Genomic DNA, 129,584 nt, shown 5'->3' on the forward strand with positions numbered 1-129,584 from the left:
GAATAACCTTTAAGATAGTTGTGTGAAGTTTTATCACGATCTGGTGCGAAATGACGGAGCCTTAGCCATTTGAACTTGCTTCAGTTATGCATATTAATATTGAATATAATCTATACGGATTACTACGCTACAATTTTTAGTTGCTTCTAAATTTCTTTAAAATCAAAAAATCAAAATTATAACTCCGTCAATCGATGGGGAATATCGCTAAGGATAGTTGTGCGAAGTTTAATTGCGATCTGATGCGAATTGACGGAGCCTTAGGCTTTTTTAAAGAGCGTCACCCCCTAACAACAACAACAACAACAACAACAAGATTAGCAGCGTGTGGGGACCAGTTCCTGGTCCAAAAACATTAGCATACTTGCATATTCGTTCGTCCTCGTTCATGTTATGAGGGTCGAAGCTATCTTACCAAAGCTTGAATATACCATATTGCCACAGCATTGACAAGAGCACTGTACCGGCATCGCAAAAGCGTAGGTTCGATTCCTGCCGGAGGACCTACAGTTGACTCATTTTTCCATCAACTATTTCTGGCTTGAATTTGAAGTGTGTATAATTCCACTCGACTCTTCAAACCTTTAGAATTTACCTGCATCGAGTTAAGTGCCAAAAATCATAATTGATTTACCCTCAATATTATTGTATCTGCTTAGTACGAATTTTGCTCTGGTAAGCTATTCCAAATACTTCAGATAAGATCCATCAGTCTGCATGAAACATTGAAGCCACCATTTGAAAGATAAACATTATCATTTTATCCCAAAGGCCATTCACAATGTAAATAGCTATAATTTTTACTACATAAATAAAAAAGTAGCCACTATAGCGTCTTATTGTTCCCTTGTTTTGCTGTCTTTTAACTTTAGAGAGATTATAGCAGAAATTTAAACATTCTACACATAAATATCAATCTATACATCTTCACATACACCTTTCAGAAAACGATACATTGAGAATATCCACATCGCTATCACTATATCGACAATGTTTGTCGCAGATTTCTCGGTGCTTGCTGTCGAACTACAGGGTGTCCCAAAAAAACCGAAAACTATTGAAATCACTCATTGTTAAAATTTGAATGCCGTGTCACGAATTTCAGCCCGTGGGGATTTAATGCAACTTATAAAATGCTAAATGCTTTGTGTTGCTAGAGAAAGGGGACATGTCGAAGGTCATGGTCCTTGAGATGCACATTATCCATATTTGTAAATTGTAAATATTGTTAGTATATATCATTCTTGCGAACAAGCAAATTTTAATGCATCATACATATATGTATGCATGCATAAAAATGAGTATGCATGCATAAAAATGAGCATGGTAAACATTTATACACCTGTGGGTCCCAACAGAGTGCTTAGGCATTCAAACTCTAACGATTGCATTGTTATGGGTGATTTCAATAATTTTCGGTTTTTTTGGGACACCCTGTATACCGCCACAACCTACGCCCAAAAATACCGTTTCTAATTCATGTTATATACAGATCAAATTCCTGCTGAATGTCATTCGAAACAAATCGGAACATAAAAGATGTCATGTTGGACGTGGTTGACTGGCAGATCTTGGCACTCTTTGAACTTAAACAAGACGCCTGTTCTGGCGTTAACTCCGGCGTGCCGCGCACGTGCCAATCCTCAATATAAAGCTTCTGAACATATACAGTTCATACTCATTTAGATGCCTTGCGAACCTAATGTTGTTCGATCGCGACATTCAGAAGCACATCATACAAAGTATAGAAAGTATAGAAGTATAGAAGTTCGTACAAAGTACAGAAGCACATCGCACAAAGTATACAAGTTCCATTGACATGTTCACAAATGTAAATAAACCGCATGATACGTTCATTTTGTCTTACACTTTGGTATTCGCGCTTATAAAATCTTCAACCCTGTGCAAACTGTGACGTGTCAAGGCGCCCATACACGACCACATCTTCTTAAACGGCGAAATAGCAGCGATATTATTAAAGTAGGACCTGAATCTATATGTATTAAATATATTCTTACCCCAATTAATCGAACAGCATCAAAAGAACGGTTTATTTTTTTCTCTTGGATGAATTTCCGTATCATTCGAGCGAAATCAAATCGTGCATCGGAAATTTAGATTTCGAGCTGTGTACCACAACTCTTGGGAGACAAAAAAAAACAACAAAAACAAAAACAAAATTTTCGTCTGAATAATAATTACGTACATCGATTCCTTTCTTTGTTTGCCGTATTTCCATAATATTTTTAGCCAGCAAGTCCAAAATTAACCCAGCTTGCGTGAGAAATTACCTTGAACTAAGGATTCTTTGGATTCCCGATTTTCGACATGTTACTATGGCCCTTCGTCTCTCGCTTTTTTTTCTAAATTTCTATCCGCAAAATATCCCCGCCCGCCCGGCGCTTACATGATATAAAACCTGATAATAATAGACGGAGTAGAATCGCGGCACGCGCGCGCCACGAGAACGATCGAAAACGTTTCTGGGCTGCCGCCTATATGATTAAACCAGACTAACGATTATTGCGGATTATAATATACCTGATTGCCGTGAACGTATTAACTCAATTCTTTGGGCATAACTTAACTAGGTGTAGCTCAAGGGACGTATGTCTCTCACTCACACTTTATTCAAACGTCTGTATTTTAAACGCTCACTCACACTCAAACTCATTGAGTGGGAGATCTCAATCTTCTCATAACTTTTCCATTGCGGTATTTTCAGTCAAACAATAGCTTGATTTTTAATGTTTACCGTCAATTATTCCATGCATTGATGAAGAAATAACTTTCTTATTCATCAGTAATGACAACAGTTACACTCAATGAGTGTGAACGAGCTTTTTCAATACAGACGAAGATTTGAACTTCACTTGGGTGTGCAAGCAGTGTCTTTGAACAATTGGAGTTTGAGTGTAGCATTACACCACGGCCTAAGATTTATTTATGATAGTCGAATTTCCGTATAATTTACTTTTTCCAAACCTAAGTTTTGATTTGTACTTGTATTTCTGTAAGTTTTATACGGTTTTATTTGTTAGTTTTCGTGTTGTTATATAATGTACCCCTTGTTCTGGGTTTGCCGGTGATTAATTTATCGAAAGCTCTAATGTAATCAATAGAAAGAGGTCTGGATAAACAATAAGAATTATTATTCTTAATTAATTAATAACATTACGAAATACCATAATTTCAAATATTATTTTCAGTGAGTGGATAAAAGTTTTGGGACCGATTTTTTTTGAAATTCATAATCACTATTATTTCAGGTATTCTCAGTTTAAAATTGTGCTGCAGTAATTTTCCACTCACGGCAGGATCTTTCTTTCTTATGAATACTAATCGTCAACATCCTAAATTGGCAAAAATGTTTCATTCCATTGATATGCAAACGACTAAATTTTACCAATTCACCCCATGCCAACAATTTTCCATGGTTACCAGTAACGTAAAGAATAAAAATTCCTTATCGGCAGGGTATAACTTTATCACTATATGAAAATTTAATAACACTGATTTAAATTGAGTAGGCCGATCTTTCGCTTCTCGATACTCCCGATAGACTCCTATGAAACGATTTAGAAAAGGTAAGTGTTTTTTTTATTTCACTTTTAGTCTACTTAGTTTACTTAGAAAATCATAGCAAACCAGTTTAACTGAAAAATTTCACTTTCCTGGTTGTAATATGTGTCCATCGCGCCTACTATAGCTTCCGTCTGTTTAATGTTAGTATTGAATCAAATTGACACATGTAATATCCTAAGCTGCTTTTTATTTCTCCTACGTGTTTTGCCTCAGTTATCTGCAATCAACTGAAGACAGCGAAGTGCAATACATCAACATTTGACTACCGGGAAAATTTACGATGCTCAAAATACGTTATATTGTAATTATAATTGGATTTTCTGCTACTAACATTCGAGTTGTCATTGAACTTAAGTAAATGGAAGAATGGCGGGAAAATTATTATCAGGAGACCAGACAAACTTCAAAGTATCTGTTTACCTGAGCTAGCACGGCTTTACCGAGCACAAATTTTCTGCATAATTTTCCGCACAATTTACAGCATAATATTTAAATAGTATGGTTTAACAGTTCAAAATTTTGATGCCATTAAGCCGGTGAAATTGACTTATTATGAACTTTGACTTATTTTCATTTTATCTTGCATAATGCCGTGATGTCTTTATTTGCGTCAATGTAAGGCAACTTGCACTAGCACGTAAAACCGAGAAAAGCGGCTCCCTGTTATCTCAACTTAAGGCCAGTTTTTTACTTCCTGTGTCATTTACATTCCAAAAACATATTCACCTTCAAAAATACTACGTGCTCTTTTACGGTGGTGTTTCAGTGCCCTTTGTTAATTTTTAAGTATTTTTAGAAACTATGTCAAGTTAATTCTATACATTACCCAAATATGGATTCTATGTGGCCTTAGCTCTCACATTTTTGAACTTATAATTAATTTGCTACTGTAGAATATAGGCGTTTCTGCGATCTGCATGGGCATTTTAACATAATTTTTCAATAATAATGAGCAACATAAATCTTCATTAGTTGATGCTTGCCATTGTTCAAATGTGCATGCCGCTGATCTAATAATACACTGGATAAAGCAACTGTCCACAAGGAAGCCAGAATTAATGAATCTCCAGAGCTCTCATTGGAATAGTTAATTTATTACGTGATCGACCAGAAAGAGTGTTTCTGTGTATACCTCTGTATGTTCATGGTACGGTTCTAGTTTGCATCAGGGGCCGGTTGTACCAAGCACGTTTAGCTTAAACGGTGGATAAGTTCAAAATAGAAAGCGAGTCTATCTTTTTATTCAACAAGCTAACTAAATGTTTTTAACCTTAATACAAACTTTAAGATACTGTTTACAACTACATATTTAATGCATAATATTCAAGTTCACTCATTCAAGGGAGATGTAAGAGTGTTATTTAATTTTGACTTATCCACCGTTTAAGCTAAACGGGCTTGATACAACCGGCCCCAGGTTTACTGCATGGATTAATAATAGTGTCAACGGTGTTGATCATGAGCTCAATCTTCGTAGGTTAGTAAGATCAAGTGATGTATACTCAGAGAAGTTAACTTTTAAAAATTTACGACAATTTACGGAAAATAGCTGACAGTTTTGGCAATTTCCTTTGATTTTTACGATTTGAACGGCATTTGTTCTGTTATCTAAATGCTAACCGTCGAAACTCTCTTAACGTCATATGGGAAAAGTATATTTAATATTTTGAAAGTAATTTGGCCTTTGAAAGAGACAAACAACAGTCATTTCTGCACCCAACAGGGAGAAAGCAAGAAATGCAATTTAATATTCTATCATCTTTCGACGATTAATTCATGTGAGGTATGAATCACACTGCCAGTGCCTGGCGCTAACTAAATGAGCTTCAGTATTTATACCATTTATATTATTTATAGAAGTAAGAGCGATGATTCTCAAGGCAAATAAGTTGTTTCTATGCTGTTTAATAACATTGACTGTAGGTAAGTGAAACCAATTGATTTCAACGTATTTGGCAGTTATAATTAAGTCTACTTTTCATATTCGATCTGATGATTTTCTTAAGTTGGGAGTCTCTAGACGTGAGACGTAATAATATCAAATCGATTTACATGCATGTATAAAATAATTAGTGATCTTACTGCTCTAAATTTAAAACATTTATTTCGGCGATGCTATGAGGGCGATTCCCTCTATGGCTATGATCTTCGAAATCGTAAAACGGATTTAATATTACCAAAACCTACGAAAGAATTTCCGAAAAGAATTTTCAAATACAATGGAGTTTTCCATTGGAATAATCAACTTTTTGAGGCAAAAACTGCCGATTCTATTCAATCATTAAGGTGGATAATAAAATCTATTTTGAAGTGAAGCTGACCTGTCCTCATTGTCATATCGTTCTTTGCCTATTGCTTGTTCGTTGTATAATCTGTTTGTTATCATTGTACAGTATGTTCTACCGCTTCTACGTAATCATTTATTTGTATATACCCCCCTCATGAAAAACAGCAATGCTGATCAGGCTAGCGTCTTTAAATAAAGTATTATGTAGGTATGTATGTATGAATCCGCTTAGACGAGATTAAATAGGCTGCGATATGACTTTGAGGTACTGAAAATTGAAATGAGTGCATAACAAGATCCTGGCAGTCTTGTAGTCCTCCCAACGATACCATTTGCTTGTTTAGTTTCAGAAAGACATAATTATTTCAATATCTCAAAATGACTTCATGCTTCGTCGTTATGATTGCTTTCCAAATAAATCAATCAGACATCAGACGAATATATGAATATACACCCCCTCAAATTAAGTTCTTTAGTTCCTGCTCTGTTAGCCACTAATTTTAGTTCCTGTATATAAGTAGGGGTTAAGTAATCAATTTATGTGAAACTAATGCAAGTATATATAGCATGACTATATCACACAGCCTTGGACTAGAGGTACAGATCTAAGTACTGTATAATCAAATTTCTGGTTTTGCTAGATAAATTATATTTGAAAGATCGAGATGTTTTTATGTTCTCTGATACAAAGACTTTTTATCCACAAAATACTACAATAAAAGCTATAATCATGCTGTGACCACAAAAATGCTTCAATTGAAAATGGAAAACCCTCTAATCTGATAACTGTTGTAAGAACGATGGAACTAAGCTAAAAGTTACAGGAAATACGTGTTAAGCATACGCGAACAGCGGGGTATAACTCGGCGGATCGTTTCATGCACAGTAAACCTCGTTTCCATGTCATGCGTAGGCACGGGTTTCGCAATCGGTTTATGGAATTTTACTTCTCATCTTGGCCTTGCATCGGTTCATAAACGGAAATAATTATCATTGTTGCAAGAAAGTCCTTCCATCCACAGCTGCTTATTCGACACCGAATGAGCAATTCTTAATCATTTAACCTTAGAAGTTTGGTGAGCAAGAAGAGTTATACATGCTCAACAAAATATGACTTGCACAGAAGATTTTTGATGCTTGCACACGGTAAAAACGAATCGTCTGACTTAATAATCTTGTGTATACTCAAAATGGCCATTTCACAGCGGTCAGATGTATATGATGAGCTGTCAAAACTCAAAAGATTGCAGAAAGCGTATTCAAAAACTGAATAGTTTTCAATAGTTTACTCTTTGATATAGCGATTTGAAGCCTCAAAAACACAGAGAAACATTAATTTTAGTGTTGGATCAGAACTGTCAGGCATTCTTGCTTCTGTGTAGTAACCACGCATTCCCGTGATTAGAGTTTCGGGTTAAAGCTTCACAATTTCTGCGGTGTTTGCTTATTCAGTTATTGAAGTTTGATTTATACAAGCGATATTTGAGGTCGTTGCGAAGTGTTATATTAATTATTCCGTAAACTATATAATTTAAGTCAAAAGCAAAGCTTGCAGCTAAAAATGACACTGGAAGGCGTAGCCAGCACGATAATTGGGGGGGGGGCTTCCTTTTGTGGTATTCGTGACTCTCTATGTTTTTTATTTGCAAGACCCAATCCATTTTCGACGTAAGGAATGCAGCGTTGCCAAATTAGCCAAATATTATTACCATAATCGTTGTTTTCTTTGTTTTAAACAAAGAAACAAAGGGTTGACTACAACAATGTTTGGATTCTTCTTTCAGTAATCTGGTGACCCGGAAGGGTCAGTGTATGTATAGTCCGTTGTTCAAAAAGCGATACTCGGCATTGCATTTTGTTGATTGGCTGCATGCCCATATACAACATGAATCCCTCAGACGAATTTCATAATTCATACAACCTTTCACGCTCATTATACCCGTCCTTTTTGATGGAATTTGATATTGGATCGTCTTTTTTCAAGTAGAAAATGCGAATAACCAACTTCTTGTATAGGAGATGTATTTTACCAAACCACTGCAATGGATTCGGATGAAAACGTCGAGATGGAACAAACATGGGAGCAACAGAAAATCATAAGTAAGGTCAACAATATCAATATGGCATTGCAAGTTCTCTTGTTTTCTACGTATATTAGCTGCTTCATGCAGTTTAGGCCTAAAAACGAGATAGTGCGAAAATTATACCGTTCATGTGCAAAAATAACTTAACCCTGCGGTTTCGGTCGCCCGATAGAAACTAAAGACGACCGCATTGGTGCCCGTCACTTTCCCTCGCGCCTAAGTTGAACATGACGTTTGAAAATTAAATAGGCACGGATCCCAAGTACGGGTGGATGTAGTACTCATGCGACAGGGCACTTTGTTGAGTGTGTTCAGCATGTTTATGAAATAGTTTTGACTTTGGGCACCGGCCCAGGCATTCTTTATGAAACATCCGATGATTCAGCGAAATATTTCATGATCTATAAATAATGTAATTAAATGTAATTTCATAATTATATCAGAAGAAAAAGGAGGATTTATACAATGTATGTAAAGTTCTTTTAAGGACGCTAGCCCCGTTCAGAACCATTTTTACATCGTATTAGCTATTTGGTAATCAGTCTTCTTTAACTTTCTAAACATTGTTTGGCTCGTATCAATAGATCTGAAAAGGTTTCTTGAACAAGAAGACAAATCAAGCGACAAGTTAGTCGCACTTCTTGAACAACCAGTAAAGCAAATTCGGGTGAAAAGGAAAGATCCGGAAAACTCAGGAAGTGGATGTGGATACATTCCTTCAGGTAAATAAAAAGCGAAAAGTTCAATAATTTTACACAATAGTTACATTCAACGAAAAACTTGGCCAATTGCCCACAACACATATTTATTCTTTTTCCTGGTGAAATTAACGTATTTATACTCAGGCGAGTGTTTGAATTATCCCTTAGGGATAATTGAGTATTATTTCTATGAATTAATAATTCTGTGAATTGTATGATTATTTCTATGTATTATCCTAACCAGGATTTTTCTGTTAGGTAGGCAATTGACCTTGTTCTGGTTAATTCAAATCTAACTAGAGTTCTTCTAAAGAAATTAATTATCTTCGTGAAACGAGTTTTATTCTGAGAATATCTTACTTTCCTTCTAAAAAATGGCTGTTTGGTAATCTTACACTCAAAAAGAGCCTCCCATAACTTAATGCTATATAGCCTCGATCGCTGGAATGTTAGAGTTTTGGCATGCATAGTTCATATTTCACAATTGACTATTGAAATTGACTATCATAAAAGCATTAGAAAAAGTTATTCGCCTATTCTCGCTTCTAATTCACCTAATCTGCGGAGATTTTTTCTACCCAATGAACGTTTATCTTGTCAAAATACACGCTCTCAAAGTTTTTTTCCTTCATTTGCAGATAACTGCGCAAGCTCCCCATGTAGCGCTAATGCAAACTGTACAAACACCGATGATTCATATCTTTGCAAATGTCAAACTGGTTATGAAGGAAATGGGAGACACTGCACAGGCATGTCAGTTTTAACTACTAGAAATACATGCTTGCAAAGTCCCCTCACCTGAAGCAATAAACATATATTTCCATCACTGAAATTCTATAATACTCGTTTCTGCTGAATGATCGAAGTCGTAAAAGTAAAATCCTATGTCAAGTACAATTATAAAGTCGACTCTCGAGGTATCACTGAATTCGGCTATAATCATAGTTGTGCTACGAATAGTTTTAAATACTACAATTTTTAGCAAAATTTCAATTATTTTTTAAACAGATTCACTTTCGATTATTATTTTTTATCAATTATTTTTTATTCAGATTCATTTTCGATTCGAAGGCATCTTTTATATTATATTTTAATCAATTTTACGGGTCAATTTTTCGTATATTTTTAAGACCATGCAAATAAAAAATACTAATTAAAAGAAGTTTTATAATTTAAAATATCAGTTATGCTGACGTGAACCTAAATTTAATTTGGCCAATCGCACGTTTGTAAATGTTTGCTACAATCCTAGACAAAAAACACGCGGACGCTATTTATAATGGCTGAACTTTCGGTCTGTCAATAATTTTTTCGCATGTGTAGTCGTATTCCCCGCTCCCTAGGCCTTTTGCAATGTTGTTGGGAATAGTATCGCAATAATCGCCATAACAATTCAAGTGTTCATCAACATTGTTTCGGGGGGAGGGGGTCAGTTTTATGAGGGATATGTAAATATTTGTCACTGATAATTTCTTCATTCCATGTTTGTCCCAGCAAATTTGTCTATGATTGTAGTTACCAGTTTTAACCCGTCGTAAACTCACGCATGCGCATAACTTAGAAAAACGCCCAACGCTCATGACATAATGGCGGACAACTTTCATTTAGCATTTGCAATCCCGGGCGTAATTAAAATCTCCGGGCGGAATTAGTACCCTCGCCCGAAGTACCGGCTTGGGAATTATATTTGTAGTTTACTAAGTGCTCTAGTCATGGTTCTCGGATCTTTATCGATGTTTCCTACTTCTTCAGATGTCAATGAATGTAAAAGCTTCCCATGTGGTTTTAACGCAAACTGTGCAAACACTAATGGTTCATATCTTTGCCAATGTAAACCTGGATATGAAGGAAATGGAACCAACTGCACAGGTATGCCAGTCTTAGCTATTTATATTTTAAGTTTATACCAAGTTATACCAAGGCCTGTTTCAGACGTCGAACTTTTCATGTGCGGAAACTAATGTTAATGAGCAAAAGGCTTTGTTTAAGTTCATTTGCACTCGATTCGGCATGATTAAAGTTCGAAGTCAGAAACGGGTCTAATGTAGGTCAGTGGCCCTATAAAGGCCTTGGTTAAACGTCGCATTTTTTGCGCGTCGAATGCAATTCAAACAGTAGATAATTAGATGATAATGAAGCTTAATGAGGTTTATCATTTCATTATCTTGAATTGCATTTGACGCGACCAAAATGCGAGATACAACGTAGGCCTAAGTACTAGTTTTCTAATCATGGTTCGCCGATCTTTATAATATTTTCTTACTTCCACACTTCAACAGACGTGAATGAATGTAAAAGCTTTCCATGTGGTTCTAATGCAAACTGTACAAACACTAATGGTTCATATCTTTGCAAATGTCAACCTGGATATGAAGGAAGTGGAATCAACTGCACAGGCATGCTAGTCTTAGCTATTTATATAAGGCCTGTTTCAGACGTCGAACTTTTCATGTGCCAAACGTAATGTTAATGAGCTAAAGTCTTTGTTTAAGTTCATTTGCATTCGATTCGGCACATGAAAAAGTTCAATGTCTGAAAGACTGAAACGGACCGAAAGGCGGTGTTCCACTAGGCGAATTCTTTTTATCGAACGAAATTTTTCGATCGATTTTCTTTTCACTTGGGCATGGGACCGGTGAAAGGAATCCGCTACGGTCGAATTCTCACAATTCAAAAAAAGAATATAATGCAGACGAAAAATTTAATTTGGTCAAAAAATTCCGCATAGTGGAAAATCGCCATAAAGCCGAGGTTAATACGTCACATTTTGGTTGCGTCGAATGCTATTGGAGCAATTTAATAATGAGATAATAATGAATCTTAATGAGGTTTATCATCTCATTATCTGATTATCTATGGTTTGTGAATTGCATTATGATTGCATTCGACGCGAACGAAATGCGACGCATAGCCTGGGCCTATGTTCAAGTCATGGTTCGCTCATCTTTATCAATGTTTTCTACTTTTCAGCTGTCAATTACTGCGAAAACGCCACATGTGATTCTAATGCAAACTGTACAAACACTAATGGTTCATATCTTTGTGAATGTCAACCTGGATATAAAGGAAATGGGATAATATGCACAGGCATGCTGGTCTTAGCTATTTATATACATTTCAATTTATTTAAAGGCCATGTTACACGGTGCAATTTTTCTTGCAAATTGCAATGTAATCTACTTTTAAGTGACGTAAATTTGTGCAGAGTATTAAAAATGTAAGTGTAAGGAACGTACATGGAGTGTGATAAACATAAAAGTTTCGTATAGTTGAAATTCCCAACTCTTAAAAGTAGAATTGCATTGCAAGTTGCACCGTTTAACAGGGCCGTAAGTATTATAGTCATGCATTTCTGACCTTTATCACTGTTTCCCACTTCGACAGACGTCAATTCAAGAGACCGCAAAGACAAAGTCGATCTGTTTATAGATACTATGCCAAAAAACGTATTTTACCAGGCAGTCCTGAATTGTTGTGTTTGCGGATTTACAGCAAGTCAAAATATATCCAACCTATACATTTCTATCATTTCAGAAGTCATTAATTGTACGAATTCCCCATGTGGTGCAAAAGAAACATGTGTAAGAATCAATGATTCATACGTTTGTCGTTGTAAAACTGGTTATTGGAGAGAGAGAACAAATTGCAGAGGTAAGTAGCAAACCGTACCGTACCGTACTATACCATACAATACCAGACCATACAATACCAGCTGATGTTATTTTGGCCTAAATCTTATGTACTAAAAACCATACTTCTCCAACAATGTGGGGCAAACGATTCGATTCAGGGCAAACTCTAACTCGATTCCAGAACTCATACACTGAAGCTTTTAAATCGTTTTTGAAATGTACTTCCAAAACGACGTTAATAATGAAAATTTACAATATGAACACTAATTGCCATGGAAAAAGTATTCAATATTCATACTAAATGTCATTTCTACAGTATGCATTAAAAATATTCCAGTGAACTTTATTGCTGTATTTCGCAGATATCAACGAATGTGGCGCAAAAAATCTATGCGACTCTAATGCGATTTGTAATAACACCGATGGTTCATATCTTTGTAAATGTCAACCTGGATATGAGGGAAACGGAACTAACTGTAAAGGTATTGTAACTCTATTTCTTGCTCCATTATCCAAAAGCATAAATTTGAAGGCACATGCTGTAATGCAAGAGAGCTAAACAGGGGCGTAGAGTGTGACTATCGTAACTGCGCGGGGGGGGGGAGTCAAACCCTATATTTACAGACTATATAACATTGCAATAGATCACACTCCTTCGCCCCATCTAAGGTCCGATTTATCCCGGCTAGGCGAGGTGAAACTGCATATAATGAAAGACTAATCAGGTTGAACCTTCAATGTGATGCGCTTTTTACGTCTGAACTTCGAGTCAGAAACTATATCTATTTATTTCAATACAGAAGCACATTCGTTTCTCAGTTAATTGTAAGTTAGCATTTTATTTTTAGGGAGACAAATTACTCCAGGGGCCAGTTGTATAAAAGACTAGTTAACTTGTAGCCAATCAGAGTCGTGTATTTCTGAGTTAACTAGGTTTTAACTACGCAACGTGTAGTTACTGAATAGTTTTATACAACCGGCCCCAGGTGCATGAAAACTCAGTTTTGTCAAGCTGCCTGATGACGTGATGATATTAAATCAGCTGAATATATACGTAACTAACAATTTTTATTCTATTTTCCTGTACTTGACAAGAATCATCCAAACAAGGATCATCAACTGCCGAGAGTAGTGACAATACCGGCGTCATTGTTGGCGTTATTGTTGGCGTGGTTGTCTTGCTTGTCGTGTTCGTTGTTGTTTACTACCTTTATCGAAGAAAACAAAAGGTGAAAGACACGGAGGACACACGTACCATAAAAAATCGTGCTTATGAGCCACACTTGAAAGATGTAACGGAACCAGATGCAGAGTCCCCACGTATTCCTGAATCCGCGAATCGCTACGAAATATCCAAAGAACCAACATACGCATCACTAGACAATTCTAAACGAGATGATGAAAATCTGTATCAAAGTTTGACTAATGAAACTCGCGACGCTCCCGGCAAAGAATCAGAATATGCTTCGCTGAAGAGTACAGAAAGAGATCCCGATGATGACAAGCAGTATCAGAGCTTGGTTAATGTTGGTTATCAAAAACAGTCAGAGGAGGACGAAGATAAGGACGACTATGAAGAGGTCGGGGGACAGAAGTCGGGGGAAGCTATCACCAAACCCGACACTCGCCTTGAAAAACCCGACTATGCCGAGCTGGATATTTCCAAGCGAGATCCCAACGATGAAAACCAGTATCAAAGTTTAACACCAGGAGATTATGAACAGCCCCAGGATTGTCGTTTTGGTAACCTCAATGCAAATGCTTCATCGAACAAAGATGGTAATCCTGAAAATGCATACGAAGATTTACCCTGACATATGATCGCAAAAACCATGCATCTATATTATGATCGTGAACCATGTCATTTAGAAAAAAGATCCCAAATTTCTATATCTAATGGTCGAAATTGGGCTGTGAAACAGCTTTTGCATGAACAAAATTAGATTCACAATTCTAGATGGTTAGAGCTAGAACAATACTTTACTGTCACGAATTGGCGTCAATCGAGCGTTAATTAAGAGGGACCATATTCATATATTTTGCGATGCCTGCATTGCTAATTTCTTTTCACTTTCAATAGAAATCAGCTTGACATAACAGAATAATATGAATATGGTCCACCTCAATTAACGTTCGATTGACGCCCATGCCGTCACGGTACGAAAAGAGCGTATTGCAGGTGAAGTGATTAGGTTATTTACCAGGGGCCAGTTGTATAAAAGACTAGCAGTGTGTAAGACGAAAAACCTTTAATTTCTTATGCGAAGACCGCTGAAAAAACTGAGCCGTCTGTACTGGGAGAAAATTAGCCGAATATGACCAACGCGAACTGAATTACATTTCATTTATTTCATATAACGTCAGAACTTCGAGAACTATATTTATTTATTTCAATACAGAAACACATTCGTTTCTCAGTTAATTGTAAGTTAGCATTTTATTTTTACGGAGACAAATTACTCCAGGGGCCAGTTGTATAAAAGACTAGTTAACTTTTAACTGTAGTTAAGGGCAGGGTTGGCCAAACAGAGTCGTGTATTTCTGAGTTAAATAGGATTTAAATATTCAAAATGTGATTGAAATATAGCTACAACCGAACTTTGCAAGCTATTGCCAGTAAGAACGTATACTAACCCAATAATAATAATAATAATAATAATAATAATAATAATAATAATAATAGCTAATAATAATAATTAAATAAATAAATAAATATATGTGTGATTATTTCCACTATAGCTTTTAATTTGTGCAAATTACGACACTGAATTATTATATATTACAATGATATGGAATGTATAAAAAAGTGAACCGTAAATTTGCCTATAAAATCTAACATCTGACTGCTTAGAGAGGTTAGTGACAAACGACACCTAAAACGTGATGTACGTAATAAAATGCAGGGTTCAAAACACGATTTTGCATAATGTCAACTGCAAGATTGGGAAGTCTTGTAATGATGAAATTTATATTACTGCATCGAGAGAGAGCCGGGTTAACGGAACAAAGGCTTTGAACAACCTTAAACATTTTATCTTTTGCGTCCATGTTTTCAAGTGTAATAACTATTTGGTCAGTTTCTCTCTTCATATAAATCTGCCATTATTCACCAACGGGTGTTTTTCTCATGGTAACTATGGTAATTACAGATTTCCAAAACACTTTCCCCCTCAGAAAAGCATACAACACGGCATGAATAGATTTTGATGTTATACATAGAATTATATACTTGCTGTGGGTTTATTTTTACAATAGTTCGAGTGAGCTAAGAGTGTCTGAAACTGAAATGTTCAAAATGTTTGGATTTCTTGGTAAACTTCAACATTTTCGATAATAATTGTCTTTACAATATCGTCATTTATATAGCGATTTAATTTTTACGCACTCAAGATAAATTGCAGAATTGACAATTGTTTATACTTTCAATTTCAGGCAGTTGCCGAGCATGCGCACTCAGTCCTTAGAAACACGGTGTTTTAACTGATGGGATTTATGCGCTACTTGTGTCCCACCCATCCCCACACGAGAGAAGCGTAACAAAAGAATCAGGACCAGGCTCTTCTGCATACGCTCCACAGCCCACGCTCCGGCGAAGACCCCGGTCATGTGGTTCTTTTGTTACGCTTCTCTCGTGTGGGGATGGGTGGGACACAAGTAGCGCATAAATCACATCCGTTAAAACACCGTGTTTCTAAGGACTGGATATCGAGACCTCTAAATTCGCTGATCAACACCCAAATTTAGAAGATGAGACAGGCCTTCGAATGTCTGTATTGAATGTCAACAGAACTTGTGACGATACTAAAACCGATGCTATGGACGATGATACAGTCTACAATGTAGACTACATATACACTTTGAATCTAAATTTAGTTTGTTGTTCTTTAGAATTTTCTGCTGCGCCATACTAGCTGTATTTAGTTTCATTATTGTGTGAACCGCTATTTTTAGTTCCGGCAGTACAAAGACACATGGACTGTCAAAATGCTAAAAATGGCAGAAGTGGTTTATTGACGTTGCCACCCCTCCCTTAGATATGAACTATGCGCTAATAAAAAATCTCCGATGTTTTGGCTCTCGGAAGCTTTCGTCCGATTGGATAATGCTTTTCCATGCTTTCTAAAGAACGAAGGTATGCTATTGGTTGAAACAGAAATGTATTGTAAAGTTCAGCCAATGAAAATCATTCTTCCGAGGAGCTGCGACACTACCGGGGGGTCTTCGCCGTGGCAGAAAGGTCGGCTGTGCCTGTTTCACCCGTTTGCTTCACTGGTCAATGGTCATGCCGCATCGAATATTAGGCTGGATGCTGTATTTACAAGAGCGACTGGTGTTCTAAGGCGAACTAAATATGCAATATTTTACGACACTTGAATTGCTATTTTATTTACTTGCTATTTATGTATAGCAAAAACGAATTGAATAACTATCACCGAAACTACAAACACAACGTTTGCGCCTTCACGGCCTACAAAGTCATGTGGGGAATATATATTGTCATATTTTCATATATTACCTTCCTTTCTGACTCTTTTAAACGGTAAGTTCCTTCAGTATATTTTGAGTAATATTTTTGATAGTATGTACGTACAGTTTAATTGACTCAATTGAGTAAGGTTGCTAAATCAGGTATATATAAATATATATTTGTATGGAGTATGTTCAATATTAATTTGATACATAACCAACAATTTTCACCAAAATTAAATCCTCTACACCAGCTTTTCTCTGACACTTTCTGGGAGGAGGGGAAGGTAAATTTTGAGGGATCCCATCTGGAACCATGGCTGCAGTGATGTTACAGAGGCAGGCTTCGGAGAAATATGACCATGAAAATTGTGAGGCCCAGGAGCTTCATATGTGAACTAGAAACACCCTGTATAACATGTTAGCCTGCAACTCATGAAAATTTACCACAAAGCTTTGTATTAAACCAGTGCCACTGCTATTTTTTTCATATGGCTTATACATTTTTTGTGTGTGTAAAATCATGGTATATTTACCAGACTACCTGCTTTAAAAGGTTAAAGCTTCAAACATGTTATTATCAAATGTGGTATAATGACTGCTTGAAATAGCAGTCATTTACTAGATCTTTAGTGCAAGAGCCAGTCCACCAAAATTAATTTATTAATTTGTTAATTCTGTATTATCATTTGTTTCCATGCTATATATCTTGCATGGCATCTGTGTATGTTAATTGTGTCTTTGATGTTTTGCAGAATGGCTTTTTTGTTTGTTCCTGTAGAACTTCATATTGAGAAGGTATGTTATTTGGTATTGTATAGCAGCTTTGTTACATAATTGTTTTTGATTTACCTTTGAGCTTATATGATGTAACCTTCTCTGTCAAATGTTTTCTGGGTTATTTAACCTAATGTGCAGTTATAATATCAAGTCGTAGATGGACATGTTAAAAATTTAGGGCTCAGGCAAATTATTTTAGCAAAAACTACCTGACCTATTAGTACAAATTGCCTAGCTTTATGCTGACTTCAGCAAAAATTGCCTGAATCTGCTGTAAAAACAATACAATTTGCCCTAAATTTAAATGTTTCAAGGGCCAGCTGCCTGTTTGCTTATTTTCTAAAGGTGACTAAACATTTTACCATGTAATATTGGTTTAGGCATCAAGGTGCATATATGTATGTCACTTTGGCTCTGCCACAAATGTGGCACTAATTGTAGGATCTAGTTGATAAATATTAAGCATATATATGTGGAGTAAACGTAAAAGGCATCTCTAGCTGGGTTTCAGCCGAATGACAGGTTTAGCACTTGGTGGTCAACTCCAGATAGAAATATATTTATCAAATTAAGTTAAATATTCATTGTAGGTTTTGACCTAATGTTGAGTAGATGTTATGTGCAATTTAACAAAACTTGCTCATTTCCACAAGGCATAATTCAACAATATGTGTGAAGTTGACCACCAAGTGTTTCGCTATGTAATATTCTTGAGTTAAACCCATGCACCTATGGGTGATAGATGTATTATCATGTTATAATGTAGATTATGGTAACTCTTTAAATGATATTACACATGGTTGTAGTAAATACATCTATTTATCATACATGTATATCATTGTTTAATTTTAGAAGCACATTCTTGAACCGTAAATCTATTGCCTATATTGGATTTTGCTATTCCTGGTTGCAACAGCAAAAAACACTGTAGATGTCACTCAGGCCAAAAGGAAAGTGAGGTACAAGATTTTTGCTTCTCTTCTGATAGGTCACATGGCAATGTCTAAAACATTTTGTCTGCTCTTCTGAAAGCTCTTTAATTTATTTTTCTGCTGTATGTTGATTTGTATTGTGCTGTACTGTCATTGTACTGTCATTGTTCTGTCATTGTAGTGCATTGTGCTGTAATGTACTGTATTGTTAATCTCACTCTACCTCAGGGCTACATATTTGGTCATTTTAACAACTACTTAAAGCTATTATAAGTTTTTCTTAAGCAAAGGACATTTAATAACACTGCAGTCATCAAAAACCGTCGCACTACCTATTAATTAATGTTTACATTCCATACAAAAAAGCATTTCAAAATTGCGCGCTTTCGTAAATTGTGTCGAAAATATTCGCATCAGGATACTGTACCGGGGTGAATAGGGACAATTTTTAAGCATTTTTGTAAAATCGTCTCAGATAGTTTTCAAACAGGGCTCTGTTACATGTCATTAAGGTCTTTTACTGTAGTTTACAACTATTAAGATTATGGTAGTAAATCCAATACCGGGGAATCCCATTTTAAGTAGCTAATCATGTTTAATTCATATAAGTGCAACCTCCAGTAAAGTAAAATATAGAATAACATAAAACACTATTGTCCAAACATATATAAAAGCAATATAAAAGAATATCATATAACAATGTGACCAATCACATGTTGACAACTCCGCAAAGTCGCTCTGGCATAGTCGATAGCTGGACATAAAAAAGAACAATATTCTATCATATGGTTTACCACACTAGATTTGTATCTATGCAGTACAAATTTTTCATTAGTTTCCTTAAGCTTGTCCACAATGGTTCCGTCCGGGTACAGTATATATGGTACTCGTGACCTGCTTGATCAAGTCCCGCGAGTGCTTCACATGCTTGTCATTTGAAATTTTTAAAAGTTCCTTTTTTGTTGCATTCTTTTTCAAACCATTACGTCACGTAATGCCACAAATTATTATCACTTATCAGCCTCATTATAGCCTGGCATGAACTATAATTTCAATATTATCCTCTTAAAATGGATAGCTAAAATATGTGTTGATATATGTAACGTCTGAAAATTAGATCCTTACCTTTCAACCAAAAATGGGCAACGTCTTTTATTCGAGTTTTGGTTTTGGCGTAAGTGATAAGCGATAAGAATTAAGCAAAAAAAATTAATAAATAGTAAAAAAAGAGAAGTATCTGATAGTACAGCTGGTTCGCGAGCAAGTACAGTTGTTACAAACGCCGTCAAGAGTTCCGTCTCGAGTCAATTTGTCCTTTTTTAGACCAAAATATTTCTCTAAAACATTTAATGTAATATAAGACTATACAACCCGCCTATATCGTTTTGTCCGCCTTTTTCTTTCCCTCTTCCAATCGCGACGTACCGGTTTCTAAGGTTGACCTAGGATCATCTGTTTGTATAACATTTGAGGTGTTGCAAACTCAGTATTCACATTTCTTTCAGTACTCTGGCCATGTGTACCTGACGACTCATTTTCTCACGACTTTATGCACTCATGTGTGCTCAAACTTACGCCTTCTCTTTTTGCTTTTTTCTATAAACAGAGCTCTTTACATGTCATTAAGGTCTCTTACTGTAGTTTACAACTATTAAAATTTTGGTAATTGATAAATCGAATACCGAATCCCGTTATAAGTAATAATGTTTAATTCATATAAGTGCAACCTCCAGAAAAGTAAAAGATAAAATACATAAAACACTATTGTCCAAACATATATAAAAGCATGCAAGAATATCATATGTTAATCTAACCAATCACATGTTGACATCTATAAGTGAATTTGAACTAACCTTTGAACTCACGATCTTAGGGTGTGATCTTTACATGCACGATGCTCTAACTTAGATTATATAAAGTATCACTTTTTAACTACAACAACAACAACATATTCAGTAACTTTTCATGTGGTATGAAGTAGGCTTTTTTGTATGATTCAGCCCATAATACAGTGTTTATATTGAACACAACTGCAAAGAACAGGTGGTGCCTATTCTAGGTCAAATTTAGTAACAACTCTCCAAAGTCGCTCTGGCATAGTCGATAACAGGACGCATGCAGGAAGAATGATATTCTATCATGTGGTTTACCACACTCGGATTTGTATTTATATAATACAAATTCTTCATTAGTTTCTTTACTTTGCGTTAGCTTGTCCACAATGGTTCCGTCCGGGTATAGTTATATGGTACATTTGACCTGCTTTGATTAAGTTCTGTGAATGTGCCACATGCTTGTCTGTTGAGATTTTCAAAAGTTCCTTTTTTGTTGCATTCTTTTTCAAACCATTACGTCGCGTAATGCCACAAATTATTATCACTTATCAGCCTCAATATAGCCTGGTATGAACTATAATTTCAATATTATCCTCTTAAAATATATAGCGATAATATGTGTTGATATATGTAACGTCTGAAAAATAGATCCTTACTTTTCAACCAAAAATGGGCAACGTCTTTTATTCGAGTTTTGGTTTTGGCGTAAGTGATAAGCGATAAGAATTAAGGATCCTTTGGATTCTGAAACTTTGGTGGCTTCTCGGCGGTGGAAATCTTCCCAAAGATGGAATGGGTCGTAGTTCTTGCCTTTGCAGTGGCAAAGTCATTTACGTCCTTAATGCTGACATCTCTGGCTTCTCACGTTGTCTCGCGCCATTTGATTCTCATAGGTTGAGGCAATCGGTGGAATATTTTTTTCAGATCATCGGAGTTGTTCAATCTGTCCAAGTAATCTGTCCGATCTTTTCTAGAGTGTTTGTACAACTTGTCAATTGCACGGAAAATTGTTTGTAGGTTAGTTCCATCTTCGTTCTTAATCTGCGGTCCCTTTATTAGCCGTTCTACGTGTGCCACAGCAACTTTGTAATCTTGTCCAAATCGTTCCTTTAGCAGCCTTTTCGCTTTCGCTTCTCTGTAACCCTCGTTTCTCCCATTGTTAAAGAGCTCTTCATTAGTTCTTGTGCAGCAGCAGACGTGTGCTGCATCAGGTAATACAGTCGAGCACTTAAACGTGTACACTTATTACGCTGTAAAAACTGGTTGGTTAAACAACCATTTTTTTGTTGCAACCATTCTCAAATGGTTATTTTGACCAATTATTCAATGGGTTGCTCAAATTTGACCAATTAAATATGGTTACTTTGATAGGGTTAAAGAATAAGGTCTAATTTGATAGACCTAATGGGTTTATATGGTATAGTTTTGTTCAAGGGGCAAAAGATCAAACTTCACCTCTTTGCATCAAATTTGTGTAAAGACAAAATTAGGAGGTACAAATTAATGCAGCTTTTAACAAATTTATTTTTTATTGTACAGCAATTCCAATTGATAAGGTGTGAGAGACTCAGTCCTCTCTAAAGTGCATGCTTCCTTTTCCTTTTTTTTAAATTCTCTGACATCAACAACAGTGTCATCTGAGTCGTATTCTTCTGCCACTTTTCTTTTTTTTCCCTTTTTTTTCTTTTCTCTTTTTCTTTCTTTTCCTCTCCTGGTTTTCTTCTTTTCTTTTCTTTCTGCCTCTAACACCTCATACGAATCATCTTAAATCTTATATGAATAAAAGAAGATAAATTCCTAAATACTTCATTATACATGATGTCAAAACCATACTTTCAGTTGACATTTTATCAGAACATTTCAGTGAATATATGTATAGGGCATCTTATGAAGATATTTACTCAAATATGGCATTGGAGGAAACCACTATGTTAAGTACAAATAGAGAAGATGCAAAACACAAAATACGAATGTTCACCTTTTTGATCGCGTGTTTGGTTGACTTGTGCCTCATCTCTCTCTCTTGGCTTTCATGCCTATTCGATAAATCATTATAGAACAGACTTATAAGTCGACTCTATGGTACAATTTTAATATACTATGGAATTTATATTATAGAGACGGATCATCAGTCTCGACGAACTTGGCAAACGAAAGGTAGTTCGCCTTATAATTCACCTGTGTATAAACTCGGACGGATCAAGACGAACTTCATGCGAAGTTAGTCTAAGCATTAATACATGAGCGAGGACTGTTACCTCTTCAATGTTTACTCGTTCCGCCATCTTGAGCACGTGGTGAATCATCACGTAGCCTGCATAGCCTGGCTGTACCAGCGAAAAAAAGGCCGGTCCCGGATATTTGAATATTAGGCGTTGAAGTTGTTAAATTCATCTTTTTGTGGTAACTATGTTTACAGTAATATCTATATTTACAGCAATATATATTTACATATACATATTTACAGTAATAGCTATATTTATAGTAAACTCTAAAGTGTTTGTGGGAGTTGGTATCTTGACATGACATATAGAACATCATTTTCCCAGGAAGATGCCTTTGTTGTATGCATGGGAAGGTACATCCTTAGCATTGTAGGCTGAAGTATAAATGCTTGTGCATTAGCATGCCTTTGAACTTCGTAGCAATGGAAATGGCATGAGAATTTAACTGTTATAAATCTCTCCAAAATAAAGTAAATCTTGTCTGAAGCAAGTACAAATGTTTCTACAATTGATGCAAAAACTGGCATATCATTATGCAGACTTTCAACATGTACCACAGCACCAACTCTGTATCTGTGCCATGAACTGAAATTTTTCTTTGTCTAAAATCTACAAAAATAGTATATATTTTATATACTATGATATTTTATATTTTTACAATCAATACCATGTCACTCCATATGGGACATTAATACTGGCATCTATTATTTATTTATATATGCTTACATGTGCAGGACATTGGTGTAAGCTAGTGTTGGTTCCCAATCTTTTAATAATTCGAAATATTAACTTTCTCCTACAACAAGTTGTTTTCCAAACTCTTTTTTATTCTTTGCTTTGGCATTTCGCTGTTGTCAGATATATTAAAATATCTTTTAAATTTTCAAACCGGTTTAAGCTCATTAATCTTTGCAAAAAAGTAACAATAATGAGGTATGGCAATGTTAGTGTTAAAAAAATTGTATAGTAAAATTTTACACAATTTAGCTATTGGAAAGCAACTAAATATACCCCATCCTATAATCATGAGTACTAAAGAGACTAAAATGTATGAAAAACATGTTAATCGAGCTTTGAAATAATATATTTACTGTTGTATTTATTACCATTTTCACCAGTCTAAAAAATGACCATATCTTCATTATGTTGTTGGACAACAGCAAATCTATATCTATGTTTTTTCTCTACTTGGGTATTGTGTCTCTGAATATTATATTAACACAAGATACATGAACGTTTTAGCTACTTAGATGTATTTTTTTATGCTTCACACACATTGATCTTCTACAGTTTGTATGTGTAATATTTCTTTTAGATGTAGCCATGCTAATGGGCTCAGTTCTTTCGTGCAGCCCTTGAACTTTTCGTGCTGTTTGAATTCAAAGTAATACATTCTATTTCTAAGTGTTTGTTCCTCTTCCTTTACGAATTGCCAAGGTTGATAGTTGCTACAGGCTATCACTGGTGTTCTTGTCAGCATCACCCCGTCCCGGCACTTTTTTTTGACTGTGACGTTTTCCCCCGCGTAGATTCTTTTGATTTCGTTTATGTTGTCGATGCAGATTTTTGCTTCTTCTGTGTATATCAGGTTTACGTTTATGCATTGCTGAAACGCGAAATCGGCGCTCGTCATCTGTTGGCCGACGCATGGTACTGCGTTTATGATGGAGTGTGTTACTTTGCTTTTCATCGTGTTGCTTGGCCCGTATATGTAAAGTGTGTTTCGTTTTGTGTCCACTTTGTCTACGACTTTTACGATCGCCGTCACTAAGTCGATGCTGTTGGCTTTGCATATATCGGATATTAGTTGCGCGCTGTCCTCGGTACATCGATCCAAAATGCTCACGCCAGTTCATACATGCCGGCGTATTGACTGTTTTATCGGAAAACCTTTTTTAATTAGCTGTATCCTACATACCCGTTCTACAGTGACTGGCATTGGTTACTATGTCGAATATTTCATTCTGTTTCAATTTACATTTATCGATTTTTTGAACTGATTTGACTGCCTTTACTTTATTACTTCGAGTCTTTCCAAAAATTTGGTGACATGGTTTTGCAACATATAGCGACTTTGACATTTTAATCAATTATAAGCAAATTTTTCTTTCCTGCTAACTGAATATCGCGTGGATTCTTTCCCTTGAATTGGTGCGCTCGGCCTTCGTCGACGGCCATCAGTAAATTGCCTACTACGGCCATCTCGAGTGTTGTATCCGGTAGTCGATAAAACTCTTTGTGCACATGAATGTCGTGACTGGGATGTCGTGCAAGCCAGCCCAATTTTGTCTCGGTCATGTCCACAAGTTGCCTGACCGTCGCGACGTATTTTCTCAAATTAGTCGATGTTATTAGGCGAGGCTCTTTTAAATTTATCTGGGCACATATATGGGTCATAACATCGTGGCCTCTCAACGATTTGGTGGACTTGCCATTGTTGACAGCAAAGACAAACTCGTTGTCTTTGCTCACTCCTCCCTCATCTCTCGTTTTGTTCAGTGCCATGATCCCCTTTTTTACATCATCGGTAATGATCACTGGCACTTTTCTCCTTCTCTTTCCCACAATTTCCACCATGTTAAATCTAAGATCGAAAAGAGGTATTACATATATGCCTTTATTACATAGAGGCCTTACATATTTTAAAGAACAAGGGCAATTGAGCTACAAATCTTATGCATATGTTACATGGTTTTTTTCCGACGAGGATATTACTAGATTTTAGGTTTTGTTCCCTTTTATTTCCCAAGATTTACAGGTTAACAGCTTTTAACTTATAGCTTTTTTTAAAATCAACTGTTTCACTTTTTCATACGTTCTTCGACGTCCGCGGTCTTAATTACCGTACGCTAGAGCTACTTCATGTAACGTTATTAAACTTCTCATCTAACACATATAATAACACTTTTATTAATCCTCGATCGATCTGTGCGGAGAAATACCAGATCTTTAAAAAGATTGATTGTTTGAAATACTATTTAAAAATTATAGTTAAAAACAAGAGTTTTTATTAATGTTTTGAAAAAAACCCCGCAGAACCTCAATAAACAGGAATTAACCTTAATTAATTTACCTTTCAATCACGATGGTAAAAATAATTAGCAGAAAATCTAATAGTAATTACTTCTTCGCTTGTTGAACATAATTAGCCTTGTTAGGCACACTTCGGCTAGCTTCCTCCATCTTTCTGCCGTCACATCATCAGTCACCTTCTTTGTCAACTGTTCGATTTGTTCTGTGACGTGCTTTCGTACGGACAGGAGATCTTCCGTGATGGGCAGAAGCTGAGGTGTGTTGTGTTTCTTCAACGCTAGGTTGTCAAGGGCAGGCCTTGATATTCTATCGTGCCACTCGGCATCGTATAGCTGGAGAAGATCATCGATGTCCGATTTTTTTGGGCATCCTGTTCTCTGAGCACTTGGCATCGGATGATGACTGCCGCCTTCTTCAGTTCATAGCCGCAGTCGCTGGGGCCTTAAAGTTTTTTTTTTGATGATGTGCCATCGTTTTCTTGGTATCCACCGATATTCCTCGCACATTGAACTAGGGTGTCATTTGGGCATTTTGATATCAATTTATGCCAAGGTATAGAACTAACATTTGTTGGTTAAGGGTAGGGTAAACATGAAAACATAGGGTTGGTTTAAACTGCTTTAATATTGAAATTATTTGGCATAGATATGACAAACTATATATTTTCTGAAAGCTTACAACCTATAGATTCCAAAAAAATGGTTCATTTTGCGTAAATACCATTTGTAACCTGACACCAGCCAAGTAACCGCACCCCATGCTGTGCCAAAATAGACCATGAATGAGAAAAGATATCTGGTTTTAAATGAGCAGCATTTTTAATCTAAATATATTTTTGAGAAGTGTAGGTTTTACTCTCTTAAATGAACATAGAACTTTTTTATATCATAAATATTTTGGACTTGGCGGATCTGCAAACTTTCAGTATTTTTGGCAGGTATACTTTTGGCAGGTATACTTTTGGCAATAAATTAGGCTACAAATGAGCTATAAAAATTCTCTATGCTTATTTAAAGCACAAAGCCCTCAAGAATAAATGCTGAAAATTTCAGCTCAATATGTTAAATACAACTGGAAATATCTTTTCTCAACTGCCGGAATTACACAATTTGAGAAAATTAGTTTCAAAGATTACAAACAACATTGGAAGTTATTTCATGCAACTTATTGGGTGATTTTGTTCAGTTTTTGGCATTCTAGTTATACTGGCCATAGTTAGAAACCACCTGCCTCATAAGTTGTCCCTTCTTCCTCTCGTAGAGCTTCTTCGTGGCGGGTTTTTCTCAGTTGTTCTGCTTGGCGTCGCCTTTTGTGTTTTTCAGTGATTTGCTTGTCAGCTTGTCTGATCCGTTTTCTGTCCTTTGAGAGTGAAGACTTCTTAGTGAATTTTCCAGCTGGTATTCTTAATTTCTCCATTACATTCTTCCTGCTTCTGGCACCACTGTGGAAGTGGCAAACCTCTGATGCCACAGCACATCGGACCACCTTTGCCCCATGGTGCCTGTGTTTTTATCATAAAGATAGGCCTAAGTAACTCAAGAAAGACACGAGGCAAGCAGTCATCACCTTTGTACATAGCTGTTCTCAAAGCCTGGTCCTGCTGCCATTTACACCAAGAATCAGACCCGACTGGACAAAAACGATGTTGTTTTTTCTTCTCTTCAGATTCCACACAGTGGTGTAAAATTGCAATATGTTTTTCTTCATTGCATACACAGCAACTGATATATCTCTTTCTGTTGGGTTAGCTGCAGACAAGGTATTTTGCCTAATTGCTAATCCATAATATCTTTGTATTTGCTTTATTTTCTCTTCAGTGAGTCGACCACGTCCTCCAATAGTCTTTCCATCCTTAAGTTTCCCTTTTGTGGTAGATTTTAAGTTCATCCGGTGCTTGCTCATACGTTTTTGTACATGTCCCACACAATCCATCTTTTCAACTTTCACACCATCATATGTGTCCTCAACCGCGCTGAAAGCCTTGCTGTCACCATCCGAAACCATCCATTTATATCTAATGTTGTGGCGGTCAAGAGACCTTTGCCACCAAATTTTGGCACCTTCCATTTCCAAAGCAGGAGAACTGCCATTAAAGTTGATGTCACATTCTCCAGAAAAGACATGTTCAACTTCCCATTCTTCGAATTCTTCATCTGTTTCACATTCGGCTCTTTTTAAACTACATTTTTGGCAAGATTTCGAAACAACATAATAGTCAAGTACTTCTCCAGTGTCCACAGATATGGCATATACAACTCCAGTAAGAGATGTAAACCCACGCTTTGCCCAAGTACCATCAAAACTGACAGCTGCGTCAATCACTGAATCCTGGTTTTCGCAACCACCTTCTTTTATAATATGTTCTCTGAGCCGTTCTCCAGCCTGTTTCATTTCCTTGTTTGCTTCAGCCTCAAGGGCATCCAAAATTGTTTCTAAATGTTGATAGTAGGCTGTTTTGCTTATGCATGGCATATTCATGATGCTGCAGAATGATTCCAGGCTTTCATATCCACCGCCTGTCTCTATCGAGTAATAAACCGCCCGCCGGTTTACATCAGTTCATACACACCGGCGTATTGACTGTTTTATCGGAAAACCTTTTTTAATTAGCTGTATCCTACATACCCGTTTTACAGTGACTGGCATTGGTTACTATGTCGAATATTTAATTCTGTTTCAATTTATATTTATCGATTTTTTGAACTGATTTGACTGCCTTTACTTTATTACTTCGAGTCTTTCCAAAAATTTATTGACATGGTTTTGCAACATATAGCGACTTTGACATTTTAATAAATTATAAGCAAATTTTTCTTACCTGCTAACTGAATATCGCGTGGATTCTTTCCCTTGAATTGGTGCGCTCGACCTTCGTCGACGGCCATCAGTAAATTGCCTACTTCGGCCATCTCGAGTGTTGTATCCGGTAGTCGATAAAACTCCTTGTGCACATGAATGTCGTGACCGAGATGTCGTGCAAGCCAGCCCATTTCTGTCTCGGTCATGTCCAAAAGTTGACTGACCGTCGCGACGTATTTTCTCAAATTAGTCGATGTTATTAGGTGAGGCTCTTTTAAATTTATCTGGGCACATATATGGGTCATAACATCGTGGCCTCTCAACGATTTGGTCGACTTGCCATTGTTGACAGCAAAGACAAACTCGTTGTCTTTGCTCACTCCTCCCTCATCTCTCGTTTTGTTCAGTGCCATGATCCCCTTCTTTACATCATCGGTAATGATCACTGGCAGTTTTCTCCTTCTCTTTCCCACAATTTCCACCATGTCAAATCTAAGAACGAAAAGAGGTATTACATATATGTCTTTATTACATAGAGGCCTTACACATTTTAAAGAACAAGGGCAACTGAGCTACAAATCGTATGCATATAATAACACTTTTATTAATCCTCGATCGATCTGTGCAGAGAAATACCAGATCTTGGTTAATTGATGCAAATTTCGCCCTGTTGGCTTGGCCTGAATGGAAAACCTCGATCTGATTTTCTCAGAATGATTTTTCCCACTGGCTTAATAAGAAGTTAATTTATTATTGTATATATTTACCGTTTACAAAGCTCCCGCGCTCACTACTTGAGAGTGACTCCAGGATTTCTTTGTTGTGCACTCTGTTCCAGTTTGGCCGTTGTTCAAAAGTGCTTAGTTTCATTCGAGCGGCCTCGCCACCTGCAGAAAGATAAGATATTTTCACATGAGGATACATTAACTAGATATCCATACTTATGTTGGCAACTATGACATAGTTGAACAAAATTGTGTAATAGGATTCGAAACGTGAGCAAATTGCTCACGCGCGCCTTTATCTCTATCAATTATTTTCTTACCTAATATTAGATATAATTGCGAAGAATAAAGTATTTTTACCGCTCGTGGTTCAACTATTTTTTGTACTACAAAAATATACATTTTTTATATACGTCAAATGCGTCTCAAGACGTAGAACTCTTAAGATGGTAGTTCGACAGATTGAAAATTTCAATTATAGATTGGTTTGAATTTTTGCTATTCTAAACGATTGCCCGTTTTAGATCGTAAATGATACCGACGGAAATCTTTGGCTTAATTGAAAAAAAATCAATCCGAATTACAATAGCTGGAATGTTTCAGTATTCTCAATCGGAAACGTTTGGTCCCTGTGAAAACCGTCCAAAAAAGATAGAAAATTCAATCGAAATTTAAATCGTTTGGACTAAGAGAACTTTAAAAAGATTGATTGTTTGAAATACTGTTTAAGAGTTAAAAACAAGAGTTTTTATGAATGTTTTGAAAAAACCCCCGCAGAACCGCAATAAACAGGAATTAACCTTAATTAATTTACCTTTCAATCACGATGGTAAAAATAATTAGCAGAATAATCGAATAGTAATTACCTCTTCGCTTGTTGAACATAATCAGCCTTGTTAAGCACACTTCGGCTAGCTTCCTCCATCTTTCTGCCGTCACATCATCAGTCACCTTCTTTGTCAACTGTTCGATTTGTTCTGTGACGTGCTTTCGTACGGACAGGAATTCTTCCGTGATGGGGCAGAAGCTGAGGTGTGTTGTGTTTCTTCAACGCTAGGTTGTCAAGGGCAGGCCTTGATATTCTATCGTGCCACTCAGCATCGTATAGCTGGAGAAGATCATCGATGTCCGATTTTTTTTGGGCATCCTGTTCTCTGCATGAGCGCTTGGCATCGGATGATGACTGCCGCCTTCTTCGGTTCATGGCCGCAGTGGACTGATGTCGCTGGGGCCTTTTGAAGATGTGCCATCGTTTTCTTGGTATCCACCGATATTCCTCGCACATTGAACTAGGGTGTAATTTGGGCATTTTGATGTCAATTTATGCCAAGGTATATATATAGAACTAACATTTATTGGTTAAATACAGCAAGAGCGAGGTATATATTTTTGGATAATACTTTATGGGGTCCTTGGCAAATACCATCCATACATTCTGGGGACTTCATCTATTGTACATTAAAAAGGGTTTCAATTTAAGCCTAGCCTGCAGAGTATTTCATACAAAATTGATCTAGGAAATATTATTTTTTGGCATTATTGTTGAATGAAAGATTTTTATATCTTCATGTTCATGTGAAGATGGTATACTTTTATCTAAGTGATGATTCCTGGTTAAATATTTGAAATAGCGGCGTGTAATATTTTTGTACAATACCTTATGAGGTCTTGAAAAATTATCATCAATACATTCTGGGGACTTGACTGTGCCTGCGGAGGATTTGAGTCAAGCCTGTACAGTATTTCAAACAATTTCGTCGGTGAAAAAATCATTCTTATGTCTAAGAATTCTAGCTTAAATTTGCCTTTCAGTGCAAATGCAATATGGGAAAAACTGATATATAATATACTTATCTCGGCACGGGGGTCATATGTCAGGTCTCGTAATGCCTTCTTTCCAATCCCCGAGGTTGAACTACTGAATTTTTGGAGCCTGTTTTGTCGAATTTACGATAGTATAACTTTAACAGTGAAAAACAAGCGAGTTAAACACAAGAAGTAGGGCAAATTATACATTTTTTGAAAGCTTATAAAGTAGGGATTATAAAAAATAGGTTTTCAAATAATATTTTGATAATTCTAGGAATTCAGGGGGGGGGGTTATTAAGGGGGGGGTACACATAATAATCGGAGTAAAACTTCAAATGACTATAGCATCTAAACTTACCATTATAACATAAACAAAGTATATATCAGTTGAAAGCTTATGACTTGAAGATTCTGAAAATGATGTTCATTTTTGAAGCAAATGATTTGTAACCTGATACGAGCGGATTATGCGGAACACATGCTGTGAAAAACTAGGGTGTATATGAGAAAAGATATCTTGTTGTAAACTGCTTTAATTTTCAAAGTTGGTACATTTTTATGAAGTATAGACATAGTTGTCTGGGATGAGCATACAACTTTTGAATATGATAAAAATTGCGGCCACAGCGGGGTTTCAAATTTCATGTACGTTTTAGAGGGAACATTTCCCACCATAATTTCAATTGTATAGCAGGTATTGAAAAGTTGTATGCTCATCCCACAATAAAGGGGAGATGAGTATGCACAGACAATTTCAGCTAAATCCAATCAAAACTCTAGGAGATATCCTTTCTTAACCGTACAAAATCCATGTTTTGAGAAAATCCACTTTTAATTTTACTAACAAGGTTCGTGGACCATAATGTTAGATTATACCTTGACTTCTTATGTTATTTAGGCAGAAAAGTTATCTTAGTGTCTTAAAACCCTCCAGCATCATAGGTGACACCTTCAGCTTCTCTCAAAGCTTCTTCTTGCTGAGCCTTTCGAGCCTGCTCCACCTGTTGACGCCTTTTGTGCTTTTCGTCCATCTGATGATCAGCCTGTCTGACACGTTTTTTGTCTTTCAAATGTGAAAGCCTTCTGCAGACATCTCCAGCAGGAATCTGAAGTCTCTTCATTACCTTCTCCCTACTTGTTGCACCACTATGGAAATGACAGACAGCTGATGCAACCGCGCACTTCACCACTTTAGCTCCATGGTGTTTATGTTTTTGGACACCGAGCCCACACTAATGAATTTATTGATTCATTGTTATTTTGAGTTTTACCCCGAACACACCTCTCAAGCAGTTTTGAGTCACTAAGCTGCATAAAAGTTGGCTTCAACAGCTCTAAAAAAACTTGAGGCAAACAATCATCACCCTTATAGGTGCGTGTACCATTCACACGATCTTGTTGCCATTTGCACCAAGAGTCTTTACCAACTGGGCAAAAGCGGTGTTGCTTACTGGCATCATCATTTTGAACAAAATGGTTCAAAAGGGCAATTATGTTCTTTTTCATGGCATAAACTGATGCTGATACCTCTCTCTCCGTTGGATTGGAAGTGGACAAGGTGTTCTGGCGTATTGCTAGCCCATAGTATCTCTGGATTTTCAAAATCCTCTTTTCAGAGAGTCGCCCACGTCCTCCAACTGTCTTTCCATCGGAAAGCTTGCCTTTCGTGGTACCCTTCAACTTTAAAAGATGCTTACCCATTCTTTTTGGACATGGCCAACACAATCTAATTTTCCACCTTTCTCGTCACCATATGTGTCTTCGACCGCACTAAAGGCTTTGCTATCTCCGTCGGATATCATCCACTTGTAGCGAAAGTTGTGCGCTCAATGGACCTGTTCCATAAAATTTTTGCTCCCTCTACCTCCATTGCTGGAGAACTACCATCAAAATTGACATCACACTCACCAGAAAAAAATGCTCAATTTGCCACTCTTCAAATTCTTCATCACTCTCACACTTTGCTCTCTTCAATGCACATTTCTGACATGTTTTTGAAATAACATAGTAGTCCAGGACTTTACCAGTGTCTATTGATATCACAAATACACACCAATAAGAGAAGTGAACCCTCTTTTTGCCCAGGTGCCATCAAAGCTGACACCAACATCAAGAACTGAACCATCATCTTCCATTTCATTTTCTGTTAAAACCAGCTTCCTCAGGCTCTGTCCAGCCTCTGTCATTTCTTCCTTTGCTTCCATCTCCAGAGCACTTAGAATTGTGTCTAAATGTTGGTAATATGCAGTCTTACTTATGCAAGGCATGTTCATGATGCTACAGAATGTAGCAAGGCTTTCATAGCCACCACCAGTCTCCACGGAATGATACACCGCACGGCGGTTCACATCGGCAGAAAAACCTTTGCCAGGAATAGAAGAAGAGGTTTCCAAATCAGATTCCTCTTGGCATGATGAGCAACTTGCAGAGAGGTCACTCATTAGGCCACGTTTACCTGATGCATTTTCTTGAACTTTCAAGCTGGCTGGTAATAAATTAAAGATAAAGAAAAATTAGTTATATTATATTATGTACACTAAATTGTTAAAAAAATTATATAAAACAGATATAAACTGAAACAGGCAAAAACCTTCTATTCTTTGTAGTAAATCTATACTATATTAAAGCACAAATCTACAGCATTTACTGTTAGCACAATCTCATGAAAACCCATAGTTACACAGTAGATAAAAAGTCACAAGCCTTAGCTATGCTACTACTGTGACAGTCACAGTGTGAATGTGTGTTTGTTGTTGTACTTACCACCATTGCACACATGTGCTTCTGATAGAGAATCTCTAAATTTGCCAATATCAATAAGACGGTAACCTTTATTTTCAAAATCAACCACTGGATTGGGGTCTTTGGTGGACTCAGAGAAGTTTAATTTTCGTCTGGACGCACTAACACGTGGTGCGTCAGTAGTCTCAGGGACATCTTCATCTTGTTGTTGACTTGGTCGTTTTTCTTCCGGTATTGTATAATTTTTTTGCTTTCCAGTAAAGGGCTTTCCTTTCCTTGACTTACGATACACACTTCTCTTCTTTGTCCCCACCATATTGACAAACAAAATCGTATTTGAAGATCACTTTACTAATAAACTTTCCACTTGAAGACTTTGAACACTTTTGTTAGTTTAATAATTTGCGTTGGTGAGCCCATAATGAATCAGACCAGCGCAAACACGTACACCAGTACGTCATGTAGTCAGAAATGTCCATAGCTCACATTCAAATGCAAATAGACAGCCATAAAACTCACGAAAACAAGAAAATAACAAACACGTTGCCATGGCAACCAAACTATCATGTTTGAAAAAAGCCTAGAACACGGTCATAAACAATAATTTGTCCAAAAAACGTCTTTTCCATTATTCTTAAGTGTTTAAAGTATCGCATATTAGACAAAAAAAAATTTCCCCAAAATTCAAAATTTTATGTGTACCCTCCCTAAGTTTCCGATAAGAAATAAGCATAGTAATATAATTGTACAAGTTTAATAAATCAATGCAGCAAGACCATAAGAGCTATGGTAACTTTACAAAGCCTGCAGGGGTGTACTAGGGGATATGGTAAAGCCATCTGGGAATTTTCATGTCAAGACAGTTAGTCGTTTCCGAGAAACTGGACTTTACAAAATTGTACATTTTTGTAAAAATCCATAGCCGCCATCTTGAATTTTGGATAAACAATCATTGTAGACAATTATAAACAATTATGTACATACTTTTTACAGGATATAGAAAAGTGTAGTCAGACATTATTTACAACCTAGCTTTCGTGTGATAATCACGGAAACAAACTCCCTGACACAAGAACACATCACACTGAAGACATTTATTAGCAGTTTTTGTGTCCCTTCTCTTACCTTCAGGTGTTCTCTTGCTTCCACACACTCTACACCTCCCCCTCTTACCTTCTTTCTTCGCACCACTTCCGAAATGCTTACCCTTCAACCGCGACAGATCAGCAGGTGGTCGGCCGGGTCCTGGAAGTGAGCATCGAGGGCTACCACCAACACGCAAGTCCAGGAGAGGTTGACATAGGCAATATGCCAAGCTAATCCTCAGTTCCTTGTGCACAGCATTACTGTTCTGGAACTTCCTTATCTGGTGCACATTTGTGATGCATAGCTCGAGCAACCGCCAAAACACTTTCTTCCACCATTTGCGGTTCTTCTTGTTGAGCGAGTAATATGACAACATCTGATCAGCTCGATCAACACCATTCATGTATTGATTGTATGTTTCGATCAGCTCAGGCTTGTGGGGAAGATCCTCATTGCAGGCATTGCCGACTTGCCGTGAAAGGTGGAAAGGGCAAAAACGTCTCGTTTGTCCTTCCACCTCACCACAGTCAAATTGCCATGCTTTAGGAACGTCGAATCGCCTCGTGCATACCTTGGAGCATTCTTGGTCATCAGTGCTCCTGGCATCCCTTTCCTATCTTGGCGCACTGTTCCGCAGTGGACTGATGTCGCTGGGGCCTTTTGATGATGTGCCATCGTTTTCTTGGTATCCACCGATATTCCTCGCACATTGAACTAGGGTGTAATTTGGGCATTTTGATATCAATTTATGCCAAGGTATATATAGAACTAACATTTGTTGGTTAAATACAGAAAGAGCGAGGTATATATTTTTGGATAATACTTTATGGGGTCCTTGGCAAATACCATCCATACATTCTGGGGACTTCATCTATTGTATATTAAAAAGGGTTTCAATTTAAGCCTAGCCTGCAGAGTATTTCATACAAAATTGATCTAGGAAATATTATTTTTTGGCATTATTGTTGAATGAAAGATTTTTATATCTTCATGTTCATGTGAAGATGGTATATTTTTATCTAAGTGATGATTCCTGGTTAAATACATGGTCTGAAAATACACTTTCATGGTCTGAAAATTAAGTCTAAAATATAAAAATATAAACATAAACAAACTGTATTGCACATATGTTTATTCACACATTATATGAAGTATATTTCACAATATAGGCACTATATTTCGTAAGAAACAAAGCAAATTAGGAACGATGATTATTGTACATACTTCGTTCAATTCTTCATCGAGAAAAAGCAGTGGTTCTCGTTCGTGTGCTGGGGCATTTGTTCTCATTTGTGGAAGTGTAATGTCTTCGCCAAAGTCATGCTCAAAATCGGCAACAAATTCGTCGTCGCTATCGCTTTTTTCATCGCCAGAATCGGCTGAAACTAAGTCTAGAACGTCTTCCCTGTTGTACACTTTGTTAGCCATATTGCATTTCACGAAAACAAGACTTTTGCCAACAAAAAAGCTGTATATTTCAGACAATTTCGAACCGTTTGTTGCGAGCGTGGTATGAAAAGAATGCAAATCTATCCCAGATTGCATTGCAGTCTCTAATTACCTGCAAACCCGCAAAAAAACGGCAAAAATAGATGACGTAATCTTCGGGGGATGTATACGACCCCCTCCGAAGTTCAAGAGTATGTGAAATAGCGAAATAGAATATGTGAAATAGCGGCGTGTAATATTTTTGTACAATACCTTATGAGGTCTTGAAAAATTATCATCAATACATTCTGGGGACTTGACTGTGCGTGCGGAGGATTTGAGTCAAGCCTGTACAGTATTTCAAACAATTTCGTCGGTGAAGAAATCATTCTTATGTCCAAGAATTCTAGCTTAAATTTGCCTTTCAGTGCACATGCAATATGGGAAAAACTGATATATAATATACTTATCTCGGCACGGGGGCCATCAATAAGTATTGACTTGGGGTCATATGTCAGGTCTCGTAATGCCTTCTTTCCAATCCTCGAGGATGAACCGGCCGTAATTATTTGTTGCTCTATTTCGAAGTCCGCGTCGTGAAATGAACAAGTTTGTGCTTATGTCCGTGGTCGTGTATGGAACTGATCAGGCGTGCCTATAGACTTTCGCCAACATCGGCGTCGGGATTGAATTCTGGCAATGGTTGTAGTGAATTCTTTGGTGCCATTATAATATTCTCACTCTTTGTTCCGATTTAAGACGGGGGTCCACCCAAAATTTTTCCTGTTCTTCAAATCGCTATAAAACAGTCACTTTTCCTAAAAACCATGGCAAACTATATATCGGTTAAACGACCTTTCCCACCAATGGTCTTTCCATCTGCAACTTTATTTTTATTTGTGGCTTTAAGGTTGAGAAGATGTTTTCCTATTCTTTTCTGAACATGTCCAACACAGTCCATTTTCTCGACCTTGCAATCTGTATAAACATCTTCTACGGATGTGAATGCTTTGCTATCGCCATCGCTGACCATCCACTTCTGTGTTTCTGTATGGATCTTTTCCGAAGTGTGACTGCATCATCACATTCCATTGCAGGTGAGCTTCCCTCATAATTTATATCACACTCCCACTCCCACTCCGCTTAAGAGAGCACTTCTGGCACACCTTTGACAACACATGATAGTCTAACGCTTTTTCTGTGTTTACTGATATGACAAAAACAATTCCTGTTAATGATGTGAAACCTCTTTTTGCCCAGGTTCCATCAAAACTGACAGCCACATTCAAAATATCTCCATTGCTGAATTTGTCACTTCCTGTGGAAACAACTCATATAGTTCAAGTGAACAAGTTTGTGCTTATGTGGACCCCCGCCTTAAAGTGGTCTTATACGCTTGAGTTTTTTTCTCATTTAGAGCATTATACTATATTTGGGTTTTAAATTGTAAAAGAATAAGTTCCTGCCACTGAATCATTCACTTGCACACGCGTTGTGTCCATGGTTACCTTGCCACGCCCATTTTATTGCGCAATATCAGGTGACACGCCAAAAATGATTACAATAAAAGTAAAGGTTAGAGAGAGTTAAAAACATTTTTTGGATGTGAATTGAATGGATCTATGATGTGAACCAAAACAAAGTATGATCTAAAGGCGTATGCCACTTTTTTTTCCACATGAGGGCCCCGTTTACACTGTACCGGATTCGCTTGTCACGATATCTTCGTTTGGCTTTAAAGGGCAATGGTTAGAAATAAATACTTATTATTTTGATAGTTTTGGTATATTTGTCGCGATCTCTGACAGTAAAATTTTTTGCTGCCTTTTAACAGCTACAAAACGTGACCCACTCCGGAAGCAATCCGGTATAGTGTAAACGGGGCCTTAATGAAAATACTAAAAAAAAGGCATAACTGAAAGTAAACAACAGGGATTTACACAGTGATGATTTTTTCATGCATGAGATTTTTTTAGTTCGCATCATAACTTGATAAGTAATGAGCTTAATTAATGTTTCCCCTTCTTTTTCCTTGTTCTTGTGCAGAGGAAGTGAGGCAGGTACATTGTTCTTCATTGTTTGGAGGTTGCCTTTGTTGCTCCTAATAGCAATGCCATAATAGTTTTGCATTTTGTCAATCGTGTTATCAGTCAACTTTCCCTTTCTACCCAATTCTTTCTTTTCCTTTTTCAAGTTTCGTAATGCTGTCCCAAGTCGTTTTTGTACATGTCCAACACATTCTTTTTTGGATGTCACCGCATTTTGCATGACAAGATTCGAAGCATGCGACCCGCAATGGAAATACAGTGCTAGCGGTTGTCGTTCTCTTACCCTTGCTCAGCACCCCGAGTAACAATCGCTCATTTTAGCTGCCCCGTCATATGTTTGCGCACGTAAGTTACTTATGCACAACCCAAACCGACTCAGCACATCAAATATCATGCTAGCCAGAACATCACCGGTAGTGCCCGAAACTTCATACAGGCAACAAAGTCTTCATGTATGTATAAGTCAGAGTCGACGTGTCGTATACAGATTGATTCTTGCTCTAAACCATTCACATTTGACCAATCATGGACATTTTAGCACCATCACAAGTGTGCACATTCTTATCTAATAATACACAATTAAGAATATGCCAAATAATCAATTTCATCATAATTACATTTCAAGATTGTATGAAATGCACAACAAATGTGAACTTATACATACTTTTGGATTTCATTCCTGAGTGCATCATAAAAGTTCACCTGGGCACCTTCATTATTTCCCGGCGTGCGCTCAATGTGACAGAGCTGATTTAAGGAATCCTTACACTGTTTAACCAGATAAGACCGGGGTAGTGACTCTCCGCTTTGAATCATGGTTAGCTCATGGTAAGCCGCTTCACCAATGCAGAATTTATCCTGAATCAAAGTACTTCTTTGATTTTTTTTGTTCAGCTTCTGGCAAATCTTTGAAACTTCTTTTTATTAAATGGTCATTAAATTGTAAGTCATAATCAGTACCATTATTGTCGGACAATTTTTGAGACTCTAATGTGACTTCATATGTCTCAGCGAACCACAAACCTTCTTTCAACTCGAGTTTTCAGTTCCTTTAGTTTGCTATTCTGTTCTTCCCTCCCCAACTATGGTTTAGCTTTTCCACTTTTTTAAAAATCAACTTGAATACCCATTCTGTCGATGTACTTTCTGAGTGCTTCATTGGTGTTTAGTTCCCTGTTATAATCATTTTGCACACCTTTAGTCTGCTGTTCAGCAGCTGTCGTAGACAACAAGATATAATAAAATATTTACAAAAGCCACATGGTGATATCATGGGTAAAATCATACCAGTGTTCGAAGTATTTGTACGGAACATTAACGGTTAAAGTGATCATTTCTTCTGGTGTAGTTCATTGCATTGCATAATTAAGGAATTTCTCGCTAGATAAAGAGATCTTTTGCTGAGTGCATCATAAAAGTTCACCTGGCCACCTTCATTATATTCCGGTGTGCGCTCAATGTGACAGAGCTGATTTAAGGAATCCTTACACTTCTTAACCAGATGAGACGGTCAGCTCATGGTAAGCCGCTTCACCAATGCAGAATTTATCCTGAATCAAAGTACCTCTTTGATTTTTTTGTTCAGCTTCTGGCAAGTCTTTGAAACTTCTCGGTACATGTTCATTAAATTGTAAGTCATAATCGGTATCATTATTGTCGGATAATTTTTGAGGCTCTAATGTGACTCCATATGTCTCAGCGAACCACAAACCTTCTTTCAACTTGAGTTTTCAGTTCCTTTAGTTTGCTATTCTGTTCTTCCCTCCCCAACTCTGGTATAGCTTTTCCACTTTTTTTAAAATCAACTGGAATACCCATTCTGTCGATGTACTCTCTGAGTGCTTCATTGGTGTTTATTTAGTTCCCTGTTATAATCATTTTGCACACTTTTAGTCTGCTGTTCAGCGGCTATCGTAGACAACAAAATTAGTCATAAATGATAATTTATATAATAAAATATTTACAAAACCACATGGTCATATCATGGGTAAAATCATACCAGTGTTCGAAGTATTTGTACGGAACATTAACAGTTAAAGTAATCATTTCTTATGGTGTAGTTCATTGCGTTAGATAATTAAGGAATTTCTCACTAGATAAAGAGATTAAATTTATTCAAATCAAATGCTTTTGAAACGTCATATATCCTGGATATGTTTTTTCACGTCCGAATTTCGCGATATAAAGAACCGAAAGTAAACAAACCTCGAGGACAAGCGTTTTTTTTGTCTCGCTATTTTCAGCTCACCTTTTATTACTCGCTAAAAATTCGCGCTGTTTTTGTTATTTTTTTATATTTTTCGTCGACACAATTAGCCTTTCTCACGATGACGTTTTGGGGTACTTTCAATTTTTTCAAACGGGTTTTAAAAATTAACAACATAAAAAGCTTTTTTCGCTCGTATGATACGGCAATTTCTCCACGAGGAACGAATAAACCGTTCTTTTTTTGCTGTTCGATTAAGTTTAGGTTTAATTCGGGGTAAGAATATATTTAATGCATGTAGATTATTTTTCTATTTTAATAATATCACTGTTATTTCGCCGTTTAAAGATGTGGTCGTGTATGGGCGCGTTGACACATCGCACACGATTGAGGAATACGATCAAAAACAACACGAACCATTTACATGCATTAATTCGCGAACACATTGCGCATATTACACGCTAATAATTATAAGCTCCAAGGTTATCATATGAACAAAATCTTTTAATATAAGCGCGAATTCCAAAGTGTAAGACAAAGTGAAAGTCGTGTCCGTATGCAGAGATATCATGCGGTTTATTTTCATTTTTGAACTTCTATACTTTTTAAAGTACGATGTGCTTCTGAATGGATGTCTTTACTGCAAAAAGTGACAAATTGTATTACGATTTCACATTAAAATTTTGATTCATGAGTAGGGATGTGTTCACTGCAAAAAGAGCCAAATTGCATCAAGGTTTCACATTAAAACAGCGTCGCTGACATGCGCATTATACGTGGCTTGGTGAACGATTTAATCGATTTCGCCTTTCGTTGTTCACGAAGTTTGCATGATATCGCTCCCTTCTCAATATTCGTGATGACAACGGCTTTTGACGACTGCTCGCATGTTCTCTAAATGTCCTTGAATATCCGAAAACAATTCAAAGTTCTTCACAAGTGCTTAAAATTCACCTTTCTGTGGCGTGCGAACCCAGCACTGAGCTTCTTGAAAATTTTGTACCTGGAAACAGTTTTTCGTTTACGTACCAACAATTGCATGGTTTCTCGATTTACCTGCGAAATCCGCTCCTGAATGTAGTGAGTAGTTTATCACTTGCTCCATGATTTCCACCAAGTTATTTCCAAATTTAAATAATCTGTCTTATTATTGTTGACTGTTTTGTGACTTTTTGTTCGTAAACATTATTTGTTCGTAAAATAATGGAAATGTTTAAATATTTGTTCCAATGAAGAGAATTTTCTCGTGTGGTATTTTTTTGTAGTTCTTCGCTGTTGTCGTTTGTTTTTGTACGTTTGTATGTTTTGTATAGATTCCTTTCCTAATATTTTCCTCTATACTCGTCTTTTTTCACATTTTTCTCTCACGTAATACACATTGCTGTATTCGACATTGCCAATTTTGTGACTATTCTGTTGAGTTGCGATTATCTGTGTTACCTGGAATATTCTCCATCTCGTGGAAAGAAGATGTAATGTTGGACTCAAAAGACATTAATTCATCGTGATATGCAACCTTACCGAAGCTACTTAATTTAACGGTTCTTGGTTACCATTTTATGGAACATGGAATTCTCACGAGTTTTAACGAAATTGACGTGTGATCTGCTATTATCTATTGGTCAAGAAATTGAGAAACGACTATTAATTGCCTTTGATCGATTGCGTGTGGATACTGGGATGAAAACAACTAAAACAGATCAAGCACATCTCCAGTGTTGAGAGGTGGTGCAGACCGACTAGGTCTCAACACTGGAGCGCATACAACGACGCCCTACCGAGTATATCATGAACCTGACATTCGATTGTGATATCGACTACCACCAGCGTCTCATCATGACTCTCTACTTTCAACATGTTCAAGAAAAATCTCTTCAACTACTACATGACAGCGCTTCAGAATACTTACGAACCAAGAAAACCCACGAACATGGAAGAGTGTCAGCTTGAAATGCAATACAGCTCGTAACATCTCAACAGCACCGACATGTTGCTTTTAACTTCTTTCACATATAGTTCACATTAATTTACTGATTAATCCGTCCCTCCGTCGGTGCGGGACCACAGTAATTGGCTAACGCTGTTTAGGCTACCCTGCCATCATCATTGCATGTATTGTGTATATGTTTTTCGTCTTTTTTGTGTATTGTAATATTAGTATGATGTGGCAAATGTAAATAAATAAAAAATAAAAGCAACTGAACTCCTTTAAACCTGTGTTTGGCCTCGTACCCAGCCTCGTAACCAAGCGCTTTAATAGAATGATCCCCGAGCCGGTGCAGAGCACCGTGCGAGGGTACTAATTCCGCCCGGAGATTAGGAATTACACCCGGGACCCGGGAGAACATAGCGGAATCCAAAGTTGCCCAAATGTCATGGACGTTCAATGGTCATGGTACTTGTGCGCATGCGCGAAATGCAAACGAGTGTAGACTGGTAATCAGCAACTTCCGGATTGGCTAAGACGAAACGTTTGTGTTTCAGTGAAAAACGTCAGCAATTTAACTGTCATTTTGTAAACTATTTTTTAAAAAAATGTTTTGAAAACAAAATATGAAATGTGGAATCAAATAACAGATAAAACACTGGGAAGAGTTTAAAATATTATCAGAACTGGAGGAATTAGCGGTGAAAAGGAACAACTGGATTATAATCCTTGAAATGGTAGGAGTCTATTTTGTTTATTTCGAGGTTTATTTCGTGTTTGCTGTACGAATACATTTTATGACCTTGGTACAGTATGTCGTTTTGCTCGGTTTTGCGAAGACGTGACCCACTATTTAAGGCTTTACATCATCGTTTTAACTTCCAAAAGAGTCCTTAAAAGTGTAATTCGGAGTTTTAATATAACAAATATCACTTTAAAGGTTTATATATAGTCGACTGCAATCACTGCATGAATTTAATAATCGAAAAACAACATTCGACGTTCACTGCTTGGTTATTTATATTATTTGGGCTGTTTTGATGTTTTGAAGCTTTAGCTATAATGAAGTATTAACTCTCAATTAAACTGTGAAAGTCTATAACTTAATGCAACGGAAAGCAGCAGGAAAACGGGTGATTTCACTTCACCTTTACGACTGTGCTTGTTTCCGAAATATTTGAAACATCAGCTATCGGCTTTACATTTAGGACATTTCATAATATTGAAGGTTAGGTCTGGCTAGCTCAGGAAATATTTTGCTTCGTTTGAAATGGCGAGGGGTTGCTGCATGCATGTATTTCTAGTAATTTTATATAACGTTGCACTCAGCTATTGTATAGAGATCAGCTGGAAAAAGCGAGCGCGGGGGGTGCTTGCAACGCTTACTACTTTGCGCCTGGGTACGAGGTTGCCTCGTGGATAAGAACCTTGTTTTCATCGTCGTAATATATTGTGATAAACATGACACCATTTTGTTGTGATGGTCTGGGAACAAAGCGCTAGTAAATTATGTTTTTGGACAATTTATCGCCATCCTGATATGGTTGATTCAAATATGATCAGTTCTGGCAGACTTAATCTTGACGTAGGTGGGTGAAGTATAATGAATAATGTCAATGACAATGTCTGTTTCGACCCTTGGTCCAAATATTAGGCATTTCAACTATTATATACATGAGGAAATATTTTGCAACAAGATAGGTGAAAATTTGAAAACGTTCTAATTTACTTTGAAGAATTATTTAAACATCGTTAATTGGTATAACAAACAATCATTTGAGCGAGTTCGTAATTTGCATGCCACTTAATCGCAAAGCAGGGTTTATATACATGTTTATATACAGGGTTTATATACAGGGTTCATATCCCTTTTGGTTGTCATGATCAATTCCAAGGAATTTTTTTTGCATTGTGGAAACCCTTTCGCAAAGCTTGATTTCGAAACGAATTAATATAGCTAATAGAAATCAGCGTATACCCAAGAAACAAGTTGGCGCCATGCATGGAAGTGCAAATTTTTACGAATAGCGAATATCCATAATAGAAAGTATATACGAATAGCGAATATCCATAAAAGCATTCTTTTGGGACTGCGACAATTACGGGGAAGATTATAATGGCTTTTGACGCGGACTGCACTGAAAACCATTTTAAAAATACCGTATATGTCAATGGAAAGCTTTCGATTCGAGAAACATGTATATTTGCCTATCGTATTCGCTAATATGGCAAATGGCACTCTCTATTTAATATTGGTTATGATTTTTTTACCAATTTCACTTATAAAGTTTGAGTTTGTGTTTCTTCGTGTTAACGAAACTCGCTATATTGTTTTGTATATAAAAGAATATGTGCACCGTTGCCGTATAACGTCTTGCATGACTTACAGAAATCTAACAGTTTCAGGTGCATGTGAAACTATTTCCCAGAATAGCCGATAGTTGCATGTTTTGAAAATGAAAAGATATTGTGCCCTTGACGGGCTTCGCTACAATGCCTGCATAAGGAAATATACAAGTGCTTTTGGCACAGCCCTGAATGACACTCAGACATTTCGTGACATAAAAAAGCCGTTTCTTCGTCTCAAGGAAATACTTCCCGCTTGTAAACACGCAAGTACATGCACGAAAAGGCATCTGAAAAATCAGGTATGTATTTATACTCAAGAAGTCTGAAGGCGGTTTCTATATTATAAGGGTTTGATTTTGGATTTCTTTCAAATATTGCAGTCTGTGCCGGTTGGATATAGTGTTATGCAAAAGCAATTATCAGAGTGCGTTCGCAGTATACGCATATATTTAGGCTATATAAAGTATTGCACCAGGTGTTCCTTATAGTCCTTACTAAGTCCAAATAACGCAGTCAAATAACAGATGAGAAAATTTTACGCGAGCGGGATCCAGTATGATTTCAGCACTATATAATTGGAAATGATCTGCACTTAAACAATTTGAAACTCGCTGTTGCTTTCTGCATCAATCTTAGCTTTCTTGCCATACTTTACTTTATGCATCGTGTTTCAACTTGTTGTACGGACCAGTACACTAGCAGATTGCCTGCATCGTTTTTATTTAGTGGAGACTGATGATGCATGAGTGTCTGAAGATGTCAAGGTGGCTGATGTGATATAGAATATCTATATCTGTGCGCAGTAGACAATGACCGATTTGAATGCGGAAAAAAGGAAAAATATACACCCGCACTATATCTCATTGGTGAAAATGACTTGCTGTTGACAATTACGACTAAACGTAAACAAGGTTAAATCGGCTAAAGTTTTAAAGGTAAGACTTTGTCAGGTGATAACTTTCATACGTAGGGTCAAAATTGAAATATTTTGCTGAAGAAAAAGTCTTGTAGCTATAGCTTAGCTGTACACAAAATACCCGAATCAATATCAAAACTATATTTAGAACCGTTGTTCAGATCAGTTATGATTCACGAGGACCCGGGTTAGAATTTAACACACACACATGCCTGTTACACTTCCTTATTCGTTCGTGTATTTGTATGAATAATCCATTTATGATTGATTCATCTGAATGGTAGAGAAAATTAAAATTGATATCCGTAGCACTAGATATAAAGATAATTAAAACTGGACCTTGGTTGTACGGGCATGTGTAAGTACTGAAGATTAGCTACATTTTTTTTGGTCAAATTTGAAATTTGTGGAATATAAATTCAGAAGTGATTAGTATTATCACCCGATATACATGCATGCACTATAACCCCTCGCCAATTTGAACAAAACAACCAATTTCTTAAGGTGGCTAACTCTTAGCCTATGGCTATATAATTATTATGACATGTCTCAAATGAGTCGCAGCTGATATTTCTATGATTCGGAAACAAAAGTAAACATCACCCGTTTTTCTGCTGCATTAAGCTGCCATTTAATGGTCTCTTTCAGCTTTAAGAAGTTTTGGTTAAAAATTCAACCTTTAAAACAATAGAACAGTACAAAATCTTTCAAGGACTTCCTATCAAATGGTCTTCGAATATTCATGCATATATTATCCGTGAATATTAGCCTTGAAGTCATGAAGTGACATTTTGCTTTATTTTTAGCGAATACGGAATAAACAAAATAGACATACCTAGTATAGTAAGCTCTTGGTAGCTCATATAGATTATACATCGTTCTTGTAAACTATATTTGTGCTTTTGTAAAAATTTTATTATCAAAAAATAGTTGCGAAACGACAGTTAATAAATTATTTTCTGACGCTCTAAATAAAACACAAACATTCCTTCTTTCAGGATGTTGATTACCAATTTTTACTCGTTTACTCGTTACCAATTTTTACCCCTGTCAAAATATACCCGCGTGTAATAATATGTTTTAATTATTAATATTAATGTTTAATAAATTTTCTCAAGCAAATTAGCCCCTATCTATGGTTTGATAATGGAAACAGGGGGACTCTAACAAGCAACAGGACTAAGATCTTAAAGGTCTCTATAATAGTATACAATAAACTCTGATGGTACATTTCAGTGAAATATAGTGAAGTCATTTCAATGAAGTCTTTCGTCCTAATAGTGATAGAGACATCATACAATCTCAGGAATAGAGAAACTGATTTAGCACCACCTATGCCAAAAAAGGAATTTGGCAAGAGGTGGTTTAGTTATAATGGTGCCCTGCTTTGGAATAATCTTCCACCTCAGGCTAAAATTGCGAAATCTGTGATTTCCTTTAAATCTATATTAAAAAAATGAGTTGAAACTGACTTGCCTATGTTTCGTACTTATACTCCTGTATTTTGTTTGTAACTGTATCTGTTTCTGTTTCATGTCCTTAATTTCCTTGTCCTACGTCCATGTAATTTTGTAGCTTCATTTTTTTTTAAATATCACGCCCCTCATTGAAATCAGTCAGCCTAATGACTGCTGAGGCTAGCGTGACGAAATAAAGTCTATGTATGTATGTATGTAAATATAATTTTTGCTTAGTCCTTCGGCAAAATGCAATAGCCTTTCTGTTCCACTTTTTTCCCTGCTTTTCCTTCCCAATAGAGGAGGAACGAGATTATCAATATTCCGATGGAGAAAATTTTACTAATTTGCAGGATTGACCATAATCTTTTTAAATTCGTGCTAAATCACTCTCTAAGCTCCGCATCCTCGTGACCTCGACCCGTGACAAATTCAAGGAATTTGAAATTACAAGCAAAGAAGCAATGCTAACATGCATTTGGTGTGGAAATGAAAACGTAATAAAAGAATACGATTATGAATATAAAAGATATTTCATGTCATTTTCACTCAACGAAGGACAAATTATTGAATATTCTACACTCTTTCGAGCACTTGCAATGATGGCGTCTCACAAAAATAGTCCGGCATTATATTGCATCAGGCTTTAATTAGGATGAGTTATACAAATTCTTGAACTTTAAAAGTCTCGTCGCAGGAGAAAGGTCTTAACCCACCACACACGAGATCTAACAGCTGAGCTAATAACCTCGCGAGGTGGTTAATTAGCTCAACCCGAAATCCGGGAGCAGACGAGAGAATTAAACTTACCTTTCGAGGCGAATTCCTCACGAAAACTATCCGCGCACAAGGTAAAGTTGCTAAGTAAGAGCCTCGCGAGGTCTTTATCTCAGCTAATTAATAACTAATTTTATTCCCATCTTAGTATATTTTTTTACTCTTTTTTTAAGACCTTGCCATATGCATACTCTTGAATAAAGGAAGCGAAGAAGACATATTCCCAATAAGGTCGTGAAATGGATCAAAAGGAATGCACCATGATGAAAGTAAGGGTAAAGCTTCTTTTTCCGTTTAGAAGATTAAATTTTCATGGATTCAGGTTTGTATTTCCTAAAGGTAAGTCACTTGAAACGACTGTACTAATGCAGTTTTGTATTTCAAATGTTTGTGTTAAACCGTTGTTTTATTCATATATAGTATATGCTGATAATTATTTAACTAATCAAACATGTTGTTTGTTTTAGCTACGTCTCTGATCTGTTTATATATTGCATGATTTTTGTCTGGAAGGGAAGACATTGATTTGATGCCTCTCCGAAAGTTTTTTTGACTTTCATCTGCCAGACTTTGAGTTCCAAGGGAAAGATTGAATCTCAACATGAAAATAGTTTGTTTTTTGCGAGTTTTTGCAAACTATGTCATAATTCTTGTTGTAATTGAATCTTAAATTTCTTGGAACATCTTCGCGATGTTTGTGCAAATTGCTCAAACTCATCGCAATGCGCTTATGTTAAATTTGTTCTTAATTCATTGCATGCTTACTGCTTACTGATCAGTGTATGGCCCAGTTTATACGTCGTATTTTGGTCGCGTCGAATGCAATTCAAACAATAGATAATTAGGTGTTAAAGAGGTTTAAATCTTATTATGTATTGTTTGAATTGCATTCGATGCGACCAAAATGCGACATATAAACTGGGCCTAAGAGTTGACCACATGCAATTTCACGATTGTTAATTATTTCCTTTTTTTCACCGATATTTCAGATATAGACGAGTGTAAGAATGCGACACTGAATAATTGTGGTGAAGGGTTCGATTGTGTCAATACTCCTAGTTCATATATATGTGTTTGCAATGGAACGATACTAAATGGAGAATGTGATAAAGGTAAATAATTATAACAAACTATTAAGGCCATTTGTGGAAATTCGCACACTCGCCTAGCTGCACTACTGCTCGGCTAGGCCTATATAATTATATACACTTACATCCGTTTGGTATATGAAAATAACTTTTTCTATTTCAGATGTTAAACGATATCTTGTTCAGTTAACAATAAAACAAAGCTATACAGCGGCGCTTTGCAATGCAAGCTCTCAAGAGTTTAGAAACTTGAAGACTAGGATAGAAAACGCGGTTTGTTTAGTTTATATTGTATGTTTTTGCAGCATTTTGAATAATTTTTTTGAAACCAAAGCGAGTCTTCCCTGAAATCTGATTGGTTTTAGCAGCTGTGAAGTACTGGTATTTCACCAAACCGCAGTTAAAGGTCCTATGTCTAATTTGAATATAAGGCGCAGACTGAAAAAAAAAACACAAGAAATTTTGTTTGTCACCTAATAATATTTCAATAATATTTCACCAGCTAATGATATTTCAAAAATTTTCCCGCTCAGCGCCAGCATCAAGCCCCTGGCGGTGGAAAACAAGAAAATCAAAAAAAAATTTTCGAGGCTTCCATTAAGTGATCAATTAAAACCTCTGAATTTTAGACCGTGACAGTATTCAACAAAACGGGCAACGAAAAGTATTTAGACGTTGAAGTAACCAAGTTCAGTCAGTAAGTTCAATCAGATTAAATAAGACTGAATAGTTTTTTAAATTTTATTGATTGTGTTTCTTGTATTTTAAATTTGTTCAATTTCACTTTTTCTTTCATTTAGACTCACCAGCTCTGGAAGCATTATCGCGGATATGGGGATGTTTTTCAGAAAAAAAGACGAAACTGGCATAAAGGAGCTGCTAGCTGCTGTACGAAATAACTCATTTGGTGATTTTGATGTCGATCCTGACGCTCTTCAAGTTCTTAGAAATGGTAAGACAATAAAATCTCATCATATATTTCAGTATAATATATGCTTGATTAGAGAACCCTCACCACCACCCTGACTGGTTTCTTAACGCCGTGCGCCAAATTAGTTCATATAAAGTAATCATTGTATTTTTCTTGATTGATACAGGCACATGTCCCCCAAATGGTCCTGTTATCTGCCCCACCCATTCAACATGTGAAACGTTGACGGAGAGTACAATTAAATGCCGTTGCAATGATAGATATTACTTTGACGGTGTCGAATGTATAGGTAAAATATATGAATTTAATTTTCAGCTTTGGTATAAAAAGAGGAAAATTTTCTAAGCTAAGCGTTGAGGGAATTGAGAAAAACGAAAATACAGAGCTACAGTTTGGCAAGTTTTTTGTTTAATAATAAACATGCATTACAAGGGATCCAATACCAAAAAATATTTTTCTTTAATTTTGGATAACATCAAAGTTTATCCTTCCTATATTACTAAGCAGGTTGTTCAGAGGGAAAAAGAGTTGTATGAAAGTGCAGTCACCATAATTACGAACACCAGACATACCAAAAGATGGAAATTGGAAGATTTTTGTAGACACGTGCAAATAACCACGTTTTAAACTCTATAATAGGGCAAGGGAATTGCATTTGCTTCGTTGCCTAAATCATTGCCTATAGGAGCTTGTGAATCTAAAAATAATGAGACTTTTGCAATAATGAAAGTTTGGCAGACTATAAATATCATGCCCAAGGAGTGACGTTATGCGGTAACAAGCAAAACAACACAAATGCGAGCGGAATCGATATGATTGACATCCTGATCGATTTTGTAATGTTTGGACTTTTAAAGAATTAATGAAAGCAATTATATTATTGAATTTGGTTTTCACGTGATATAAAGAATTGCGGCAATTAATTCATCATAAATTATATTAACTTTGGCGGGCATTGTGGTGTATTTTGCGGGCTAAAATTATAAATTTCCTGGACTGAAATATATTCTAAAAAGCTCGCCGATCTAAGCCAATCAGACGAATGACTAAAGTGTTTAACTACTGCATGATTTTTTATACAAAAATTGCCCTTTTAAGTTATTGCCCGTTCAGTAAAGTATAATAATAATACAGTTGATGTTCTTTGGCATAAATGTGTTTTTGGCCCTTCTCAGAACACATTTTGACACTCGCTACTCTAAAATGAGTTCTGAGTCGGACCAAAAACCCATTTATTCCCCCGAACATCAACTCTATTGTTATACATATTATCAAGTTTAACCTCGTTCAACAATCATGAAGAACTAGCGTAAGAGTATATACATAAGTATTTTTAGATATTGGTAAATCGAAAGTCGTAAATCTTTAAACTATAAATAGATACTTCCATTGAGCAGTTTTTCACATTTAACGATGTATTCACTCTAGAAAGCGTCGTTGTAACAGTTGATGTAACTTTGGATCGTGAGTTTACTAAAGCGTTGAATAATGATACCTCAGTCGAATACGAGGAGTTAAAAAAGAATATCACGAATCAGGTAAATTTGACAAAGCGGGTTTTGTAGCTATTATCCTCCTTTTCAAGAATTAGAAAAATGCCGTATAGAGAAACCGAATAGCAGGTTAACAAAAATATATGCTGAAAGAAAATCAAAGTCAGTTGACAAAGCATATAGGGCAGCGCGTACATGGACATGGAGATTGAAGAAGACACATTTTGTATAAATTTTGCTCCATTTACTACGATAGATCTTCATGGCTCTTGCAGTATCTTCTTTATAATTATAGGCCTGCACGACTTCACCATGGCGAACGATATAATTTGATATTCATTACTTTTTTAATGCAAAATGCTTACACTTTTTTAATGCAAAATGCTTACAGGAGATTTATGCTGCATGTGACACGTGCGGCTTCGCTTTGGCAGATAACATTGAGCTTGGTCTGAATAATTCTTGATATCATGAGCTGAGCTCAGCATGAGCTGAGCCTCATCCAATAATTGTTTTTTTTTAATTCTAATTCATACATAAGGCCTTCGAATGTTACTATAAAATAAATTGAGTGAAAAAAAACCCCGGATTTTTTCCGGATTTTTTTTGTACTCGCTTGAAAAAATTATTCATTATCAATCTCATTATCAATCAAGCCAGTTCAACTATACAAAACGTATATAGAAATTTGAACACATGCGGTCAGTTGGTCGAACGTAGAAACGCGTGGGCAACATCCAGGGCAACGGCAATTTTAGGTGTTGTACTTTTGCTGTATTTCATAGTAGAATAAAGAGGCCATTATTGTTGAAAGTTAAATGCGAATGAATTTATATGCAAATCACCATGTCGGAAATTGCTGGTAATGACGACTATAATAATATATAAATAATTTGTTATAATGATCTAATATTAAAATGATCTGATTCGTTAGCTAATCGAGACATTTAAAGATACCCCAAACTTTGAACGCGTGGAAGTCACGGGATTCAGGTAAAGTAGCCATGCATGCATGTATATTTTTGAAAAAAATGGGTGATCGATAAACGTATATTTTCTTTCCAATTTTTTCTCTGAACCTTGGTATATTAATATTCCAAGTAAAATTTTCAAAACAAAGTTTAATCACCATGTCCTTTGATGCATGCAATGCTCGCATGAGTCCTTGTCAGCTTTTGAAATTTTCACTTGTGTTTTCTTTCATACTTTACATAGGAACGCGTCTATTGCAGTAGAATTTGTGGTTCATTACCGAAAAGACCCAGATATGAATCAGAAAGTTGTCGTTGGCCAAACATTGAGAGAAAAGGTTATTAAAAAGGGAAAACTTGGAGAGTACAAAGTTAAAGGAAAAATATTGATACAAGGTAAATTTAAGGAAGTTAAATTTTGTTTCCATGTGAAGAATGAATTGTGATCCTAATTGCTCTTATAGGTTTTCCTAATGAATTATTTCAGCTGTATAGGCTAAATTTTTATCTCAGCAAGAAGAGACAACGAGTACGTGAACGCAGATGGACAGAGCTCTTTAGAATGACAAAATCTGCAGTGAATCTAATTTAAAGTGGAAATCATATACATAAATTTAGTTCAAGCTAGAAATATCTATCGGTCCTCCGGCAGGAATGAAACCTACGCTTTTTGCAATGCTGGTGCAATGATAAGAGTGCATGGGCTGCATTAAAAAGAGTTAATTAAGATCTTTAATCCTTTAGAGTTTATCCAGCATCAGGTAAAGTGCCACAAATCGTATAGTCGATTTTAAATACCTTCACATTCTCGCACGCATTATACAATCGTAAAAACACCAACCACCACCGTTCTTGTCTGTTCAGTTGCAAAGCATTGCGACGGCATCGCAAATCCGTTTGATTCCTGCCGGAGGACCGATCGATTGTTGACTTCTCAGCCTTTCCAGGCTTGAACTTCGGTTGTGTATGATTATATTTCCGCTTGAAATTAAAAATTTATCCTACATCGGATATGCCACAAAATCGTAATCGTATTCATTTACCCAAACCATGGCCCATTCTTTTATCTAATAAATCACAGGCCACGTTATACAATCTTGTTCACTATTTTCACTAAATCCCAGGCCATAATGCTGTACGCACGCATTTCTTGGGGCACTAAATCCCGCCAAAATCAAAACAAAATATCGCCATTTTGGTTTTTATAGTACCCAAAGAAATGCACGCACGCACAGTATCATGGGTTTTAATAAAAATAGTGAGTAAGATTGTATAACATCTTAACCACATTGATCGGGCTGCTTATGCCCAGTCCTATTCGTAGGCATTGCCATCGTGAATACACACCAACCACGCTTGTTCTTGTCAGCTATCTCTTGCACCAGCATCGCAAAGGCGTACATTGTTCCTGCCGGACACATTTTCTGTATTTTTCGGCATGGTTTGAATTTGAGATCACTTTCAATCGAAATTAATTGTATTCATCCTGCAATTGAGTAAATCCTATATAGCTTAGTTCTCGTAGAGTGCATTTTGGAAAGAACACCCCTTAACTCCGGGGGGGATTCACGGGTTCTCACACAATGTGAGCTTTTTTGTATAGTTACGCTACTGATTCATTCAAATAATGGAATGAAATACAAAATGGAGAAGGTATTAATGAAAGGTTTGGTTATTATATTCCTTGCAGAACCACCTCCTCCACCAAAGGACCTTAAGATTACTAAAACCACACAGAAAAGCTTTGATATCGCTTGGAAAAAGACCCGCACGGACGAATTTTTTACTATCGATTACATAGTGATGTACAAAGAACAATCTGATTCAAAATACCAGGAAAAGGTAGTACCGTCGGGCATCCTTAACGTAACATTGAATGATCTGAAAACTGGTACACTTTACGACATCACAGTGCACGGGTATAATGCCTATGGCCGTGGAGAAAAGATTGAAATTGAAGAAAAGACAGAGGAGGGTAATTATTTCGCTATAGTGTGGCCTAATTTCAACCGAAAAATCTCTAATTGAGATTTGCATACATTCTTATTCTGCGTTGAAAGCCACCCGCACGAGAGTTGTTAGCTGAGCTGCGCTAATGGTAGCTCACCTCCACAATGATCTCATGTGTGGGTAGCTTTTTTGATAACTTCATCTCGTGGGGAAAACAATTATTATCGCATGACACAAATCTCAACATATGCGAACGGGCTAAATAAGATGATACTAAGCTGCGAGCAAAGAATACTCAATAATAACACGTACAGTTTTTCTACGTGAAAGAGCGACTCAATTGCATGGTTGCTGATCAGTGCAAGATTTGCCGACATTCACTAATGTTGCTGCCTCTAACTGTTTCTTTTTTTCACTGTTTTTTCAGATGTAGACGAGTGTAAGAATGCAAGACTATATAATTGTGGTGAAGGGTATGATTGTGTCAATACCCTTGGCTCATATGAATGTGATTGCAATGGAAGGAGAGAGGGTGCAGAATGTGTTAAAGGTAAAACAACAATTCAAAGAACGTTAACTTCAGCATTCAGTGCAAAGGCTATTTATTTGTTTGAAGACGTTCATTCGCCTGCTACTGCTCGACCAGGGCTATATATACACATTTATCTGTTTGCTTACTCTAAAAAATAACGGAAATACCCTTTTTAATTTAAGGTTTTATACGACATCGCGTTCAGTTAACGATAAAACAAGACTATACAGCGATCCTTGGCAATAAAAGCTCTCAAGAGTTTAGAAACTTGAAAACAAGGATAGAAAACACGGTTTGTTTAGCTAATATTCCATATTTTTGCAGCATTTTGAATAGTCTTTTAAGACTGATGGAAAATATTTTTTTCTATCTGAAACGAATTTGCAAATCAGGAGCGGGCTGAATACGAGTCTTCCCTGAAATCTGAAATCCCCGAAATTTTACCAACACCGCAGTCAAACGTCGCACGCATGCCCGAGAAAAACTTTACCTATAATCGAGAAAAACTTTATCTAATTTGCATAAAAGGGCTCCGGCCGCAGCCTAGAAAAAAGACAAAAAGGAAGAAAATATCTAAGTAATCAAGGAAGATAATTTGTGAGACAAAAGAAAGTTCCCCCCTCGTAGTTTTGTTTATAGTGACTGGAATACATCCATTCAATTTAATTTGAAGTTATCAATTTGAACCTTGAAATTTTAGATGGTTACAGTATTCAACAAAGCAGGCAACCAAAAATATTTAGCAGTTGAAATAACCAAGTTTAGGTAAGGTCTTGATTTTATAGGTAAGTGCGATGCATGGGGAGTTGAATTCTGTCTTAGAATAGGAATAATTGAAAACGTTTTATGAAAATATTTTGAGGGGCTGTAAATGCAGTTTTATTTAGTGATTCTATCTGGGGTATGCATCAGGAGTTATTATATAATAACTACAGTGAAACGTGACGCAATTTGATTGGTTCGTAGGCGTTCAGTATGAGACAATCCTGCACTGATAGCTTACATTGTAGTTATTTTATAAAGAAAAATGGCTACGGCTTGTGCTTTTTCACGCTTTTCAAAAGTCTCGCAATTTCACGCTATCCTGTACGGAAAACCATTTAGTATTCCTTTAATCCAACTTCAGCGCATTATTGTGCGTATATTGCGCCTGTCACGGAGCATAATTTTAAATAGCTAGATTAGACTTTAAGTTATTGAAGGGCATATTTTTCGGAGAAAACACAAATTTGATTTTGTAAAAGCCATTTTACATTCGACTGTAAAATCCACGTCAACGGTATCAACTAGGAACAAATAATCAATATTAGATTACCAAAAGGCAATCATAGCGCGAAAGTAAAATATTATTTAGGGGACTTCTATTTGCACATTTTCTTCAAATGTTTTTCAATTTTTTTTTAAATGTCCGAAGCCTCATTCATTAAAAATAGCCTTATATATTTTATATAGTAATAATTTCAATATAATTATAATAATTTCACATGTTTCATTCGTTTAAACTCACCAGCCCTGAAAGCGATATCGCAGATATGGAGGTGCTATTTAGACAAGGAGATAAAACTGGCATGAGGGAGCTGCTAGCTGCTGTACGAAATAACTCATTTGGTGATTTTGATGTTGATCGTGACGCTCTTCAAGTTGTTATAACGGGTACGGCGTAAAAATCGAATCATATATAAATCAGTATTATATGCTTGACTAGAGAACATGACCACCCCCTGACGGGTTTCTTAATCCCAGTCGTGCGACAAATTAGTTTATATATGGTACTCATTGTAATTTATAGGCACATGTCCACCAAATGGTCCTGACATCTGCCCCACCCATTCAACATGTAAAACGTTGACGGAGAGAACAATAAAATGCCCTTGCATTTCTGGATATTACTTTGACGGTGTTGAATGTATAGGTAAAATAAAACAAGCTTTCGTACTAGAAGAGGATTTTTTTTTAACCCAAGGGTTAAGGGAATTAAAAAATTCACGAAAATAATAATAAACATGCATCTAAAGAGCTCAATGCAATACCAAAACTGGATAGCATTAAACTTTATCTTTCCTATATTACTAAACAAGTTGTTCTAAGCAAGTAAAAAAGAGTTGTGTAAATGTTCAGTCACTATAATTACGAACACCAGACACCACAAATGATGGAAAATGGACGATTTTTATAAACATTACAACTAACCAGGTTTTAACTCTGGATTATTGAATTATTGAATTTTGTTTTCACATGCATGATTTAAAGAATTGTGGCAATTCTTCATATCACGTTTTAAGCTTGGTCAACAATCGTTAAAAATAACATAAAAATATACAGATTCTAGATGTTGATAAATCGGAAGTGGTAAATATTTAAACTGTGCATAAATAGATATAGCCATTGAGCAGTTTTCATAGTAATTAACGGTCAATGTTTTCCACTCTAGAAGAAACGTCGTTGTAACAGTTGTTGTAACCTTAGATCGGGTGTTTACTAAAGCGTTGAATAATGATACCTCAGACGAGTTAAAAAAGAATATCACGAATCAGGTAAATCTGACAAAGTGGGTTTTGTATTATCCCCCTTTTCAAGAAGTAGAGAAATGACGAATTGAGAAATCAAATGGCACGTTGAAAAAAATACATGCTGAAAGCCAATCAAAATCAGTTGACAAAGCATAGGGCAGCGCGTACATGGAGAGTAATTACAGAAAATTTTCCTTTTTTTATGAGTTTTGCTCTATTTACTACGATAGATTTCATAGTTCTTGCAGTATCATCTCTATATTTAGCCCTGCATGTCATTTATGACTTTTTAAATTAAAAATGTGTATAAATGTGTGTCTATAAGTATTTTTTAATAAAAAATATTGTGCACTCTGCTCCAATCCTCAAAGGCATGCAGCAGGTAAACCCGGAGCCAAAGTTACCAAACCCTTTTTTCTTCATGCAAACAAAAATATATGGAATAGTATTCTCTGCATGTGAGCTGAATTTTAGCCTTGAGATCTGGTCTCTACATGCAGTGAATTGCTAAGACACATAATGACCATATGCATGCAACACAAAATAAATCAATGATCTGTTTTGTTAGCTAACAGAGACATTTAAAAGTACCCCAAACTTTGAACGCGTGGAAGTCACGGGATTCAGGTAGAGTACCGTGTGTATTTTGGAAAAAATACATGATGCGCGAACCGAAAAAAATAAGATAAATGTAATTGTAATTTCTTTCCACTCTTCATCTGAAATTTGGTATATTTATTAATATCCCAAGTGAATTTTAAGGCGCTTTTATCACTAGGAGATTCTAATTATATTTTTTAAATGGATTTCCGTCAAAGCAATGCTCTCATGTGTATTTGCCTTTTAAGATTTTTCACTTTTTCTCATACTTTCACCTAGGAATGTATCTCTCGTAGTAGAATTGAGGGTTATTTACCGGAGAGATCCAGATACTGATAAGAAAGTTGTCGTTGGCGAAACATTGAGAGAGAAGGTTATTAAAGAAGGAAAAATTGGGGAGTACAAAGTTAAAGGCAACATATTTATAACAGGTAAACTTGTGGAAATTAAACTTTTGTTGCATGTGCAGAATGAATTGTGATCTTTTCCCTTTTTGTATTTACGCTATACTTATTCATGAAATGAAATAAACAATACAGAAGGTATTTATGAAAGGTTTGATTATTATATTCCTTGCAGAACCACCTCCTCCACCAAAGGATCTTAAGTTTACTAAAATAACGCAGAAAAGCATTGATATCGCTTGGAAGAAACCCGCAGCGGACGAATTTTTTAAAATTATTGGTTACATGGTGATCTACAAAGAACAATCTGATTCAAAATACAAGACACAAGTAGTACCATCGACCATCCTTAATGTAACATTGAGTGATCTGGAAACTGGTACACTTTACGACATCACAGTTCAGGGGTATAATAAACATGGCGGTGGAGACAAGATTGCAATTAAAGAAAAGACAAAGGAGGGTAAATATTTCGCTATAGTGTCGACTAATTTTAACCGGACAATCTCAACTAGAGATTTGCATACATTCTTATTTCCCGTTAAAAGCCGACCCATACGAGAGTTGTTAGGTGCCGGGTGCTGCGCTAATGGTAGCTCACCTCCATAATGATCTCATGTGTGGTTAGTTTTCGTGAGAGTTTCATCTCGCGAGGTCGTGGGGAAAATAATTATTTTCGCCGCGCATGCATGGCACAAATCTCAGCATCTGCTTCCCTGCTGAATTAGCCTTTGTCACGATGACGTTTTGGGTATTTCAATTTTCTGAAATGAGTTTAAAAATTATGCATTTTTTTTAAAATCAACAAGCTATTTTAAGAATAACTCCAGTCTTAAAAGAAAGACTGTGGCCGTTATTAGACTTCACGCTTGTGGTTTCGAAAAAATTACCCCAAAAATGGCAGCATATTCGTCATCGTGAAAAAGGTTAATAAGATGTTTAGCTATGAGCAAATAATAGCGAGTGAAAGCACGTCTAGTTTTTCTACGTGAGAATACGACTCCATAGGAGCAAAATGGCGGTAAGCACAAAGGAAATGATAAACAACTGATAACTTGAATGGAAAGTCTACATGCACCCTCTGCATGTCATTGCACGAGGAAAAATCGTCAGGAAAAAAGATCTGCGTTGATACGGGAGAATCCTCAGTTCTATAAAATCAGTACACGTCTTCAGCTTGCACGCCAAACAACATCAAATCTCGAAAAGGTAAGGCAGCTTTTGAATAAATGAGGAGAAATGAGTTTGTATATACCGTTAATCCGCGTGGCGTCATCACCTGTGTAGTTGCATTGCTGTTTTGTAATACCACTGATAATAGTGACATTGCCACAAGCATGCTTACATTAATGATGTAATTTCGTGTAGGTTTACCGATTCTTTTCGAAAAAGGACATATCGTTTGGAAATAGTTGTTGCGTATATGCCTGGGAATCTTAATTCCGCGAACACCCAAATTTATCGTTTCACGCGGCAATTTAAAAATTATGACAAAGATACATTTTGTTATAAACTACATGAGATACTTTAAACACAATCAAGTGAATTTTCTAGAATGTGGAAGAATTGAAAGGTATAATTTCTGATGAAAATACAGAACTAATTTCATGATATGCATGCCCTTGAAATTGCCGATCTACAAGATGCGATTCGTATACTGGCGTATATATATATGTATTCCAACTGATAAATGCGTGTAAAGATGTCACATTTCTGCCAAAATACCGTACAGAACTACATTCGTGAAAACCAGCAGGATTTCGTTTTCATCGTCGACTTCATTAGAAGTCAAGAGCAAGTATGTAAAGTGCAAGATGTAAACTGTGCAAAATGCAAAGTATGTTTCGTGATGATGAATTGCAAGGCCAAGGGAGAATCAAAACAAAATTAAATAAATCATAAGCGTATTTCATCACTTTCGTATTTGAACTTGTACTCATTGCCCGTCTTCAGGTCTATTGGTAGTTTAAATGGGCTTTATCGAGGCACATTGAACCTCCTTTTACAGCTGAATTTTTTCTGGCGCGCAACATCAAGTTTACGGTTAAATGGATGTAAACAAAAATTCATAAAATTTTAATTATAAATGCAAAATCACCCACTTGTCATATTAAGCATTATTTGGGGTTTACCAGTCTGAATTTTCTCAGCCATTCGACTGCACAACAATAAAAACGATTTCGAATATTAGTTTGAGAAGAACTTTGTGACCAATCTAATCATATGACAAAACATATTGTAGCGAAGATTATACCTCAACTTAGAAAGAAATAATTAATTTCTGAAGACCCATGCAATTGAAAAGAAATATTTCAGAAGCTAGCATGAAACGGAGAGCTTGATTGTTGTTCAAGAAAGCATTATTCTATTTATTTCACGATTCTCAAATGTTTGAAATATTCGGATTGTTTTTCAGTGAATGGCGCACTGCAGGCCGGATATTACAATGTCATTCATTAGATTTCGCTATTTTTCTGGCTCGCACGGCTTTGAATAGCAACTAAACACGATATAATAGTCGTAGTGACTGGTATATGCGGCGTCGAGATCGTTATTTTAGACGAAATACAAGCCAAATATACCAATTAAATTAAGTTTTAATTGACTATATTTGTAAAATGAGTATTTATATAATAATGTTGATCGACCTGAACATGTTTGATGCTTATAGCCGACCATGGACATGTTTGATGCTTATAGCCTGCCAAGGGCTTTGTAATGTTGACCCTGAGCAAGAAGTATATGCAAGAGTGAAGTGTAATGAATAAACAACCTAATTAAAACAGCCAAAAAAACTGTTACACGCTTTCTCTTTCCACATTTTCGGAGTTTGTTATAACATAGTCAACTCTGAATATAATTATCCGCATGAGGAATTATAATGAGATATTTTGCAACAGGATATTTTAGCATCCATCCTTTCGTAGCTAACAATTTAGCGAGCTCATAATTTAAGTTGTCACTAACGCTAACGCAGTTAGTTTCTAAACAAAAGGGAATCCCGTATACATCAACATCTGATACAAGTTCGATTGCGTCATGCGGAAATTTGTACTATATTTTTAGCATTGTTATGGGTCTAAATACGGCAAATATTTGTTGAATTATGTTTTCATGGTACTTTAATGAAAACAAATTAAAAATTTTAGAATATGTATTCACTCTTAGAATTCGTATTCGTAAATCAGGGAACAGGAAACCCCCGAAAATTTTAATGACGATATAAAATTGTTGGCACAATTATTATAGCTATTTAATATCATCGGTTATGCTTTTGTATCATTTAATTTGTATATAAGAATATTTCCACTTATAGTGTTTGTTTGTGTTTAAATGTCTGTGCATGGATACATTTTAGTATTACTATTTAATTGTTTTTAATTATTAAAACTGATAAATATGTACATGAGTGCATGGTATATTTTGCTGCGTGCATTTCACATGCACAACCTAAGAGTTCCGCGTTTCACGTTTCGAAACTACTGTACTTCCCTGACAGACAAAGCCAATATTTATCTCGAAAATGAAAAGACATGTGCCGTTGACAGGCTACACTATACAATGCCTGCATAAGGAAATATATACAAATGCTTTTGGCACCGCACAAAATACATTCCGGCAGAAAGATTCCGTGACATAAAAAAGTGTTTTTTCAACTTAAGGAAAGACTTCCTGCTAGGAAACATGCAAGTAACATGCACTATATGGCATTTGAAATTTCTTTGAAAACAAAAAACTCAAGAGTCAGGTATGTATTTTTATACCTACGCTTGTTTTTACAGCACGGAAAGGCGAATTTTTTAGGGGCATGATTTGTTCTGATAGATTAAGATTTTGTTTCAGATATTGCAGTCAGTGCGGTGTAATGTGTTATGTTATGCAACAGCAATTACTAAAATATGTCAAGAGAAAGCTTGAATAATCAGTTGCGGCAGATGTTCATGTCTAAACAATAAAGTCAGATAACAAATGAGGAATCTCGATTATTATATAGCACAAAAACAATTTAAAACTCATCATTGCTTCAGAATTAAATTTCGCTTCTCTGCCAAATATTTACTTTGTGCGTGCGTGTCTCAACTTGTTGTATGAACTTGACAATCGGCTGATGTTTTGACAAGTGGTGATAGCTTTCCTACGTAGAGTCAAAATTAAAATATTTTGCTGAAGAAAAGAGCTTGTAGCTAGCTTAGCTGTACCAAAACACCGAATCAATTCAATATCATGAAAGACCATAGAATTCGTTCGCATTTCTTAAATATTTTATTTAATTACTGGTATATATTTAGAACTATTTAGATCTTATGACTCAATCTTCTCCACGGGGGACCCGGATTGGAATTTGACACACGGCTCAAGTTACACTTCCTCATTCGTTTGTGTAGTTGTCGTACAGTATACACACATCAAATCCCCTGCACTGAAAAGATTTTAAAACATGGTCCTGGATGTATGGGAGTTGCACTAATGTGTAAGTACTGAACATTACAAGTTTTTGATCAAATGTACGTTTATAGAATGTAAATTCGAAAGCGATTGAGTATTTTGATAAAGTGTTTACTTGTACAGTCGCACTGTTCTATATACTGTTTATTGTAATACTTTCGCGATGTGTGATTAGTTGAAACTCAGTGCTGGCTATTGGAGGTTTAAATAGATGGTCTGCATGAAATTTTAGAAGAATTTAACTTCATCTTTCAAGCAAAACAAAAAGGCATTAAACCAGACGAATGGCGTGATCCGCCAGATGTTCGAACCACAGGTTTGTTGCATATATGAGATCCATACATCTGGTATATCTGGGGCCGGTTTTGTCAAGTCCGTTTAGCTTAAACGGTGGATAAGTTCAAAATAAAAAGCAAGTCTATCGTTTCATTCAACAGGCGCGAACTAAATGTTTTTTACCTTAATACAAAGATACCGTCCACAGCAACATAATTATTCAGTGCATAATATTCAAGTTGACTCATTCAAGAGAGATGTAAGAGTGTTACGGCGCCATGTAGCAGGCTAAATACGTATTCAAAACTAAACCTAATCCAATGCTAAAGCCGCTTTAGTTCGTTCGTTACATAATGTCACCGTGTACCGTGGAAACATTTAACAAACGAATATTTTTTGGCGAAGTAATTGTTCGTCTTGTTGCATGTTTACGTATAGCATAGAGCTCGAGAGATTCCAATAAAACTATTGGCCATAAAGTTTCGCATCGCGGTAGTCTTTACTTTTTTATGTTGATGAATACAGCATCCGGATATTGAGGTTAACACGATATAGGTTAGCGGTTTCTGTCGATATTATGCATATATGAATAGCTGAATTTTTATTATGGATATAATTCACCAGGATAGATTTGATCCTTAATACCTGTGAATACGAATATGAGTGAGAGGACTTTATTACGACGCATATTTCATTTTCTAACACTATATATTTTAAAGACTTTGTGTAGCTGTGCTTGCATTTGTTCACTGCAACGTTTCAGCTCTGGGTGTTACAACAGCGACAACCCGCTGTTTATCGCTTCATTGAAATCGCAGTTAATCCAAGACTAGTCGCTAATACAAACACGTGAGAAAGGATGGGTATAATAAGCGAAACACTCTTTAGAATTTTTAGTGATATGCAAATAAAAGTGTATGGCTAAGTTTCAATATCTGAACTAGTGTAGAAAACGAGTGTCGCAGAACGTCACAGGGTGTAAACAGAGACTTGAGTCACCCGACAGAGTTTAGATCTCAGTGTTTGAATAGACAAGCAATATATGCATTGCCATTGTAATATGAGACACACTAGAATTCAATTATCGGCGAGTTTTGAGGCTTATTCGAACATTTATCTATATTTTTTAATGCTAGGTTCTAACGATGCTCTATCATAATGTTCGACTGGTCGAATGAACTACTTTCGGTTTTCTTAATAGAACAATGCTGGCGACATAACAATATTTCAGACAGAGCTTCCCGCTTCCGTAATTCGCCTTCTATAGTTTTGTCTCTTATTTATCTAAGACTAAGATGATATATCATTATTACACGGTCAATATAACACTGGCACACTGCCACTTGTTTCTTCACCTTGTTCAAAACATCGCTCAAAATAAATTCGTCTTCTGAATTTTTTTGGAAACAGATGCGCTGCAGCAGGGCTGCAAGTTCTGATTTTAATAGCCACAGGAAGCCTCCTTTAAGGCCGATTTCCACTTACAACGAAATCGTTGGCTACCGAAATATTTGCATGTTTTCTTTTGAATTTTAACAGCATAAATAAATTAGTTTGACTTGACTGTTCTCAATTCAAAAGAAAATATGCAAATATTTCGCTAGCGAACGATTTCGCTGTAAGTGGAAATCCGCCTTTAATAATTAATAGCTGCCACGTTTCTTGAGTATTAAAAGTATAAAATGACGTGCTCCGATGAACAAAGGCATCCTGCAAACCCAGGATTTAAGTTATTAGAAAGACAAGATGCAATTATTTAATTGGTGATATTATTCCACGCTATTTCAGAATGATTGTCAAACCAGACGAAATTATTTACAAGCTTGATAGGTCTATATACAGGAAAAATGACGTAATCAACTAGAGAAGATGATAATGTTAGGTTTTATATTACAATCAGCAACAAAGATTACAGAAACGCAATAAATTCTTTAGACGCTTTCATGAATCCACTATTAAGTTGATCGAACTTTTTATGCAGAGCTTCCAAGTATATAATGGAGCTATTATATTGCAGAGATCTGAGAGAACTTTGGTTAGTCATATTTATACGTCAGGATAAGAATCGTATACGATTAAACGCATCGGTCTTTAAGAGGACCTGAGTGCTCAGACGAACGAAACTTAAACAAACGTCTTTCTGAGGATAGATACCCATGTCCGGTGTCCGCGTTTCCATGCTGACCAACCAGCAGTGACTACGATCATACGAAATTCGGCCCGCCCTCATATTGATAAGACCTGTCAGAACATTGGGCATTTGTTATCAATCAACAGCAAAGTTCCACCGCTGCTGAAACGCGAACATGCGGCAATATTAATTACTGCAAAAATAATACTAAATAAATCAATAACCCACTTAAACGTTAATCCACGATTTTATAATTTGAAAGAACCGTATAGTTAAGTGTAAATTTCTAGATTACAGCTTGTTATTGGCATATTCTAATTTTTAAATTATCGTTTACCTTAGATGTTTAAAAAATGAAATTTGAAATTTTGTAATGAAGCCGTTTAATATTCCTTAACGCATTTCGCGTAAATGCATTTAAATCAAGTATTTCTTCTTCACAAAATATACCCGCGTGTTTGGATCAGGTCAGCGAAACCATTAAGTAAATATTTAGTGTCATACTTGTTAGTGCCAGGAATACAATGCATTGAAGGTTTGAGGGTGATTTTAACGAGAGGGCAATTACGATTTAATTATTATTGAAATAAATGTTTAATGAATTGCATGAGGCTTTCCAGGATTAGGATAAGTTATACAAATTCTTGAACTTTAAGATTGCTTTCGAGGTGTTTTTATCACCATCTTTTCTCGCTTTTTTTACTTTAAGGCCTCGTCATATGCCAAAATGAAGTGGAAGTGAAGAAGACATGATCTCAATAAGGTCGTGAAATGGTGCAAAAAGAATGCACCATGATGAAAGTAAGGGTAAAGCTTCTTTTTCTGTTTAGAAGATTTGAATTTTTATTCTCCAGGTTTGTATATTATTAAAGGTGAGTCGCCTAATACAAATGTTTTTTTGTCACCCCAAATGTTTTGTTTTACTTTTTAAGGCTTTCTTCATTGCATAGTATATATGATAATAATGATTTAACTAATTAAATATATTGTTTTTTTACGTCTCTGATCTGTTTATATATTCCGACATTTTTGTCTGCAAGGGAAGACATTGATTTGATGCCTCTCCGAAAGTCTTTTTGACTTTCATCTGCCAGACTTTGCGTTCCGAGGAAATGATTGAATCTCAACATGAAAATAGTTTGTTTTTGCGAGATTTTGCAAACTATGTCATATTTCTTGTTGTAATTGAATCTTAAATTCCTTGGAAGACCTTCGCGATGTTTGTGCAAAGTGCACAAACTCATCGCAATGCGCTTATGTTAAATTTGTCCTTAATTCATTGCATGCTTACTGATCTGTGTTAGAGTTAGCCCACATGTATTCACTAATGTTATTTTCTCGCTTTCTTTTTCACCATGTTTTCAGATGTAGACGAGTGCAAGAATGCGACACTATATAATTGTGGTAAAGGGTATGATTGTGCCAATACTCTTGGCTCATATGCATGTGTTTGTCATGGAAGGAAAGTAAATACAGAGTGTGTTAAAGGTAAAATAACAATTGAAACAATGTTGACTTTATCATTCAGTCGAAAAGCTATTTGTGTCACATATTCGCCTTCTACTGCTCGACTAAGACTGCATTTATATCCGTTAGCGCTAAAACATAACGAAAATACCATTTTTAATTTTAGATGCCATACGACATCGTGTTCAGTTAACAATAAAACAAAACTACACTACGACCCTTGGCAATAGAGCCTCTACAGAGTTCAAAAACTTGGAATCAAGGATAAAAAACGCGGTTTGTTCAGTTTATACATTAGATATAATTTTTGCAACATTTTGAATAATCGTTTAAGACGGAGGGAAAATGTTTTTCTATGCAGACCGACTTTACAAATTAATAGCGGGCAGATTTCCAGTATTTCCTGCAATCTGATTGGCACTAGCAGGGCTGGAATTTTGGACCGCAGTAAAACGTCATACGAATGCCATTTGCACACAAGGAGTGCGGACTGAATAAAACGGTTAAACAATTAAGGAAGATCAGTTGTGATAAATATTATGTAAGGAAAAGTCTTCCCCCCCCGTAATTTGGAATAACGGAATACGTCGCTCATGCGCAGACGTTTGTGCGCCGGTGTTTATTTGACACGGTCTGGAACAGTATTTATACACATAAATTTTCTCGCTCAGCACCAATATCTTCCTATACCTTTGCAGGTGAAATGACAAGAAATGTAATTTTTTTGTTCGAGGCCTTAAAGAAGTGATCATTACAAACTTTAAATTTTAGTTTCAGACAGTATTCACGAAAGCGGGCAACAAAAAATATTTAGAATTGGAAATAACCAAATTTAGGTAAGATCTTGATTTTAAATCTTTAGTGCACAGTAAGGAAAGTTGATTTAATCTATATTTTCAAAACCTGAATTACGTTTAGATAAAATATTCCTACAGGTTTATGAAAATTTAATAATCGTTTAATGCAAGCATTCATATTGAATATATTCAACTTGGCGGTATTTTACTTCCACAATGGGATTTTCCCTGTGAGCTCAAGTTGCCCAAACGGCTCAATAACTATGAAAAACGCCTTCATATAAAAAATTATCAAGGCTTGCCCTCATATGACAGGCTAGTACAGACATTCATTGTTGAATATGAAGATTAAATGTTTCAGGCAAATTAGATTAAAAAAGAATAGCTTTTTGAAAATATATTTATTTTATACGGTTCTTGTATTTTTACCTAGCTATATATTTGTTCAATAATAATTTTGCTTTTTCTTTAATTTCACCAGCTCTGGGAGCATTATCGCAGATATGGACGTGTTATTTAGAAAGGGAGATGAAACTGGCATGAAGGAGCTGCTAGCTGCTGTACGAAATAACTCATTTGGTGATTTTGATGTTGATCCTGACGCTCTTCAAGTTGTTATAACGGGTAGGGCATAAGAAATCTCATCATGGATATATCAGTATTATATGCATGACTTGAGAACCCTAAAGTTATATTAGTTTTTTTCCTCTTATTTGAAAGTCAACTATCGATGCTTTCGGTTGTATTCAAAAAGCTCACTCACAACCACCCTTATTGAGTGTGACGTAGCAATACTGTTAATACTGATCAGTGAAAAACTTCTTTTTAATCAGTGACCAGATTTATGGTGAAACACTGAAAATCAAACTCTTATTCAGGTAGAAATATCGTCATGAAAACATATTGAGAAAATTGATTTTTCTCAGTCAATAAGTTTAATGAGTTTGTGTTAGCTTTTAGAATACAACTGTTTGTCTTATTAGTTATACCTGTCTTTTGACGTTGAGAACACATGCATATCCGAGGTATAAAGTGTCAATAAACTCTGGCTCTGAGATGCCTATAGTAATTTGTTTTAGCTTAATATATAATATTTTTAGAGTGAACTTCTTGTGGCAAAAAAAAAGAGTAAAAAGAAAGTGGATTTTGACATAAATGGCCCCTACCCCCTGACGAACACTTGAACACTGTTGTGCGTCAAATTATATAGTTAAAATCTATCTGCGTGGTATTTTCTTCTCATTGTGTTTTTTAATTATTTATAGGTGCATGTCCACCAAATGGTCCTGACATCTGCCCCGGAAATTCAACATGTAAAAAGTTGACCGAGAGCACAATAAAATGCCCTTGCAATAAAGATTTTTACTTTGACGGTGTCACATGCATAAGTAATTAATATATGAATTTAATATAACTAAGTATTTGTTTAATACTCTGGCTACGCGTTTTTAAATCGGCCGTTTGGAATTTGTGTAACAACAACACATGGTCATGGCCATAAAATTTATCAAAAGGCAAAATGGCGGCAAATACTCGTACACTTATTTTTAGAAAACACCTTTGCATGAAAGATTTACAGAACACCCTCTTGCCAAACGCGTTTGAACAACACAGTGGCTTTTTATAATGATAACACATCTTTCAAGAACTGATATTCGATTAGAACAAACCTTCTACGCATTTCTAACAAACGCAGTCATTAACCGCCTTTTCTAAAAAAAACCATGCAGGTCGGACATATCTGTGCAAAAAAGTGTGATCAACTTTGCCATGCATATAATCTTTAAACATATCTGAAGGAATTCGAACTGTTCTGATTGGCAAATAGTCATTTGTGAGATCGTGATGTCCATATTTATTTTTTGAATCATAGCATGAATCGTAAATATTTCAAGCACCTAATAATTCACTCTAGATTATTTCAACTTTAGGAAATGTCGTTGTAAAAGTTGAAATAGTCTTGAAAAAGGAGTTTACCCCAGCGTTGAAGAACGAAAGCTCAAAAGAATATATAGAGTTGAAAGAGGATATTACGAATAAGGTAAATCTGAATTTTTTTACGGAAGTTGCATTTCCTAGGCAATTTTTTTTTTCAGTGCTAGACTTTTGTGATATCAAAAGCCTACTGTATTATAACCTTTTCAATTAGCAATAACTGAGTTTGGAATTAGGCACCGCGGTAACAATATCTTTAATCGAAATTATTTGATAAATACACTTATACGCCTGTATTCTAAAAGCTCGCTCACACCCAAACTCATTGAGTGGGAGATCTCATTCTTCTTGCAACTTTCCATGACGGTATTTTCAGTCAAACAATGGCTTGATTTTCAATGTTTTACATTAAATCATTTCATTGACTAAGAAAAAAAAACTTTCTAATTGATCAGTAATAACAAAATTTCTATGTCACACTTAAAGAGTGAGTGTGAGTGAGCTTTTTGAAGAGCGTTTGTTTTAGAATAAGCCATAGTAGTACAGTAAGTAGTACTATAGTATAGTATTTTTTACTATACCCCATTTAGCTTTTTGTTTTCTTATAATCTTCTTATTCAAAGAAATTATTTTCTTGAAACGAGGATCAGATAAGGCAAGCTTTCCTATTTTAAAAAAATATTTGGGATATTGCTCAAGATTATTTTTCTCATATTGAAGTTCAGAAGTTAAGATAATCTTTCTTATATGGAGAAATTATTTTCTGAGTTTAAGAAAAAAATTTCCAATTCATAAGAATATAATTTCTTGTGTTAAAATCTGTAAATCTGTGGAGTGACTACTTTCTTATTTAAAAAAAGTACTTTCTAAACGAGATTTTATATCCTAGAGTTTTTATATCCTAGAGAAAAATTTTCTTTATACATAAGAAAAAAATTCTTAAGATAACATATAAATTTTTTCGATAAGAAAATGATTTTTTGCTGTGCAGTATTGAACAATGATCTAAAATCTTATCCTTGTGTTGCGGTGCGAGACGTCGTTCTGGGGCCGGTTGTATCAAGCCCGTTTAGCTTAAACGGTGGTTAAGTTCAAAATAGAAAGCAAGTGTATCGTTTTATTCAACAAACAAACAAAATGTTTTTAACCTTAATACAAAGATACTGTTTACAACTACATATTCAGTGCATAATATTCAAGTTGACTCATTCAAGAGAGATGTAAGAGTGTTATTCACTTTTGACTTATACACCGTTTAAGCTAAACGGGCTTGATACAACCTGCGCCTGGTGCATAACCAGGATTATATGACTATATTTAACCTTTAGTGTTATTGCAAACGAACAAACAAAATGAAACGTCATTAAATAGAATGGGATGGAAAGTCAACAATCAGCTACTTATCATTTTACAATTTGCAACATTTTATCCTTTTCTATACAAAGTAAAAAACAAGGGAGTTTTTTAGACTGGAAATGCCGAAAAGAGAATTCAAATGGCAGGGTGACAAAAATAAAATGCTAGACCAGGCATACAATGTTATTTGACAACGCGCTGACCGAGCACATTACATCGAAAGTTAAAATGTATTTTGCAAGTCTTGCTCTTTTATGTCAACTTCTTATTAATTTTGTTTATACAGAAACTATATATATATATATATATATATATATATATATATATATATATATTTATATATATATATATATATATATATATATATATCGTTTCCTAGGGTAGATCAGATATTTATTGCGGTTTAGTAATTGGAGTGACATTTAGCTTGTAACAAAAATTTTAGTGGTATTGCATATCCACCGTTTAAGCTAAACGCCTTTCGAACAACCGGGCCCAGGTCTCTACATGCAGTGAATTGCTAAGACGCGTAACGACCATATGCAACACAAAATAAATCAATGATCTGTTTTGTTAGCTAACGGAGACATTTAAAGATACCCCAAACTTTGAACGTGTGGAAGTGACAGGATTCAGGTAGAGTACCGTATATATTTGTGAAAAAAAGGAAAGTGCGCAGCCATGATTAAACATACCAAATATATAGTGATAATGCAGAGACTCAGGTGTGTGTATTAAATGTATATGTGATGTTGCTACTCTGAGTCACCAACTGGGCAAGCTGAAAAATTAGCTTGACCACGGTGGGAATCGAACCCGCGACCTTTGGTTTGCTAGTCCAATGCTCTTCCATTCGAACAATCTTGACGTTGTAACTCAGTTGGAAGATTGCATATAAGTGCATCGATGCCACGCTCTCGTGACCAATATATTCGTGCGTTTTCACTTGTGTGTTTTTTTTCATTCTTTAACGTAGGAACGGATCTCTCGTCGTAGAATTTAGGGTTATTTACCGGAGAGATCCAGATACTAATAAGAAAGTTGTCGTTGGCGAAACATTGAGAGAGAAAATTATTAATAATGAAGGAAAACTCGGAGAGTACGAAATTAAAGGCGATATATTTATACAAGGTAAATTTAAGGAAGTTGTTATATAAGTCTATGTAAGTCTATATCTTAATTGTTGCATGTGCAGAATGTAAAGAGATCTTGAAGTAGGTAGTTTTTATACACATTTGTATGTCGGGTCTAAGTGTGTAACTATTTTAAGCCGCGTTTACACAGCGTTCTTTCACCTGGCCTGGTCAAGGCCTAGGCCTAGATGTATACCTGGTCTAAGCCACAAAATCCAGGCCACAAAATCCAACAGCAGAAGGTGGCCTGAACTAGGCCTGGACCTGACCTGCATGGGGTAAGATTTTGGTAATGTGAACAGGCTTTACCTAGTCCATCAAATTTTGAACATAAAAATATAGTATGATTTTTATAGGATTATAGGATATATATATATATATATATATATATATATATATATATATATATATATATATATATATATATATATATATATATATATATATATATAGCTATCCGATATCATCAACAAGGACAGTGTGAACGTGGCACATATTACCTAGACTTCGCCTATACCTGGTACGGGTCAGGTCTAGGCATGAATTGTGAACGCGGCTTTAGTTTCAAACGTTCGCCGGTAATACAAATGTAGACAAAATTTGCCAACTTTGTATATTCTTTTTTGAAATTCCCTTTTTGTTGCCTAAATCTAAAGTTGGTGTATTATGGAAAAGGTCAATGGGAGCGTTTATCCCGAAAAAGATTTCTCGGGATACGCCGAGAAGAAAATGACACTTCTTTTATATTCGAAGCTTCTTTTGTATTCATTTCAGTTACAATCGCGTTGACATTATAACATTGTTGATAGCCGCATTATATTTTGTAATAACTACTATGTTTGTGCTTTTTCCATTCACGAAATACAGTTCAAAACTTAGTTCACAATATAATCTAAAGAATAAAGGTAAAATTAATTTTGAGCAGTACGCCGAAACGATTTTAGGTTTTGAGCGTTTTCCTGCCAAAATACGCGACATAATAAAATATCTCCTCTTAAATCAAACAAATAAATTTTGCGGTCTTCTCTTTCTTGCATTCTTTACAGAACCACCTCCTCCACCAAAGAGCCTTATTCATTCTAAGGTCACCGAGAACAGAATTGACATTCGTTGGGAAGCACCTGCAGCGAATGACTTTTTTTATATATTTGGTTACATAGTAAGCCACAAAGAAAAGTCCCAATTAAAATACAAGACGCAGAATGAGACATCGGTTACATTAAATGTTATACTAAGTAAATTGAAAAGTAATACATTTTACGACATCACAGTCCATGGATATAATAAAGAGGGCAGTGGAGACAAAATAGAAATTTCAGTAAAGACAAAAGAAGAGGATTCGTGTAAGTATCTTGCTTATATATAGTGTTGCCGAGTCATTTTCAAACCCAAAACTCTCTGGACTAGAGATTGTAGATAGTCGTTTTTCCCCTTATCAAATGCAGTTTATGCTTAACTGTATTGTGGAGGTTACTGAGTGCAAGAGATGTTTGCAAGGGCGCCATAGCCACGTATATAGACAAAGGAGGACTAAGTTAGCTCCCCACTATATCGCCATACCATAGTATGTTCACTGAGTGGCCCTAACTTTAATATAAAGCTATGTTGAAATCATGATGGGCGTGCTCTTTGTATTAAAACTCGCGTTAAAGATACATTCTCGTATGGATTTGCAAATATGTTCATGTGTGCATTATATTTAAGCTTCCTCTCCATGCTGTTACAAAGGTAAAATGGATGTATACGATTTTCTGACGCAATGTCCCGCCGCTCTAAACTCCCCTCGCGGTGCCCCTAGATGTTAGATTGAATAACAAATGCATTCGAACTTCTCTTTTAAAGCTGATGGTGTGGTGGTTATTATCATTGTTGTTATCGTGGTTGTGCTTCTTATCATTGTCGGCATTGTAGTTTTCTACAATATAAGAAAAAGGACAAGAGAAAGGGTAATATATAGAAATTAAGATACCCTTGTTTCGGTCTACGAGTAGGTAGCTTAATTTTTCTCAATGAGCTTCCATCGATGATTGTGATGTTTTTTTAACTTGACCTGGACAGTCATTTTCAGTAGACTTTAGGCTTTCGACGCGTAAACGTGAATTCTATCATAAAGGATGTATATCCCAAGAAACTCCATTAAACAAAATAAGGTTACCTGTAGCCGTAGACCAAACCCGGGTTATCTTAAACCCTCCTCTAAGAAATAAATTAAAATTTGTAGAATCTATAAAAATCGTGATTTTTAAATTTATGTTAATTGTCAAAAATAATATCGTAAGTTTGAAAAGCTCTGAAGAACATTTGACTAACTAGTGCAAATAGTTTTTACCAATTTAGCTACATTTTCGAATTTCATTTTGTTGTAGCATCTGGAACAACCAATGCGTATGGGTAAAATGGGTGAGCCTAAAGAATTTTACAACCTTGGACATAAGCAAGACGAAATGTCTAGAGGAGATAACCCACAAAGTTGAAATGAAGTCAATATTGAGAATGAAAAAAAATGTGTTATAGAGGAATGGTGCATGATAGTTCTTAACTTGGCTTGATGATTGGAATATAAACTAGTGCACATATCAGTAAACTCATTTCATTTAGCTACTTAGTCTTTTTGTCTTTTCGAATGGAATCATATATATGACATAATTATATGTAATTATTTAAGGATATTTTTGCATGCGATAAAAAGTCTTAAGATTTTAAAATGTTTTAGTTTAAGGAATATTATTTTTCGTTGATGATATAACAACCCACGGTTGTAAAATAACATAAAAGCATTTATGCATAATCGATTCAGGCCTGTTGCTGATGTGCCACTAAAGAGATAAGACGCCGAAAGTACTTCCTTCTAAAAGCGAGCCCCGTGCAGTATATACGCAAGAATAGAGCATAATATGAATCAAACAATTTAAATAAATTACGTGCGTCATTTCAAAAACATGAAATTCAAATCGTGAAAACACCGCATATGATCATTCATACCCATAGCCGATAGCGACGTGTGAAACAGGTCTTAACAGCAGTAGCGGCACGACTTTTGATGATGCAGATGCAAAAATATTTTAGTGCCAATGTTAAAAAACAATCAATTTCTAAAGAAATAAATAGTGATAGTGATACTACACCCAAGATCGATGTCAAATTACTTATTTTTAGCATTTATTGCATCACCTAGTTCCTGTATGAGGCATTGTTTTTAGTTAATGTAAACAACACTATATGTATATACAATCTAACATGATATCTTAAAATCACTTTTAAGATTTAATGTACCTTATTAAATTTTTCATTTAATATCAATTTTTAGTACGTAAAAGTTAATTAATTTACCATCAAGGTGCGGTTTAGTACAGGTGATTAGGTCACTGAACATAGCCTATCTTATTAGTAATGTTTACAACACGAGCGGTCGTGACATACAATCACCGTAATATATTGTACAATCACGAACGCTTTGTAATAATATTTATGATTTGAATAGATCCATGCAAATCAGTTACAAAGAGTGATGGTTGTTTTTTGCGGAAACAACCACTATAGTGTTTGCAACTGATTAGCAATATCATCCAAACTAATTTGCATTGGGTACACAGGGTGTGCTGCATTTAACCAAATTCACAATGTCGTTTTTAAAATATTTCAAAATTCTAACTGCTATACTCATATTACTTTATTTCAAATTGTAGTTAACTTTGAGGTGGACAGTTGAGCGGTTTAATTAAACCGTTTCTTAAATATAAAACCAAACTAAAACTTGCATGTTTAAAAAAAATAAGCCATAACAGAACATAGCCGTATCAGAAAACCATGCATTTTAATTCAATTCAAATTCAATTCAATTCAAAATTTATTTACACTTTTTTATCCAATATACATAAATAAATATTTATTATAAATATTTTTTTTATTAACATAAGGGAAGAAAAACAAACAAACACACAACACATTTAAAATCATAAAACATAAATTCAAAATTTTTCATTCTATTAGAATAATTATAGTGTGCGGCAGCCTAAGAAGCAAAGCTTTCGAGTTGGGTGCCGCGATGCGAAAGTTTAGTAAGCAAATTTGGTAATTTGGTAATTATTTATCTAATTTCATTAAGATAACAAAAAAAAGAAGAAGAGCTAGAAGTAAATTATTTGAACGATCATACATTGGTAAACAACTCATTATTATAACAAAATTACTCTTGACTGAAAAGTAGAAATAATAATCAAACATAAATAAAACTTGATGCATATATATGTCATGTTTTTATTTGTGTTTCCAGGCCCAAACGGTCGCGAGAACTGTCAATTTAGGACAGAAATTTGATCTAATATTTACCCCTGAAAGGATCATTTGAACAGTTCTAATTGATAAACAAGACAAAATAAGACTTTTTTCATAAGACGTCATTTATTGCCTGGTCAGTACTGCGAAGAAAGACAATCTTTATATTCTTAGAATTCATGTGTTTTCTACTTTTAGTTTTAAACCTTTTGTTATTAGCAAATCTGTTTCAGAAACTTTGACTTTCAATTTTATATTTAATTCTGGTTCTGATGTAACCCTTATTGGTATTATTTTCTCATTCTCAATTTTCATTTTGGTTTTTGCGCTGTTAGTCAATCAACACTAGAGGACAGGTAGGTAAAGGAAATGAAGGTTTAGTCGACCTCCAAATTAACAGTTAAGACTGGGATAATTAACAGTTAAGACAAGCATAATTTCTATTTACCCCACGGGACTGGTAATCTTAGGTAGAGGGGTCGAATATTTGTGTACTTCATTCTCACCTCTATTTGAGCATATCATTTTTCATTTTCAGTCTTTTAATAGCTATGACCTCAATTTTTTCAAATTTATATTTTGTTGCGGGTGTCATCAAATCCGGAATTGCAAACCAGTTTTCTTTTGTTTATGTATAGCACAAAATTCCCGATTTGATTTCTTATCCGGTAACTTTAAAGGCTAATAAGACAAAGACAAAGTTTTTCAATAAAAAAATGTGATTGCAAAGTTTTTTTTAAAATACCTTGAACTTTTGATATATCCAAATCCCCAACCGGTATTTTCATCAGTTTAATCAAAGTTTTATGAAAAAGAGAAGAAAATTCACTCAGCGCAACATGCGCAAATTTCTTAGTGTTTGTGCGCATGGTGTGTAGTCCCTTACAACAAGTGTGTAAGAGTGCATGGTCAGATTTATTTATATAGCGTTATTTAAAAGTTTTTGCGAGGTTTTCATATTCAAACAATCCACAACAGCCTACTTAGTACGAAGTCATTTTACCCTTAAGACGATATTTCGATGAAAAATTATTTTACAAACTTTTCAAAGAAATTCTTTTTCAAATTCCTTGTATTCTTTAAGAATTCTTACATTACACGTAATTATTGCAAGATTGAATTTAATTGCTTGGCGGAGACGTCAAATTATTCTGAAAAGTAATGCAACGTGTACACTGATCAGATAATAAATCAAATAGTTTCCTAAGTCTTTCGTTAATTATATATAGAAGAATATCTTTAATGTTTATATCTCCTATATTGATGCTTTTTTTGTATGAATATTAAGGATCATATTTCGCCGAGGAGCATATCTAAATTAGGCATTTAGAACAAACTTAGTGTTTATGCTGAGCTGATGCACAGCCACCCACGTCACAAGATTATATATTTGCTAAAGAGCAATTTGATGAGAACAATAGTTAAAGCGTCTATGACTTTAACTCCTGCTGTTTAACTTCTTCCGTGTAGAAGATAATTATGCAAATATATTGAGCCCCAGTAACAACATAATACAAAGATCGCGATCGGTAAACTTTGCATGTTTGTATTTTGTGAAAAGTAATATAGTATTTTATTTAAGATTGGAGAATTTTGAGTACTTGGACAATATTCATCTAAATTGGACATGCAGAACACACATACCCAGAGTGACACTCACATTCATTGGGTGTGACATATTATACATTTTGTTAATGCTGATCAACGAGGAAGTTCTTCTAAAGCAACAATTTTCCATGGTTATCAGTTAAGTAAAGAATAAAAAGTTAAAATTAAAAAAAATTTCACTAACGGTAGGATCTTTCTTTCTTATGAATGCTAATCGTCAACCTCCTAAATTGGCAAAAAATGTTTCATTCTATTCATATGCAAACGACTAAATTTTAGCAATTCACCCCATGCCAACAATTTTCCATGGCTACCAGTTACGTAAAGAATAAAAATTCCTTATCGGCAGGATTCCTTCATCACTATATGAAAATTTAATAACACTGAGTTAAATTGAGTATGCATCTTTCGCTTCTCGATACTCCCGACAGATTCCTATGAAACGATTTAGAAAAGGTAAGTGTTTTTTCTATTTCCCTTTTAATATACTTGGTTTACTTACAAAATCTTGGCAAACCATGCAGAGTTTGCCTGAGAAGTTTTGCTTTCCCGGGAGTAATATATATTCACCGTGTCTATTTACAATTAGACAACGAGTCCGGTTGTCTATGAGCGAATAGTGAACGTAGGCGAAGCCTGAGTTGACTATTCGCTCATAGACAACGAAGGCGAGTTGTCTATAATTGCTTTAGTATACACCCTGTTACCTAGATATATTAATTTCGAGAAAATAATCGATACACCGCAATTACACCGAAAAATAATTAAATTAATTCAATTTTATACGGTCGCGCGAGCGAATTTTTCCCAAACGTTCACCATCACGAATAGACAATGGTTGAGTAGCCAATCAGAATGTAGGATTTGTAATAGACAATAGTCGGGTGTATACTAATTAATGTTAGTATTATATGAAATTAACACCGGTAATATCCTAAACTACTCTTTATTTGTCCGACGTGTTTTGCTTCAGTTATCTGCAATAAACTGAAGAAAGAGAAGTGCAATACATAACATTTGACTACCGGGAAATGCTACGAAGAATCTCAATCTTTCTATTTGTGTGCAGTCAGCAATGACAGATTTGAATACAGAAAACAAGACGAATTTAAAACTGGACTATTTCTCATTACTGAAAATTAATGACTTGTTCACGACAATTACTGACTGAATGGAAATCAGGTTTTAATGTCATAATGAATCTCCAGAGCTCTATTGGAATAGTTAATTTATCACGTACGCAATCGACCGGGGAGAGTCTTTCTGATCGAGTACCTTTGTATGCATGCATGGTAAGGGTTCTAGTTTGCATCAAACTTTACAAATGCTTGTGTCCTGGGCTCGATCTTCTTGAGTATACATTAGATATAAATTTTGCTTTTTCCAGGGCATAATTGTGAGATCATTATTGGTGTATACTCAGAGAAGTACATTTTTTAAACGAAGAAAAATTCCCAATAGTTAATGGACTTTATCTGCTATAAATACGTGTAACTAATTTAGCTGCACAGTTCCGCATGTAATACAAAGTCTATTTTCCTCATTTTAAAAAGTTTCGCTTCTAAACTTTCCATCTTCACTAATTTTCGCATGCTATTTCAAGTCATGGTAATATATTCCCTTCTTGTTGCAAAGTCATGGAAATATATTCCCTTCTCGTTGCAAAGTCATGGAAATATATTCCCTTCTCGTTGCAAAGTCATGGTAATATATTTCCTTCTCGTTGCAAAGTCATGGTAATATATTTCCTTCTCGTTGCAAAGTCATGGTAATATATTCCCTTCTCGTTGCAAAGTCATGGTAATATATTCCCTTCTCGTTGCAAAGTCATGGTAATATATTCCCTTCTCGTTGCAAAGTCATGGTAATATATTCCCTTCTCGTTGCAAAGTCATGGTAATATATTCCCTTCTCGTTGCAAAGTCATGGTAATATATTCCCTTCTCGTTGCAAAGTCATGGTAATATATTCCCTTCTCGTTGCAATGTCATGGTAATATATTCCCTTCTCGTTGCAAAGTCATGGTAATATATTCCCTTCTCGTTGCAAAGTCATGGTAATATATTCCCTACTCGTTGCAAAGTCATGGTAATATATTCCCTTCTCGTTGCAAAGTCATGGTATTATATGCCCTTCTCGTTGCAAAGATCTAAAAATATTCTACAGCGGATAAGGTCCATTGATGGGGAAAATGGTAAATAAATCGTTTCTATAAAAGATGATTTTACACCGGGTGGGTCTAGTACTTCATTTGAGATCGATTTTAAAGCGCAGTTTTTATGGAAATCTGAACTTTACTTCCTAGCTGGCTAAGATCTGCTTTGTTTCTTTACAGAGTCGACCTTTATTTTGGCAATTTTCTTTGATTTTAATACTTGAATTACATTTGTTCCTTTATCTAAATGATAACCGCAAACTCTCTGTTCACACGGGAAAAGTATAATATTTTGAAAAGTAATTTGGGCATATTTTTAAAATCAAAGGTGCTCGTAAATGAAAGAAACAAACAACGGTCATTTTTGCACCCACAATCCTTCACAAAAATTATGAGACCACTGTGGTGAAAATATGATTTTCGCTCCCCTCCCCCCTACAGAGCAGTGTTGCTCCCGTTTGAGTTGAAATTGTGTAGCACAATGCTTGTAATAACTGTCAACATTGTTTTGAAGGGGGAGGGGGGAATGACGAGCTCCTGGTGGTATGAATTTGCTGATTTTATAGATAAATATGCAAGTCTCAATATATTTTGTGAAGGATTGATCCTTCACAAAAATTATGAGACCACTGTGGTGAAAATATGATTTTCGCTCCCCTCCCCCCTACAGAGCAGTGTTGCTCCCGTTTGAGTTGAAATTTGTGTAGCACAATGCTTGTAATAACTGTCAACATTGTTTTTGAAGGGGGAGGGGAATGACGAGCTCCTGGTGGTATGAATTTCCTGATTTTATAGATAAATATGCAAGTCTCAATATATTTTGTGAAGGATTGCAGCAGGGAGAAAGCAAGAAGTGCAATTTAATATAATTATCTTGTCTTTTGACGGTTAATGTGAGGTATAAATTACACTGGCAGTGTCTGGCGCTAAAACTAACTAAACTAAACTAACTAACTTACTAACTAAATGAGCCTCAGTATTTATACCATTTATATATTATTCATAGAAATAAGAGCGATGATTCTGAAGACAAATCAGTTGTTTCTATGCTGTCTAATAATTTTCACTGTGGGTAAGTGAAACTAATTGGTTTCAAGGTATTTGGCATCGCACTTATTCTGTAAATGAATATAATGCAAAAAGTAATATAAATAGGTATAAATATAAAAAATTAAATATACAGGGACCGCAGAGCCTGTAGGGGGGGGGGGCTTTTGGTATAGCACGAGAACATACCCAATGTGAGATGTAGCTTGCCATTAGGTGGGTATGGTAATTTGTGATATAACGAAGAACTTCAAACTAATAGTAACAATTCTACTTTATACGTCATCGGAATTCCTTATTATAATTACAATTACAACTTCCAAAAAACATAATAATTGTTTGTCTATGAGAATAGTGCGGGTCCTTTTGTAGCAAGAAAGTAAATGTGCACCATTAATTATTAACCGTTGATATTATAATTATTTTGTTTACGTTTTCTTCTGGAGTCGCTCCTTTTTTGGTGGAGTGGCGCTTACTTGTCGCGACTTGCGAAGCGCGCCAATGGAAGACATGCGCTTTAGACTAATTTTTTATCTAAGTAACTAGAAGAGAATAAATCATCACAGGAAGAAAGATCTTACTTAAATTAGTGCAAATGCAAAGTTTGGCTGCGAAATTTTGTAAAATACGGAAAATATAGCCATGCGAAGTTGGCAAATTTTGTATACTTTTGTATTACGTGCGGAAATGTGTAACTAAATTAGTTACAAACTACCGGCCGTAATACAAAAGTATACAAAATTCGTCAACTTCGCATGTCTATATTTTCCGTAATTTACAACAACTCACAACCAAACTTGGCAGTTTCACTAATTTTAGTAAGCTCTTTCATAAAAATGTCCTTTTTATCGCCGAGGTAAGAAATTAGTCTAAAGCGCAAGTCGTCCATTCGACTATCTCGATTATATCACAAAGTAAGTAATCTGAACTATCAAGGGGCACGACTTGTTTAAGACCAAGCCGTTTACATACCAAGGAGAAAAGAACATAATTTTTATAGTAGATTTAGAAAATTAAACGAGACTTACCTGTAAGGTGAAGTATGATTGAGATTCTACGAGTTATTGGTTAGGAGCGAAGGAGTCACGTGTGAGATAGCGCGGGAAGGATTGAGCGGCAGTCTTCAAAGGGAGTGCGAATGGTCATTGATATTTATTACCAGCTGAAAGCCCTAGGGCTGGAAAAAACCATAGGGTGGGTCCGTGACTCCTTCGCTCCTAATCAATAACTCGTAGAATCTCAATCAAACTTCACCTTTCAGGTAAGTCTCGTTTAATTTTTTAATTCTACTTCGTCATTGGTTAGTTCGCTACGGAGTCACGTGTGAGACTTTAAAGTAATGACCATGAGCACTGTAACTTTAGTTTATTATAACAACAATGATCAACATTATGCATGCTTAATCAACTTTAACAATTTTTAAGAGGCTATGCCCGAAATTTTCTTTTTGATTACTTTCAATTGGTCTGTCATAAAATTTACTGAACGTTTTCATGTTCGACCACCCAGCTGCGTCCATAATGGTACTGATTGCCAAGTTCCCAAAATTCGCGGCAGATGTGGATGCTGACCTTGTGCTGTGAGCACCAAATACTGTAATGTCTATGCCTGCTTTAGTTAAAGTCTTTTTGATCCACTTGCCAATGGTTTCTGATGAAATTGGTTTATGTGGCTTCTGGTAGCTCAGAAGTAATTGAGAGTTATCCTTTCGTATACGTAGCGTTCTTGCCACATACTCTTTGAGAACAGTTACTGGGCATATCATTTTGCCTTTGTAAAAGATTTGATCTCAATCTGTCCAAAGTGGTTTCCAGGTCGAGTGGTTTTTAACAGTTTATTTATATGAAAAGACCACAAGTCATCACTCTTAATCACATGTGCAATATCCAAGCCCTGTATGGTCTGGCAACGTTGTCCTGTAACAAGGGCAAGCAACATGGTTGTCTTCATAGTCAGATCTTGAAGGGTAAGTTGTGTATTCTCCCCAAAGATTTTAAGTATTTTATAACCACGGACACATCCCAGATCTGTTTGTAACGTGGTAGTGCTGGTCTATTTACAAACACTCCTTGCATGTATCTTGTCACTAGTGGATGGTTGCCAAATGTGAAATTGTCTATTGGGTGGATAACGCTAGATAGAGCTGAGCGGACTGTGTTCATGCACTGCATGAAAAGCGCCGTATTCCAAGGTATTCACATGTGAATACGGGTGTGAATAAAACACATATTGCAAGCGTATTCCGACATGGAATATTAGTGTGAATACGGCATCGTATTCTTCAGTATTCTAAGTGTGAATACGCCGTGAATATGCCGCGTATTCTGACCAATATTCACACTTGGAATATCTCACTTCTCACTTAATCCGTGTTTCCACAAAATAAATTCATCAGCTGACATTTTTAAACTTTATTTTGAATGCTGAAAAATTGAAGTGGAATTTTATAAATAATTTGGCGCAAAAACCAAAAAGCGCGCTTTCGAGTTTAATAAACATTGAACGAGGAGATCGTGCGTTTGTGGCTGTAAGAAATCTTTTTGGCGCTTATAAATAAGGGAAGAGAGTGAAGGATGCCAAGGGCTTGGTAAAGTCTGGAAACTCTGGTCGGAGTTAAAGAGCATGCCGGCGAGTATTTGTATGCTACGATTCCCACGAAGTCTGATGAAGAAAATGCGCGAAATAGAAATGAGATTGCATGGCGCGATTTCCACAGCACCTTATGTTCGCTAATACGTGTAAAATGATAACGAATATTAACCGTATTTCAAGGATTTTTTATTGTTCAAAACCGAAAACGCATATACTGTTTGTGCGTAAGGGACCTCTTCGGTGAGTGACTAAATATCGTGCAGTTGAATTCAATAGCCGGCCTATAGACTATACCCTATGACCATGTTGGGAGTAATCTCAACATTTTATTAACAAATTACCTGGTGATAAGAGGTTAATGGGTTATGCGTTCGCAGCCTGTGCGAATGTTTAGGCATTTATTGTCCCTCAAGTCTGTCCATTAAGGAAAATATCAATATGAACAAACATGCATAATCTTTAGGTTGCCATGTTAATTTGCATAGCAGTCATACACATTGCAATGGTAGGTTTATCCACAGTTAATGTGTTTTATCAAGGTTGATCAAATGCAATACTAAGATTTCAGTCAATTATTTAAATTTTATACAGTCCTTAACAGATCATGTACATGTGATGGGTTACAACATTTCACATTTTATAAAATATTATTGGAACATCACAAATTGTTCAAAAATATGTAGCAAAAACACAGCCTATCATGAACTTCTACTAAGCTGTTATGATTTTCAATCTTTCATCAGCTGATTGTTAATTTATAAGCAATGTTGTTTTAGTATATATGAAACATTGCTCCTGGAGTATGTCAGAAATTATACTTAATAGTAAATTGTTGAGCAAAGCAAGTGATGTTTTTTCACTTGGTAAGATATTAAAAACTATAGGTGAGCAGATAATGAATCAGGAACTTCTTTCACTGGGTGAAAAATCCTCTTCATCTTTAGCAAAGTTAAGGCCAACTCTTTTGGGAATTTTCTCAATCTTGCAACCCCTGATGGCTAAAAACAATTAAAACCACCTTAAAGCAATTATTGAACAAAATACATAGCAAACTTTCTTAAGCTATAATAGATTATTATCCGAAAGGTTAATGATAATGGTAAAAGCTGATGTTGCATGCATGGCCATTTGTTTTTATTGTTGTGCATAGAATTTATGCAGTGTAATGAAATTATAATATTCCTAGGAGAATGTATATGTACAATGTACAATGTACACACCATTCATATAATTTGGAAGCTAATCAATTAGGGTAAAAATGGAAACAAATTCTTCCATGAACTTAAAGCTGTATATACACATAGCTACTCCTAGTATGCAAACATCGAGAAGCTGTAGTAAACTCATCTACACTTTAATGGTATATTCTTTAAGTATTGTGATTATAATTTATGTACGGAAAAGTAATTGCAAACAAATCAGTAAACAGTCTCAGTTATAAATTATGATGAGGGCAATGTTAAAAGGCTTCACTTAAAAACACAGTCTAGCATGAACTTCTAAGCTGTTAAGATTTCTGTCTTTGGGCAGCTGGTTGTTAAGATTCCTATCTTTTGGCAACCAGTTCAATAGCTATTCTGTGGTAAATATTAGTGTAAATATAATTCATATATGCTAAAAGGAAAAAATAGGCCATTATTTTGTTAAAAAATATGTATTATATATAACTAAAAAACACAGTCTGGCTTTGATTTCTAAGCTGTTAAGATTTCTGTCTTTGGGCAGCTGATTGTTAAGATTTCAATCTTTTGGCAATCAATCATTAGCTATTCTGTGACAATTATATAACAATATATATCTATAATATATAAATTTTGCCTAAAATATAAAAAACCCTCATGAAATGCACCAATGCACCTCATTTCAATGCATCTTGAAACGTCTATCTAAGGGTTATGTTATGTTAAAGTTATGATTACAGCAGCTTTCTGAATATTTGTGGTAGGTAAGAAAGTAATGTCCCTTTTCAGTATTGGCAAACTTTTAAATTTTGTTTGTATTGAGTATGGCTTTGAAATGGCAAACATTTGTACCTACTATAATTAGTGTGTGATGGAGGTAGGATTGATGAAAACCATCATACAATTTATTTATTTACAAGCAGGTACAGTTAGCTGTGTACAAATTAGCTACAATAAACACAATCGTAATCTATTTATATTAATAAAAACAAAAAAAGTGATGAGCCCAGCCGTAAAAGCGTTGGCCTCGCACTATTGTTGTTTGTGTGTTTCAGGACTATAGTATGACATAACTCTTGTTATTATTAAATAACTTACCTGATTTTAGCGCCGCCACAAGAATTATTTTGGGGCATCGCGAACATCTTTAACAATTCAAAGTTGAACAGCTTGAACTTCTGTTGAAACCACGCATTTATATATAAGCGCCCTGGTTGAAACCAATTGACATTTGTGCCATGTTATCGTTTTGTAAACAAAGGGAACTGGACAACTTTTGCGAGGATCATTTAAAGACATTTATTGAACAATTATTGAATGAGGTTGAGCAGGATATGAGGAATTATTAAGGCTGAGGTTTGTGTTATCTGCCGAAGCCGAAGGCTGAGGCGGATAACACAAACCGAGGCCTTGATAATTCCTCATATCCTGCGAGAACCGAATTCAATAATTGTTTTATTATTTATTTGCAAAAATTTACCTTTCCTTTGATTTAGCCATTCGTATTTTCCCGCTTTTAGGTTTTGGCACAAGCCGCATAAATTAGCGTGACGTCATACCGTGCAATAATTTTTTTCATATCTGACGAAGTGACGTCAAACGTGCAATAATTTTTTTCATATCCGACGAAGTGACGTCACTGTCCAAATTTGGGCAGCTGCCGAGCGGATATGACGATTTCGCCAACAGCTGCTGGCCAATCAAAACTCTTGACTCATTTTCAATAAATAATAATTGTTATTGTTATACGACCTCCGAATTTCGCCATTTATTCGCAATTTCGCCGCAATTGCTTGGCGCAAAAATTGTCACTAACATGTCGAAGAGGAAATTTCCCAAAGGAAATTTCCTACGATTTCCCAACACTGAACTGTATATATTACGGATGCTTTTGACGATACAGAATCATCAACTTTCTACCCATGTGTTTACGTATCCAAGCAAAAATAAAAGTATTTTTTTATATATAACTTCTTTTACACAGGTAATTAAAGAAATTGATGGATATTTCTTTTTTTATACTGCTTTTTTACGACTTACGAGGCTACTCAGGCTACTCATCGACTGAGGATATACGATACTCGACATCCCTGCGGCAGCAAAAAAATTAATCAAATAAAAATCATCGTGCGTTTGGTAACATTTATTGTCTTTATTGTCTGTCGCCTAAACAAATCAAGTGCAATTTCAATTTGTGACCGTGATGAGAAGAAATGCTGGATAACAGTTGACACCGGCATTGAACTGAAACAACCTTTGCCTATTCCGTGGTATATAAACGCATTTCCTGCAATATTTACACAATATAACTCGTTGATTATCCCGTATTCATGCGTACAATCACATTTTCTATGCCGAAGTGTGAATACTAGGTCTTGAAAAATATTCACAGAGTATTCAAAGGTATTCTAGGTCAGAATACGCGGTGTGTTTTATTCACAGGTATTCACATCGGAATACCCCCAATATTCCGAGGATATTCACAGTGAATATCTGTGAATACGTGTGAATATGGACCAATGTGCTATAGGATAGTCCATCTTTGTAAAATTTATGTGGAAAATCAATTGCTGTCCCTACATTTGGAGAAATGGGATTAATACCTCGTTCACAACAGTGCTGTTCCCACTTTTGTAAATAGTATCGGTACTGTTTTTGAGTTCCCGGTCTCCATGCTTGTATGATGATTGAAGCAGCTTCTTTTAAAATTCCTTGACTTTCAAGTAATCCCCCGATAAGTGGCACATCAGTAATTGCAACTTCTTTTGTAGAGGGTGTAATTTCTGAGGGTGAGATGCTAGCCTCAATGTTGTTTGTGTGCTAGGTAACATACGAGGACACTTGATTAACATATTAGTTAGATATGGCCACCATGCCTGGGTTGGCCAGTGTGGAACTACTATTATGCCTGTTGACTTCTCTTCTGAAACTTTTTGCAATACTTGGTTGATAATGCAAAAAGGTGGGAATGCATAGAAACACATATTTACCCAGGAGATGTGAAAGGCATTTACGGCTTGAGCCTCAGGGTCAGGTCTGAATGCAACATAAGGCTTACATTTATGATTCAGCCGTGAAGCAAACAGATCAATACTGGGTGTTACATCCAGTATTTGGATTGCTTGGTCATACACTGTTTGGTCTAGGGCCCATTCAGTGTGATCGGTACCCCCTCCGAGACTCAAAATCTGCAATGACATTATCTTTCCCTGGGATATGTGCTACAGTAATCCATATGCTATTTGTAATGCAAAAATCCCATATCTCTGTAACCAAAAGATTAATTTCCTTGGAGTGACTAGTTCCCATATGGTTTATACAACAAACCGCTGTTGTGTTATCGGATAGGATTTTTATATGTTTTTGACAAATATGGTCTACAAATGATTTCAGACTGAGTAATATGGCTTTAACTTCCAGCCAGTTGATGTGCTTCTCAGCTTCCCTAGGGTCCCATGGGCCACCTGTGGATGTGCTACCTATGGAGCACCCCCAACCCATTTTTGAGGCATCTGTGGTCATGGTTGTGTCAGCCTGTCCATGACTCACCACATTGTATGCACTTTCAACTAAATTTACCCACCAACTCAGCTCATGTTGAGCCTCATCAGAAAGAGTCATGTGTGCATTATGATTGCCCTTCCCTAGTTTTAGAGCAAACGTTTTGTCCATATCTAGGTGCCTATAATGTAGTGGCCCAAACATTACTCCTGGGAAGCTAGCTGTTATCATCCCAATGACTCTAGCCACTTCTCGTATTGTAGGTTGAGAAAGTTGTTGAAGCTTGTGACAAGCTTCCTTAATTTTTTGTGTTTTTTTCCCCTGTAAGCCTGATAATCATTTTTACAGAGTCTAACAGAAAACCTAGGAATACTAGTTTCTGAGTAGGGTATAGGGTCGATTTTTCAGGGTGTATAACAAGACCCACTTGGTCAAGTAATGTAATAGTGTCTTTCACATTTTTAACACACAGATTAAAGTCGGCCCTTGTAAATAAGAATCATCTATGAATATTACAGATAGATGACCTTTGCTTTTTAAGTTTGATAAAACCGGTTTTAGGAGCTTTGTAAACTTGTATATTGATAAAGCTTCCCTCTCCATTGAAATTTCAGGTATTTTTGATGGTCTTTGTGAATTGGGACAGAGTAGTATGCATCCTTTAGGTCAATGGATGCCATAAAACAACCCGGGCGCATCATACGTGTTGCAGTCCAGATTGTGTCCATTTTAAAATGTCGATACTTGATAGATTGGTTTAAACATTTTAGGTTTAAAATCATGCGATTTAATCTATCCTTCTTAGGGCGAAGGAATATGGGTGAAATGTATTCATTTGGCACATGTGTAGATTCTACAATCGCGCCTTTCCTCAACAGGTTTTGAATTTCAGAATCAATAAACTGTCCTTGTTGGCATGAGTAATCAGTTTGCTGTACAGGTAATTTTATTTGCACAGGGTTTTGGTTAAATTCTATGAGTTGACCGGACACTGTCTCTGGATCAGATGTCAATTCTTTCCAAGCAAAATAGAAATTTCGAATTTGGCCTGCCTTAAAATTGGCAACTTTGTGTTCAAAATATTTAATAATTGATGGCACGAGAGACTGGTATTGGCTTACCTATATATGTGAAAGTTCGTGTATAGGCATAGTTTCTGTGGTCATTTCTTGATTTGGGCCGAAACGAGCTCGGTTCTGACCCCGGTGTTGACCCCGCCTGTTATTGTTCTCCAGCCGTCTGTACGACTGGGTCCCTTGCCATTAAAAAGAAGGCTGTTTGTTACCATGATTGCTTATGTTTGGTTTGTAAGGCCGGCGTTGACTTGGCGCACGCTGGGCTGATGATGGGTTTGTCGTATTTCCAATTTTGTTTGTGGTCCGAATGCGGGTCAATTCTGTTTGGAGGTCCTCTCCAAACAGTAAGCTTGTAACAGGAACTTCTTGCGAGCATAACTCGATATAATCCCTGTGGAGGTGAGGTTTGATAATTTCGCGCCTTCTTTGAGCTATTTCATGGCTAGCATGACTGACCAGAGCAACAGCATCTATGTTCATTCGAACTAGTTCATTAATTTGTAGGCTTTTTGAATCAGATTTTGCTTTTAACAGCATATCTGTAGCTTGCACAACAAGGTTGGTCACTGTGCTAAGCTGGTTTTGGACACGAAAGAGCTTGTGATCCTCACCACGAACCGCTCTTGACAATTTTGCCCATATTTCAGGGTTTACGCGTGGGCTTACAACTTTATCGCAGTTCGCGGGTCGCGGGTATTTGTCAGCCTTTTCTTTTAGCTGATCGTCACTTAGTTTATGATTCTAACGTTTGTTTGCAATCAATGCTAGTTTTTCAAAGACGGGCTCGCCCGTTCGCTCAGTTTCATCAAGTGACTGCGCGATTTCATCAAGTAAGGGATCGTTTACGTCCGCCATGTTGGTGGGTTGTTCGACTTTGTCCTCGTTCGAGGTGTTCTCTTTGCCGTTGCCTTCTGTGTCTGCCAGCAATCCTTCACTGTCAGATTCATTATTGTCTAATACAGACTCCGACGGTTAACTAATTTTGGCTTTCTTGGCAGATACTGCCGTGTTTGTGCTTGGTTGCTAAGAGACAAAGCTCTCGTGTTTTCGTTTGTTCAGCGATACGCCTAGAGCACAAATATTATCATTCATTTTCGATAGCAATTCCATGAATCGTTCATTCTGTGTCAGATCGTCTTCACTCCGATCCTGTTCGTCTTGTTCTTCAAGTAGTTTTTCCATTTCCGAAGTGTCTTCTGCCATTTTATTCGATTTTGTTCAACGGAGAATTTTTTTGTTATTGACGTTCGCTCGAAGAATCCTTTGCAACTGCCACTCAATCCTTCCCGCGCTATCTCACACGTGACTCCGTAGCGAACTAACCAATGACGAAGTAGAATTAATATTCACTATAATATGTACCATAATGCCCCGTCTACACAAGCGCCCCTTGATAGTTCAATCAGATCACTTACTAGTAGCCATGGAAGTCAAATGGTATTGAAAAATCAAAGAAGGTTAAGAATCAAAGAAGTCTGTCTTGAAGGTTTTGGTGATTGGTTAACTGTTTTAATATTGTAGCATCAGGCGTTGGGTACACTGGATCATAGAATCCTCACCAGATATCCCGTATCCTTGCGATTTGATTTTGGGTCTTCTTTTTTCAAGTAGAAAGCGCTAATAACCAACTTCTTGAATAGGAGATGTAGTTTACCAAACCACCGCAATGGATTCGGGTGAAAAAGTCGAGATGGAACAATCATGGGAGCAACAGAAAATCATAAGTAAGGTCAACAATATGGCATTGCAAGTTCTCTTGTTTTCTATATACGTAAATTAGCTGCTTCAGAAGCGAGATACTGCGAAAATTATAGGAATATCACATTATTTGAGGATTATTATCCAGTTGATAATTTCTGAAAACACACAATGAAAGTTATTGCGAATAAGGATGTTGAAGCATAGTTATTTATCCCCGAGCCGGCGCGAAGCGCCGTGCGAGGGTACTAATTCCGCTGGGAGATTTATTACACCCGGGTATTGTGACAGAACATAGCGGAATCCAAAGTTGCTCAAATTCTATGTCGTGGACCGTGGACCGTGGACGTTCAATGGTCATGGTACTTGTGCGCATGCGTGAAATGCGAACGAGTGTAGACTGGTAATCAACGAACGTTCTGATTGGCTAAGACAGAAAGTTTGTAATTCAATGAGAACGTCAGCAATTTAACTGTCATTTCGTAAACATTTTTGTAAAAGCGTTTCATAAACTTTGTGCAAAGAAAGTAAAACGAGAAGAAACAAGATATATCAAGCATGACAGATAGCAAAGATGAACGTAGATACAGTCAAAACAAAGCCGTTTAAGAGGAATTTCAATAATCTGCAAGCTTGTAAATGTTTTTCAAAGACAAGGGTACGTGTTTACTTTGTTTATCTCGTACTTGTTTCGCGGTAGAATGAGCCGTATTTGTATACTTTTCAGCTTTGTATGCCGTTCATTTGTTAAATTTTCAGCTTTTTCTGCAAACGCATAACCTGTGAAGGGCTATTACACCTTTGCTTTAACTTCAAAAAGTTTTTTTGAAAGTGTAATTTGAATTTTGGTATCAAAAATACACACTGTATTTATAAAGTATACTGAAACTTTTAGCTGCCGGCGTTGACTGCAATTACAGAATAAAATAACATTTGAAGTTTTTTCTTTGTCTGTGAAGATTTTGTACTGTTTTAATCGTTTGAAATTTCGATTTTAAACCGTTACTTAATTGCTGGCATGGTATAATGCAGCAAAATTGAACGGGCAATGTTTACACTAGCTTTGTGATTATTTTTGTATTGAATGATGGAAACTTTAAGACTGATTTGAGTTTTGTGTCATTTATATATAGTTTAGGTCAGGTTAACTCAGGAAATTGTGTACTTGGTTTGAAATAGCGAGGGGTTGCTGCATGCATGTATTTCTAGTATATTGATGAAATGCTCTGGTGAGGACGAAGTCGTATTTGATTCGAGATAATTATACTTTTATTTACCTTGTGTTGTTTCTATAAACCACCTGCTTCGAAATGAATTTTTTAACACTCTCAACAAGAAGGCATACAACTAAGCTGATAATATTACGAAGGTTAAACCAGGGCCTTTTTTAAGGAATCCTTTTCATGGTAATTGACATCCCTATTAAATACAAGAAATGTTATAACTATAAACACAAGCATGTTCCACCCAATATTGTTGTTGCTTACAAAGTATGAAAGGAAAATGGTGGTGTTGTGGACTTGTTGCCCCCTTCCCCAGTGGTACCACGGAGAGCCAACTACACCCCTCTGTTAGCATTTTGGTTAATTCATGAAACAATGATGGCAAACATGGATACATAATATTTAGATGTTTATATATAACATTGCTTGTATTTTATCCAGGGGGGTCGCTTTCTCTCAAAATGACTCTTTAAAAAAGGCCTTACGAAATCTTATAATAATATACTCAAATATAATTTTCCCGGTCGGTAAACACGGTGTTGTATCACGGTTCTCAATTCTTGCAATGTCACATCTCAGTCCCGATTTCTGAAATAATAATCTCATCTCACGTCACGCGCGGACTACATGCAGTTCAAAACTAGAGTAATGGCGTTAGGCATTCAACACTGTGTGTCCACGAAAAAATTTCTAGTATTTGGGAAAATTAATACACGAAAAAAAACACCAAAAATTTTTCAGTATTAGGCTGCGTTCAGACTGAGTGCCTAGCACTGGTGGCCGTCACTTTTCCTGGCGCCAGCGAAATATTTCTCCGATCTATAAAATTTAATATAATACATGTAACTTCATATCAGTAGAAAGAGGAGGATTTATACAATGCATGTATGTAAAGTTCATTTAAGGACACTGGCCCCGTTCAAAAGCATTTGTTACATCGCCTTAGGTAATTAGTTTTGGCAATAGCGCCCGACACTGGAGTCTTGTCTTTAACCTTCTAAACATTGTTTGGCTCTTAAAAATAGAACTAAACAGGGTTCTTCGACAAGAAGACAAATCAAGCGACCAGTTGGGCGAACTTCTTGGACAACCAGTAAAGCAATCCGTGTGAAAAGGGATGGGCCGGATGAATACCCTAGTCCAGGTAAATATCAATCAACAAGTTCCCACTCTCTGAAAACACTATAGTTGATCAAATTCAACGAAATATTATTGGGTCAATTTTCCACAAAACATATTTATTCTTTTTCTTTGTCAAATTTACTTGTTTTAACGCCCTACCCATGCGAGTGGTTGAATTATTCATAGAAATAAAAAACTATTATTGAATATAGTCTAATGCTTAATATAAGTTCAAGTTAATGCATGTTACCAAATATGGACATACGGACCACATAAGGAGAAATGCATAAATGACAAGGACGTTCGTTTTGACTGGAAAAATATTCATAGGTAAATAACGTACTACCATTTGCGTTCAAGCGTTGAGTGCGAGAAATTTTTCTCCATGTTTCCGTTCTGAAACGTTACGTTTCTTTGTTAAAACCTTCACGTTTTCGGCGCGAAACGTACAACTTTGTAGGAAATATGTCAACATTTGACACGTCATTTCGGCAAGCCTTCGCTACTCAAACAACTGGAATTACGATTTACGTAATACTTAAATGCAGATTAATCGTGATAATCGGTCGTTTTCCCGGGCGTCGGACTTTTCGTGCTACACGAAGGCATTGATAATTGACCGTGATAGTGTCTTCAATCAATTCAGTAATTGTAATATAAAGTGGAAATTAAGTGTTAGAAAAACGTGCGAAGTTGTTTGGCAACGAGGCTTGTCGAATGACGTGTCACGTTGACAATTTCCTACCAAGTTGTACGTTTCGCGCCGAAAACGTGAGTTAAACAACAAGACGTAACGTTTCAGACGGACATCGCGCTAATTCTCGCAATCAACGTTGAACGCAAATGGTAGCATTAAGTTGTGTACTTATCAAACGTTAAATTAAACAACTACATTATTTCTATGTCATCTATTGTTTCTATACATTTTTTTTTATGAATGTTTATTATTTCTATGAATAATCCTTCCAGGATCGATCTGTTTTGTGGACAATTTACATTGTTCTGGTTATTCAATCTACTGAGTGTTCTTAAATAAAGCGAAGTATGCTTGCCCAAACGGGACAAAATATTGAACCAGTAAATATCACTTTCACATCTCAAATATCGTGTTCGTTTCTGTAAATATTTATGCCAAATAAAATTCGTCGAAGTCGAATGCAAATTTCTGAAGTGGAAGCAGTGATTCGTCGAAGTCCAATTTAAATTATCGAAGTCGAAAGAACAAAAAGAACATTCAATCGTCGAGCTCCAAATACAGCTGCATTTTTCGTCCAGTATGATAATTTTTCTTATAATCTATGCGGATAATTTATTCCAGTGTTTTACTTCCGGACTAATTTATTCCGTAAAACTTATTTTGACAAATTTATTTTGCGAATATATTGAATATAACGCGCCAAAAATTTTAAACTTGCGCTTATTCAAGCATGGCCGGTCGTCAAATGTTTCCCGCATGGCTTCCAGGTTTACAAACCTTGGTTCAAAACATTGTTTCGGATATTGTTGAGGAAAACAGTGCATCTTCGGGAAGAGAAAATATAAATCTACCATCCACAAGTGCCGGTGGACACGAAAACGCCACACAAGAGCTTCATGCAAGGTTTGGTGTCCCATGACAGGTTTACAACCCACGTCAGAATTACGGCAGGAATGTAACGCCAAGGCGAAGGAGTCGTCAAACGTATTTCACGACTCCACGTAGTAGTGAGAGAGCACTACAAAAAGCGCCAAAAAGTGATTTTTATATAAAGAATGTGATTCTCCTGCCGGCGCCTGCTCACAATACAGTGCCCCGAGGAGACACGAAAGAGTTCTTGAATTCACGTGGGCTTGTGATTGATTGCTTTGAAATTGACAAAAAGTGGGAACAGGAAGAACTTATCACAAGGCTGGGTGAACCCTTACTTCCTCATGTTGTTGTACAACAACACACATTAATTTGCATAATTTGTTTGAATAATGCGAGGACTGGGCCTGAAAACCTTTGTAATAATTACGCAAGACTGTTTCCATGGATACAAAAAAATTCCATACCGTTCCAACTTCCTGTTTAAACACATTGAGGAATTCAATATGGCGAATACCGAAGAACTGGCGTGAGCATTTTGGATCGATGTTTTGTTAAAGGTAAGAAGTGTGTGGAGCATAAAAAAATACATCTAAGTAGCTAAAAGGTTCATGTATCTTGTGCTGATATAATATTCTGAGACACAATACCCCAGTAAAGAAAAAAACATAGATATAAATTTGTTGTTGTCCAACAACATCATGAAGGTATGGTCATCTTATAGACAAAAAAATGGAAATAAATACAACAGTAAATATATTATTTTAATGCTCGATTTACATGTTTTTCATACATTTTAGTCTCTTTAGTACTCATCATTTTACCTTTTTGCAACATACATATGATTATATAATTAATATTAAGGTAAATTGTTGTTATATTTCAAATTTTTTTAAGTTGTATGTATTTTTCAAATACAGAAGGTATATATACCCTTATGTCATAATGTTGTCCTGTTACAACAGTCTAAAATTCCTAGAAAGTGAAAGTTTTGTTAGTTTCTCATATTTTGGTATTATTCCCTTCGGTAATTTAACTGCAAAACCACTCGTAATTATTTTTTTGCTATAAAAGGAAAATGTCATGAAGTAGAGGTTATATAAAGTTATTTTAATTAATTTTAATAACAAGGCTGAGGATATCTATAAGTACTCATACTTTCTCTTTTATCTTTTTCACAACCATCTTGGTGCAGGGCAGAATAAGAATCATCATTATTATCTTCTCTCACATCATTGTCCCATTCATCTGCTACAAAGACCATAAGAATTTCATTAATTTTACAAAATAATGCCTCATTTTGTGTCATCGTAAATACGAAAACTACTGTCCAGACCCTAGCCTCATAGCTTTTTTGTAATTACAATATTATATACCTGAAAAATAGTGATCAGCTTGGTCATCATTTTCCATGGCTAATGATTGATCTGACAAACAATCCACTGAATCCAGGTCTTCATTCAGTTTAGCATCATGAGCAGGAGAGCTTTCCTCACGGCCACAAGACGCGTAATCTGTCTCACAGCGAAGACGACGCCATTTGGTTGTTCTAGGTATTTCGGGGTTGTATCTTCCATCCTCTGGGTTCAGGCTATATAACTTATAAGGCCCTCTCTTTCTTCTGACAACATTTTCTGTGTTTGTATTTCCCTCAGCCATATCAGCAGCATTCGTGCAAAAGTTTTCAGAAGGACTAGAATCTTGGTTTGTTTCGCAAGCATTCCGCGGCACTGAGCTATATAATAATTTCTGGAGGACTTGCTCCGAATGTTTTTTGCTCAAAAAGTGAAGCAAAAAACATGGCGGATTTTGGCATCTGTGACGTCATTTTGACGTCACCTGGTCCCCTTTGCCCATGGTAATTACCACTGACCAGGCTCAATTCTGAGCCCGCTACAGTAGATTCCCCCCTGGTTTTTATGAATATTTTGTTTCTTCCGACTGCTGTGAAACCTTGTTGTTCTGTTTTTTCGATATATTTTTTACCTAACCCGTAAAACAGGGTTTATTTCGGTTATGTACAAGTCATTGGTACTGTTTTTGCAAATGCCGGAACAAACAAATATTGGGCGAACATAAAAAATATTTATTACGTGGACGAAACTCGAAAATTTTACAATGATATGAAGCTGACAGGTTTTTTCTCTCTTTTCTTTGTTTTCAATTTCAATATACATTACTGTATAAAATTTTAGAAATGGTTGAGTTTTTTTGGCATGGTCGTAATTTTTTAGTGTCTTTTATGGATACCAATCTGACTTTTCTTAAACCCTGAACTAAAAGATTACAAAAAGTATCCAGTTATGTTGTCCTGTGTCCATGCTTATGCATATTAAATCCAAAGAAACAAGGCCTAAGCTCATGCAAGATATTAGGCAGCAGATTAGCTGTACTGAGTGGGGGATACAATAGTTATAACCAGAAGTGATATTTACATGGTCTATATTTATTTAGGTCATACCTTGTGCCTCAATGAGCTACAGACAATGTACACGCTTTTTGTAATGCACCTTAGTTTAAACCTGTAAAGGTGTCCCCGTACCTAAGAAAAGTCATTGATGCTTTGTATTTGATATGAAATTATACTTAATAGCAGGAGTAGTACAAATATAATAGCCTAATGAGTTCACAAAAATGCAACTGTGCTTGTTCACCCCTCCATTAGTCAGTCTATTATCCAAAAATCCTGATTAGCCCAATAATTTTAGCCCTTTAATGATGTGTGGAGGGAATGCATTGTCCAGGAAATTATAAAAGTTGTTGCAGATTAAAGACACACTGCTCAATTAATGCATGTTTTTATGCATTTTTTAATTATTTTTAATCTGAAAAACCACTGTAAAAAAATGTCAGCCAACAATTCAGCTTTATAGCCAACAGCGCAATTATTTTAACTCTATATTTTACAATAAACATGAAATTCGTTCTGGTTCACTGGATCGAATCAAATGAGACAAGTATTTTAAACGAGGAGTTTGTAAAAGACAAAAGCATGCTGAAGAATCCAAACAAGGAAGGTATGGTTATGTTTGGCGATTCAAAAATGAGGGCGCCTAAGAACGGTTGGAATTCGTATTTGGCTAAAGTTTTAGCAGCGAGTGGTGAGTATCGCAGTACTATACGTTTGTAGTTATTAAGATTCAGTTATAGATGGGCCGTAATGAATAGCGAGCCGGTATTTTTGGCGTTGTAACATTTGGCGTTGGCGTTGTAACATGTTTACGACCTCTCAATAAAATGCGTTAGTTTGTCAAATTTACACTCATTTCATTCTAAGCCTGACAACCTATAAACAGTAGTTAGCAACGTTGAATATCCTAAGGCTACAGCAATAATAAATGGTGTAGAAATATAAACATTTCACGTATTTTGGGCTGAAAGTTTGGATAATACAACAGAAATTTTGGTGGTTTCATGTGGCATGTTCTTGCCCTCGTCTTAGTCTTTTTGCTCGGAATTTCAAATATGACGTCATCGCACCTTGGAATGGTATGACTAAAATTAAGATTTCCAAGCACCTGCAATGATTCAGCAATCATGTGCACCATGGCACAAAAGTGCAAGGATATCAGAGTATCCATGGGGAACAGGATGAAAAAGCAGGAAGAGAAAGAATGAAGACAGTAGAACTTTTAACTTAATAAATTTAATAGTCAATCTATATACTTGTTAATCTTTAGTTTTCTATACTTGATATTGAATTCATAACATTGTAATCTATTTTTTCAATGAAATATAATTTTACTGATTTTACTTACTGTTGCTTTTACCTGTTACATGTGTTCAAATTTTTTTCCTAGCATGAATTTATTTATGTGAACTGTGTGTGAGCCTGTCATACATGGTTACCACATGTGAGTCATATGTGATATAACCACATGTGAGTCACATGTGATATAACCACATGTGAGTCACATGTAGATATAACCACATGTGGTTGTTCCAATTTCACATGTGATTCCACATGTGGTTTTCACATGTGTTTTTTTCGTAAGGGACATGATCTTAATAAGGTCGTGAAATGGTGAAAAAAGAATGTACGTGCACCATGATGAAAGTAAGGGCAAAATCGCCTGATACAAATGTTTTTTTTGTCACCCCAAATGTTTTGTTTTACTTTTTAAGGCTTTCTTCATTGCACAGTACATATGATAATAATGATTTAACTAATTAAATATATTGTTTGTTTTACGTCTCTGATCTGCTTATATATACCGACAATTTTGTCTGCAAGGGAAGACATTGATTTGATGCCTCTCCGACAGTCTTTTTGACTTTCATTTGCCAGACTTTGCGTTCCGAGGAAATGATTGAGTCTCAACATGAAAATAGTTTGTTTTTGCGAGATTTTGCAATTAAACTATGTCATATTTCTTGTTGTAATTGAATCTTAAATTCCTTGGATTACCTTCGCGATGTTTGTGCAAAATGCTCAAACTCATCGTAGTGCGCTTATGTTTAATTTGTGTTTACTTTGCGTACATCACTTTGATCAGTGTAAGAGTTGTCCACATGCATTTTCACTAATGTTATTTCCTTTTTCTTTTCCACCATTTTTTCAGATGTAGACGAGTGTAAGAATGCGACACTAAATAATTGTGGTGAAGGGTATGATTGTGTCAATCTTCTCGGCTCATATAAATGTGAATGCAATGGGGAGAAAAAAGGTGCAAAATGTATTGATCCAGGTAGAGCAGCAATTAAAACAATCTTGATTTTAGCATTAAGTCCAAAATGTGAAGGATCGCAAAGCAAACGAGTGAGTATGCGATCCTTGACAACGAGTGCAAAATAAAAATCGTAGAAACGAGCTAACCATTAAGTAATTTGTTTATTTGTATACAGATCAATTTGGCAACGACGCGTTTTTGATACACAAAAAAACAGCGACAACAAAAATAAACAAATTGTACTTCAAAACATATTTCTTACCGATTAGTTTGTTTGTTATTTTTTTCAATAGAAGTTAGATATTCCTTCCGAAATATTTGATAATGTGCCGAATGTGAAAATGGATTGTCTTGAATTTGAGAATAATGTTTTAAATCACACTCCTATAAGCTATTTTGACGCTATCTTAAAAAAATATAAACAAATTGCCGCCAAAATGTACGACATTTTTAACGCGTGAAGAATATCTTATGTCCAATCAAAAGCCGTGTAAAGCATTTTTCAGCCGTGAAAAACATCGTACGTCGAATGAAAATGCTTGAAATTGATTTATCCAGTGAAATACGATTTTTATTTCGTCATTCTGCTGTGCATAAATCTCTATACACATATAATAAATACTTATATTCGTTGGCTTTATAATATAAGTATGATATAACGAGCAATTTGATTGGCTACCGCGCGTGCATTGTGAGGCCATAATGCACGCTTCTGGCTTTTGAAATTTTTGTTGCTAAGCAACATCTTAAATAACATGTAAGGAGAATTTCATTATTGATCAAATAAATAAATTTTGTTGTTGCCCTATAATTTCTTCTTATATTATAAAAGAATTAAAAAAGCTCGTCGTGTGCCTTTATGGTGTAATAATGCACTCGGAGAAATGTTGGAAGAATACTCGAGAAGCTTGTAAAACAATCGGCTGCGCCTCGTGTTTTACAAGCTTCTCTCGTATTCTCCCAACATTCCCCCATCGTGCATTATTACACCATAAAGGCACGCGACTTGTTTTTTAATTCTTACATAAAACATGACGAAAATATCTTTTTAATTTTTAGGAAGTATCACACGATATCGTGTTCAGTTGACAATAAAACAAAACTATATTGCGGCCCTTGGAAGTACAGCCTCTAAAGAGTTTGGAGACTTGAAAGAAAGGATAGAAAAAGCGGTTTGTTAAATAGTTTATATAATATATTTTTGCAACATTTTTAATAATGGTTTAGAAGCGAGGGAAAATACTTTTCTATCCAGACCAACTTTACAAATCAGCAGCGGACTGATTTCCAGGATTTCCGGCAGTCTGATTGGTTCATGCAGCGCTGAAATTTTGCACCGAAATCAAACGTCATGACACGCATGCCCGAAGCTCAGGGAGAGCGCAGAATTACAATTAAGGAGTGCGGACTGAATAAATACAAAGAGTAATAAGAAAAAAGCTATACAATGAAGGAAGATAAGTTGTGATAATCTTCATTGAGGAAAGGAAACCCTCCCACCTGGGACTTTTCCCAGTCTCTTGTTTCTCATTCTGATACAAATTCATTGCGTGCATAGAATACAGAATATGTTATGCCGCGTTATAGATTGGTTGAACTGTTTTTGCAACTCTGTTATAGACCCGTATATCTAATGCTTAAGCGAAACTTTTATTTTTTAAAATTAAATAATTTATGTTGAATGGGGCAGTAATTATATACCTACCACAGTGAAATTGAATTTCTGTGGAATATTCTATTGAGGTCATAAATTCTAGGTCATAAATTTCTTCGCTCTGTGGCAATATCTTTCTAGACCTTTGACGGTAAAAGACAAAACATTTAAATTTTTCTGCTCGAGGCGTTAAAGAAGTAATCATTACAAACTGTAAATTTTAGTTGAAGACAGTATTCGACAAAGCAGACAACAAAGAATATGTGAGAGTTGAAATAAACAAATTTAGGTAAGATCATGATTTTAAATCTTTAGTGCAGTGGGGAAAGTTGATTTAAGTTTTAAAATAGGGAAAATTGAAAACATGAGATGTATGTTAATGAAATGCGTATTAGATGAAATATTCCTACAGCTTTACGGAAATATTTCATTCATTCAATTAAGATCACAATGATATTCTTCAGCCATTCATTCATTCTAACTTCAAGGCGTCATTGTGTGTCAATGAGCACAATTGTAAACTTCCACAATTGTGCCTGACAATGAGCGTAATTTTGAACATTTGTATTGGCATTTTCGTACGATAAGGAGGAAAGATGAGAAAACACGTGTTTTACATTCTGTATTCCGTTTTTTTTATCTACATTAGATTATCGTTTAATCATTTCATATTGAATATTTTCTACTTGGCCTAATTTTTTTTTCCTTTGTAAATTGCCCAAGCTAATTTAGTAAAAACTATGAAAAATTCCGGCTGCGCAGATTTCTCTTCATGGAAAATAGCCTTCATATAAAAAATTATCAAGGCCGATTTTTGAAAATTGAATATAGAAAATAAATGTTCAATATGAATGTTGTTTAATTTCGTCCGCTCTTTACTTACCTTCATATCACAGGCTAGTACAGTGATTCATTATTGAATATGAAGATTTAGTTATTCAGGCAAATCAGATTATATAAGAGAAGCTTTTTAAAATGTATTTATATTACGGTTCTTGTATTTTTATCTCTAGCTATATATTTGTTCCATAATAATTTTGCTTTTTCTTTCATCTCAACTCACCAGCTCTGGAAGCGTTATCGCAGATATGGACATGTTATTTAAAAAAGAAGATGAAACTGGCATCAGGGAGTTGATAGCTGCTGTACGAAATAACTCATTTGGTGATTTTGATCTGGATCGTGACGCTCTTCAAGTTGTTATAACGGGTACGGCATAAAATATCTCATCATGGATATATCAGTATTGTATGCATGAGTTGGGAACCCTAAAGTTATATTAGTTTTTTTCTTCATATTTCTAAAAATATTTCTTCATATTTCTATAAAGTGAAATTCAACTATCTATATCATTGCATGAGTGTGACCTAGAAATTTTGTTATTACTGATCAGTGAAAAAGTTATTTTAATCATTGGACAGATTTATGGTGACACACTAAAAATCAAACTCTTATTCAGGTAAAAATATTGTGATGAAAACATTATGAGAATATTGATTTTTCTCAGTCAATGACTTTAAAGAGTTTGAGTTAGCTTTTAAAATACAGCTGTTTTTAAGGTGGCTCGATACAGTTTTCAAGAATTCCATTGTTCATCACTTTGACACGTTCAAACAACGCATTTTTGTGATTTATTCTAGAGATATTCGGGTTTTTATATATTTTGATGTCTCTACTTGTGAATCGTATTAGTTTTAGTAACAGATTGTCCGTTGCTATGGTGAGATACGTGTACAAAATTCACTCCAAAATTACCAATTGCCTCGGATAGTTGGAAAAGAAGCACGGTGACCCCCAATTTTTTTTCGTCCATTATTTTACTTGGAAGAAAAACTAAAAATTGGCAAAATATAAAAAAATTCTATAATGCCACATTTTTGAAAAATGTAAAAATGAAATTTTTTTCGATAATTTTTTTTGGCGATTATAGAATTTTTTTATATTTTGCTAGTTGTTAGTTTTTCTTCCAAGTAAAATGATGCACGAAAAAAAATTGGGGGTCACCGTGCTTGTCTGAGGCAATTTGCCATTTTGGAGTGAATTTTGTACACGTGTGTCACCATAGCAACGGACTATTAGTTACTAAAACTAATACGATTCAAAAGTAGAAACATCAAAATATATAAAACCCCCAATATCTCCAGAATAAATAAAAAAGATGCGTTGTTTGAACATGTCAAAGTGATGAACGATGGAATTTTTGAAAACTGTTTCGAGCCACCTTTGTTTCAGCTTATATAATATTTTTAGTGTGAACTTATACCAACTTCTTGTGGCAATCAAAAGAGTAAAAAGAAAGTGTATCGGATTTGATATGAATGTCCCCCACCCCCTGACAAACTCTTGAACACTGTCGTGCGTCAAATTATAGTTAAAATCTATCTACATGGTGTTTTCGTCTCATTCTGTTTTTTGATCGTTTATAGGTGCATGTCCACCATATGGTCCTGACATCTGCCCCGGAAATTCAACATGTGCAGCGTTGACTGAGAGTACAATAAAATGCCCTTGCATTAAAGATTTTTACTTTGACGGTGTTAAATGCATAAGTAATTAATATATTAATTTAATATAACTAAGTATTTGTCTAATACTCTAGCTACGTGTTTTTATAAATCGGCCGTTTCAAATTCGTGTAGCAACCGAACAAACGGAACAATTTATCAAAAGGCAAACACCTTTGCATGAAACATTTACAGAACACATCTTTTTGCCAAACGCCTTTGTGCAACACATGCAGCAGCTTTTTATAATGATAACACATCTTTCCATAACTGATATTCTTTTATGACAAACCTTCTACGCATTTCTTAAAAATGCAATCATTAACCGTCGTTTTCTAAAAAACCATGCAGGTCTGATATTTCTTTGTAAAAAAGTGTGATTAACTTTGCCATATCATCTTTAAGCATATCTCAAGGAATTCGGACTAATCTGATTGGCAAATAGCCATTTGTGCGATCGTGATGTCCATATTTATTTCTTAATATTCTGAATCGTAAATAATTGAAACACATAATAATTAACGTTGGATTATTTCCACTTTAGGAAACGTCGTTGTAAAAGCTGCAATAGTCTTAGAAAGGAAGTTTACCCCATCGTTAAAGAACGAAAACTCAGAAGAATATATAGAGTTGAAAGAGAATATTACGAATAAGGTAAATCTGAATTCTCTTTACGGAAGTCGTATTTTCCTGTGCAAAAATTCTTTTTTTGTTAGACTTTTGTGATATCACAAACCTACCGCATAATAACCTTTTCGATTAGCCATAATTTAGTTGGGCGTAGCTACCAGTTGTAAATGTTTATAAATTGGTCTTTAATGCTTATGAACTTCTTATACTATAAAAGTATCGTCAGATAAATCGCTACTACAAGTTCGATGTTTTTCTACCTCGTGTTCGTTACTAAGCAACTAACATTGTTCTTGACTTCACGTGACAACTAGTCACGTGAGCATAACTATAAATAATGTCAACATTGCATCCCTCCTATGCTTTACATATGAACTCTACTAACTATAACAAAATATTAACATAATGTTTAAACTGTATCTTATCTATCTTAGTCCAGGTCAAACAGTCAATCATAAATGTTATTCCCATATCTGTTGATCCGTCGTCTTTCTCTTGCTGGATATCTCGGACAATCATCTTGCCTGGGACCAATTTCTTGTCTTGGACGATTATTCTGTCGCAATCGATTGTGCTGTTCATTCTCTACGCGAACATCTTCGTCTGAGAAATAATTTTCTTCATCAAGGTTATCTGTTGAATTCAGTGGTATTCCATGTTTTGGGTGAAACTTTTTAAAGAAGGAAATGTTCCGCGTTATATATTTCCCATTCCTCACTGCGGTGATCCTGTTGCCACGGCGATTTGTAACTTCATATGGTGTTGGATCATATTTTGTGGACATTTTGTTTGACTTAGATTGTCGCACCAAAACTAAATCTCTTTTTTTGATGTCAGCACGTTTCACTCTTCGTGTTGAATCAGCATAGTCCTTTTGTTTATTTTTCAACCTTTCATCTCTCTCTTTCAGCTCTTGATGAATTGGGGACTGGTTATTAAACAACACATGTGGTAATTTTGTTTGAAGCTGACGGTTGTATAGCAACTCTGCCGGTGACTTGCCAGTCGTGGCATGTGGGGTAGCTCTGTAGTTAAGCAAGAATTTGAACATTTCACGCTTCCAATCTTTGTTTTCATGATATGCGGATTTTACAGCCTTCACAAGTGGTTTCATGAAGTTTTCAGCTAGTCCATTTCCTTCAGGCCATAATGGTGAGCTTGGTTTATGTGTAATGCCAAGTTCTTTGAGGTGCACACTAAACTCATGGCTCTGAAATGGTGGGCCATTATCACTCTTTAGCACCTTTGGGATACCATGTGTGGCAAAAATTCGTTCAAGTTTCAATATTATGGATTTGGCAGAGGTCGAGCTTACAATTTCCACCTCCGGGAAACGTGATCGAATATTGATTAACATCAATGATTACTAACAGATAGGAACCACCAAGAAATGGTCCACAAAAGTCAATATTCACTGTGTGCCAGGGTTCGGGTGGTAGCGTTGTCATACGTAATGGTTCTTGGTGACTGTTTGGTCCATTTGCTTGACATAATAAACAAGTATCCATTGTATGTTTAGCTAGTTGGTCTATACCCGGATACCAAACCTTTTCTCGTAATAGCTGTTTGGTTTTGACAAGCCCTTGGTGGCCTTCATGGGCAATATGAATAGCCTTTAGTCTAAGGCTTTCGGGAAGGACAATTCGCGAACCTCGTAATATGACTCCATCCTGTTCATTGAGTGTAAGTTCTGTTTTAATTTTCTTGCACGCTTTCAAATCCGAGACTTTTATGTTGGGATTGGATTGCACATCCAGTGAGTTGATTAAATGCCACTGACCTGTTGATACGAGGGTACCCAGGAACTGTAATGTTGGATCAGCCAAAGTGGCTTGCTGTATTTCAGGCAGTGTCATTGCTCTTGGAACAGCATGTTGGGTTAGGAAGCAAACATAGTTGTCTGCCATTGTTTGAAAATGTCTGTCATCAGTGGTGTCAGGTAAATGTCGTGATAGAAAGTCTGATGGATTGTCAAGTCCCTTGGTGTAACTTACGTTAAAATCATAATCCTGTAATCGTAGATTCCATCTTTCAATTCTAGCCGGGGGTCGTGAATTTGGGTTGTTCAAGATCAACTCGACTGGTTTGCAATCAGTTAGCAGAGTGAAATGTCCTCCGTATAAATAAATATGTAAACGTTCAATCGCCCACACAATTGCAAGAGCTTCTCGCTCCGTTTGGCTATATCGTCTTTCGATGTCTGATAAGGACCGACTGATGTATGCGACAACATTTCTTTGTTCTGATCCGGAAGCTTTCTGCATCAGAATCGCTGATAGACCCACAGGTGATGCATCTGTAATGAGTTCTGTGTCTTTAGTTTGATCGAAATATGCCATGACTGTTGCGCTTGTAAGAGCAGCTTTCACTGAGATGAATGCCTGCTCATGTCTTGATGTCCAACAGAAAGGTATATTCTTTCGTGTTAGTTCCCGTAAAGGTTCTGTGAGCTCACTGATATTTGAAATGAATTTGGCACAATATGTTGCCATACCAAGAAAACTTCGAACAGCTTTGGCCTTTTTTTTGAGGTGGGCAGTCATGAATGGCTGAGACCTTGGCTGGATCTGGTGACATTCCTTCACCCGAGAAGACAAAACCAAAATATGTGAGCTGTGCTTGACTGAACTCGCATTTGTCCTGGTTTAAGGTGAGTCCAATGAGTGAAAACCGCTCAAATATGTCACGAAGGGCTTTGTCATGCTCTGCTTGTGTTGTGCCAAAGATGATTATGTCATCACTATTGCTAATGGCATTCGGTATGTCTCGGATCTGTTCGCTAATGACGTGTTGAAAAATCTCACTTGCCGAATTGGTACCAAAATTCAACCTCTTATAGCGGTAAAGCCCTTTGTGTGTTGTAAAGGTTATGTGTCGACTTTCCTCTGCGAGCGATAACTGATGGTATCCTGAACGAAGATCAAGCTTTGTGAACACGGTGGCACCATTTAGCTTGTGAATTAAATCATCCACAGTTGGAGTTGGATGTCGTTCACGCTGAATCGCTTCATTAGCTTTACGCATGTCAATACACAGTCTGACATCGCCATCTTTCTTTGGAATAACCACCAATGGGCTGACCCAATGAGTTGCTTCTGATGTTTTTTCAATAATTCCATCACTTTCTAGTTTGTCAAGTGCATCTGAGACCTTTTTCCGCATGTGGAAAGGAATACGGCGGGGGTTCTGTGCCACTGGAGGAACAGTATCATTAATGTGTAATTTAACTTCAAAATCTTTAAGGGTTCCAATTCCATTGAATATATGGGCATACTCTTTCAACAATTGGTCATGGGTGGACTGTCCAGATTTTACATTGTTGATCTTTAGCATAATTAGACCCAAAGCAGATGCCGTTTGATAGCTGAGCAAACAACCAAAATTTCCTTTGATAACATGAACTCGTGTGGTTGTTGTGCCTGTCGCGAATTTCAAGGTGGCATGAAATTGTCCCATAACAGGCAACTGGTGGGTGGCACCGTAGGCAAAAACACGTGTCTTGGAATGGCGTAGGGATAAGGGTCTCTGTTTCTGTAATATGTTGAAAGCAAGTTCATCGATGATGTTGATGGAGGCACCAGTGTCGATAACCATGTTAATAGGTGTGTTGTTGACCAAAATTTGGACCCGAGGTGTTGTTTTGTCTCTACATGATGGTTTTAGCGTGAAAAATTCATCCTCGCTGCTACTTTCATTGCTGGAGGGTTGGCGAGAAATCTTTTGGATTTTTTTTTGGTATTTTTTTGAAGAGTTTTGGTTTTCTCGTTGACTTATACGAGGCTTGCGGGCACTACGACAGACTTTCGCAAAATGATTGGTTTTCCCAAACTGAGTTCAAACAAGATTTTCCCTTTGCTGGACAAATATTGTTGTTATGGGGCCAGAGCCCCCCACAATTTCGACACTGTGATGAAGTGCGAAAAGCTTGACGATGAAACGATGTTGGTTGTTGATCATGATTACTTTGGTTGGCTGTCCCTTGAGGGCGCACGGCTTCAGCTACTTCGTCAGAAATATGTGTTGATTCCAGTGCGTTTTCAATGCCGGCTGCTTGTGATTCACTAAGTTCGAAAGCTCTGCCTTTAGCGAGAATCTTGGCTAAGGTAACCTCTGAATCGAGAAGGGCATAGCGTCGTAAACGTTTCGATGAACAGTGTTGAATTATGGCCGATTTCACTTCTTTATCAATATTTGCAAAGTCACAGTTTGTTGCCATTTTCCTAAGACGAGTTGAAAATTGATCTATGGTTTCATGGGACTGTTGTTTGGCTTCACGAAACTTAAAGATTTCAAAATCGAGGTGTTTTTGAGGTGAAAAATACGTATCAAGGGCAGCGATGGCGGAATCATAATCGTCATCTTCGCCGATTTCAGCGAGGGTGTCAAAAATATCCTGAGTCTCTTGGCCAGTTTGGTATAGCAAGAGAGCTCGCTTTTGTTTCTTCTCCGTAACATTTAGAGCCACAAATATGTTTCGAATCGTCGTTTCCACGTTTTCCATCGTTGGCTGAGAGAACTTGGATCTGCCAAGGGATCAAATGGCGCCATTGGGGTTAAATCGATTCGGCCACTTGCCATGACTTTCTGACTTTATTCGTCGATTATAGGTTTCAAAATCGTTGTTATTTATAAACGATATCTGCTTTTGTTTACCTCGTCGCCAATGTAATGTTTATAAATTGGTCTTTAATGCTTATGAACTTCTTATACTATAAAAGTATCGTTAGATAAATCGCTACTACAAGTTCCATGTTTTTCTACCTCGTGTTCGTTACTAAGCAACTAACATTGTTCTCGACTTCACGTGACAACTAGTCACGTGAGCATAACTATAAAATTAATAATGTCAACATTGCACCAGTAACCACATTTTCATGCGAAATTTTTGATGAATACACTTACGCCTCTATATTCTAAAAGCTCACTCACACTCAAACTCAGTGAGTGAGAGATCTTGTTCTTCTTATATCTTTCCATTGCTGTATTTTCAGTCAAACAAAGCTTGATATTTAATGTTTTACCTTAAATCTATTCTTTGAATAAGAAAAAACTTTCTCATTGATCGGTAATAACAAAATTTCTATGTCACACTCAAAGAGTGTGAGTGTGAATGTCAGTGAGCTTTTTGAATACAGGCGTTATATATAATATTAGAATAAACCATGGTAGTACAGTAAACGACAGTTATTATAATATATATGGCTTGGAGACAAGATGGAAGTACAATACAACTCATGTTATCTATGTTATTGTCCTGGGACCGGTTGTATCAAGCCCGTTTAGCTTAAACGGTGGATAAGTCAAAATTAAATAGCACTCTTACATCTCTCTTGAATGAGTCAACTTGAATATGCGCTGAATATGTAGTTGTAAAAAGTATATTTTATTAAGGTAAAAAACATTTAGTTTGCTTGTTGAATAAAACGGCAGACTTGCTTTCTATTTTGAACTTATCCACCGTTCAAACTAAACGGGCTTGATGCAACCGGCCCCAGGTTTCTTGAAAATGGTCCCTTATCCCGTCACATGTCTATATTGTATTTTTGCGCAACTAACCAATAGCAATGGCTTGGCTTAACTCCTCAACCGTAACTTGAACAACATGTTAATTCAGACCTTACTGTTGTTTATTTGTTCAAAATACAATAGACACGTGACGAAAAAGGAACAATTTTTTGCATAAATGTTCGCCGACATAGTTAATGAGTTCTATTGTACTTTTACGCAGTCTCTAAACAATGTATATTCTATTAACTGCGAGTAAACATACTACAGTATTGAACAATTATCTAAAATCTTAACCGGGTGTTACCCGTCGTTGTAGGGTATAACCACCAGGATTAGAAGATTATATTTTACCTTAATTGCATGTTATTGCAAACAAACAAACAAAATCGAACGTCATTCAATAGAATGGAATGGAACGTCAACAATCACTTACTAAAAAACAAGAAGTCTTTTAAACTGGAAATGCCGAGTAGAGAAATCGAATGGCAGGGGGACAAAAATAAAATGCTAGACCAGACATGCAATGTCATTTGGCAACGCGTAAAGAAAGTATATAAAATATATTTCGCAAGTCTAATTATGTTAACTGCTTTTTTATATTGTTTTATTATTATTTCTTTTATTGCACCGAAACTATCGTTTCCTAGGATAGATCAGATCTTTATTAAGGTTTAGTATTTTGATTGACATTTAGCTTGTGACAAAAATTTTAGTCGAGGGGAGGTGGTATTGCACCACATAATAATACCATGCAATGATCTGTTTTGTTAGCTAACGGAGACTTTTAAAGATACCCAAAACTTTGAACGCGTGGAAGTGACGGGATTCAGGTAAAGTACCGTGTTTATTTGTGAAAAAAAAGAATGTCCGCAACCCTGATTAAACATGAGAAAAACAACGTTATCTGACCCGCCCAAGCACTAGGCTGTAGCTATCCTATTTACTTTTTATAACAGTAAAGCAAGTGCCATATAATTTTCATTGCAATGACGTTGACGAAATGTTTCAATTTTGAAAAAAAATGAATTCAATTGTGACAAAATGAATGGATTATAAAAAATTTGACTGAAATAATTAACTTGTAAAAAGTCCAGGACCGCCTTGTGACTTTAAAATCATTGAAATATAAACAAGGTTAGAATAAGATAAAGAAAAATTTAGTATTTCAAAACAGGGTTTAAATCTATGGCATTCGAAATTTTTAACCTTATACTCTAATCCTAAAATTTTTATACTCATGCATGTCAGTGTCGATGGAGTGCTCTCTTGATCTATAAGTTATTACGTGTTTGAGATTTTCACTCGTGTTTTTTTTCATACTTTAACGTAGGAACGGATCTCTCGTAGTAGGGGAATTGTATACTATTTTCGGAAATTCCCTTTTTGTTCCCTAAATCAAAAGTTAGTCTACTATGGAAAAGGGCAATGAGAGAGTGAGATTAAAAAAAAATGAGGAATAAGACCTTCGGGGCGACAACTGCACGGAATAACTTAGTTCGTAGTTGGAATCATCTATTTCTTATTAAATCAAACAAATGTATTTCGAGGTCTTCCTTTTTCTGCATTCTTTACAGAACCACCCCCTCCACCAAAGAGCCTTAATCATTCCAAGGTCACCGAGAACAGAATTGACATTCGTTGGGAAAAACCTGCAGCAAACGACTTTTTTGAAATATTTGGTTACATAGTAAGCCACAAAGAAAAGTCTCAATTAAAATACAAGACGCAGGATATGACATCGGGTACATTTAATGTTATATTAAGTAAATTGAAAAGTGATACATTTTACGACATCACAGTCCATGGATATAATAGTGAGGGCAGTGGAGACAAAATAGAAATTTCAGTAAAGACAAAAGAAGAGGATTCGGGTAAGTATCATTGCTTATATATAGTGTTGCCGAGTCATTTTCAAATCCAAAACTCTCGGGGCAACAGATTTTGGATAGTCGTCTTTCCCATCACCATATACAGTTTATGCTTAACTTAGTGGCCCTATTTTTAATATAAGGCTATGTTGTAATCATGATAGGCATGTTCTTTGCATTAAAACTCACGTTAAAGATGCAATCTCGTATGGATCACTCACACCCTCACTCATTGAGTGTGACCTAAAAATTTTGTTATTACTGAGCAGTGAAAAAGTTATTTTTAATCAGTGGACAGATTAATAGAGAAACTTAAACACTGAAAAGCAAACTCTTATAAAGGTAGAAATATCGTCATTAAAAAGTGATGAAAAATGAGAAAATTAATCTTTGTCACTGAATGGGTTTAATGAGTTTAAGTTTGCTTTTAATTTAGAATAAAGGGGCTGGTTAATCAAGCCTGTTTAGCTTAAACGGTAGTTAAGTTCAAAATTGAAAGTACGTCTATCGTTTTATAGAAAAAGTATACAAAATGTATGTAGCCTTATACAAAGATACTGTTTGCAACTACATATTTAGTGCATAATATTCAAGTTGGCTGTTTCAAGAGAGATGTAGGGGGTGTCATTTAATTTTGACTTATCTGCCGTTTAAGCTAAACGAGCTTGATAAAACCGACCCCAGGAGTTTGTCTTATTATCAGTGGCGTAACCAGCCTGACGATTTAGTCATGATATGCAAACTTTTCGTTATTATCATTCTTCATTTCTTTAAAAATTAATTGTTTTCATAATCAATGAGAACCAAAATATTAGCATAGCACGACTAAATTTTCGGGCTGGCTGTATAGCTGTTTTTTAACGTTGAGAACACATGCATATTGAGGTATAAAGTGTCAATAAACTCTGGCTTTGAGATACCTATAGTAATTTGTTTTAGCATATATAATATACTATACCATCTTCTTGTGTCAAACAAAAGAGTAAAAAGAAAGTGCATCGGATTTTGACATAAATGTCTCCCACCCCCTGACACACCCTCAAATACTGTTGTGCGTCTATAATTATAGTTAAAATCTATCTGCATGGTATTTTCGTCTCATTCTGTTTTTTGATCGTTTATAGGTGCATGTCCACCAAATGGTCCGGACATATGCCCCGGAAATTCAACATGTGTAACGTTGACCGAGGGTACAATAAAATGCCCTTGCAATAAAGACTTTTACTTTGACGGTGTTAAATGCATAAGTAATTAATAAATTAATTTAATATAACTCAATATTTGTCTAATACTCTACATATACGCGTTTTTAAATCAGCCGTATGGAATTTGTGTAGCAACAACACATGGCCATGGCGCCATGCTGTTAGAATTTATCAAAAGGGAAAATGGCGGCGAATACGCGTACACTTTTTTTTAGAAAAACCTTTGAATGAAATATTTACAGAACAAACCTTTTTGCCAAACGCGTTTACACATTAACGCAGTGGCTTTATAATGATAAAATTCTTAAAAACACAATCATAGAACCGTCCTTTTCGAGTAAACCATGTTTGATATTTCTTTGGAAAAAAGTGTGCTTGACTTTGCCATATAATCTTTAAACATGCATATCTGAAGTAATTGGGACAGATCTAATTGGCAAATAGCCATTTGTGAGATGGTGATGTTTATTTTTATTCCCTAATATTTCTAAATGGCAAATATTTGAAGCACTTAATAATTAACGCTTGATTATTTCCACTTTAGAAAACGACGTTGTAAAAGTTGAAATAATCTTAGAAAGGGAGTTTACCCCAGCGTTGAAGAACGAAAGCTCAGAAGAATATATAGAGTTGAAAGAGAATATTACGAATAAGGTAAATTTGAATTCTCTTTACGGAAGGTGCATTTTCCTATGCAAAAATGATTTTTTCGCAAAACGTTTTGTGATATCACTTATACGCCTCTATATATTATTATTATCAATTTATTTATCCACGGTACTATTTCACAATGGTTTAAGAAAGAAATATTTACAAGAGTGAAAAGTGATCTTCCAATAGGCCGTGCATTTACGTCTATAATTAAAAATAAGATTAAGTTATATACAAGTATTAAATAATAGAATATAGGAGGAAGTGAAAATTACAATTATCACACATATTACTAATTATTAAGTTGTTCAGCACAATTATCACACTAAGACATATTACTAGTTAGCAAGTTACTTTTGAAACACTTTATAGATTCAGAGTTTTTTTGATTAGATGTTAAATTGTTCCAAGCCACTGCACCTCTGTATGAAAAGGATTTTTTACCAAAATTTGTATTTGGCTTAGGTGGTAGAAGATTATGCTCAGCCTGTCTAGTTTGATAGTCATGCACCGCGTTTGTTTTCGTAAAAAGGTCAATGAGATAGTCAGGAACTAAGCTATTTTTTACCTGATACATTGTAGTGCATAATTGGTTATTTCTTTTAACACTCAAATTTGGTATCTCAAGTTCATTAAAAGTATGTCTACAGACCTATAGTCATAACCACGCTTTGTAATGATACGGACTGCCCTGTTTTGTAAGCGTTGCAGTTTATTTTGCAACGTAATTCCAAGGCATCCCCATATTTGTGAGCAATAGTCAAAGTGTGGTTGGACCAAGGTTTTATAAGCTGTAACAAGAGTTTTCAAGTCTGAGAACTCTCGAAGTCGTCTCAGAACATAAAAACTCCTGTTCACTTTCTTCGTAATGAGTTCTACTTGAGAATGCCAAGTCAGGGTCTCATCGAGCATCAGACCCAGTGATTTGGTGGTGCTAACTCGCTTAATAGGCGTGTTTTCAATTTCAATCAGTAAATCGGAAGCACACTTTTTAATATTATGGCGAGAACCAATTATCATGTACTCAGTTTTGCTCTTATTCAAACTTAATTTGTTGGCTGACATCCAGTCTGAAATATTGGCCAGGTCAGTGTTTAAGCTTTCTGTAATTGATTTTATGTCTCTACCTGCAGTTCCTATTTGAGTATCATCAGCAAACATATCGCAGTCCACATTTTGTAGGCTATTAGGAAGATCATTAATATAAATAAGAAATAATAGAGGACCGAGTATTGAGCCCTGCGGAATGCCAGTAATAATTGTACGTGGCCCAGATAATTTACTATTAACCTGGCAGTACTGGATACGATTTGTTAGATACGACTTAAACCAATCATGGGCTTTACCTCTCACCCCATAAAGATATAATTTTTTAAGTAATATATTATGGTCAACGGTATCGAATGCCTTTTTTAAGTCCAGAAAAACAACTCCATTGATCAAGCCTTCATCCATATTTCGATACCACTGATTTGTCATTTTTAGTAATGCAGTGACAGTTGAGTGGAGAGGTCTGAAACCATGTTGTGAATTTGTTAAAAGATTTGATTGTTGTAGATATGAATAAAGTTGGTTAAATGCAAGTTTTTCCATTGCTTTGGCAATTATTGAAATGACAGATATAGGCCTATAATTATCCATATCAGATTTAACACCGCTTTTGTAAATTGGGGTAATTCTGGCAACTTTCCATTCGCAAGGGAATATTCCAGTTGATATAGACCTGTTAAATATTGCAGTAAGTGATTTAGTAATGTACGGGGCTGCTAATTTGACAAGTTTTGTTGGAAGTTTATCTATTCCGGTTGCCTTATTAAGTGACATTGTTGTCAACAATTGAAAGACTTCTAATTCACTTATCTCACTAAAAGTAAATTCCTGTGTTGATTCTCTGATGTAGGTATCTGGGAGAATAGAAGTTGGTGGAATTTTTTGCGATAAGATTTTACCTAGATCTGTGAAATGATTATTAAAAGCGTCAGGAATATCATTTGTGTCAATTGTATCACCATGTTTATTGCAAATTTCACTCACATTTGTGGATTTTTTCGATTTATGAATTAAGTTATTGATCGATTTCCAGGTGAGGTTTGCATTTCCTTGATTTTTATGAATTTCTGTTGTGTAATGTTTTTGAATAGATGCTTTGATCAATTTATTATACGAGTTTCTAGCAGATTTGAAAGCGTGCCAATCGCTTTCACTTTTAGTTTTACAAGCCTTTTTCTTTAAGAAATTCTTTAGCCTCTTGCGATGAATAATTTGCTTAGTTATCCATGGTGTACGCTTCTTTCCAATTTTACGTGTTTTGAGCGGAGCATGATTGTCAATAATTTTCGTAAAATTTTTTTTCCAAACACACCACATTTGGTTAGGATTGGAATAATTTGTTAGATCGAGAGTTTGTAAAGATATTAAGTCGCGAAGAAAATTTTCTTCGTTAAAATTTTTGAAATCACGAAATTCGATAATATGCTCCTCGGCCTTCAAAGATGGAAACTTTTTTATACCAAATATTAAGTAGTGGTCACTAATAGATATTTTAGAAACTCCTGCTAAAACAATATTTTCTCTTTTATTGGAATAGAAGTGATCAATTAAGGTTTTCGAATAGTCAGTTTCTCTTGTAGGCTCATCAATCAATTGCTGATATTGATAAATACTTGTAATAAAGTTAAGCTCATTCGTGTTTTGGTCCCTACAGTTATTGTCAAGTATGTCACAGTTAAAATCTCCTAGGATAATGCTCTCTTTATCTTCCATGTCTATTGATTGCAACACGTTTTCAAATTTACCTAACAAGCCTATAGGAGAGTTTGGTGGTCGGTACCATGTTGAGATCAAAAATGGTTTCATTTTATATTTGTTAATTTCAACAGTAAGAATTTCGAGATCCTGTTTATTCAAATCAAGTCTATTCCGAAAATTAATAGTGTTTCTTATGTAGAAACCAACGCCACCGCCAAATCTATTCCTATTCCTCGATACCCAGGTGTAACCTTCAAGGGAAATTAACTCCATGGGTACATTAGGGTCGAGTTTGGTTTCGTTGATCGCTAGGATATCAATTTGCTGATTATTCATGCATACTCTTAATTCATCTATATGTTTTAGTAAACTGTTTATGTTAAGATTTGCAATTTTGAGACCACGTATATTGGGCATCAAATTTTCAGCCTTTATTGCATTTAAGAAGTTGTTTGCCTGACCTAACTGCGAGTTAGCACCATTCGCCGGCTCATCTATGGAGACAGTACTAGCACTCTGAGCAATTGAACTATTAATTAGAGGGCCTTGGCTTGGAATAGTATTTCAATTATTTAAGAATTCGATTAAGTTCTTCGCTAGTAATGACGTGCCTACTCTGCTAAGATGTAGACCAGAAGCATTAAGATTATTCACTTGGATATTTCGGTGTTTAACTATTTGCCATCCATGCTTCAAACACAAACTCTTAATAAGTTCATTGACAGCATTAATCTTGGTATTCAGTTCAGGATTATTTCTAATTATAAGTTCAGAAATAGCTATTTGGATATCTTTATTAGACTTCACAATACCTTTACATAGATCCTCAATTCCCTTGGCAATAACTTTCGGTTCAGTGCCTTTTGATACATCATTAGTGCCCACATGGATGATCATACGACTCGGGTTCGTTTGTAAGGCTGGCTGAACATAATGCTTCATATCACTTGTCTTAGCGCCAGGGAATGTCTTTATCATAACGTTGTGCCCAATGGAGCGACGCATTCGACCGGCATTTAGCATTTTCAACATTGAATCTCCAACGATAACCGTTTTACTTTCTGGCTCACGAGACTCTGATCCATTGACCCGAGATGCCGTTTGATCGTTGACATTTGCAGGAACATCAGAAGCACCACATTTCTTTGATTTGCTCGATTTCTTAATTAGCTTGCTGCTTTGATTTTTTGCTTCGGTGTTCAGGTCATCACAGTCATTGCTGGACACAGGCTCATTGTCTGAAGAGCCTTCAACCTCTAGCACATTAAATTTATTCGCTCCTAAGATATCATGGTCACGTTCACGGTCGATTAAACCTTTCATTGAACTTGCGGCGCCTTTATTTTTGCCACTACGACTGCTTTTTGTATTATTGGCAAATACCGTTCTTGATACGCCTTGATCTTGTTTGTTTGGTTTAGCTTTGTCTTGATCTTTCATAATTAGCGTAAGTGCTAATCTTAGAGAGTCCCTTTCTTCTTCTGCTGATATGATACGAGACTCTTGCGCCATGATTTTTTTTTCAAGGTCAGCTGTGGCTTTTTATTCTCAGATATAATATTCTGCAGTCTTTGACATTCTTTCTTGTAGGTTAATATCTCATTAGGAGAATTCGTATGATCAATGCATAAGCATTGAATGGATTCAATTTGCTTTTGCATCAGAAGCATATCGAACTTGAATCCTTCGAGTTCTGCTTTAAAGATTCGGCAGGAACAGCGGCATTGGTTATCTAGGTAGGGGGACTCGCTTGATTGACTCGACTCAGCATTTTTCACTGGAATGGAATCCACTATTTTGATTTCTTCATTGCTCACATTTGTGTTGGCATCGTTTCCTTCAGCTAAAAGTTCAACAGTAGATCCGCCCTGAAGGTCGTCATTTTCGACGTTCATCGACTTGTCTGATTTATGAAGAATACCATGTATTCTTTCGATTAGTTTGTCGGCTTTGTCCCCTTCAAAGTTCAAGGTTTTACTCTTTACATGCCAGATGACTTTGAGATCTTCGCTCTCAAAGCACCACTAGACTGGAAATGCCGAAAAGAGAAATCGAATGGCAGGGTGACAAAAATAGCTAAAATGCTAGACAAGGCAAGCAAATTTATTTGGCAACGCCTAGAGCAAGTACATTAAATCGAGAAATAAAACACATTTTGCAAACCTTGCTGTCATGTCAACTTCTAATTAATTTTGTTTAATACACCAAAGCTATCGTTTCCTAGGATAGATCAGATCTTTTTTGCGGTTTAGTATTTTTAACGACATTTAGCTTGTGACAAAAATTTTAGTGGAGGGGAGGTGGTATTGCACCACATAATAATACCGTGCAATGATCTGTTTTGTTAGCTAACGGAGACATTTAAAGATACCCCAAACTTTGAACGTGCGGAAGTCACGGGATTCAGGTAGAGTACCGTATTTATTTGTTAAAAAGAAAAGAATGTGCGCAACCCTTATTAAACATATATAAATATAAATATGAAAAAGGGTGCGCAGTCATGTGAAAAAAAAACGTTATCTCGTACCCGGCCAAGCACTAGGCTGCAGGCTATCGTATTTTACCTTTTATAACAGTAAAATCAGTGCCATACAATTTTCATTGCAATCACGTTGACAAAATGTTTCAATTTTGAAAAAAAATGAATTCAATTGTGACAAAATGAATGGATCATATGAAATTTGACTGAAATAATTAACTTGTAAAAATGGACTTTTTAACCGCCTTGCAGCTTTAAAATCATGAAATATAAACAAGGTTAGAATGAAATAAAATTTAGTATTTGAAAACAGGGTTTAAATATATGGCATTCGAGGCTTTTAACCTGACTATATAATCCTGAAATTTTTAAATTCATGCATGTCAGTGCCGATGGAGTGCTCACTTGATCTATAAGTTATTACGTCTTTGAGATTTTTACTCGTGTTTTTTTTCATACTTTAACGTAGGAACGGATCTCTCGTAGTAGAATTTAGGGTTATTTACCGGAGAGATCTAGATACTAATAAGAAAGTTGTCGTTGGCGAAACATTGAGAGAGAAAATTCTTAAGAACAAAAAACTCGGAGAGTACAAAGTTAAAGGCGATATATTTATAAAAGGTAAATTTAAGGACGTTGTTAATATCTATGTACTTTATTACATTTGCTGAAAGTAAAGAGATCTTGAAGCAGTTAGTTTTTATACACTTTTGTGTGACGGCGGAAGTGTGTAACTATTTCAGTTACAAACGTTCATCCGTAATACAAATGCATACAAAATTTGCCAAATTCGTTAAACTTCGAAATTTACTAAGTTTGTTGTACTAATTTCGGAAATTCCCTTTTTGTTCCCTAAATCAAAAGTTGGTCTATTATGGAAAAGGTTAGTCAGAGAGTAAGATTTAAAAAAAAATGAGAAATAAGACCTTCGATCGAAATGACAACTGCACGGAATAACTTAGTTCATAGTTGGAATCATCTATTTCTTATTAAATCAAACAAATGTATTTCGAGGTCTTCTTTTTTCTGCATTCTTTACAGAACCACCCCCTCCACCAAAGAGCCTTAATCATTCCAAGGTCACCAAGAACAGAATTGACATTCGTTGGGAAAAACCTACAGCGAACGACTTTTTCAAAATATTTGGTTACATAGTAAGCCACAAAGAAAAGTCTCAATTAGAATACAAGACGCAGAATATGACATCGGGTACATTTAATGTTATACTAAGTAAATTGAAAAGTAATACATTTTACGACATCAAAGTCCATGGATATAATAAAGAAGGCAGTGGAGACAAAATAAAAATTTCAGTAAAGACAAAGGAAGAGGATTCGTGTAAGTATCGTTGCTTATATATAGTGTTGCCGAGTCATTTTCAAATCCGAAACTCTCAGGGCAAGCGATTGTAGATAGTCGTTTTTCCCCTCACCAAATACAGTTTATGCTTAACTGTGTTGTGGAAATTACTGAGTGCAAGGGATTTTTGCAAGGGCGCCCTAGCCACGTAGACAGAGGGGGACTGCATGAGTTAGCTCCCCACTGTCCTCTGCTGACGGGATTAAGGTCTTTGCTACTTTATAATTTATAATCATATTGCCATACCATAGTACGTTCACTGAGTGCCCTAATTTAATATGAGGCTATGTTGTAATCGTGATGGGCGTGCTCTTTGCATTAAAACTCACGTTAAAGATATCTTCTCGCATGGATCTGCAAATTTGTTCATGTTTACATTACATTTAAGCTTCCTCTCCATTCTGTTACAATCGTAAAATGGATGTATAAAATTTTCTGACGCAATGTTCTCGCCGCTCTTAATTCCCCTTGCGGTTCCCCTAGATGTTAGATTGAATAACAAATGCATTCGAACTTCTGTATTATAGCCAATGCTGTGGTGGTTATTATCATTGTTATTATCGTGGTTGTGCTTCTTATCATCGTCGGCATTTTAGTTTTCTACAAAATGAGAAAAAGCACAAGACAAAGGGTAATAAAAATTATATAGAAATTAAGATATCCTAGTTTCGGTCTACGAGTACAGGTAACTTAATTTTTCTCAATGAATTTCCATCGATGATTGTGAATATCGTAAGTTTGAAACACAAAATCACATTGGTTTAGCTTTTAAGAAATCCATTGACACAAACTCTAATTGGACAAAATTTAGTCAGTTAAAGCTTTTAAGTAAATTTGGCCAACTTGTTCAAAGAGTTTTTCCATTTTACATTTGGAATTTCATTTCGTTTTAGCATCGGGAGGAACCAATGCGTATGGGTGAAATGGGTGAGCCTAAAGAATTTTACAATCATGGACAAAAGGAAGATGAAATGTCCAGAGGAGATAACCCACAGAGTTAAAATGAAGACAATATTGAAAATGAAAAAAATTGTGTTATAGAGGAATGGTGATAGTTATTAACTTCGCTTGAAGACTGGAATATAAACTAGTGCACATATCAGTAAACTTATTTCATTGTAGTTACCTAGCCGTTTTTTTCTTTTTGAATCGAATCATATATGACATAATTAGATGTAATTATTTAGGGATATTATTGCATGCAATAAAGTCTTAAGATTTTAAAATGTTTTAGTTTAAGGAATATCATTTTGGGTTAATAATATAACAACCCACGGTTGTAAAATAACATAAAAGCATTTAGGCATATTCAGGCCTGTTTCAAATTTTATGATGTGCCACTAAAGAGATAAGACGCCGAACGTACTTCCCTCTAACAGTGAGCCCCATGCACTATATGAAAAGAGCATAATATAAATCCAACAATTTAAATAAATACGTGCGTCATCTCAAAAGCGTGAAATTCAAATCGTAGAAGCACCGCATTTGAATGAGTGCCCATAGCCGATACCGACGTTTGAAACAGGTCTTAACAGCAGTAGCGGCACGACTTTAGATGATGCAGATGCAAAAATATTTCAGTGCCCATGTTAAAAAACAATCAATTTCTAAAGAAATAAATAGTGATAGTGATACTTGCATTTTCTATGATTATTGTCCAGTTGGCTTCCATAATATGCTACATCCAAGTCCAAGATCGATGTCAAATTACATATTTTTAGCATTTATTGCATCAACTAGTTCCTGTATGAGGCATTGTTTTTAGTTCATGTCAACAACACTATATGCATGTATATACAATCTAACATGATATCTAAAAATCACTTTTCAGATTTAATGTACCTTATTAAATTTTGTTGCCATTTGATATCAATTTTTAGTAAAAGTTAATTAATTTGCCCTCAGGGTGCGGTTTAGTACAGGTGATTAGGCCACTAAACATAGCCTGTCTTATTAGTAATGTTTACAACACAGGCGGCCGTGATATACAATCATCGTAATATACAATCACGAGCGCTTTGTAATAATAAGATTTGAATAGATATATGCAAATCAGTTACAAAGAGTGATGGTTGTATTTTCCCGAGACAACCACTAGTGTTTGTAACTGATTAGCAATATTATTCAATCTAATTTGCAAGGGGTATACAGGGGGCTATCTTTAAAACCAGGAACGGGGAATCGAGGAAGGGAACGGGGAAGGGAACGGGGAATGATAAAACCAGGAATGCGAAAAGCCGGAATCTTTAAAACCAGGAATGCGAAAAGCCGGAATCTTTAAAACAAGGAATGGGAAAAGCCGGAATCTTTAAAACAAGGAATGCGAAAAGCCGGAATCTTTAAAACAAGGAATGAGAAAAGCCGGAATCTTTAAAACCAGGAATGCGAAAAGCCGGAATCTTTAAAAAAAGGAATGCGAAAAGCCGGAATCTTTAAAACAAGGAATGAGAAAAGCCGGAATCTTTAAAACCAGGAATGGGAAAAGCCGGAATCTTTAAAACCAGGAATGAGAAAAGCCGGAATCTTACGGCCGGAAGTTTGTAACTAAATTAGTTACAATTTCCGCGCGTAATACAAAATATGCTAATTTGACATGGCTATATTTTCCGTATTTTACCAAATTTCGCAGCCAAACTTAGCATTTCCACTAATTCAAGTACGCTCAATTCTTTTATCTGTTATATGGAACATAAACTGCATTCTTTTGTGGGAGAAGGAATGGATAATACATATATAATTACACAAACGATGAAACGAACACAAGGACTGACAAGGTTAGTTTGTAAACAGTTAAATTTGTTGATTTGGTCTCATTCATAAACCTACAAAGTGGAGCTTTGCGCGTTGCTATCTACCGTTTAATATCTACATTGCTATTGAAATTGAATAATGTTTGGTTGGAAATGAAAACTTTTTGGATCCAAATTTGAATTTCCAGATTTTCATATGAATTGCATACTGCATGATATAAAATATGCAAGAACAACTTCACTAAATACACAATATACTTTACCTTTTCTATATTCAGTACATTGTATTTACAGCTACTTAATATATCAGTATAAATCTATGCGAACAACAATTTTGCTCCATTTAATATATACATACTAAGCTTATTTTGCAATATATATTTGTCATAGTTCATGGTATTTATGGTAACAGCTTTTCATTATTGAATCAGATTACCCCTGAACAATGCACTACACTTTTGTTGTCCCAAATATAACATGATTTTGCTTGTAAGTAAAGTTGTATAGAAAATAAAAATATTTTAGTGCATTTTGTACCTTAATTAACTCAGATTATAATTAAACAGTTACCATTCTCACCCATGGTTTTAATGACTGGAGGCAGATTAAAAATATACCATAATAATCTGTAAGTAACTAACAGTTGCAATCAATTAAAATCTTGGCTCTTTGAGAACAACTTTATGTTGGGATGGAATTTTGGAATATACCCTAGGTCTTGTTTAGAAAAGTATAATTTCCAACCAGCATTTACTTTTACAAATGATTTATTCAAATAAAAATGCTTTAGAAATTGTGTAGGGAAAACATAGCTGTGGTTTTCTAGGCTAGTATGATTCAATATGAAAAGCTTTTACTATGAACTATGACTATACAGGGTGTCTCAAAAAAAAACGCAACCAGTTAAATATGCAAGAATATTAATATTGTTCGGGTTTGCACCATAGTTCAGCTAAAATGACGTTTAGCATTTTTTTAGCATTTTAAATGAAGGATTAAGAGCCATTTTCAATTCCCAGAGGTGCACTTTAGAGCTGTATTAATGTTCTTGCATATTTAAGCGGTTGCGTTTTTTTGAGACACCCTGTATAGTGCAAAATAATGTATTAAGTGCAGCAAAATTAATTGTTGTTTGCATAATTATACATGTATTATATATTCCTCCAATCCTTCCTCCACAAAATAATTCAGTTTATGTTCCATATAACAGATAAAAGAATTGAGATATGTTGTTAAATTTTGGAATATTACCAGTACATTGTATTTGCTGCTACTTAATATAAATCTACTCTACAGTATGTAAACAACAATAGGATATATACCAAAATTCCGGCCATCCCAACACAAAGTTGCTCTCAAATAGCCAAGATTTTAATTGATTGCAACTGTTAGTTACTTACAGATTATTATTGTATATTTCTAATCTGCTTCCAGTCATTAAAACCTTGGGTGAGAAATAGTAACTGTTTAATTATAATCTGAGTCAATTAAGGTACCAAATGCACTAAAATATTTTATTTTCTATACAATTTTACTTACAAGCAAAATCATGTTATATTTGGGACAACAAAAGTGTAGTGCATTGTTCAAAAAGTGTAGTGCATTGTTCAGGGGTAATCTGATCCAATAATGAAAAGCTGTTACCATGAACTATGACAAATACATATTGCAAAATAAGCTTAGTATGTATATATTAAATGGAGCAAAATTGTTGTTCGCATAGATTTATACTGATATATTAAGTAGCTGTAAATACAATGTACTGAATATAGAAAAGGTAAAATATATTGTGTATTTAGTGAAGTTGTTCATGCATATTTTATATCATGCAGTATGCAATTCATATGAAAATCTGGAAATTCAAATTTGGATCCAAAAAGTTTTCATTTCCAACCAAACATTATTCAATTCCAATAGCAATGTAGATATAAACGCGGTTTATTAGATAGCAACGCGCAAAGCTCCACTTTGTAGGTTTATGAATGAGACCATGCAAATCAACAAATTTAACTGTTTACAAACTAACCTTGTCAGTCCTTGTGTTCGTTTCATCGTTTGTGTAATTATATATGTATCATCCATTCCTTCACCCACAAAAGAATGCAGTTTATGTTCCATATAACAGATAAAAGAATTGAGCGTACTTGAATTAGTGGAAATGCTAAGTTTGGCTGCGAAATTTGGTAAAATACGGAAAATATAGCCATGTCAAATTAGCATATTTTGTATTACGCGCGGAAATTGTAACTAATTTAGTTACAAACTTCCGGCCGTAAGATTCCGGCTTTTCTCATTCCTTGTTTTAAAGATTCCGGCTTTTCTCATTCCTAGTTTTAAAGATTCCGGCTTTTCTCATTCCTGTTTTTAAAGATTCCGGCTTTTCTCATTCCTTGTTTTAAAGATTCCGGCTTTTCCCATTCCTGGTTTTAAAGATTCCGGCTTTTCTCATTCCTGGTTTTAAAGATTCCGGCTTTTCCCATTCCTGGTTTTAAAGATTCCGGCTTTTCGCATTCCTTGTTTTAAAGATTCCGGCTTTTCTCATTCCTTGTTTTAAAGATTCCGGCTTTTCGCATTCCTTGTTTTAAAGATTCCGGCTTTTCCCATTCCTTGTTTTAAAGATTCCGGCTTTTCCCATTCCTTGTTTTAAAGATTCCGGCTTTTCGCATTCCTGGTTTTAAAGATTCCGGCTTTTCCCATTCCTGGTTTTATCATTCCCCGTTCCCTTCCCCGTTCCCTTCCTTGATTCCCCGTTCCTGGTTTTAAAGATAGCCGTATACAGGGTGTGCATTCGACCAAATTCACAATGTCGTTTTTAAAACATTTCAAAATTTTAACTACTATACTCATATTACCTTATTTCAATTTGTAGTTAACTTTGAGGTGGACAGTTGAGCGGTTTAAACCATGCGGTTTATAGCCTGGTTTTCATCACTCGCAGATCTAGATAGTCGGCAATATCAAAATTACGACAGATGCCGAGCATCGTAATTGGTGAAAACCGCTCATCGTAATGCATCTGCGACTGTCCCCGACGATCGTAGCAAAACAAAAAAAATTGTTTTGTTACGACGATCGGCGTTTGTCGCAGATAGGCTGCGACTGATAAAACCATGAAAACCGCATTTATGTACTAGCTTCGCCGACAATCGTAAAATGCTAATCATCCTAATTTCGAACCCAGTGTTCTAATTTGTCCCGCCTTCTTGTCCAAAATGCACGAGGAACCGACAGATTAGGTTGATGAAAACCGCCTTTTTGCGATATTCGCCTACTGCTACCAAGCCAGCATCGCCGAGCATCGGCGTCTATCTGCGAGTGGTGAAAACCAGGTTTAAACCATAAACCATGTATAATTATCAAATGAACCAAACATATATAAAACTCGATGCATATATACGTCATGTTTTTATTTGTGTTTCCAGGCCTAAACGTTGCGAGAACTGTCTAAATGATAAACAAGACAAAAAACTTTTTTTCATAAGACGCCATTTATCGCCTGTTCAGTACTGCGAAGAAAGACAATCTTCGTATTCTTAGAATTCATGTGTTTTCAACGTTTAAGTTTTAAACCCTTTGTTATTATCAAATCTGTTTCAGAAAGCTTGACTTTCAATCTTATATTTAAACACCCGATACCTCTACTAATTTCCGGACGTTTTGTTTACACAAGGTTATCTTAGCAAGTATTTACCCTATGAATACGCAGAAGGTGTCATTTGAGAGCTTAAAGTATGATCTTTCATCTGATGTATTTGTTTTCGCAATTCATAACTATCCTCTTCCGGATTGAGCATAATCGCCAAATTACATGCAACTGCATCGCTAAAAATTGCAAAGAACAGCCACACATTTGGTTGAAAATCAACTAAAATACGTCGTCTGAATGATTTTTACCGGCAAGATCGATTTCCGAGGCATCTGGTTTCCTAGGATACACATATAAAAAATAGGTACGCTAAGCGTACATGTATCTGCGAGGTGCGAATGGTGGGATCGAACATGCGATGGAGAAAAGTGAAAAACTGAGATATGCAAAACTAGAGTACAGTTCAAACGTACTGTCTATAAGCATGTAATTTTGGTACTACAAAGCAACAAGAATTGAATGATTTATAAAAGTATCAGTCTGAGTTGATAATACAATTAATTGTTTTTCTGAAACTTTCACTTGAAGTTTCGTTCATTATTGTTTGAAATGAAGAAAGTTTTGATATAAGTAATGTTAATTTTTCTACTTTGGTTAAATTTATCATATGAGAGATGACAAAAGTATAATTTTAATTTTAATAGAAGATGTAGATAAGATATATGATGTACAGATAATTAAATGGGGAAGAAGACATGATAGGAACACCAGAACAGCAACTAACTAATTACAGCAGGTACCAGGATCTGTGATATAAATTCTTGCAGAAACTAATTCGACAACATATAAATTTAATGAAACTTTATGATGTCATTGTTGTTGTTTAGATAATTAATGATGTAAAACGAACTAATTGGTAATTCAGGAAAACAACACTCTGTCCAGTATGTAAATTCCTCTATGAACGTTTACATAATACTGTGAAACTATGAAACAACTTTATAACAACATATAAACATTGCTATATTATAAATTGTATTTTTGCATATATGGCTTTTGCAAAGAAACAGATAATTCCTTATGCATATGTTATACAATAGAGCTTACAGAAACTGAACAAATATTACACACAATGGCTGGGATGACCAAAGTGCTAGTTTAGTGGTAGCTTGATAAAGTAATCTACAACTTCAATTCCTAACAAAGATACCAACTTACCATATCCTAAGACTACATTATAGCACACAAAAAGTTAACTTGCGAATGATGTTTATTGCAACAGTTGTTGTTTAGATAATTAATGATGTAAAACGAACTATTTGGTAATTCAGGAAAACAACACTCTGTCCAGTATGTAAATTCCTCTATGAACGTTTACATAATACTGTGAAACTATGAAACAACTTTATAACAACATATACAGACAGTATCATGTACATGTGAATGTGAAAGTCCAGCTGTCATTATGTCTAATATAAAAATAATATTGAAAACATAGATCCATTGAACACAGCGCTTAATTTGTATACTTCACAAAACACTTGTTTACATCTAGTATTATATTTGCCATTTGGTAAAATTACTATACAATACATGTCATATAACTTTATGATACTTGCTCTTGTTTCAAGGTACTTGAAAAACACTGTAAGATCCAAGAATATGTCGTAAACAACAGCGAAGTATAAAGCGAACATCCTACTAAAAACTGACAATTCAGCTAGGCTATTTACCTTAAGAAAACTTCGTCCAAACAAATTGAATCTGAAATAAACATCGACTCCTCGTATCCGCCATTTTGTAAATCTAGCCTGCGAACAGGCTTGGTGTGCAATTACGTAATTTGTGGGACCCCGTTCACACGAGACCGGTCGAATTCGAGACCATGCACGAATTCGTCCAATTTCGCCTTGCGTTCACACGGGACCATTGAAATCGGACGAATTCGAGCATTGTTTACCGGACGAATTCGCGACTAAAAAAATCTAGGTCTAGTTTTGTGCCGGTTCGGTTTTAAAATTTCGCAGCCTCGTGTGAACACCGAAACCGGGCGTTTTCAAGACCTTTTGGAATCAAAATTAATCATTACATGAAGTACAGCCCTGGAACGTAAACACAAACCACAATATTGCGACAGTAAACTGATATTTTTAAATAAAAAATGAATGATAAAAAGTTGCTCATAGCAGTTGCCGTTTTATCATTGCTATCGTCGATAGTGGGGCTTATTCAATTATCCGTTTTGGAAGCGGCAATGATTTATTTGCATCGAGAAAAACGTCGCAAAATGCATCCACAAGTGATAACGTATTCATCTGCATCGGTTGTCCGACAGTGGTTGGTGCATATAAAAAAGAAACGACGTAAACCACGAAGAACTATGTGGATTCGACCAGGACGAACGTCTGTATGGTGGGACAATTTTATAACAACGTGATGATTGACGAAGAATGGCGAGAAAACTTTAGACTATCGAAAGTAAACTTTTTTAAGTTGTGTCACGAACTCGAACCATATCTCCGCAAGAAAACAACGAATATGCGAAGAACCATTTCCGTGGAAAAGCAAGTTGCCGTTACCCTTTATTATCTGGCCGATGAGGGTAGATATCGTAAAGTAGCGAATGCGTTTGGCTTGGGGAAGAGCACTGTTTCGGGAATTGTTCGAAGGACTTGTGGGGTTATATCTGCTGTGCTAGGCCCAAAGTATATAAAGTTACCAAAAACTAAAGAAGAAGTTCAGGAATCAGTAAATATGTTTTACGAAAAACATGGGTTTCCTCAATGCATTGGCGCCATCGATGGAACCCATATTTTCATCAAACAGCCTCATGAAAATCCAACTGATTACATCAACAGAAAGAATCGACACTCAGTGAATGTACAAGCTCTATGTGATTTCAAATATTGCTTCACTGACATTGTTATTAAATGGCCTGGAAGTGTGCACGACGCCAGGATATTTTACAATTCTGCATTGAAGGAGATGTTAAACGATGGGACAATCCCCCACTATACCGCACACTCGTACCTGATACTGCACCAGTACCTGTATGTATTTTGGGTGACCCAGCATAC

The 129,584-nt window shown here is 35.7% G+C and overlaps 5 protein-coding genes and 2 pseudogenes across 5 annotated transcripts; 3 read left to right on the forward strand and 4 right to left on the reverse strand.

Moving 5' to 3' along the window:
• Positions 1 to 3,501: 3,501 nt before the first annotated feature.
• Positions 3,502 to 14,385, forward strand: LOC114528933 (delta-like protein A). The gene is made up of 11 exons (XM_028550642.1): positions 3,502 to 3,587; positions 5,443 to 5,508; positions 7,889 to 7,972; positions 8,541 to 8,678; positions 9,296 to 9,406; positions 10,410 to 10,526; positions 10,937 to 11,053; positions 11,628 to 11,744; positions 12,192 to 12,308; positions 12,652 to 12,771; positions 13,385 to 14,385. The coding sequence occupies exons 1-11, from the start codon at positions 3,569 to 3,571 to the stop codon at positions 14,101 to 14,103; spliced, it is 1,725 nt and encodes a 574-aa protein (XP_028406443.1). The 5' UTR covers positions 3,502 to 3,568; the 3' UTR covers positions 14,104 to 14,385.
• A 4,076-nt stretch (positions 14,386 to 18,461) lies between these two features.
• On the forward strand, positions 18,462 to 75,449 carry LOC114528934. Its single transcript, XM_028550644.1, has 30 exons — positions 18,462 to 18,495; positions 48,004 to 48,942; positions 49,548 to 49,615; positions 49,719 to 49,870; positions 50,016 to 50,138; positions 51,278 to 51,387; positions 52,277 to 52,335; positions 52,558 to 52,709; positions 54,004 to 54,288; positions 54,691 to 54,813; positions 54,978 to 55,087; positions 55,496 to 55,560; positions 56,306 to 56,448; positions 56,585 to 56,707; positions 56,811 to 56,886; positions 57,227 to 57,329; positions 57,874 to 57,932; positions 58,185 to 58,336; positions 58,485 to 58,772; positions 66,528 to 66,650; positions 66,796 to 66,905; positions 67,401 to 67,465; positions 67,908 to 68,050; positions 68,692 to 68,814; positions 69,358 to 69,467; positions 71,295 to 71,353; positions 71,694 to 71,848; positions 72,897 to 73,193; positions 73,693 to 73,796; positions 74,217 to 75,449. The coding sequence occupies exons 2-30, from the start codon at positions 48,925 to 48,927 to the stop codon at positions 74,322 to 74,324; spliced, it is 3,606 nt and encodes a 1,201-aa protein (XP_028406445.1). The 5' UTR covers positions 18,462 to 18,495; positions 48,004 to 48,924; the 3' UTR covers positions 74,325 to 75,449.
• On the reverse strand, positions 26,516 to 28,439 carry LOC114528989 (annotated as a pseudogene).
• On the reverse strand, positions 32,027 to 36,447 carry LOC114528991 (annotated as a pseudogene).
• Positions 75,450 to 104,343: 28,894 nt separating the features above from the next.
• Positions 104,344 to 121,942, forward strand: LOC114528990. The gene is made up of 10 exons (XM_028550714.1): positions 104,344 to 104,377; positions 110,633 to 110,691; positions 111,436 to 111,732; positions 112,854 to 112,976; positions 113,479 to 113,588; positions 118,682 to 118,740; positions 119,282 to 119,433; positions 119,854 to 120,150; positions 120,699 to 120,802; positions 121,065 to 121,942. Exons 3-10 carry the CDS (start codon positions 111,594 to 111,596, stop codon positions 121,170 to 121,172), a joined length of 1,092 nt encoding a protein of 363 aa, XP_028406515.1. The 5' UTR covers positions 104,344 to 104,377; positions 110,633 to 110,691; positions 111,436 to 111,593; the 3' UTR covers positions 121,173 to 121,942.
• On the reverse strand, positions 106,805 to 107,947 carry LOC114528935 (uncharacterized protein K02A2.6-like). The gene has a single exon (XM_028550645.1). It carries the CDS (start codon positions 107,945 to 107,947, stop codon positions 106,805 to 106,807), a length of 1,143 nt encoding a protein of 380 aa, XP_028406446.1.
• Positions 108,144 to 108,854, reverse strand: LOC114528936. Its single transcript, XM_028550646.1, has one exon. It carries the CDS (start codon positions 108,852 to 108,854, stop codon positions 108,144 to 108,146), a length of 711 nt encoding a protein of 236 aa, XP_028406447.1.
• Positions 121,943 to 129,584: the final 7,642 nt, after the last annotated feature.

Source organism: Dendronephthya gigantea, unplaced genomic scaffold, assembly GCF_004324835.1.
Source record: "Dendronephthya gigantea isolate DGI-Jeju-01 unplaced genomic scaffold, DenGig_1.0 000052F, whole genome shotgun sequence".
Classification (NCBI taxonomy): domain Eukaryota; kingdom Metazoa; phylum Cnidaria; class Anthozoa; order Malacalcyonacea; family Nephtheidae; genus Dendronephthya; species Dendronephthya gigantea.

Bases quoted from the DNA above. Each gene is read 5' to 3' on its own strand.
- LOC114528933 (XM_028550642.1), top strand. The intron at 9,407-10,409 runs GCATGTCAGTTT...CTACTTCTTCAG, and splicing joins AAATGGGAGACACTGCACAG to ATGTCAATGAATGTAAAAGC. The intron at 12,309-12,651 runs GTAAGTAGCAAA...TGTATTTCGCAG, and splicing joins AGAGAGAACAAATTGCAGAG to ATATCAACGAATGTGGCGCA.
- LOC114528934 (XM_028550644.1), top strand. The intron at 67,466-67,907 runs GTAAGATCTTGA...TAATTTCACCAG, and splicing joins TTGGAAATAACCAAATTTAG to CTCTGGGAGCATTATCGCAG. The intron at 68,051-68,691 runs GTAGGGCATAAG...AATTATTTATAG, and splicing joins TCTTCAAGTTGTTATAACGG to GTGCATGTCCACCAAATGGT.
- LOC114528935 (XM_028550645.1), bottom strand. From the start codon at position 107,947: ATGGTTATCGACACTGGTGCCTCCATCAACATCATCGATGAACTTGCT.
- LOC114528936 (XM_028550646.1), bottom strand. From the start codon at position 108,854: ATGGAAAACGTGGAAACGACGATTCGAAACATATTTGTGGCTCTAAAT.
- LOC114528990 (XM_028550714.1), top strand. From the start codon at position 111,594: ATGACATCGGGTACATTTAATGTTATATTAAGTAAATTGAAAAGTGAT. The intron at 111,733-112,853 runs GTAAGTATCATT...GATCGTTTATAG, and splicing joins GACAAAAGAAGAGGATTCGG to GTGCATGTCCACCAAATGGT. The intron at 118,741-119,281 runs GTAGAGTACCGT...ACTTTAACGTAG, and splicing joins GCGGAAGTCACGGGATTCAG to GAACGGATCTCTCGTAGTAG.